We start from the raw sequence: 144179 nt of genomic DNA on the forward strand, positions 1-144179 counted from the left end.
CACCTCAGTGTGGTAAGATATCACCTCAGTGTAGTAAGATATCGCCTCAGTGTGGTAAGATATCACCTCAGTGTAGTAAGATATCGCCTCAGTGTGGTAAGATATCACCTCAGTGTAGTAAGATATCACCTCAGTGTAGTAAGATATCGCCTCAGTTTGGTAAGATATCACCTCAGTGTGGTAAGATAACACCTCAGTGTGGTAAGATATCACCTCAGTGTGGTAAGATATCACCTCAGTGTGGTAAGATATCGCGAAACCTGCGATAAAATGACTCAACAGCCAGTGATCAAAAACTAGTGGGGGGGGGACAGAGGGAGCCTCCACCACCAACACCACCTGATTAGCCGTGTTGGAGGAAATGAACAACGCAGAGGACTCTTTAGTTTTCTGCCCAAGAGGGAGGGTGAAAGGCGACGTAAAGAAAGTCACAGATTTTAAATCAGTTCGCTGGCCTTTAACGGCCACAACAGAAGCCCAGTGTGAGAGTTCTGAGGTTCCTGAACAAAGAGGACTACTGGGGGCCCCAGCTCTCCACCAATTAACATTCCTCCTGCCTTTATGACTCGGACTAGGCCCGCCCCTTCCCTCACACCCCATAAAAGTCACAAACATCAATTCTTGTAAACCATAACTGTCATTATAATCCCATTAAAAACTACCCACAGAGCAATTTAGTGTAGGCTGAGCCAAACCTACCAGGTTCCAGGTCTGTCCTCAGTTGGAAGAACTCTCTGAAGGGCCACTTGCTGAACAAACTTTTATTGGAAGTAATTTGCCCACAAAATGACAAGATATTGAGACCACTGTTGCTTTGTTTCTCTCTGTACAGAACCGGGGGTTCTCAAGGACTCTGTCCCAGATTATTCCCTAATCCATACACAGTGGACACTAATTTATCTACGGACCCTACAATGTAGTGAACTACATTTAAACAGAGTATTTAGGACTCTAAATTTGAACTTGGCATGTAGGTTTCAGTCAGAGGTAGTCAGATATGCAGGGAATACAGACCAACATTTTCCTGAAACTTAAGACAGGTCTGAGGGGACCTGTGGCCCACGCCGACTAATGAAACACCCAACACCTCTGAAATGACCACAGTTGCTCGCACAAACTTCACTATTAGCATCATTAAGCCCTCAAATCCTACTGTGATTGGTCCAGCCTGTTTTCCTGGCATGAGGTCACCGTCAGGGGATTTACAGCACAGAGTACTGACAACAGGGCAGCTGGCAACAAGTGACATCGGCAAGCGGGGAATACGTTGTCTTCAGCGGCGACAGAAGTTTTGTTTTGTACCTCGTCCTGTTTCCAAACTACACATTTCAAGTTTCCAATCCAATCAACAGGATTAAGTTGTGCGAAAGGCTACTCATGCAGGAATCTAACATTTTGCCAGATTAAGAGGATTATTATTATTTTTTTATCATACAATAACTATTTCAACTCTTTAATGCCTCTCCTGAGATGTTTGAATTTTATACAGCCGCAGCGTAACCATTCGTGTCTGGCTGTGGGCCTATAAAAGAGCTAGAGCTGCAGTCCACAAGTAAAATGTGTTTGAATAAGTCACGTAAGTGACATGGACTCATGTTACACAGCAACTCTTAACAGGGTTAGGAGAGTCTAAGATTGAGAAATGCCTCCTTCAAAAAAAAAAAAACACCAAGCAGTTCCACATCTTGTCATTTCTTGCTCAACCAGGAAATGTTCTTCGACCAACCTCAGATTAGCTTGAAAGCACCTGACCTGCTTGTTAGAGCTGCTAAGGGATCGATAAAACAAGGAATGCTCGCATGCCACAAGGGAGGTGATGTTATTGTTTTTAACTGGACCCGTCTTCCTCTCCAATTTCATGATCTCCAATTTGTGAGTTTGGTCCTGCTTTTTTGTAGCAACTCCCAGCAGACTGACGATTTAATGATGTTCTGGTTGTTTTGGCGCTGCTTGTTCTAGCAGGAAGTCTAGTCCTGAATCGCAGGAAGGAAAACAGTAATGGCAATGGTACCAATCCAATATGTCAGTCTTATTGTACAAAGTGAGACTGCTACGTCATGCATGTTTGTTAGTTCTTTTATCATTGAACAGTTCTACCACACATCACATTTATATACAGTGAGAGGGAGGTGTTATTACATTAACAACCATTTTGCAAATCCAACTTGCGTTGTCGCATTTGCCAAAACTGAAAGAATTGTCTATGACAAATTAAATTGCCATTTATTTTACAGAATAGTTGTTAGATCATCCTAGAGTAGGCAAATCTTGAAAATGTTTTGTCTTTCAAATATTTTATTACAGAACATACACCGATCAGCCATAACATTATGACCCCCTGCCTAATATTGTGTGGGTCCCCCTTTTGCCGCAAAAAACAGCCCTGACCCATCAAGGCATGGGCTCCACTAGACCTCTGAAGGTGTGCTGTGGTATCTGGCACCAAGATGTTAGCAGCAGATCCTTTAAGTCCTGTAAATTGCGAGATGGAGCCATGGATCAGACTTGTTTGTCCAGCACATCCCCCAGATGCTCAATTGGACCGAGATCTGGGGGATTTGGAGGCCAGTTCAACACTTTGAACTCATTGTTGTGTTCCTCAAACCATTCCTGAACCATTTTTGCTTTGTGGCAGGGCATATTATCCTGCTGAAAGAGGCCAGTGCCATCAGGGAATATCGCTGCCATGAAAGATGCACATAATCTGCAACAATGCTCAGGTAGGTGGCACATGTCAAAGTAACATCCACATTAATGGCAGGACCCAAGGGTTCCCAGCAGAACATTGTCCAAAGCATCACACTGCCTCCACTGGCTTGCCTCCTTCCCATAGTGCATCCTGGTGTCATGTGTTCTCCATGTAAGTGACACACACACACACCGACCATCCACGTGATGTAAAAAGAAACGTGATTCATCAGACCAGGCCACCTTCTTCCTTTGCTCCATGGTCCAGTTCTGATGATCACGTACCCATTGTAGTCTCTTTCTGCAGTGGACAGGGGTCAGCATGGGCACCCTTACTGGTCTACGGCTACGCAGCCCCATACGCAACAAACTGCGATGCCCTGTGTGTTCTGACACCTTTCTATCAGTACCAGCATTAACTTTTTCAGCAATTGTCTTTTGGATCGGACCACACGGGCCAGCCTTTACTCCCCACATGCATCAGTGAGCCTTGAGACCCTGTTCACTGCTTTTCCTTCCTTGGACCACTTTTGATAGGTACTGACCCCTGCAGACCGGGAACACCCCACAAGGGCTGCAGTTTTGGAGATGCTCTGACCCAGTCGTCTAGCCATCACAATTTGGCCCTTGTCAAAGTCGCTCAGATAATCTTTCCTGCTTCTAACACATCAACTTTGAGGACAGAATGTTCACTTGCTGCCGAGATTATCAGAGTTATTCACTTCACCTGTCAGTGGTCAGAATGTTATGGCTGATCAGTGTAAACAGACAGGCAGGAGAGGAATGTAATCATACTGTACATATACAAGTCATGTAGATGGTTGGGGGGCAGGATTGCTTGGACTACATGTGTGCTGCTGTAGGGGGGGGTGGGGGTTTGCAGGCTGTCAGTCCACGACACCTCCAGAGAGAATGACTAGCATGAAACATCAGCAGTTTCATTGCCTCCCTGTCTGAAAGGTACATTTTAAAATGTTTTCGGTAACTGAAGTTAAATTAAACTGGGACTGGACCCCAAATGGTCCTGCATTCCCTTAAGGGCACTTATCCTGAACACAGCCCCATGGTTTCTAAAGTGGAATACTATTGGTTCACCTTCATCGCATCGCATCATCTTCCGCTTATCCGGGGCCGGGTCGCGGGGGCAGCAGTCTAAGCAGGGATGCCCAGACTTCCCTCTCCCCAGACACTTCCTCCAGCTCTTCCGGGGGGACACCGAGGCGTTCCCAGGCCAGCCGGGAGACATAGTCCCTCCAGCGTGTCCTAGGTCTTCCCCGGGGTCTCTTCCCGGTGGGACGGGACCGGAACACCTTCCCAGGAAGGCGTTGCGGAGGCATCTGAAACAGATGCCCAAGCCACCTCAGCTGACCCCTCTCGATGTGGAGGAGCAGCGGCTCTACTCTGAGCTCCTCCCGGGTGACCGAGCTTCTCACCCTATCTCTAAGGGATCGCCCAGCCACCCTGCGGAGAAAGCTCATTTCGGCCGCCTGTATCCGGGATCTTGTCCTTTCGGTCATGACCCAAAGCTCATGACCATAGGTGAGAGTAGGAACGTAGATTGACCGGTAAATCGAGAGCTTCGCCTTGCGGCTCAGCTCTTTCTTCACCACGACAGACCGATACATCGACCGCATTACTGCAGAAGCTGCACCGATCCGTCTGTCAATCTCCCGTTCCATCCTTCCCTCACTCGTGAACAGGACCCCTAGATACTTAAACTCCTCCACTTGAGGCAGGCACTCTCCACCAACCTGAAGTGGGCAAGCCACCCTTTTCCGACTGAGGTTCACCTTACAAAGTCAAAATACAGCACAAATGGAATAGTTTCTGAGTTTATTCCAAACAATTATATTGAGAATTGGAAAGAGAACTTAATTAAGATGCTTATCATATAGCATTATAATCAAGGGTTTCTCAATACAGTAAAGGAAACATTTGGCTGATTAGCGGCACCTTGTGGTCAATGATTGTAGATACATAAACTCTGAAGGGATGGAATCCTGTAATTCAATTATCATTCATTCAAGATTAGAAATGATTAAACAACAGGGGTGTAAAAAGTACAAAGTAGAAGTACTCGGCTGTGTTCACCAGTTTTGGGAAGTTCCTAAAGAAGGGTTAATGACCATGTAAACAGAGTTCATAACTCACCAGTGTCCTTAATTGATATTTTACACTCTTCCTTTTTATTTAATTGATCACTAGTTAGTTTTGAACTCCCTTTACCTGGTTATTTAGATCTTAATTAGATAATTCCCAAAAGTGGTGAACACAGCCAAACCCAGTTGAGTACTTTTACTTTGTACTTTTTACACCTCTGTTAAACAATGCAGGAAGTAAAGGAAGCTTTTTAAGCTATTGTTGACAATTGTCTAAGAACCAGTACATACATTCTACTATGCAAGCACTAATGTAACAAGCATTTTAGAATTGTTTGAAAGATTTTATGTTACTGTTGAGAACTGTCTGCAGAACTCTGCAACGTGACGTGCCTAATAACAGCTCTTAGGCATACCATACCACCCTTGCCTTACTGCTTAATTACAGGATTTGGTCATAATCAATGTGCTCTGCACATAACTGGGCCCAAGGATAAACAACCCCACAAGCAGCAACAATATGATGTATTCCCCCGAGCTGCAGCTCTAATAAACCTTGGTAAATACTAAACCAGGGCCTCTGCAGGTTTCAGCAAGTTAAACGTAAGACTGTTTTAATGCCATTTCAAATTAAATTAAAGACCAATTTCACAACAGCACCACATGCAAAAAAAAATACATAAAGACACCAATTGCACTGACGTTCCCACCCTTGTTGGAGCTACTAACATTCCATTACTGGCAGCGGACCATCGTCTGTGGTCCAACCAACCAGAACCTGGGTGGAGTTGACCAATGCAAAACTTCGACAAAATAGGCTTAATCGTATGTGCAATTAACAATTTCGCTTTGTGCTGCCATCATTTTTTTTATATTAAAAGAATATTCTGAGGTCACTCAGCCCCAAAGATGCTCAAAATTTTACGAAAAACAGTGTTGTTTGTTTGCGCTTTGCTTGTGCCGTTAAAGGTTTTGTTTGAGTTGTATCGGTGTTTTTAATATCAGACATTTAATTGTAGGCGATGACGTCACCAGCCCCCCAACCTGCTACCAACTGACTGATAATAGGCTCAATCGTTTATACTCAATTTGTGCCGGTAAACTTTTGGAGGTATTGCGTTCTGGTTTGAAGTTCTTTTTTCAAACCAGAACGCAGTAGCCCACAGGGAACAAATTACCAAATACCAAGACAGCACATCTAATATTGTGGTGTAGCCGTATTATTCCAGACTAGTAAACACATGGTCACGGGTTCGATTCTTCCAGTTGTGGGTAAATACCATTTTAAATACGACCATTTACTTTTCATTGGTCTTCATTATTTATTCATCCTTACCATTACTTCGAATGCACCAATAACGACAGAGGAAAGGGCTGGTGGCTGCGAACCCAACAAAAATATGTACCGCTCCGGGTTAAATACAAAACGTCTAAAAAAATCACGTCATATCACATTTGGACAGCAGATGTCCCTGCTGTGCACTGTGTTGGAAAGCTCCGAGCAATTATACTTTTTTTTTATGAGCCTCAATGTTTCAGAAAGCCTTGGTTTCCCATCCCTAATGGTAGGTGTTGGAAAGTTAACAGCCAGTCTCAACTATGTAGCTAAATTACCTAGCTTGGTAGTAGCTGCCTCACAAATAACAGTGTTGTGAGAAAAGCAACCAACCGTCACAAATGTCTTGTTGAAGTCGTACTCCTCTCTGCGACCAGAGATAAAATGCGTTCACGAACTACACATTATTTTTTGGATCACCCCTTCACAATGCTAACAGAACTTAATAAATACTTTTTATGACCTTTAAAAAGACGAAATAAGACAATTTAAAAATGTAAAGCCTTTTATTTAGATTAACTTATTTAAGACTTAAGACTTTACGGACCCGCGGACACCCTGTAAACAGACTCTTTCGAATGAACAGGTGATTTTTCTCCAACAGCACCTTTTTTGTGGAATACCAACCACTCAACTATGCCTGCATATTGTCAAAATACATAGGGCATTTATCAAAATGTTTAGTTTTTGGGTGTTTCCCTGAGCAACTATCAATTGCACTGACATTCTACTCAATATTTTCTTACTGGGGTAAATTTGGTTTTATGTTCGATATTCAGAGTTTGCTTGTTAATAGCGCTCCCCAAAAACGTCCTACAAAGACAGCGATATATATTGAATTAGGTGAAGGTAGAGATCAAGGTACACCCTTTGGTTTGTCTGTTTCGTTCCGTTTTCAAAAAACGATTTTACGTTCTTTTCAAATGAGGGATAGTACGCGGAAAAGGCTAAGGGACCATCTTAAAAGTGCATTCGGCAGAAATCATTATTTCAACATTTACTTTATTGTGCCTGCTTCCATTTTTTTCTCTCCAAATCATTCCTTGTCCCAATTCCCCCATTATAAATAGCTTTTTTTTCCTTCTGCTCTTTTTCTCATTCTAAAGTGCATTTTCTAATAGCTCAAAACACATACCAGCTAGAGATGTGCAGATGTTCCATTATCTGTCCTTACAAAGTTACACCTCTCATTTCCCCCATTATTTTTGTCTTCCTTTTTGTAAAAATGTTTACCTTAATACAACTCTAACATGTAGATGCGCTTTACAATAAGTTCCTATCCAGGTGACATTTACCTCTAAAACAAATGTACATCCAACTATGCAATAGCTTTTTAATAGCTCTTTATCCATATGAGATGGAGATCTACAAACCAGTGTGGTGTGTTCCTATACCTATCCTCTCAAAAGGTTCACCTATATTCAAATAAATAAATTCAAAGTAAATTCTGTATTTTATATTAAAATAAATGTATCAATACAACTCTATTACCAAATATAGATACATTTTATATAACCTTTTTAAAAAGTTCCTATCAAGAACACATGTACCTTTGAAATCACATTTATATTGGTCACTGACCTTCCTTCACTAGAGTACAGTCTGTAGATTGGCCATTTTCAATTTTGTTAATTTTAGTAGCGTTTGTCCTTCTCTAATCACTATCCATATGAGCTACAAATCTACAAACACATGTGGTGTGTTCCCTTAACTTTACTATAAATTCTCTGTATAAAATGTACTAACTACAATTTTTTTATTACAACTCAATACCTAATTTACATGAACTATATTTAATAATTTCTAATCCAGATGACATGGACTTCTAAAACCATTCGCATTTTGTTCACTGACCTTCCTTGTCAAGAGTATACCTCTTAGTTTAGCCATTTTAGAATTCGGTGAATTTACACTAATTTATATTTCGAAACCACTATTTTTTAATAGCTCACTGTCCATATGAGTTAGGTGTTCCATCACCTCTCTTCGGAAATGTACACCTCTTCTTTTTTCCAAATTCATTATTTTGATTTTATTTGAAAAATACATGCATTGTAACAACTCTATTACCTAAATAACATTAACTTTTTTTAATAGCTTCGAATCCAGATTACATGTACCTCTAGACCCACTTGCATTTTGTTCACTGACTGTCCTTGTCAAGGGTACGACCCTTAGATTTGCCATTTCATACTTTGGTTAATTTACAGGAACTTATCTTTCCAAAAAACTGTTTTTTAATAGCTCACTATCCATATGAGTTAGAGATCCAAAAACGAGTGTGCTGTGTTCCATTATCTCTATTCTGAAAGGTAAACCTCTTCTTTTTTTCCAAATTCATTATCTGTAGTACATTTTAAAATGACATGCATTATTACAACTCTATTACCTAATTCACATGAACTACAACGTTTTGGGAAATTTTGGACTCTGCTAAACGAAAAGTTAGATTTTCGTGTACCTTGACTCCGCATAAATTCTACAACACTGGAACTTGACTGTTTGTCTTGGGCATACAGCCTGGGATGAATAAACTTCAGAGCGTCCTGTTTGTGGTGAGGTAGAGCAGCCTTGACAAACATCTAATAAGTTCAAAAGCTTTTCCCAATGTTGATTCGGGGAAAGATCACTAGGGAGTAAAGACGAACAAAAAAAGAACTGTCACTAATCTCCATGTTCAGACTCTGACAATACATTTTCAACTGGTAGCCTTCTTATCACTAAATACTTATTTGTTAAAAAGCCATGACAGTTTTTTTTTTTTTACAGTGAAGGCCAGAGGCGTCCTGGACAGACAGCACAGGGTTTTGAATGTACATGCGGATGATTTCGATGTACACGCTAGCGGCCTGCATAGTCATGATGCGCGATCTGAATTATAGATCAATAGATCAGGGGCTATAGCCCCACCCGCACAGGGCTAACGACGCCACTGGTGTAGGCCTAGTTCGAAGTTTGAGAACATCAATTCAACGTCAAAAAGGCCCCGAACAAATCTAGCATCTCTGGAAGCATCATCATCATGGCCAACACGACAACATCATCCGCAAAGAGCAGAGACGAAATCGTGTGGTCCCCAAACCTGACACCCTCCGGCCCCTGGCTGCGCCTAGAAATTCTGTCCATAAAAATTACGAACAGAACCGGCGACAAAGGGCAGCCCTGCCGGAGTCCAACATGAACTGGGAACAAGTCTGACTTACTGCCGGCAATGCGGACCAAGCTCCTGCTTCGGTCGTACAGGGACCTGACAGCCCTTAGCAAAGGACCCAGGACCCCATATTGCCGAAGCACTCTCCACAGGATGCCGCAAGGGACACAGTCGAATGCCTTCTCCAAATCCACAAAACACATGTGGAGTTTGCATCTCTGGAAGCCATCTTACTAATGAAAGGTTAAATAATATTTGGTGAGGCCATACTTTGACACTGTTAGACGTCCAGTTTTGGTCTTAATACAGATGTTATGTAGGCACACAGTGTTGCATGTACAGTGTTATGTATATTATTACTTTATATTTAGCTATATTTTCGCTGTATATATACAGGTCCGGAAAGAATTTAGAAACCAATGCACACTGAAAAAAGTCTAACATTGCTGTTGTTCGTTTTATGTGTGTTTTCTCATAGAAATAGCTTAAAATTATTAGTTTTTTAATTTATAGTAAACGTTCTAGTTTATGTTTATGGTTGAATCAAATTTTTTAATGGATACAAAATAAATTGGCAGCGGGACATTAAACTGATTTATTCATTTGATCAGAGCATTTTTATTAGATTAAGCATGATTTGCACATGCGCATTGTTGAGTTTGAGATCCCGCTCTCTGACCTGTTTACATCTAAATAAAGGAGTAAAAAATAATAATAATCTGTCACAGAATAATCTGTTGAGCGTCCAACAGACCCCATCGGCCAGGCTGCGACACAGAAGTATACGAGCAACATCATACTGGTAAGATAAAAACAATACACTTTGTCTACCGTTAACGTTTTATTTCAAAATATACCTGACTGTCCTGACTGACTCTGGCCGTAATTTCAGCAATCACGCTTGATAGCATGTTAATTATAAGCTAGCACTAACGTTAGCATTCTTCATTCAAACTATAACGTTAACGTTATGTTAAGTAAGCCGCCGTCTGGTCGTGGGTTAGTAATGCTATTACGGTTCGCTAGCTAACTAGCTAATAAATTCAAACTATCATTTTTAAATGCATTTTGTGGGTGCATTGACGTTAGCTAAAGTTACCACGTGTAAGTAAGTTAACGTTACAGCTAATGTTATGTTCGTGAATTCAAATGCATTTGCTCTGCGGAGTGTTTTTAATAGTTAACAGTGACGCGAAGAGCCTAGAAAATGTTTTTTTTTACCGACTTTACTGTCTTTAAGAGTTCTGCGGGCTCTGTTTTAAAGCTAGTGAAGATCTCAGTATAATATGAAACTTAACGACATTAGGCATCAATAAGTACCAACCATGACATGCTAGCTTGTCAGGAAGGGGGGTAAATAACGCTCCAAAGTTAGCCTATTTTGTTTGTTGCGTTTTTGACACTTGACATGTGGTAGTTAATCCCCAGGTTCAAGCTGCAAACTGCTGTCAATAGCATAAGGGCATATGTGATCTTTTATTCACACTCCTAATTTCCTTGTGTTCAGTATATCAGCCATAATATTACAAGACCAAGCTAATTCTAAATGGTAATGTTAGTTTGCCACACTGTTAACAGCATTTACATGTGGAAGAAATGTACCAAAATATTAGCCAGCTTTCCTAAAATCATTAAACTATATCTATTTATGTTAACCTCTCCTTGAACTGCCACCTTAACGTGGTGGAGGGGTTTGAGTACCCGAGTGACCCTAGGAGCTATGTTGTCTGGGGCTATATGCCCCTGGTAGGGTCTCCCAAGGCAAACAGGTCCTAGGCGATGGGTCAGACTAAGAGCGGTTCAAAAACCCCTTAATGAAGAAGAAAATTGTGTGTCCTGTGACGTCGCCCGGCATGGCGCAGCCGGGGCCCCACCCTGGAGCCAGGCCCGGGGTTGGGGCTCGTTTGCGAGCGCCTGGTGGCCGGGCCTTTCCCCATGGGGCCCGGCCGGGCCAAGCCCGAACGAGCGACATGGGGCCGCCCTCCCGTGGGCTCACCACCCACAGGAGGCACCATAAGGGGCCGGTGCAGAGAGGATCGGGCGGCAGTCGAAGGCGGGGGCCTAGACAACCCGATCCCCGGACACGGAAACTAGCTCTAGGGACGTGGAATGTCACCTCGCTGGCGGGGAAGGAGCCTGAGATGGTGCGTGAGGTTGAGAGGTTCCGACTAGAGGTAGTCGGGATCACCTCTACGCACGGCTTGGGCTCTGGAACCACACTCCTTGAGAGAGGATGGACTCTTCACCACTCTGGAGTTGCCAATGGTGAGAGGCGGCGGGCTGGTGTGGGTTTGCTTATAGCTCCCCAGCTCTGCCGCCATGTGTTGGAGTTTACCCCGGTGAACGAGAGGGTCGTTTCCCTGCGCCTACGGGTCGGGGATAGGTCTCTCACTGTTGTTTGTGCCTACGGGCCGAACGGCAGTGCAGAGTACCCGACCTTCTTGGAGTCTCTGGGAGGGGTGCTGGAAAGTGCTCCGACTGGGGACTCTATCGTTCTACTGGGGGACTTCAACGCCCACGTGGGCAACGACAGTGACACCTGGAGGGGCGTGATTGGGAGGAACGGCCCCCCTGATCTGAACCCGAGCGGTGTTCAGTTATTGGACTTCTGTGCTAGTCACAGTTTGTCCATAACGAACACCATGTTCAAGCATAAGGGTGTCCATCAGTGCACGTGGCACCAGGACACCCTAGGCCGCAGGTCGATGATCGACTTTGTTGTCGTTTCATCTGACTTGCGGCCACATGTCTTGGACACTCGGGTGAAGAGAGGGGCGGAGCTGTCAACGGATCACCACCTGGTTGTGAGTTGGATCCGATGGCGGGGGAGGAAGCTGGACAGACTCGGCAGGCCCAAGCGTACTGTAAGGGTCTGCTGGGAACGTCTGGCCGAGTCTCCTGTCAGAGAGATCTTTAACTCCCACCTCCGGCAGAGCTTTGACTGGATCCCGAGGGAGGTTGGAGATATTGAGTCCGAGTGGACCATGTTCTCCACCGCCATTGTTGAAGCGGCCGATCGGAGCTGTGGCCGTAAGGTCTCCGGTGCCTGTCGAGGCGGCAATCCCCGAACCCGGTGGTGGACACTGGAAGTAAGGGATGCTGTCAAGCTGAAGAAGGAGTCCTATCAGGCCTGGTTGGCTTGTGGGACTCCAGAGGCAGCTGACGGGTACCGACAGGCCAAGCGGACTGCAGCCCGGGTGGTTGTGGAGGCAAAAACTCGGGCCTGGGAGGAGTTCGGTGAGGCCATGGAGAAGGACTATCGGCTGGCCTCGAAGAGATTCTGGCAAACCATCCGGCGCCTCAGGAGAGGGAAACAGTGCCCTACCAACGCTGTTTACAGTAGAGGTGGGCAGCTGTTGACCTCAACTGGGGATGTCGTCGGGCGGTGGAAGGAGTACTTCGAGGATCTCCTCAATCCCGCCGTCACGTCTTCCATTGAGGAAGCAGAGGATGAAGGCTCAGAGGTGGACTCGTCCATCACCCGGGCTGTAGTCACCGAGGTGGTTAAAAAACTCCTCGGTGGCAAGGCACCGGGGGTGGATGAGATCCGCCCTGAGTACCTCAAGTCTCTGGATGTTGTGGGGCTGTCTTGGCTGACACGCCTGTGCAACATCGCGTGGCAGTCGGGGACAGTGCCTCTGGGATGGCAGACCGGGGTGGTGGTCCCTCTTTATAAGAAGGGGGACCGGAGGGTGTGTTCCAACTATAGGGGGATCACACTTCTCAGCCTCCCCGGGAAAGTCTATGCCAGGGTTCTGGAGAGGAGAATACGGCCGATAGTAGAACCTCGGATTCAGGAGGAACAGTGTGGTTTTCGTCCAGGCCGTGGAACACTGGACCAGCTCTATACCCTCTACAGGGTGATGGAGGGTTCATGGGAGTTTGCCCAACCAGTCCACATGTGTTTTGTGGATTTGGAGAAGGCATTCGACTGTGTCCCTCGCGGCATCCTGTGGAGAGTGCTTCGGGAATATGGGGTCCTGGGTCCTTTGCTAAGGGCTGTCAGGTCCCTGTACGACCGAAGCAGGAGCTTGGTCCGCATTGCCGGCAGTAAGTCAGACTTGTTCCCTGTGCATGTTGGACTCCGGCAGGGCTGCCCTTTGTCACCGGTTCTGTTCGTAATTTTTATGGACAGAATTTCTAGGCGCAGCCAGGGGCCGGAGGGTGTCAGGTTTGGGGACCACACGATTTCGTCTCTGCTCTTTGCGGATGATGTTGTCGTGTTGGCCCCTTCAAGCCAGGACCTTCAGCATGCATTTGGACGGTTTGCAGCCGAGTGTGAAGCGGTGGGGATGAAAATCAGTACCTCCAAATCCGAGGCCATGGTCCTCAGTCGGAAAAGGGTGGCTTGCCCACTTCAGGTTGGTGGAGAGTGCCTGCCTCAAGTGGAGGAGTTTAAGTATCTAGGGGTCCTGTTCACGAGTGAGGGAAGGATGGAACGGGAGATTGACAGACGGATCGGTGCAGCTTCTGCAGTAATGCGGTCGATGTATCGGTCTGTCGTGGTGAAGAAAGAGCTGAGCCGCAAGGCGAAGCTCTCGATTTACCGGTCAATCTACGTTCCTACTCTCACCTATGGTCATGAGCTTTGGGTCATGACCGAAAGGACAAGATCCCGGATACAGGCGGCCGAAATGAGCTTTCTCCGCAGGGTGGCTGGGCGATCCCTTAGAGATAGGGTGAGAAGCTCGGTCACCCGGGAGGAGCTCAGAGTAGAGCCGCTGCTCCTCCACATCGAGAGGGGTCAGCTGAGGTGGCTTGGGCATCTGTTTCGGATGCCTCCGGAACGCCTTCCTGGGAAGGTGTTCCGGTCCCGTCCCACCGGGAAGAGACCCCGGGGAAGACCTAGGACACGCTGGAGGGACTATGTCTCCCGGCTGGCCTGGGAACGCCTCGGTGTCCCCCCGGAAGAGCTGGAGGAAGTGTCTGGGGAGAGGGAAGTCTGGGCATCCCTGCTTAGACTGCTGCCCCCGCGTCCCGGCCCCGGATAAGCGGAAGATGATGCAATGCAATGCAATGCAATTTATGTTAAATGTTGGTATTCTTAATTTCTGCATGATGTTAGTTGCTAACACACTTTGATGGCTAACAGATAAAACTAAATCATGTTTTCCCTTTCAACTTCAGGGAAGCAGCTACCAATCTGTTTTGTTCCTGCTGTGCAACTTATTGTGAAGCTCAATAATAATATGCCAGTGATCATTGCTTGTGGTAAGTTCTATTTACAATGTCATGAGGGCATTTTTAATAATTAGGCATCAGTGGGCTGGGGAAAGTATAGAATTTTCCCTCATCTGGGAAGTTGTCTACCAGATCTATTAAGTAAAACTAAATGTACATTTAAAAATACTTGTGGTCTGCTCAGTTGACTAAAGGTATCTTTTCTATCCCATGTTTCTTCAGTTATCCGTACATGTGGAAATGTAAAGACTGTGACAATTCATATTCAAGAATATCTGAACTTCTGAAACACTATAAACTTGATCATGGGCATTATGGACGGGGCCGTGCTAACCCCTGTACTTGTGAGAACTGCCCATGCACCTGCAAGACATGGAAAGCTCTACTGACCCATCTAAGCAAATACCATCCTGCTCAACAATCCTCACAAAAAGGAAGCTGTTCACAATTCTTTAAGTGCCACATTTGTGACAACAATCTAATTTCTACTGAGACTGACTATTTTCAACACATTGGGAAACATTTGAAATCATGAATCTGTCAGTTGTATGTTTGCTGATTGCTCATACAAAACCAATCTATATGGAGCTTTCAATACTCACAAATGGAGAAAACATACCCCCCATACAATTAATGATTTAAAGCCTGGAATTGTTGATGGCCTTGTTGAGAGTCCTGCTGTTGTAGAATCATTTGTGAGAGGCAATACCGAGCTGTCAGATGATGATTTACTATCTGAAGAAATTCCTGATGAAGAAACAACGGATTTGACAAATCTGTTATTGAACTAAAATTAGCCTCAGTCTTACTTAAGTTAGAAAATGCGTTTCTGGTGCCAAGTGCAGCTGTGAATGAACTGCTTGAAGAGTTGCAATATTTAATTGATACTGTCTCTGTGCCAGCCACCCAAAAAACTATAATCCACTTCTTAAAAGATCACAATTACCAGATTGACTAATCAGTTGTGAAAGAGTTGGCCACTGTACTTTGCACTTCAAATCCCATTCAAGCTGCAATAGGAAACCATGGTCCACTGTCAACCATTTGGAAACGGAAGACATACTATAGAAAAAACTTCAGTGTTAGACCGAAAGAATGGAAAGTCTTTTCAGTATGTGCCTTTACTAAAATCCTTGCAGCAACTTCTAAATTGTGAACCTATACTAAATAAGGCTACAAATTTGAAAGAAAAATATAAACCAGGGGATAGTGATAGGCAGGTATACAGATCCTTTTGGGATGGACTTCTCTTTAAAAGAAATGCTATTCTCTCAAAAGAGTGTGCAATTTCTTTGATTTTTATGTTGACTATTTTGAAATATGCAATCCCCTAGGTACATTATGTAAAAAACACAAAATGTGCCTTTTATTGGATTTTAGGCAATCTGCCACCTGGTTTTCAGTCCTTGTTGTCCTCTATCAATTTGGCTGCATTGATCAAAAGCAATGATGTCAAGGTTTATGGTTATGACAAAGTTTTAGAGCCTTTGACTAGTGATCTCATGACATTAGAACAACATGGGGTTTTTGTGAATAAGTTGGGGAAAACTTTGAAGGGCACAGTGCAGTGTGTTGTTGCCGATTAACCTTGGAGCGCACAGTATTGCTGGTTTTGTAGAAAGTTTTTCTGGCAGATATGTTTGCAGATTTTGTACTGCAGATAGGTCAGACAAAGGAAGTTGGAGCTGGAGGTTTCTCGCAGAGAACTGAAGAGATTCACACAAGTCATCTTAAAACCCTTGAGGAAAATTCTTTGGTCAGCTGTTATGGTGTTACGAGGAAATGTTTGTCAGAAATACTTTCCCATTTCATTGTTACTGCTGGTTTTCCTCCAGACATTGCCCGTGATTTATTTGAGGGAATAGTTCCTGTTGAAATAGCTCTCTGTCTGACTGTATTAATTTCCAAATAAGTACTTTACTTTGGCCACCTTGAACAAGGCAATAGAAGATTTTCCCTTTAAATGGACTGATAAACAAATCGCCCCGTCCTGTTCCACTGACCTATCGCCCAGGAGAACAATTGGTGGAAACGCACATGAAAACTGGAGTTTAATGAGATTGGACAGAAAGTTCCTACTGATGAACCAGCCTGGCATCTCCCTGCTGACTTAAAGGACATTGTGGAACTTGTTGTTTCTCCTGTTCAAACTAAAGAATCAATTGGATATTTGAACTTTAAGATCTCTGAGCACAGAGTTAAATTTAAAGAGCTTTTCCCGGAAACAAATCTTCTGCCTAAACACCATTTCCTGGAGCATTATCCTCAGTTAATCTCTGAGTTTGGACCATTAGTTGCACTATGGACCATGCGTTTCAAAGCGAAGCACAGCTTCTTCAAAAGAGTTATGCGCCATACAACGTGCTTCAAAAATGTGCTCCTGTCCTTAGCAGAAAGACATCAGTTTCTCATGGCACATCACCTTTAAATGTGCAGCTTTCCCAAGTCCCCCCTGGAGGTAGCAAATGTTTCAACTCTTCCCATAGACGTTTTGAAAGAGGACAATGCATTTGCTATTAAACAGAGGTACCCAGACTTGGATGGTGTGTGCTTGGCTAAAAATGCAACGTATAGTGAACTTAACTACAGAAATTGAATGATCCTTGGACATGGCTCATTGGCAGGGCTGCCAGAATTTACTGAAATAATCCAGATGATTGTTGTCAAGGATTAGCTGCTTTTTATTGTCAGAAAGCTGAGTGCATGGTACATGGAACATTACAGAGCCTATGAACTGAAAATGTCTTAAGGAGGTGGAACTTCTTGGCCCAAACGAACTGACAGAACCATATCCATTGGCTGACTACTTGGCGGGATGTGGCTGATTACTCTCAAAAGATACATGTTTAAGGTCAGCATTTAGTGAATCAGTGGTTGTATGACTTTTGTGTGTAACAGTCCTAACTCCTGTGCCTCACCAGGTAATGTTTTTGCCTTTAATATTTCGATGTGCCCGTTGTAACACATTTAAACCAAATGTTTTGTATTTGTAACATAATATCATGAATTATATTATACCAGGTTGTCACTCTAGAGCCCTGTCCTCAAAATTGTAGTTGTAAAAAAAAAAAAAAAAGATTTAGTTCACACAGGGTTTTTTTTCAGGGGAGCGTGGACATTCTTGTCCCCTCAGGTCATCGGACACAAGTTTATTATTTTGATGATAGACTAAGCACCCAGCTGTACAGCACAGAGTAGGCAGAGCTGAATTGCACAGACTTGCTTTATTTTATTTTCCATTTCTGGTTAAATTTTTTAGTTATTCTACAGCCAAGACTTTGGATCCTTTTGTAAGAGGTTGCACTTACAAGGCTGCATTTTCAGTGCAGCATTTACAAATGTGGCTGCCAAAGTTCGATGGCCACCAGCCTCAAAGGCCAAAGTAGGCCGAGTGTTCTGGACAACTCAAGAGACTGATTGCAGCATATGCACAGATTTGTATGTAAGAGTTTAGATTTTCAGACCAATGGAGAGTGTCAGGAGTTCCACAGTTCACTGTCTGAGGAGCAGTTCCAGGATTTGTCTCTGGTGTTCAGCTGAAGCAGACTTTATCTTCATACATTTGAAACAGATGTTCAATGTTTTCAGTTTATTGAACAATAAATATAAATGTGTTCTAAAGGAAATTGTATTGAGTAGTCATTGATCAATGTATTAAAATGTTTTTTTTAAATAATTAATTTACTCAGTCCTTTAAATAGTTTGTTCTAACTTAAAATAATTAGTTTGTTCCAACTTAAAATAATTAGTTTGTTCCAACCTTAAAATAATTAATTTGATCCAACCTTTAAAAAGTGGTTGCATGGAGTTAAACTTTTTAGGTTAAACTAAACTAAATTATTTACTTTGAGTTAATGTCAAATATTTCGTGTGATCCAAGGTTTTTATTTTTTCAGTGCACCTTTTTCTTTCCTTTCCAGAAAAGTTGAACGGGAAAGTTTTGAGTGATGAACTCTTAATTTTAATCCTTCAGTTCTTCATTCAAAACCTTCATTTTCGACTTTTTTTGGAAAGGAAAGAAAAAGGTGCAGTGGTCTATTAATTTTTCCCGGTCTGTATATACACACGCAGAGCTGGGAATTAAGCTCGTCCGCTCGCCTCAGGGGAGTATAGCTGACATTTCGGGCGAGTCTAATTTTAGAAACACTAGTTAGTCAGGCGAGTGAACTTTATTTGATTTGTTTGCGGAATTATTTGAGGGAGTTTTAAATGCAGTGACTAACTTGAGTCAACATGAGTCATCGGGCGAGTCAAACTCTCCTTGAAATAGAGTCGGAACCCTCGCTAAGCTTCGCCTATTTGGTTACTGTAGCTACAACTGGATAGTATTCTAATACCACCAGTAGTAATCTCACGTTCATTTGCCTACCAGCTGCCGTTAACGTTCATTTAATGTTAAGTAAACGTTACATAATCTTAAATGCAGCCTACGTTTGAGTGAATACTTTTGTATGCACTATTTAAATAATATATATTAGTTTGTTAATTACAGTTGGTTCGATATTTTTGGGTGACTTGCAGTTGCAAAACTTCTCTAATTTTAAGTGGTTATATAATATTGTGCACAGACTTATTTAACATGTATATAGAAAACATTTTAACTACTAGCCCTGTTTTTTACTCTCTAAATAGAGTTACAAACAGGGGTAATAACATTTTACCCGGGCTAGTGGAAATTTTGGCCTACTAGCCCAGCTGGCTAGTACCAAAAATCCTTAAGACCCACTCCTGTATTTATGTGTGTGTATATACATCTTAATTTTCACTACATAGATGTAGTATGTTATGCCAACCATTCATTAGCTTATACACTCATACACTCACCTAAAGGATTATTAGGAACACCATACTAATACTGTGTTTGACCCCCTTTCGCCTTCAGAACTGCCTTAATTCTGCGTGGCATTGATTCAACAAGGTGCTGAAAGCATTCTTTAGAAATGTTGGCCCATATTGATAGGATAGCATCTTGTAGTTGATGGAGATTTGTGGGATGCACATCCAGGGCACGAAGCTCCCGTTCCACCACATCCCAAAGATGCTCTATTGGGTTGAAATCTGGTGACTGTGGGGGCCATTTCAGTACAGTGAACTCATTGTCATGTTCAAGAAACCAATTTGAAAAGATTCAAGCTTTGTGACATGGTGCATTATCCTGCTGGAAGTAGCCATCAGAGGATGGGTACATGGTGGTCATAAAAGGATGGACATGGTCAGAAACAATGCTCAGGTAGGCTGTGGCATTTAAACAATGCCCAATTGGCAATAAGGGGCCTAAAGTGTGCCAAGAAAACATCCCCCACACCATTACACCACCACCACCAGCCTGCACAGTGGTAACAAGGCATGATGGATCCATGTTCTCATTCTGTTTAAGCCAAATTCTGACTACCATCTGAATGTCTCAACGGAAATCGAGACTCATCAGACCAGGCAACATTCTTCCAGTCTTCAACTGTCCAATTTTGGTGAGCTCGTGCAAATTGTAGCCTCTTTTTCCTATTTGTAGTGGAGATGAGTGGTACCCGGTGGGGTCTTCTGCTGTTGTAGCCCATCCGCCTCAAGGTTGTGCGTGTTGTGGCTTCACAAATGCTTTGCTGCATACCTCGGTAGTAACGAATGGTTATTTCAGTCAAAGTTGCTCTTCTATCAGCTTGAATCAGTCTGCCCATTCTCCTCTGAGCTCTAGCATCAACAAGGCATTTTCACCCACAGGACTGCCGCATACTGGATGTTTTTCTCTTTGCACACCATTCTTTGTAAACCCTAGAAATGGTTGTGCATGAAAATCCCAGTAACTGAGCAGATTGTGAAATACTCAGACAGGCCCGTCTGGCACCAACAACCATGCCACGCTCAAAATTGCTTAAATCAACTTTCTTTCCCATTTTGACATTCAGTTTGGAGTTCAGGAGATTGTCTTGACCAGGACCACACCCATAAATGCATTGAAGAAACTGCCATGTGATTGGTTGATTAGATAATTGCATTAATGAGAAATTGAACAGGTGTTCCTAATAATCCTTTAGGTGAATATACGTATCTATAATATTCAATAATTCTACAAAATTGCTGCTAGTTCACACTTGTATATTACTGCCACACTTGTCATATCTACAATGTTCATACTACTACCCAGATTGCTGCTAGCTTACAGTACTATTTTTAAACCGCTGCTAGTGTACAGGGTTATGTATATTATTACTTTATTTTATGTTTGGTTGTATTTTTGCTTTATATTCTGCTTCTTAACTCTCACTACGTAGTTGTTGGGTGCCATGTCACAATAATTTCATTGTGCTGGATGACGCTGTGTTGTTTGGTGCATTTGACAAATAAACCATGAAACATGAACTTGAGATGTCTACATGCCCATTAGACATTTCCATAACACAGCAAGTCCTGTGAGAGAGACCACAAGTCAAGACAGAGGACAGATCTAAAACAGAGGACATATCATTTTAACTGATTATTGCGTTGATTACTACAGACAAATTTAAGACATTCTTACATTATTCCTTAACAAAAACACACCAGAAATTAAGCAACATGTAAAGTTATAACAACTGCCACCCATAATGCCCGGTGGTACCAGATTTGTGCACAAAGGGAGTCGTTTTCCTTCCAGCATTTTTAAATGAGGTACAATAAGAGAGCAGCTGTCCCTTGTAGGGAGGATGGGAGCATTCCTCAAAAACAGACAGGCATTAATGTGAGGTCAGCGCTGAAGATCCTCAAAGCCAGACTGCTGACTGGCCAGTTCAAACTCGTCAGAAGGATGACATAATCCTTCTTAATGTTCAAATTATCAGTTTTAAAATTAGTTTATTTAAATGTTTTTGGTCTAAGTGTTGGACAAGACACCAACAATTATTTAGGCCTGAATTAACAGACTACATTTTAAAAGTGAGACTTAACACTTTCTCAGGATGTTACCTTACATGCCTGGGGCTGTCTTCACGCAAAAACGTATTTTAAAATAAGTTATTCTTTCAGATCTGCATCAGAATGGCACCACAATCACCTACAGCTTCTTAGGGGACAAGTGGTCGATTTCGGTTTTAGCCATAGAGCGTAATTCAGACAGGGGATGTGGGGGGTTCAGGATGGGGGGGGGGGGACTACTGATCAGCTAGGCAGACAGGGGATGTGGGGGGTTCAGGATGGGGGGGGACTACTGATCAGCTAGGCAGACATTTTGGGAAATGTCACATAGGAAGCTCCCTGCATCTGAACCATCAGAGCCTCTCCGTTCCGACTCTCATCCGTTACCAGCTTCAAGAAGTTCTCGGCGACCACAGAGACTCTGGAAAGAAAGATGTGACAATAATGTCCTCAGCCTTCTTTAAAACAAAGACACCCCCCCCCCCCCCCCCCCCCCACCAACCAGTCAGAATGCAACACGCCCAACAGAGTAACAGCGTAGACTGAGGTGTGGGCACGCACCAGTAACTGTAGCAGGGCTACTTGAAGTCGGGTTAAGAACCCAACACATGGGTTAGTGTGTCGCTAACAGTGCGTTTCCGAAGGGAAAGCGGCAGGGGAAGTAAGACTCACTCGAGCACGCCAAACTGGTCCTTCATCTTCTCCGCTACGCCTCTCAGACTGATGAACTGCCCGGCTGTCTCATCCGAGGTGAGGCAGGTGAGGAGGGAGGTGTCGGCAAACGAAGGGCAGAGCATGTTAATGCGCACGCCGTAGTCACACACGCTAGAAGCATCCTGTCAAAACACACAGACCATCAATGTTTTAAACAATATTTGAGATATACAACCACAGTCAATTGGATTAAGTTGTTTCAAATTTAGCACGAGCAGCATTAAACCATTAACGGAGTAGAATCCTCCCTCTAACGAATGCAAGACTGAATTTAAACAAGAACACGACTTGCCTCATCTTCCCTTACTGAATGAGACAGGAATAGTATTAGTTATTCCAGGATGATTTAGGAAAGTATGGAGTCTAAAACATGTATGAAGAGACCACAAGTCAATACAAACTGATAGATGGATCTATGGAAACTTTAAATGGGGACTGTCTCAGGAACTCCAAAATGTCTTTTTTTTAAAACATGAAATTAAAACATTAACTGCAGATGTCATGGCAATTTATGCTTTTATTTATGCTAGCAGTAAAAATCTCAGGAGTAGCACAGTAAAAATCTTACTTATGGCCCCTTATTTTGCATATAGCATGAGGAACTCTGCTGTTATTTCAATAGTTGTGGTTTTTTCTTGCCCTCATGTCCTGCTACAACAGTCTACCCAACAGTAACAGCGTATGAAGGCAACAGCAACTGCTGATGATGACACCAGATATTGCATGGAAAGGAGAAGGCACTACTTCTGTGCCAAGGGTTGACTGTACAGACTCATATCCTCTTTCTGAACAGTTGTGTTCTTTTTCTCACAAGTACTGAGGGGCATCATCATGCCCTACATTGCACATCCTCCGACGAGGGCTAACTAGGGAAACCCATTTGGGACTAATCCAAATCTAAACCCTATTTCAGAGCTGCATTTATTAATTTTTTTCAAGCCTATATGCCTTTTGGACCACACAGCTGAACACTTGATTAAACATCAGAGCAGAACGCACTGGATACAGGTTCAAAGCGGGACCTACCGCCATCGCTCGGCTGAATCCCACCACACCGTGTTTGGTGGCTGTGTAGATGGGAGCAGTCAACAGGGGACCCAGACCTGAGGAAAGAACACATCATTTAGACGGACTCGGAGTAGGCACATACTAAATAGCTGCCCCGCCCCCCTTCCAATTTTGGGCTCTACTTTGATCAAGTCCGATCCGATAGAGCCCCACATGAGGAATTCGGTGCAATTCATCAGCCAGGACTTTGCCTGGGTACCTAAAGTGAAAGTGACAGTGAGTATTACAAGTGGACACAACACCTGCCAAGGACGAGACATTGACGATGACCCCTCCCCGACCTCCGTTCTCCTTCTTCATGTGCTGGAGGGCCAGATAAGTTCCTCGCACCACTCCATTCTGTAGGATGGCACAAGGGACCCAGGTGATCATCACAGTAAAGCAACAAACTGGTTCAAATCATGGAATACCGGCATATTTATTAAGTGCATATTAATTTAATCTTCATTTGGATCAAAATCCGGTATCGGCGAAGCAGCAGCTTCTCTTCCTGGGGTGAAATTATCATAACCTTGTTATCCAATTCATTTATGCCATAGATAATGTTTTAATTCAAGGATGGTTTTGTCCTTAAGTCAACCACAGTCAGTCATGCTGGATAAGATACTAACTCTCACCAGCTTTATTACTGGAAACAAACAACTTCTCTAAATACACAGAATTATCTTTCAGTATTAAACTGGGGCGGGGGGTACTTCCCCCATCTTACCAGGTTGATGGAGACACATTTCTCCCAGTTATTCTCATTGACAATCCCAGCATTGTTGCAGACGATGTCTAAACCACCAAACGTGTCAACAGTTTTCTGAAAGGCATCTGTTAAAACAGAAAGAGAATTGAAATGGTAACACTTCTGACAGGAAATGTATGACTTGCAAAGTGACAGAAAGTTCATGCATGCTGTGAAGTCCTTCCTGGCACGTGTGTGTCAGAACCACTGTCTGGAAGTGTCGGCCAAAAACGACAAAATAAATATTTTATCTCTGTCAATGATCCTCCCCAAATCCACTGTAATGTCAAATGGACCATACTTAGCTGGGTGTCTTCTTCGTTAATGATCTTCAGCGTTTTGCACAAAACATGTGCAAAAGCATGCAGATTTACATCAAAACTGAAACGCAACCCCTCGAGAATACCCAATAAATCACGCAATATTCCTGGATTTGGTCTTGTGTAATGAGTCAAGATACGAATTACACTCCAAACCAGAAAACAAGTCCACACTCTCTAAATACATAGGAGCCATGCAGGCCAACGCACCTTCGGTCATTGGTTCCAGACTGACAGCCCCCCATTAACTGAAACATGCCCAGTCTTTCAGATAGACTAGGAACATATTGGACAAACAGTAAAGTTGCTCCTCTCATGCATTTTAGCAGACACCTTCACAGGCAGAGTACAACTACAGTTAACATCACACAACAGACGAGAACCCATAATGGCAGTCAGGTTTCACAAAAACAACCTGGATTCCAAAAGAAGTGATTCCGAGATGAGTTAAGAGTTAATGTTTCTAAATCTCTTTAGCTTGAATGTAGTCAGCCTGTTGATTTCATGAACAGGGCGGGTCGCAACGCGGCCCAAATATTCTCTACTAGCCTGGACTAGCCCATGCTGGACTGGTTTCAGTTTATAAATCATGTTATGCATATTTTTATATTTCCATAGTAACCTGAACACATTCTTTGAGGCTTTTGAAATCATAAAAAAACCTGGATATGACTCACCACTGTTTGTTCATACAGAATACAACCTCAATGAATCAGAGACTGAACCCTGAGGACAGCACTCCAGTGTAGTATTTCCTTTAAATGTACCTTAATTCATTCAAGTTACATTGTAACACACTTGAAATCCTCCCTGTTAAATCGTAAAATTCAATATTTGACTGAATGACCATACAGGTGTGTATGTGTGTGGGGGGGGGGGGGGGGGGGGGGGGGGGGGGCGCAGAGAAAGGATTGTCATTAAACCCCAAAGTACATGTAACTTAATAAGACATTTTACTCCTGAACATGTTTAAGCTTGCTTGAACAAAGGGTGTGAAAACTTATACAATTACTACACTTTATTTCATTCATAATGTGGAGAATCCCCTTGACATCAGGAAGCATTTTGTGTAGATAAAAAAAAATGAATCTATTTCAATCCCACAACAACAACATTTAAAACACAGAAAAATCTAAGCGTTGTGAATACTTAAATACCGGTGTAGGAGAGATGCAGGTGATATAACTACCTTTAAGTTGTTCTTCTGATTCAACAGTGCAGGTCAGAAGAAGAGTTCTGTCCGGGCCATATTCTTTGTCAAAGGCAGCCTTCAAAACCTTTCCGCCTTTCTCATTCACATCCAGCAGGGCAACCTAAACATACTATATGTTATGATTTTGACTTCTAAAATAACGAAATCTTTTTTTTGAGCAATAAAAATGTTTCTGCATTTAACAAAGCCTCACCAACTTAAAAAAGGTGTGTCTAAGTCTTTTTAAAATAAAAGTACGACATAAGAATCGATTGGCAAGGCGTAACAGATGAGGCAGAGACATATCACGTATTTACCTTAGCACCGTTTTGCAGAAGAATTTCACTGAAACCTTTTCCCAAACCTTGTGCTGCACCCGTCACAAGTGCAACTTTGCCATGCAATGCCATCATTAATGTTGTTAGGTAAGATAGAAGTCTAACCGGCCCACTCACACTAGAACTACACTTCACGAAGGGAATTAGTAAACAGCGGCTGTAAGTACATATCATAAGAAGTTGTAGGCAGTGGCAAGAAAATGTTTTGAATGACGTGGTGTCAGTATACGCGCACGCGCAATACTAGATAATGGAGGAGACTAGGGAGACTCTAGGGCGCTGTCCGAACTTTTGCTCTCCGAAACGTAGGCTGGTCCTGGTAGGCTATATACTCTGAAAGGTAATACATTACACTTTGCCTTTAAGCACGTATGGACGATGTCTGTCCTCCTAGAAGAAGGTGGCATATGCCCCATGTCCTATCCTCTCAGATACAATCTACTTACCGAAGGATGTATTTCATTTTTTTTATTGATAAAAGCAGCATACTAAAGTCGTACGTGTACTATTATGTGTCCTATTTCATGATGAAGTTTGTAAACAGACGTACAGTTAACTAAATTCAAATGTTAATGCAATCCCACATTTAATTTTCCTTCATTATTTCAGTCAATATTAAAATTAGCATGTACTGATATGCACATTCGCTGTCACTATTAAAATGTTAATGAAAAACCATTTGGCATTTCATTTTCAAAGTCATGCCCCGCTCTCTGTGGTTAACAAAATTTAAATGTTAATTCAAATGTGAAGATTGCAAAATAGCATCACCCTTTGCAATTTAATTTCTAAGCTCTAAAATGACATTGCAATGCGATTGCCGGGCAAACCGGAAATAGGTCGGCTATAATCATAGATGCGTTGGTACAATAGTAACCTCAGGGCTTGTGCAAGTAATATTGGATTTCACAGATCATATTGATAGCAATTTGATTTCCTGGTCAGATGTCCATGGCAGAATAGAAATGTAGATTAGTTCTCTGTTATCACTAATAATGATATTGACCCGTTTGTGTTTTTCGTGTTTTCATTAACATAGACGTTTTATTTTCAGCCAAGACTGCTAAACAGTTTCTATGCTACATTACCAATTAGCCCCAACATAGGAACATAATATAGTTTTTTGCCTGCGAATGTGCCAACAACATCATTGTCCTTGGAGTTTAGGACTTGGAAACATCTCCGATATAAAATAGTTCTGTACTGAGCTAGATCTTACACAATGTTTTTAATTCCATTGCAGATGAGCACATTTCACAAAAACATTGGAGTGCGGAACAGATCAAACCCCTATTTTATTTTGGATATCTCTAAAGTTATTATAATAAAGATGTGGCATGAGGTAAAGCTATGTAAACAGCTTCAAGTCCTTACTTGCTTGCTTTTGGGCAACTGAGAATCGTGTGTTTACATATAGCCTGCTAGAAAAGCCAAACCTGATAAAAATGTAACTAGACTTGGATTGTAATGATCTTAGTGCTGCCTTTTACACTATTGATCACTCAATTCTCTTAGAGAGACTGGAAACCCATATTGGGCTACGTGGACATGTTCTAGCCTGGTTTAAATCTTCATTTCATATGTGTGGATGGCATATCCTCTGACAAATCAAAGGCATGTTTAGGTGTTCCTGAAGGCTCGGTTTTGGGCCTATTATTGTTTTCACTATATATGCTGCCTCTGGTTGATGTCATCCGGAATCACAATGTTAATTTTCACTGTTATGCTGATGACACACAGTTATATATTTCAATGAAACATGGAGAAGACCCAAAATTAGCTACTTTGGAAGCATGCGTTTCAGATATTAGGAAGTGGATGATGTAGAACCTGTGCATTTTGTTGGCAGATCTCACAGTGAACCTCGACGGTTGTATGGTCATATCCCAAAACACTGTGAGAGACCTTGGTTTTACCCTCAACTCTGACCTCTCCCTTGATGAACATATAAAATATATCCTGAGCTGCTTTTTTCCATCTTTGAAACATTGCAAAAAAGTAATCAAAAACTGATGCAGAAAAACTAATCCATGCTTTTGTTACTTCTAGACTAGATTACTGCAATGCTCTTCTTTCCGGTTACCCTGACAAATCAATAAATAAACTTCAATTAGTGCTGAAAACAGCTTTCTAGAATGTCTAAACAAACAGCCGGAGGCAGGGCTTTCATAGATGTCCACTACTTTGGAATGATCTGCCAATTAAGGTTAGAAAAGCAGACAGTGCAAACTTCCAAGTGTCTACTAAAGACTAATCTCTACAGCATGGTTTATGATTAAGTGTAGTCTGGCCCAGGGAGCGTGAAGGTGACAAAAAGGCTTGATACTGTCCACCCTTGCTGTCCTGCCAGGTGGGCTGTTATCTCCACTGGGATGCCCTCCCTCCAGTGCCATTTGGGGGCGGAGTCACTGGCTCGTTCTTGTCTCTTCATTGTGCCCATCGAGCAATTGGGGTGAACTCTGCTGGCTTGAAAGACCCGTTGCTGTCCCTGTCCAAAGTCCTCCTGGTTGTGTTGCAGATCAAGACGGTACCGGACGATTCCAGCTGCCACTCTGCTGACCCCCCCCCCCCCCCCCCAGTTGACCCTGTCCTTGTCTATCTGGTCGTGCTTCTGACCTGGATTATGTGTTATAGACTCTGGACACATTTATTAATGATTACAACTTACTCTTACTCATACTCTTAAAATGTTCACCCGGCGCAGCCAGAAGAGGACTGGTCATCCCTCCGAGCCTGGTTGCTCTCCAGGTTTCTTTCTAAATATCATCCCCTTTCATGGAGTTTTTCCTAGCTTCTGTGCTTCAACACTGTGGCTGCTTGCTTCTTGGGGTTTCGGACTGGGTGTTTTGTAAAAGCACTTTGTGACAAACATTTTATGGCTTTATAAATAAATGTAATTGATTGATTGATAATGGGAATCCACACAATTTCTGGAAAACCTGAAAAACAATACACTACTCTGCCAAAACAGATAATTTGGATACTGGAATTCCTGATGCCTGCAATCGCCACTATATTGCTCTTTACAGAAGATTCTCTGTCTCCACAAATGAAAGAGACAAAAATATACAGCTCCGGGAAAAAAAGCGTTACATTTGCAGCGGTCTCTTAATTTTAAACCTTCTGTTCCACACTCAAAAGGTGCAGTGGTCTCTTTATTTTTTACAGAGCTTATGCAGAATAACTCTGATGTAAAAACTCAAAGTATTTCCCTGGCTCTTTTCACAGTAAATAACATGTATGATGCTTTACTTGCTTTCAACACTAAGAAAGTGATGGGGAAGACAAACTTGAGTCAGGTCTGCTGACATCAGCGATAGATCCCTGGCTGTTATTTCAGATGAGATTGAATCAAAATGTGTTGCTGTTCACAAAGCAATTCCACAGGGTTTTCAGATTTTGGGTGCTTTAATGTTTACTCTGTATATAGATTATATCTTTGAAAAACTGTAATTAAAATGTTTATGCTGATGACACGCTACAGCACCAACTCCTGCAGTCATTTTCCCTCATGCAGTTGGATTTTTTAAGCACTAAAAATGTCACTTATAGACCTTAGGCCAGGGGTATTCAACTCTGGTCCTCAAAGCCAGTTCCACTCCATGTTTAGGGACTATATAGGGACTATTCAGGGACTTATTTAGACCTGAGAATCCTGTTGGGTGACATTAATGATGAGGTAGAGCAGAAAACCAGCAGGCTCCGGCCCTCATAGGGTTAGAGTTGAATGCCCCTGCCTTAGACTGAATGCTTTTAAAACTGCTATTCTCAAGGTCCCAAAGACCTTGATTTCAATATTACTGGACTTGACGGTTCTGTTATAGAGCATGCTCCTATCTATAGATACCTTGGGATTTGGCTAGATGATCATTTCTCTTTTTAAACACATATCATTGAGTAAGTGAAGAAGCAGACATTGGTTATATGTTTTTATAAAGAAATGTCAATATTATTTTACCTCAGGGATAAACTGGAAAACCTTCAGCAATTAAACACCCTTTGAAGACTGGCTTGTTTTTGAAATGCTGCAGGCTTACATAGCTTTTGGCTATGATGACTCCCCACTAATGGAATGTCTTGCAAAGTAGCTGGCTTAATATTCTGGTGCCAATAAGGAAATGGAAATGCTTGATCATTTACCTTTTTATTGTTCTTTTTATTTTTTATAATTGCTGTAATACACAGCACATCTGCACAAGAGACCTTGGTCTCAGCTTGATTTCCCGTAATAAATAAAATATACGTGTTCCAAATTATAATCAGGTGATCGCTGCAAAGACAGGGATTGTGGTTACTATTTTTATTTGAATTCTTATGGATTTTATGCATCATTTCAATGTTCACACATTTTGATCTTCTATGTCAGGGGTGTCCAAACAGTTCTGTAGGTTTTCACTCTCTCCTTGTACTTGATTGACTAATTAGGTTACTAATTGGTTAGTTTCTACCCCTGGTTGTTTAGGTGTGAACTGGGAACTAATTTATAGGAAAAACCAAAAACCCGGAGACACACGGCCCTCAGTGGAATGGTTTGGACACCCCTGTGTGACTAATGTACCATCTTCAATTACTAATCCCTTTCTTCGCTTCTCCCTTACAGACAGATAACACTGTAGTTTCATATTTGACCACCAGGTGGGAGTAAGTGATCATGTATTAACAGCCTGCCAGTACTTTGCTATTCCTTCGTGAGATGTGATAGGTGAAATTATTGTGGATGTTTCCAAATGCTTTAACTCAGGAATTTAGTAATTTTTTGTTGATGTGGAAAAAAATATTTTAAAAAAAGTCATGTAAAATATAAAAAATCAGTTTGCATTCATTTGCCACGCTACATTGCAACTCAAAATATTCTATTTTGGTCTGGTGTCAACATGTACAGTCATGTGAAAAAATGTGGACACCCTATGAAAACGTGTTTTTTAACATATTTAGACATATGGATATTTAATATCTGGTGAGGACTAAATTAGGACACCCCCACATTTTGTCCCACTTAAAATGGCTGAAATCTAACACAGGTGTATCACATCAGGTGCACATGATTAGAACATTGTGACTCAGCATTTCGAAGGAGGCTTGCCCTATTTAAACCTCAGACATTCAGTTTAGTGTGCTCCTGACTGTTGATGTGAAAGTGAACACCATGGTGAGATCGAAAGACCTGTCTGAGGCCTTCAGAAAGAAGATTGTTGCAGCTTATGAGTCTGGTAAGGGATTTAAAAAGATCTCAAAAGAGTTTGAAATCAGCCATTCCACTGTCCGGAAAATAGTGGAGGACATTCAAAACAACTGCCAACTTGCCCAGGTCTGGCCGTCCAAGCAAGTTCACCCCGAGAGCAGACCACAAGATGCTAAAAAAAAGTCTCCAAAACCCCTAAAATGTCATCACGGGACCAACAGTAGGCTCTGGCGACCGTTGATGTGAAAGTGCATGTCTCTACAATCAGAAAGAGACTGTACAAGTTTAATCTTCACGGGAGGTGTGCAAGGAAGAAACCTTTACTCTCTAAGAGAAACACTAAGGCCAGACTGAAGTTTGCAAGAGAGAACGTAGACAAAGAACAGGACTTCTGGAATAATGTTCTTTGGACAGATGAGTCTAAAATTGAATTATTTGGACACCAGAACAGAGGACATGTTTGGCGCACACCAAGCATGGAGGTGGAAGTGTCATGGTTTGGGGATGCTTTGCTGCAGCAGGATCTGGCCAGCTCACCATCATAGAATCTATCATGAATTCTACAGTGTATCAGAGGGTGCTTGAGCAACAAGTAAGAAAATTAAAGCTGAAGCGGAACTGGACCCTGCAACATGACAATGACCCTAAATATACCAGTAAATCCACCAAGGACTGGCTGAAAACTAAGAAATGGAGAGTCCTGGAATGGCCCAGTCAAAGCCCAGATCTTAATCCCATTGAGATGCTGTGGGGTGACTTGAAACGGACTGTACATGCAAGAAGCCCCTCAAACATCACACAGGTTAAAGCAATCTGCATTGAGGAGTGGGGCAAAGACCGATGTCAGAGACTGGTAGAGGGTTACAAGAAGCCTCTCACTGAAGCAATCTGCAGAGGAGGAGGGAGGGAGGAGGAGGAGGGAGGGAGGCTACTATCAGTAGCTGTCACGTATGGCACACCCCACCCTGATAGTTGTTGCTCCTCTCACTGTGTCGCCTCGATTACAGGAACATCCCAGAGTTCACTGGTCACAAGCACCACATCAGGGGAGCTATATTCAAACCAAAACACACAACTATAGCCTGAATCGACTTACACTGTAGCCTAAACACAGCAACTGTTGGCCTGTGTGCAGGTTCACGTGTCAGGATGTCTGATTACCGGAACCCTTCACAGCTCACGGGAAGTTCACTTCATATTCTACACTCTACTGGCACTAGCTGTGTTCCACAACACTACACACGCAGTGCCTACCTATTTATTAAGGTGCTGAGATCCATCAAGATCCATGCTCATTGTTGCAAAATTTTTCCTAGGAGACAAGGTACATACTACTGTATTGGTGTGTATGTGTGTGTGTGTGTGTGTGTGTGCGCACACACCCCTCCTGTATTTACATATTTCTGGACCTATTATTTTCATATGTTTTAATTCGGGTATTTTAGGTTCTGGTGGTGCAGGTGAAATGGGGAAATCCACCCTGGGATAATGAAATAGCCTCAGCCGACTTGACAAATGCACTCACTACAGTGAATCTCCAGTTTTAGCATGTGGCCACTGCCCATGTCATCTGACTGAGGGCAGTGTCAGAGAGAACCACTGGCTATCTGAGACACACACACACACACACAGAGTCATGGCCAAAAGTCTTGGCACTCTTGCCCCTTCTTCAAATAACTCACAATTGTCTCTAAAAATAAGTTGAAATTGACCAATGTATTTGGTCTCCACAACTCTTTTTTTAACTGCTAATATTACAAAACTTTTGTTTTTGATATTTTAAGTCAGAAAATGGCCAAAACAACACCCAAATGGCATTGACAAAATTATTGACACCCTAGACTCAGTATTCACTGACATTGGCTTCCTGCAGTCATGGATGAGCTTCCTGCCCCTCTGTCCTTGCAGTTTGTCCCACTGTTCCTGCACAAACGGCTCCAGTTCTTCCCAAATGTAAGAATGACTTCCAACTGCTGTTTTCGGATCTCACCACAGATATTCAATCGTATTTACATTACATTGCTGGCCACTTCATATCAGTCGAGCGTTTTGTTCTGAACCATTCCTGGGTGCTATTCGAAGTGTGTTTGTGGTCATTGTCTTGTTGGAAGACCCATGACCTTTGACAGAGGCAGAGATTTCTGACTCTGGTTTCAGCATTGCGCTGCTAAGTACCTTGGTGTTCTTCTGATTTCATGATGCCATGCACACATTCAAGGTATCCAGCGCCAGGGGCAGCAAAGCAACCCCAAAACATCACTGAACCTCCACCATGTTTGACTGTAGGGAAGGTGCCATTTATGTGTCTCTCTCATACGTCATACGTTGTGTCTGAAGGTTAGCTTGAATCTGTGTGGCAGTTGATCGAGGTGTTTTCTTCACCTTTGAGGTGATCTTCCACCTGGAAGCCAGAGAGGTTGTCTACAGTGTCATAGACCTTAAACTTCTACCAAAATAGTTTAGAATTTCAACGGTTTTCTGGAAGAAATTGGATGACATTTGGATGAAGTGCGAGTGGGCCAACAATAATTTTACAGTAGGAATTAAAATAGCCACACGGGTCTTTAGCTTTTTGTTTTGAACCACTTCACAAAATATTTGTGGGCTGAAAGTAACTACATTTGTGTCATGTTGTCTCCCAGCACTTGTTAAGTAGAAGATTGAATATTGTGCACATAAGTTAGCCAGTTGGCCTGTGTGAATATCCCAACACGTTGCTAATTTCAACATCAGTTTATAGTTTTTTTTGGGTGGGTTGACCCTATTGTTGGGTCTTAATGGGATCATTGCTATGGGATTCATCCATCCAGGGTTGTTAGTACAATGCACATTTAAAAATGTCTTTTAATATATACAGTGGGGAGAACATGTATTTGATACACTGCCGATTTTGCAGGCAGTGGCTCCGTAAGAAGCATCTCAAGGTCCTGGAGTGGCCTAGCCAGACTCCAGACCCGAACCCAATAAAAAATCTTTGGAGGGAGCTGAAAGTCTGTATTGCCCAGCGACAGCCCCGAAACCTGAAGGATCTGGAGAAGGTCTGTATGGAGGAGTGGGCCAATAAATCCATATATATCGGGGGGTAACTAAATGAAAGCCACGCCCTTACCAAGCCACACCTCCAATCATCTCCAAAATGGCTGGCAACCTTGAGAGAGATGAGCAAAAGAGTCTGTATGAAATTCAAAAAACTTTACTTTAGCTATGTTCACGTGTTTTTCCACCAATTGAAATGTATTGTACTTTTATAATGTTTCAAGGGGAACCAAGCAAAAACAGCAAGCTCAGGAGACTGGAATATGTAGAAATGTCCTCCAATACACATCTGTTCTGCATGTCACACCAGGAAGTATTCTCTGGCACATAAATGCTGGGAGAACGCGATCTCCGGCCAAAAACCACAATTGAGCTCGCATGCACCAAAACCGACCACACAGAGCCACTGGAGTGCGACGAGAAAGGCAGCGCGTTCCATCCACCTCGGAAGGTACAGAACCAATTAGCATCCCCCTCTGTTGGACCCAGCACCGTGACCCCACCCACCCTGCACCGTGACCCCACCCACCCAGCACCGTGACCCCACCCACCCAGCACCGTGACCCCCACCCACCCTGCACCGTGACCCCACCCACCCTGCACCGTGACCCCACCCACCCAGCACCGTGACCCCCACCCACCCTGCACCGTGACCCCACCCACCCAGCACCGTGACCCCACCCACCCAGCACCGTGACCCCCACCCACCCTGCACCGTGACCCCACCCACCCAGCACCGTGACCCCCACCCACCCTGCACCGTGACCCCACCCACCCTGCACCGTGACCCCACCCACCCAGCACCGTGACCCCACCCACCCAGCACCGTGACCCCACCCACCCTGCACCGTGACCCCACCCACCCAGCACCGTGACCCCCACCCACCCAGCACCGTGACCCCCACCCACCCTGCACCGTGACCCCACCCACCCTGCACCGTGACCCCACCCACTGCGACCCACATTCAGAACACCGGTGTTCATATTCTGCCAGGCAGTGATTTAAAGCAGTCTGGGGGCCAGTGGGGCGTTGTAATTCACCCATCCATCAGTGTTGTCTACTGAACGGTGGGTCATATTGATAGTTTGGCATTGTCACGTGCGTCTTGCGTCCCGGATGTCACCCGTCCTTCTCACTGACATGACGCGTAATTTCCTTCAAAATGTCACACATTCTAGAACTTTTCAAATGAAGGGGAAACGTTTTCATGTAACCAATTGGAAAATATTGTCACGTGTTATTCAAAATACCATACCTTCACGCATAATGACTACAATATGCTTGTAAGTGAAAATACTAATATTCAGCAGTGTATCCAGACTTTGCCCTTTCCACCTGCCCAGCCAGTAGCACTCATAACACACACCTTGTGAAGGATCCAGATGGCTCTCATTCAGACACTATAGTGGGAACACTGAATGACAGTAGCCCTCTCTCTCTCTCTCTCTCTCTCTATTCTCTCTGGCCTGCTGCTGACCCCTTCAGCCAGCCTGCTGCTGACGATCTGCCCTCATTGTCAACCAAGCGGTCCTCTGAAAAAAACTGGGCCGTGAGTTTTTCCAGACGCAGAAAAACTTGTTGAAGGGCCCTGGTCAGGAGAAATGCATGGTCACATACCATGGGTATATTATGGTTTTCGAGTGCTCCATACTGGAAGCATGTTTGAAATATACAAATCATATTCAGGAACGTGTTGATATTTTGTTTTCATAGAGATTCGCATCTCTCTGTCTACTTTAAAAACAGACATTTACAGACGCCAGAAAGAAAGGGCTCTAAGGACATGTAAACCACTGTGACTCTCACAGCTGTCTCCCCTCTCCAAGCACCAGCGCCACAATGCACCACAGCTAGCACTGCTTACGGAGAAATTCCACCATTTAAAGCTTTCAATTGTGATTTGCTGACAAGTTGCTGAGTTGAGCTTTTATCTGTGTAGCCCGTGGCCATTTAACCAGTGATTACATTTCTAAAGAGCTCCAATAAGCTGGACAATGCCAGAGCTTTGCATGTCACTGATGTCATCGGCAGCAAAGAATAGGATTCTGCAGTTGGTCAGAATATCACAGTGTTTACAACAAGGGGCCACCAGAGGGTTTGGGGGTGGGGGGGGGGTGCAAGAGAGAGACAGAAATTGTCTGTGGTAGAGTGTGTTCATTTTGTGTTGGTCGAGCATCGTGCTATTGTAGAGTATGGAAGATTCTGTTACATGGGTGGTGTGTTGGCAGCCAATGGGAGATTGTCTTGATATGTTTTCCGATGAGCCAATATGTTTTGGAGATCTAAGGACAGTGGGTCTTAGCCTTCTATTTGGTAATGAGCATCATAGAGAGTGCCAAACAATGACAGTACGTTGCCATTTATTGAATTTAAATTTTGTTTAATTTATTTTACCATATTCAGTCATCAAGTGATGATCTGATGGTCAAGTATTCACCAAATGATTTTGCCGTGCTCGGAAAGCTTGAGTAGGTGCTGATGGACAAACAACATCTCATTTATTGAGGGTGTGGAGAACCAGAGTATTGTGATTTATGAAATGTACCATTCAGAAGAGTCTTTTGTCTGAACCAAATTACAGTCATGTGTGCCTACGTTTTATATATGGGCAGGATTTAATCTCACATCCTTTAACCTTCTTAATTTGTAGAAACGTGCTTAACAACTGATCACCACAGAACCAGCCCAGTTTGGGGCACATGCATACAACAACACTCTTACTGAATATGTGATTCATACTGCTGGAAATTCACACTGTTTAGGGACACTAGGCATTCAAATATGCTGACTACATTCAGGATTAGGAGAACATATATAGCTAATCTATTAATCAAATAAATGTAAGGATACATTCATTTCTGTGTCCTGGGGTGATCAGTTAGTTAATGCCATCCCCATTTCTAGTTCTAATGACTGCCTATCAATCAAACATGTTTCTAATGTCCCCAACTTTTTAAAGCTGCATACATTTATTCACTTATTAATGATATATACAGCTCTAGAAAAAATTAAGAGACCACTGCAAAATTATCAGTTTCTCTGGTATTACTATTCATAGGTATGTGTTTGAGTAAAATGAACTACTGACAACATTACTCCCAAATTCCAAATAAAAATATTGTCATTTACAGTATTTATTTGTAGAAAATAACAACTGGTATAAATAAGGATGCATTGTTTTCAGACCTCAAATAATGCAAAGAAAACTAATTCATATTCCTTTTTTAACAACAAAATACTAACGTTTTAACTTATGAAGAGTTCAGAAATCAATATTTGGTGGAATACCCCTGATTTTTAATCACAGCTTTCATGCGTCTTGGCATGCTCTCCACTAGTCTGTCACATTGCTGTTGGGTGACTTTATGCCGCTCCTGGCACAAAAATTGGGCAAAATTTGATTCATCAGAGAAGATGACCTTAATCCATTCCTCTACGGTCCAATCCTTATGGTCTTTTGCAAAGTCTGGCTCTTCTTTGCTTCTCATTGATGAGGGCTTTTTTCTAGCTTTGCACGACTTCAGCCCTGCCATTAGGAGTCTGTTTCAAACCGTCCTCACCGTGCACTTCACCCCAGCTGCTGTTTGCCATTCTTTTTGTAGGTCACTTGATGTCATCCTACAGTTGTTGGGTGACAATCGAATGAGTTGATGGTCATCTCGGTCAGTGGACAGATGTTTTCGCCCTCTGCCAGTCTGTAGCTCAATGTCTGTTGCTTGACCTTATTCTTATGAACCGCCATCTTTGAAATTTCCTGGATGGAAACAACCTGACGCTCCCTGTAATCCTCTACCAGTAAAGCCACTCAAAGCTTTTCTTTTCAACTCTTTTGTCATGCTGAATAGTTATTTTTTTATAAGAATTACCTTTGAGTACTACAGTTTTTGCCAAGAGGATAGTGATGACCACAGCAGTGGTTTTTATACTTTTCCTCGTTAAATTAGATTTGGTTCAGATAATCACCTAATTAGTAACTCATTAAGTAAAATGAGGTGTGCCTGTGTTGGAATTTAAAAGATACTGGAAAGGAATGGCTGTCATACATGTAGAGATGCTGATTTAAGAAAAATTAGGAGTCATCTCTTAATTTTTCCAGAGCTGTATATATAAATATATATACACATGAATCTGTGCATCTATTGATTCTTGAAGATTACAACTTATTAAATGCCTCATGAGCTTAGTTTGACTGTCCTACATTAGCAGAGGTGAAAATATATGCATATTTTTTTTAAATGTTTGAATACAATGTAAAGGTAACCTAACAAATATGCTAAAAATGTGTTAAAAATACAAAAATTATATAATGGATGGTTGCATTTAAAACCCAGTCTAAGAACTGCTCCAGGTCCATTAATCTGCTATTTGTCAAAACACAAGCGTCTGCATGCTTATGTTATTGTTTAGATTAAGGCTTCTAGGCCTTAACATGCTAATATGTTCCACAGACAGTAGCTGTTGAACCTACTCCCTTTAACATTGTTTTATCCTGGCCCTGGGCTAAACCCGAAAATAATTGGTCAAATGACACCAGGTTTCCAAGGTCAGGAAAAACATTTGCTCACCCAGTGTGTGCTCCTGATTGGCCAGCTTGTTTGTCAGCCTGGTTGCCGTGGTACGTTGTTACAGTAACAGTAGTCAGGATACGCTGGGATCAGGTTCTGTTGTCTGCCTGCTTCCCTTCCCCCACTATTCTGCTGTATACATGTTTGTGATCTGGGAGGCATCCAAATACCACAACTGCCCACACAATGTTTTATTTAATGTTTTTGTAGCTTTGGCAAATTACAGTTTACAAATTACAATTTCACTATGTGCACATCAAACAGAAGGCACCTAGAGTCTATGTTGTGGGCTGTTGGTTTATTATTGACCCGGGGACAGGTCAAGGTCTGCTGATTTCATCGTGTCCACAACACCCACACAGCGTAGGTGATGGATCTTGAACACACTGACAAGGTCCCAGCGTGACGGTGGGCATGCGGCCTGCCATCTGAAAAGGGACCTGAAACTGTCCATGGGGAGCTGACGAATCCAACTTGTTACAGGCCAAATACCAACTCGACTCCTCAACACTGTCTGTACACGCTTGGTCTACTGCTTAGCGATTACCGATTCAACCCAAGACCTCCACTTAACACACTTAAACCACCCTGCTTCAAATTTCCAATCTGGCCCTCATATAATCATGGCCACCTAATAATCTCCATCTTCCAAATAGCTCATTGGTCCCTTTTTCACCCCTCTGTAAAAAAAAAAGTGTAAAGCACATCAATAAATGTATGCAGTTAATAATGTAAGTTGCTCTGCATCAGTGTCAGGTAAATTACTAATATGTAAAAATATCTCTATTGGTAACGCTACTCAGTGGCTTGTTGTGGAGTTGTAGGAACATGGACACTTAAGGCTGAGGAGTTTGTGTCAAACATCTCCAACACTGGCGATTTCTACTAATATGGACAATTTCTCCAAGCTCTGACTATTCCCACAAGCTTTGACTATTCCCACAAGCTTTGACTATTTCTACAATCTTTGACTATTTCTACAGGCACTGACGTCCCACAAGCTTTGACTATTTCTACAAGCACTGACTTCCTACAAGTTTTGACTGTTCCTACAAGCATTGACTGTTCCTACAAGCTTTGACCAATCCCACAATCTTTGACTATTCCTACAAGCACTGACGTTCTACAAGCTTTGACTATTTCTACAAGCACTGAAGTCCTACAAACTTTGACTATTTCTACAAGCACTGACTTCCTACAAGCTTTGACTGTTCCTACAAGCATTGACTGTTCCTACAAGCTTTGACCAATCCCACAATCTTAGACTATTTCTACAAGCACTGACGTCCTACAAGCTTTGACTATTTCTACAAGCACTGACTTCCTACAAGCTTTGACTGTTCCTACAAGCATTGACTGTTCCTACAAGCATTGACTGTTCCTACAAGGATTGACTGTTCCTACAAGCATTGACTGTTCCTACAAGAATTGACTGTTCCTACAAGGATTGGCTGTTCCTACAAGCATTGACTGTTCTTACAAGCATTGACAAGGATTGAAAGGCATGAGGAAGGTGAGAGAAGCTGTAGTTCTGTGGATCTGAGAATTTCTGTCACTCTCTTTTGTGTGCCCTCTTTCTTGCTCTCAGAGTTTTTTGTTTTCCATACCTGCTCTTTCTGTTCCAGGACCGTTGTCAAAAAAGAACTGTGTTAATATACACGCACTGAGGACTAGTCTGTTTTGTCAATCCAATATTTTAAACAAGGTATTATCAAAGATGTCACCCAAATGATCTAGGTTGATTTGCTTGCAGCAATTTCAAAATCGGATGTCACTAAGAATTACCTCAAATAATCTTACATTTTCACAGGGTTTCCCAACCTAGGGTGTGCCACCAAATGGGGTACCTGAGCTTCCTGGGGTGACCCTGGCCCTTACCTGATTTGAGGGATGAAAATAATACATATATTTACATTGTTATATAATTCTTCTTAGTATTACAGCGTTACAGTGGAGGAAAAAATTATTTAGTCAGCCACCAATTGTGTAAGTTCTCCCACTTAAAAAGATGAGAGAGGCCTGTAATTTTCATCATAGGCACACTTCAACTATGAGAGACAAAATGAGAAAAAGAAATCCAGAAAATCACATTGTAGGATTTTTAATGAATGTATTGGTAAATTCCTCTGTAAAATAAGTATTTGGTCACCTACAAACAAGCAAGATTTCTGGCTCTCAAAGACCTGTAACTTCTTCTTTAAGAGGCTCCTCTGTCCTCCACTTGTTACCTGTATTAACGGCACCTGTTTGAACTTGTTATCAGTATAAAAGACACCTGTCCACAACCTCAAACAGTCACACTCCAAACTCCACTATGGCCAAGACCAAAGAGCTGTCAAAGGACACCAGAAACAAAATTGTAGACCTGCACCAGGCTGGGAAGACTGAATCTGCAATAGGTAAGCAGCTTGGTGTGAAGAAATCAACTGTGGGAGCAATTATAAGAAAATGGAAGACATACAAGACCACTTATAATCTCCATCGATCCGGGGCTCCACGCAAGATCTCACCCCATGGGGTCAAAAATCCCAGAACCACACGAGGGGAACTTGTGAATGACCTGCAGAGAGCTGGGACCAAAGTAACAAAGGCTACCATCAGTAACACACTACGCCGCCAGGGACTCAAATCCTGCAGTGCCAGACGCGTCCCCCTGCTTAAGCCAGTACATGTCCAGGCCCGTCTGAGGTTCGCTAGAGAGCATTTGGATGGTCCAGAAGAGGATTGGGAGAATGTCATATGGTCAGATGAAACCAAAATATAACTTTTTGGTAAAAACTCAACTCGTTGTGTTTGGATGAGAAAGAATGCTGAGTTGCATCCAAAGAACACCATGCCTACTGTGAAGCATGGGGGTGGAAACATCATGCTTTGGGGCTGTTTTTCTGCTAAGGGACCAGGACGACTGATCCGTGTAAAGGAAAGAATGAATGGGGCCATGTATCATGAGATTTTGAGTGAAAACCTCCTTCCATCAGCAAGGACATTGAAGATGAAACGTGGCTGGGTCTTTCAGCATGACAATGATCCCAAACACACTGCCCGGGCAACGAAGGAGTGGCTTCATAAGAAGCATTTCAAGGTCCTGGAGTGGCCTAGCCAGTCACCAGATCTCAACCCCATAGAAAATCTTTGGAGGGAGTTGAAAGTCTGTGTTGCCCAGCGACAGCACCAAAACATCACTGCTCTAGATGAGATCTGCATGGAGGAATGGGCCAAAATACCAGCAACAGTGTGTGAAAACCTTGTGAAGACTTACAGAAAACGTTTGACCTCTGTCATTGCCAACAAAGGGTATATTGAGTGTATTGAGATTAACTTTTGTTATTGACCAAATACTTATTTTCCACCATAATTTACCAATAAATTCATAAAAAATCCTACAATATTCTGGATTTATTTTTCTAATTTTGACTCTCATAGTTGAAGTGTACCTATGATACAAATGACAGGCCTCTCTCATCTTGTTAAGTGGGAGAACTTGCACATTTGGTGGCTGACTAAATACTTTTTTGCCCCACTGTATATTCATTAATTTAATATTATGAATATATCAGACCATGTTTTAAAAACATTGACAATGCAAAATTCAAAGAGTTATGCCAGTTTGCTCTCACATTGTTGAAGTTAGCGGTATCACAACATCGGTTCGCTTTCAAACCAACTCTCCCTTTATAGCGCACTCCCTCTACACATTCACTATGCATGACTTACAAAATCTTAAAAAATAACATTTTCTAATAATAACAAAATAGAAAACAGTCAGTTTGATTTTAGATTACTAAGCCACACCAAGGGATGTGGCTAGCCGATGACTGCTATTGTTCGCTTGACGAGAGATTATTGAATGTCTTAGTAACATCAGTGGAGGAGAAAGAGAAGGCAGCTTTTTCCATTTGACCAATTTAAATTCTGCATTGTAGAATGAAGGGCCCTGGTGGAAAAAGGTTGTGAAACCTGAGCTATCAGACAGGTGACATACTGGAATGACTGGTGTAAATGCTCGAGAAAGTCCAGTCGTGTGAGAAAGTAAGTCCACCCCTTGGAAAGCTGTCTTATCTTTTATTTGACATATTTGGACACATGAATTGTCCAGCAAAATTCCAACGACATTCATTGTTAAAAGTAACCCAATAAACAAATGTGGAAAAACTTAAATTCAAATCACGTACCAAAACATGAAAATTATTTCAAGTTATTAGCGATCAATTTGGTAGGGTCCAGCCTTCCATAACGATTAGAAACTTGGTCTGGTTTGGTCTTTACCATTTGGGCGTGTGGTAGCACAGGCCAAGATCAAAATATCTAAACAAGACCATAAGAAGAAAGATAATTAATACCCATGAGTCTGGGGAGGATTATAAAGTAATTTCCAAGTAATTTGAAGTATATAATTCCCCCTGTCTGAATGTTCCTCTACAAATGTCAAGATCCTTGAGTCAACTGTCAGAAAGAGACTGCACAAATGTCAACTAAATGGGAGTTAAAGGAGGAAGAAGCGTCTGCTTTCAAAAAAGAATATCAAGACATGGCTGATGTTTCCCAGACAACACCTGGGTAAAGACAAATTTCTGGACCAATGTGCTATGGACAGATGAGTTTAAGTCATACCAGCTATAAAGCATGGTGGTGGCGGAATTATGGTTTGGGGCTGCTTTACTGCCTGACCAAGTTGCCATTATTGAGTCCACCCTTAATTCTATGAGAATTTACCAGAGAATTCTTGAAGACAGTGAGAGGCCATCTGTCAAAAGGCTAAGCTGAACCAAACATGGATCTTGCAACAGGACCAAGATCCAAATTACACAAGCAAAGCTACAACAGAATAATTAAATAAATTAAATGAAGGGTTATGGAAGAGCCCTGTCAAAGTTGTCAAATCTTAATCCTTTCTAAATATTGTGGGGGTTGGGGGGGGGGGCTTGAAGCAGACTATGCATGAAGCCCTCGAACACAGTAGAAGCAGTACTGTAAAAGCTGTGATTAAATATTATTCCCAATTGATTTGAGACTGATAGACAGCCACAAGAAATTGATACATTACTATTTCTTTTGCCAAAGGAGGCAAAACCAGCTATTGAATCTAGGGGTGTACTTTTTCCACAGTATGAATGTGCTTTTCTGTAGATTTTTGTGTAATCTAGTGAAGGTTATTTAGAACAGTATAATCTTTCAGTGTTAATATGTATCGGTCAATAGTCCAAATATGTAACAAGAAAGTGAAGACATTTCCAGGCATGACTCTGGAAACATCCCACCAGCATTTATTGACCGGGTGATCACCTGAACATACAAACACATTGATGTGGCCCAAAAGGTCCTGTACTCTAATAATCTTCACCCGGCACAGCCAGAAAAGGACTGGCCCCCCATCAGAGTCTGGTTCCTCTCTAGTTTTTTTCCTAAGTTTGGACCCTACTGAGGAGTGTTTCCTAGCCACTGAGCATCAATTCTTGTTGTTGCTTGCTCTTTCACGCTGGGTCTCTGTAAAAACACTTTGTGAAAAGTGCTGATGGAAAAAGGGCTTTATAAAATACATTTGTGTATTTGTATTTAGTTCGTGGGTACACCATATCCAGTGTTATTGGATTTACCAATTGCTTGGGATTAACAGACAAGGCCTATTCAGTTGGGCCACCAAGATATATTATATTTAGTTAATTAAAGTGCTAAAAACCATACAAACACATTCTTTTTTATGTTCTTCAAAGCATATTTTCTGTTTAGACCAAAGCATCTTAGGAATTTTAAAAACTTGTAAGAATCCATAAACTATTCAGCTGGTGTGATGTGGACCAGAGTCTTATGTGGATACTGGCTATAAATGTACTCAAAGAACAGCCTACAGGCAAAAGGTGTAAATGAAAGCTATTCCTTGGGTGCTGAAATAGTCATATATAAATATGTATAAGGCCTCATCTGATGGCTCACATTGAATGCCCTAAATTTGATGATTTGATTAACTACATTTTTGTGGGAATTAGCCACCCTCCCCCAAAACAAAATCACAGGAATTGCTAAATTGTTTGCAAAAAAGTAGCATTTGGATCATGAGTACACACGTGCTTTTCCAAGTTTGGACACGTGCTTGAACATAGGAACATTCGTTGGGTTTACAAATACGTTTCTTCAGAAGGGGACGAGATCAACGTCAGCGCGATTCAAAACCTATTTGCGCGCACGTCTTTACGTGGTCACTCCCACCGAGCATACGTGCGCGCTCCCTTCTATCGCGTGGTGGGGATCATCCATATTGCTGCTAGTGGTGGAGATTAGTTTGAAATTTTAAATAGGCACTCTGACGCTTTTTATATGTTTTAATTGAACACAAACCACTCTGCGTCTTAGACTGAAGACTATTTGGTCTAGGGGTGGAGTGGAGAAACGATAGAGACGAGTTCAGTCGAGGAATACTTCACATTTTCGTTCTTGAATTGAAGGCGAATTTTGGGGGTATCGTGAGGAAAAGGGGAAATGGCCACTCAGGTGGAGACTCTCCTACCCAACAATCCTCTTCTCAAACAAGAGGAGCATGGGCACGCTACCACGATGATAGAACACGGCGAGGACTGTCTGGAAAAGGGGGCGAAGCAGACGGGTGTTGCCGACGAGGGCAACAATATGAAAGCAGACAACTCGGAACAGGGTGGGATTGCAGCGAAGGAGCAGAACTCTAAACAGGCTAAAGAAGAGAGTAACAATCAAGAGAAAGAAACCCTGGATCAAGAGAAGCACGCGACTTTACAAACGGAAGACGGTGTGAAGTGCAATAAAAAGGAGTTTGCTGAAGCACCCCCGCCCAAGGTGAACCCATGGACTAAGAAAATGAATGCGGTGACCGTGATCAGCATGAATGGACAAGCACATCATGGTTTGTATTAGCCCCATAACAACAATTTTCGTACTGCTAGTACTGGTTTAATGTTTCATTCACCTTAACCACTTGAATGCCGAGCATGGTCTGTTGCTGTCAGATTAGATATGCTAGTAGGGAGTTCCTCACATGGTAATACTGCAATGCAAGCTTGCTCACACACTTCTAGAAGACTGCTCGAGCCAACTAAATATAGAACAAGGCCCCAAACTATTTCTGGAATAGTGGGTTGTAAGCCTATTCCACGATCTAATTGGAGTTGACGTTGAAAAGATTGTACCCGTCATCAATTTTAGACACGTTTTGCACATTTGTGCAATGCAAAAACTTAACGAAACTGATGGCTGGTTTGTTTTTTGTCACCAGTAGCCGCTGCTAGTGAGGCCTTACTCAAGTACAGATTGAAATGAGCAAGGTTTAATGTACTATTTTAAGTCTCTGCGCTCGTTACTTGACATCACTTGGTACAATTTGATTTATTTATCTGCATATTGCTGGCTTCGTGCCATCTTCCAACGATGAGACTTTGGTTTACAAGCGTTGCTTTTCCAGTACGATTGCGTGGCTCTTAGCTAGTTAGCGAACACGGAACTGTATCCATCAAGCTATACTAGCCTGTAGATCTACCTAGCATTGTCATGGGTTGCATTCGAGTGAATGGTTAAACTTTGGTATTAAATGCTAGGCATAGCATATGGTCATTCTGCAAATTGCTTTTCTTTGCCAGTTTTGTCAAACAATTTAGTGGCATACTAGCAGTATATATTATAAGCTCCTGTTTTAAGTTAAGAAATATTGGCATATAGAAGCTGGGCCTAGCTAACTACTGTAGCTAATTGTTGAGTTAGCTAACGTTAGCTGGGTAAAGCAGGCTGCTAACACAATACAAATTACGACATGTATCAACGATGCCGATAGCTTGACAAGTTGTAAAAACATTTAAATTCAATATTGGCACATATGTTCTCAGTTTTATCCAGCCAAAAATCTTTTAACGAATATGTTTGTTATGGAACGTCACGTGTGCTCTCCACGTGTTCCCCCCACTAAATGAACAATAGCTAGCCAGAATTATTTAAAATATGTTTATGAACGCATATATGAACATGTCGGTGTCTGTTAGAGAACACGCCAGGTTCCATTGTGATTTGCTAGTCATTGAGTATTCAGCTGGGTTTTAAATTCTGATTCATAATAGCAACAGCTGTCTCATGACATGCTAATATGGTGCTAGACACCAAGGTAGTTAGCCATTTGCTATGCTAACTACATCAGCTTAAACGCGGACAACCGGAGTCGATTGTTGTGAACCCGCAGTCATAGGCGACGAATCCGATTCGTCTGATGCATAATACTGCATCAAATGTCGTGTTTATAGTTAGCCAGTTTACATATTTAACGCTGTCGCTAAAACTATAGTTAACGTTTGACACCGACTAGGGGTAGACCGGTTTAAAATGTATCCCAGTGTTCCGCAGTGGTTATGTCAAGACAACGTGGTCAGTCATGTTAACAGCGTCGATTATAACCCCGTCGTTTTACAGTTGTTTGATTTAAACAGCACGTCTCATCGGTGTGGGTTTAATGTCATGTTATTAAAGAACGTTTTCGCCTGGCTTTTGCGGGAAGGACAAAACGGGCGTAAACAATGTAGTTTGGGCCTTACACGCGTTCTCCACCCTCCCCCATGAACTGTCGTCAGACGGCTAGCTACAGTTTGTGTTGCTAGCTAGCATCGTTTAGTCGGCCGCAGTGTTTGCACCCGTCACGGCGTAGTTAAGCGTGTAAATGCATAGGATGGGAATTGATTTAACATAATCGCAAAGATGGACACGTAGTGCGAGGTTCAATACAGTTTGCATGAACAAATACATGTATTTCTGCCCGTCTCATGGCATATGTTGTCTTAATCACTGGTGATGCTGATTCATCATTTGCAACCCCTTTCAGGGGTGCAATAGTGCTCTATACATGAAGCATGGTACAAATTGCCCCAATAGCTGTACCTAAGCCTGCATCTTCACAGGTCAATACTCAAGTCTGATTGCATCACACTTTCGAATCTGGATTGTATGACAGGGCTACGAAGCTCCTGTCCTCTCGTAATGCTTCTGTATTTTGTTTTTATCTAGTAGTTGATTGCACACCCCTGGTCTGAGTCAGTCGCTTAATTAGACCGACAGGCTAGAAATTGAAGTGCCTCATACCTATCTGTAAGAACATACATTCTCATATACCTACCTATCCCCTGCACAGTAAACTTAGATCACATCACGTGAAATTTGTTGAACTGGTTTCATCTCTGCATTGGACTACCAAAGAGGTTGATATGTTTTTCTGCTTGGTATTATTCGTTTTTTTTGTAGTGTTTATTCTGCATGGCAAGAACTGTTATGTTGAAGAAATGCTTGTGAGAACGCTTGTGTTATAGTCCAGATGCCCTGGTGGTCATTCCCAATGTTCACTGTATTTCCACGGCACTCTCGTCAAGCGTAGTTCTTTATGTAGTTAATAATGCACTGTTTGGTCCTTGCCCAGTTTGTCCTGTGACCTCTTAAAAGGGGCTCACCTGGTGCCGTATTCTCACCAGTCAGATAAGTACAAGAACGAAGCAATGGGAGGAAGTTTAAAATATATTTTTCAACCTGGAAACCTCATCTTCGATGTGGACTGATGCTCTTTTAAATGTTTAAACCAAATGTGCATTTTTTTGAACACGCATCTTGAATCTTGACTTGTAGTGTAGTTGATTTATGGTGTTTCGTTTGGAAGAGAAAAAAAACGGAGGAGGAATGATTTGCATGTTTACACTGATGCGCTAGCATTTTAGAGCTAATTGAGGCACTCCATTGTAATCTGTTTCATACTAGGCGGTCAACTTATTCATAAATGAATTTGTTTTGTTTTTGTAGACAAGCCCACAAATACCTTTCCTGGAACGTATGTATGCCTGGATTGTGTTTAAACTACTGTTTGACTCTGGAACACTCAGACCGTTGTGGCTGATAACGGTGGCAGTTGTCATGTAAATGTCCTGTCAAAACGTACACGACCGACTGACTTCCATGTCTGCATTCTCAGCCACAACCGGAGACTCTGTGTGGCCCTAAAACAAAGACCTACCATTAAGTGGACCCAAACATGCGCTTAAGTGTCAGGGCCCTGCTGAGGTCACGACCTGGGTAAAGTCCTTGTGTGAAAGGCTCAAGTGGAATAAACATGTTTGTCTGCATACTAGCTGGTATAACTGAACTTCTTGCTTGGTGTATAATACAACTCTGGCTTGGTTTTTGCTGTAAATTGTAGATGTATATGAATACAACAGTCCCTTTTAAACCAAACCGCACAGTGTTCCTGTTGCTCTTCTCATGAAAGGAGAACAAATTCACTAGACTCTAGGCTTGTGGTGCAGCAGACTTAAAATGTTTTTTTAAAGAACTTATTACATGTATTATTTTTGCCATGTCAGTTCTCCCAGGTCTCGATGGTCTGGTTATTATTCGACCAGGCAGCCATATGCAGCTCTGGATTTTTGGTTGAAAAACTCACTGGACCAGTCTTCCAAAGAAAAGGGCAAAAGAGTGGGTGTAAGGGTGGAGTTTTCCTCCTCTCAGCTGTTCTCATAGATCAGTCTGTCTCTCCAGGTCTCTCTTAGCTGTGGCCTTTTATCTTTCAAGAGCTGCCACTGTCTGGGCGCAGCGATTATGGACATCCCAGTGAAAGCAGTGTGTGTGTGTGTCTGTGTGTGTTGCCTCTGGCACACACACACACAGCGTCCTTCTCCGGCTCAGCCGGCTCTTGTGTCTGAGCCTGTTACACAGCGGGTGGTGATGTCACCATTCTGATCATGTGACACTGGTAAGAGTCTTCGGGAGGTGTGTGGCTGCTGCCGCCGGCATCCACCCTGTCCTTTCCTCCATATTTGGTGTTCACTGGCCTCAGTCATCCTGTGTTGCAGCAGCTCTGCCACCCTGCTGCACAGATCTAATCTGGGACGTGACAGTCAGCAGCACCGCTCCCGTAGTGTGTTCAGGACTGACGTTTTTGAATCACACCGATGACGGGGTGATTTACGTTTTTGAATCACACCGATGACGGGGTGATTTTATGTTTTTGAATCACACTGATGACGTGATGATTTATGTTTTTGAATCACACTGATGACTGGATGATTTACGTTTTTCAATCACACTGATGACGGGATGATTTACGTTTTTCAATCACACTGATGACGGGGCGCCTCACGCCGTTGATGCGCACTGATGATTGGAATTTTTAGGCATTTTGTTATATCTGTGGCTTTCGGTGATGTTGAATGAGCACACAGATATATATGTTGACAGTGTTTGAAGACCTTGGTGGCTGAGCAGGACAAGGTCTGTTTATAGCCTCCATCTTACCAGAGGTTTCAGAGACAGTCTCCCCTGCGGAGTAGTAGGGGGTCTTTACCTGAAAGGGTTTGGAGGGAGGGCATTACGAGTTTGGGTGAGTTGAATGGGAGGGATGGAAGCTAGGAGGTGGGAGGGTAGCTGGTGGAGGTTGGGGGTGGTGACGGTAGCCATGACTGTTTGCTAATGCTAATTGCCTCCAGGTCTCTGTGAGCAGGACAAGCTGTAGAGACTAGCTCTGATCTGACAGGAAGGGAGGTATGAGGACGTGGTGGTAAGGAGCGGCTGGGTACACTCCTGTCTTTACCTGGATCTGTCGCAATCCGTGGTGGTGGTGATCCATCACATGTGGTGAAGGATACACACGCACACCTGTTGTGGAAACAGTTTATCTACGCAGAAAATCAAATTTTCCCCTAATTTAGCCCTAATGCCTGAAAATGTTACGCTGACATAATTCTGAGAACTGCAAAGAAGGTCCTCACTTGTCCGAATTCAGTTTTCCTGTGAGGATTCTGGGGACTTGTTGCCGTCACTAGTGCAGCGCTTTACTGCTGTGTCATCCTGTCTCCTGCAGCCGCGGAACAGAACAGTCTTTTCACAGTGAAACGGTTGAAGCCGCCACTGTACTTTTTCCCTCAAGTCCCGAACACATGGATTCGTGGGGGAATATACTGTTCTTGGTATCATTTCAACTTTGTCTGAGAGAAGACGAGCTCCTGGAATTCTACGCAGGCACTGACTTTTCATGGTCAACTTTAGCCTGCTTCACATTACTCAGTGTTTCTGTCCCGGCAGGCAAATGCCCCACGGGCCATATTCTAGATAATGGTAAACTTTAGCCTGCTTCACGTTACTCTTAGTGTTTCTGTCCTGATGGCCAAATGCCCCACGGGCCATATTCGAGAGAATTGAGTGTCTTTCTGATAAACCACGGCAGCTTTTCATGTTGTTTCTAAAGTCTTATATTATGTGTGGTATTTGATGTCCATTGATTCGCATTCAAGGTTGCGTTGTATCATTGTGCTTTTTTTCCCCGTTCACTGGCAAAATCCAGTGGAGTGGCCTAAATGGCACTGTGTTTTCTCAGTAGTCTACACTTTATTGACTAGAACCCTATGGACTTTAAGGAAAAATACTGGGTTGTTGTTTAGGGGTTGGGGAGCCGTTCGGGCTGTGGCCAAAGTCCTCTCTCAGCTGTCCTTTGAAACGCAGGGGACAGATTGGACTGTGGACGCTGTGTGAAGTGCTGCTGTCTGTCCAGTGTGCCACTGAATGTGATCCCATGTTTGCTCCCTGTTGAAAGAAGTGTTTGTAAAGGGGGGGGGTGTTCAGTTTGGAGCTATTCAGTCCCCCTGACGGTATGGGAAATGGGATTACTGCCGCATTTTATGATCCTGACCTGAACATCAGGCTGTCTCTCATTGGGCGGCTGTGGCTCTTTCTCGCTGGATTTCTTTCAGTGACTCTTGCTTTTTTGGCGATTCAGAAATAGCTCAGTTATTTGGTATGAATTGGGTTTGAGCTAGGAAGCTTGATCTAATGTTTTTCAATTCTGGTGCAGTGACTTTTTCATCAACATTTTGTGTGTTGCTTACTGGAGCAACACTGACACAGGTTGGTTTAGTGCTGGGAAATGCACAATAATTAGATGGAAATATTTGTAATGCTATTCTCATGATTTTCATGTTGGTATATGTATTACAATTCAGTACTGGGATTAAAAATATACCGTTGTTAATAATAGCAATTCCATTGCTTGTCATATGTAAGCTGCAGAGGAACAAGTGCCACGTAATTTAAAAAATAAAATAAAATCAGTCAAAAGTGTTGAGAACAAATGCAGTCACTATCTAATAACAGCAAGTTTTGAAGGAAAGGCCTGTGCTTTTTGGCAGACACAGCAAACGTAAGCCTTGTCCAACTGATACGATGTGATGTATGTAGTCCATATCGGCCTGTCGTCCATATCACTGTCTGTACGAGGATTTTCCTTCACTCGTTCGGCCGGTCCTGTATGCTGTTCCTTGGAAGCTCAATCTTGCCCGTGGGAAATTTCACTTCAGTATCCCCCACGTGATACGTGTTTGTACACTAGTAATGATCCGGAAGGTGGGCTGAGATGTCCATGTTGGGCCTTTAACGGGAAAAGATCACCAGTTTGAATCCCACATGCTGAGAATTTTCACTGCCCTTGTGGAAGGATGATTAGGACGGGAGCGCCCGCTAAAACGAGTGAAATGTGTGTTATGAGACATGCATGTTGAGTTATGGGTACAAGCGGGCTCATTTAAATCGGATGGTGGTTTAATTCATGTTTTGCAAGGTGGTATTGAGCTTCTGAAAGGAAGGCATCAAGACAAAACACGTCTGGCAGGAGACGGCAGGTCCCAACCTGAGAAAATCATAGCGTTGATTGGCATTGTCCTTGGCGTTTTCAATGTTTTTTCCAAATGTACTCATTAATCATTGACTGTTGTTTTAATGGAATGATCTAGATTTCATATTGTAACACACAGAACTCATTTTTTTCTGAATTCACTTGGAATTTCCTTTTAAAATACTCTTACATTTTCTTTCAGTTTTGCTGAATCTTTTCCATAGATGTTCAGTGTCTCTTGAAGGCCATTCTGGACACACCAAGTTCAAAACAGCATGACCGATGTCCTATTTTAAGCAAGATTTTGGGTAATGGGGACATTTATCTTTAAGTTAATGTTTAATCTGCCTTTCAACAGCACATGCTCCTTAACAAGATGCTGTGGTCCCGGGTGTAGAGTGGAGGCTCTCTGGGAGCCTGTCAATGAACGCCCGTCTCAATCCCAAAATCTTGTTAGCTGTTTCAAAAACAAATAAAAAAGGGTTAGAAATATGTTGAATAGAGTTTTATAAAAGCCACAGTGGTCGGTGGAGGGAAAAGTTTGCCCCCGTTCATTATGTCACAGGTGTTTATGTTCAACATTGGGGAGTTCAACCCCACCCCCGGAGAGGTTGGGAGGTCACTTGAAGGGGTTTATCCTAACCTCAATGGAGATCGTTTCCACCCTGCCCTGATGACCACTTGTTCTTGACAGCTCCAGTTGGCTTGGCATGTAATTTCTCTTGGTTAACCACACATTGTGATTCAGACTTGGAGGTGAAAACCTAGTGAAATCTTTTTAGGCTGAGGTAAGATGATTACATTAATCGTATTACGTGAAAACAGACTCGTAGCCATAGGGGAAACGTGATGTCATTGTTTAAATGCAGGTTCCTCATCTTGAACATTTAACTGTGATTGGGTGGGGGAAATTAATTTTGAAAGCAGCAGTGCCATTTGGTATAAACCGGGCCGGTTGCTCTGAAATGTACTGGCCTGGACTGAATTAAATAAAACTCAAGAGCGTTGTATTTAGTATGTAAATATCATCATCCGAATATTGATTTATACCACAGATATGCCTGTGATATGAGAGCTGATACAAGTAATTGCTGTTTACATAATGATGCAATGCACCTCATTGCGTTTTAATAAACTGTTATCAAAATACTAGCTACAATAAATACAGTTGTGCTCATAAGTTTGCATACCCTGTCTAAAATTGAAATATTGGCATTGATTTGGAAAATGACTGATCATGCAAAAAACTATTTTATTAGTTTTTATTATAACTTAGTTGTTTGGCTCCTATTTCAATCATAATGATAACAGAAATCACCCAAATGGCCTTGAGCAAAAGTTTACATACCCTTGAATGTTAGGCCTTGTTACAGACACACAAGGTGACACACACAGGTGAAAATGGCAATTAAAGGTGAATTTCCCACACCTGTGTCTGTATAAATAGTCAGTGAGTTGCCTGGTTGTGGTTCACTGATATTTTGGGGGGTGTGTGAGTGCTAAAGGCACAGGAATCTTGTGTAAATTGATTGCTAGATGAATGCATGTTATCAGAAAATACTGGCAGACAATTTGCATTCTTCACGAAAGCTGCACATGGGACGATCTTGGACTTTCCAGCACAACAATGACCCTAAGCACAAAGCCAAGTTGACTCTTCAGTGGTTAAAGCAGAAAAAGGGGACGGTTCTGGAGTAGCCATCACAGTCTCGTGACTTTAATATCATCGAGCCACTCTGGGGAGATCTCAAACGTGTGGTTCATGCAAGACAACCAAAGACTTTGCATGACCTGGAGGCATTTTGCCAAGACGAATGGGCAGCTATACCACCTGCAAGAATTCCAGGCCTCAGACAACTATTATGCTTTCATTGATGCTAAAGGGGCAATACACAGTATTAAGAACTAAGGGTATGCAGACTTTTGAACTGGGTTCAGTAAATTTTTTTCTTTGTTGCCATGTTTTGTTTTATGATTGTGCCATTCTGTTATGACCTACAGTTGAATGTGAATCCCATAAGAAATAAGAAGTTTTTACAAATGGAACTTATATTACCAATTCTCCAAGGGTATGCAACCTTTTGAGCACCGCTGTATCATTATCTTTTCTTGCAGATGCTTGATTATTTGATGTGACATAAAGGCATGAAAAGAAAATAGTCAATATATTTATTTTAACCTAAATTTGGTGCCATACAGTCGTCCTTCCACTAGTCGGGTGACTGACTCCTTGTCTCACTGCTAACAAGCGCCTAGGCTGGCGTAGTTAACATGACACAGTCGACAAGCCATGTCTGTATGGTTTCTCTATCCATATTCAGTGGGCTGTCATGGATGTAGTCCCTGAATGGTTTCTCCCACATCATAACGTGATAGGCGTTTATCAATCCGGCTACGCGCCACCTCATTTTGCCCAGTCAGATGTCCATTGGTGCCGCCGTAGGTTGTCAACAGCTCGTTTGGGTGCAATACACGCGATGTAAAAGCGACTTAAGAGCAGGTTTTTGGTAGTTGTTTGTTCCCTTAATAATCAACCAAGATCTTGTCGGCCGTCGTTGGGAACGCGCAATATGGTTGTTCTTTCCACGAAAACACAAATGATCACACTTGCTTTGCCTCGTAGCCTACAATACCTTATTTGGGTCCTGCTCTAGAATGTGCTATGAAATATTATTAGTCAAAAAGACCAAACCAGTACTGAACCACGCAGGAGAAGAAGCACCACAGATGCATTTTCATGTGAGAACAAGCGAAAATCCAAGTGGGAAGAGTGCCAAAGATGACATGGAAATATTTTAATACTATATTATGAATTCAAATGGGGAAAGTGAGCAGTGGCCCTTAGGCCAGTGACCGTCTAACTACTGCACCAACGTTAGGTCTTACTGGCCCCCGGCCCGCCCGTCATCGTTAATGATAAACCCTGCTATTGGTCGTTGAATGCTCCACCCAGCATACTGTTGACCAATAGTGTTCATGCTGTCAAGCTGGATCATCTGGTGGTCTTTTATTTGTTTGTAGTTCTTGACTTCAGTTCACTGAAAGCTCATTCTCATTTTACCGCATCGCCCCTTGGGAATAGGTATGTGAAGGAGACTGGTTGAACGAGCCATTTGGTTTCTATGCTAATTGTCAGAAAAAACCTGGTAGAAAGTCACTGTATGAGTCAAAACCTGCTTTGTTTTTTGCAACAATGTCACAAATTGTTGAAGAGGCAATATTACAAAGAACAGGTTAAATTCCTCTGCTCTTGTGCTTCCTGCTAGCGATTGAGCTAAAGGGGTAGTTTTATGCAATGATGTGAGTCACAATTCTCCTGAATTTGCCTTGACCTGCGTGGGAAAACTCAATTGCCAAATAATTTAGAAACCACACTCCTGTCATCAGTTCAGGGGCTGACTGCAGCCTCCCTGTAAGTATCTTACCAGTAACCCCAATGTTGCTGATCAAAATGATCAAATCCCTTCGCTCTTTTCATACGTTTATAGTAGACTAGTTGTAAAGGTTTACTTTACTGGCGGCCTCCACAATGTTATCTGACTATTAGGCTGTGACGTTGCCTGGTATTTGCTTGTTGGCTCGGCTGACTGTGGCTTACTGTGGTAGTTCTATGTGTAACTGACATGCTTGAAGGAGAGAATACAATAAAGGTACATCAAGTTTAAATCATTACTGCTTAATGTGTTTCGGCTAGCGTGTCCAGCTGGTTACCGAAGGGTTACCGGTTCCAATCCCCGAATTGAGAAGGTGAAACCTAAGACTCCCTGCTCCTAATCCTGTTCCTCACATTTCCCAGCTACTAAATATGACCCTGTTCTAGGTCTACCTCCATAGATGTGAGCAGTGCTGGATGCTGCATGTTCAGAATGAGTTATGTAGTACCTCAGCCCTCAGAAACCTATCACCATTTGTGTTTTTAGGACACTCCCAAACCCACAGTGAAACGGGTCTAATTATATGCTATACAGTTATGCTATAACGACTGAGCAGTTTGTCTGAACTATGAACATTATGTTGAGCATTGTAGCTGTCTGACTGTCGCCATTGCAGTCTATCTGCTAATTTTGTTTGAGTTTGTGATTCTAATGAAAGGATTGTAATGTATAAGGTCATCCCATTGGACAGCGTGTGGGCGGACGTGTAATTGATTGCATGTTTGTTGCCCTTCAACTGGGAATGTAAGGCTTACCCAGGCTTCAGTGACACACGCGCATTCGGATTCGCCATTTCGTTTGCAGGGGTCTTGTGTCAACAATTCAAAGAAGTGTTCTCCTTAAGCAGCTGAAGAAAATCATTGACATTTCCTCACTGAGCTCAGAGAGGTCTTGTCACGCTCCTGTTTGGGTTTTATAACTCTGGGCCTTGGGGGGGGGGGGGGGGGCAGGCCCAATTCCCAACTCCCAACTCCCAGACCTGAGGTTGGCTGGCCACTCATGGTTTTGTAAGTGACATTGGCATGGGGAGCATTTCTTCTCACTGTGTCCGGCTTTGTCTGAGGCTGTGATCGGCCGTAAGGAGATTTACCCAGATTTGTCGTGGCCGCTGGTCGTCGGCCCTCCGATTGGCCAATGACCAGCGTCTTTGTCAGAACGCAGTTCACTCCAGTGCGCTCTTCACAGGCATTGGGTTTTCTGCCGTCTCACTGGCTGACTTCACAGTCTTGTGCCTTTACTGTGGAAACTGCCTTTTGTGGTACACCACGTTTCACCAGGACCCTTTAATAATTTGCTGTTGAAAGCGATTATAACTGATTGTTACTAAATTAAAATGACATCAGCAACTGTTAGGCTCTGAGAGTGAGTTTGCATTGCGTTCATGCACTGGGTTAATACTCAAATTTAGGGTACACTTTAGTGAACGTTGCGGTTTGGAGTTTAGCTGATGTTTTCTCATTGATCCCAAAGGCGTTCCGTCTGTGGACGCCGCGAAACCTCCTAACGATGATGTTGTGGTCTCTGCTGCTGGTGAAATTGAATGGCTTCTCCCTTTCGTGGCTGGTTGTTAGTTCATTGTTAATCGTTTAGCCCTGAAGTCGACTCGGTAACCTGGATGTTTCCCGAATGGTACGCTATTCCAAATACACAGGCTCCTATGATGACCCTGGACAGCTAGGGCACAACGTTCAAACTAGGGTGGGCCACGTGGCAGCGGCTCCACCGAGGGCTGTGGAACTGAGACTGTCGTGTTCACCTGCCTTTGTTGTTTCTGCAGAGCCGCCGCCCTCGACAGGCCCAGCCAAGGTGGTGAAGGCCAACCCCCGACCTCGGAGAGGAGCCAAGGTAACGTTCCCCAGCGCACACTCACACAAAATGTAGTTCCCAGGAAATCAATGTCAGATAAGGTGCATAAACAGTCTAATGTGTTTAATTCACAGTTTATTTTAAGACCTTTTGTGTTCTAATTGTTTGTTTGAAGTGCATTGTGGGCCACGCCCTACTGGCTACTATAGAGGTGGGGCTGAGGTGGTGAGCATTAATACAGGCGATCCATTCCCTTTCGTTTGCGCACTAAAGTGCGGAAGCACTTCATCAAAGGACCGGGTGTAGTTTGGTACCCGCGCCACCGGACTGGCTTGTTAAATACCTCGGTCTGTTTTAGGTCGGGGATTTCGGTGACGCCATGAACTGGCCGACCCCGGGAGAGATTGCAACTAAAGAAACGCAGGTAAGTCAGTGCCAGCAGGTAGAAATGCTAAAACACACACACACACACACACACACACACACACACACACACACACACACACACACACACACACACACACACACACACTCTGTCCCCCTCCCTCCCACAAACACAGATGCACGTCTGCGACCAGTTGGTTAGGGCACTAGTTCTCACACCTCCCCTCTGCGAATCCCCCCCCCCCCCCAAGCAATTCCATGTATTCCAGAGCCGGCATACCTGAACAGACTTGTTTGAATCCGAACCAAGCCCTTGTTGGCTTGATTCAGGTGAGCTGGTTCAGGACGACAACGTGGCTGTGTGATGTCCAGGGGTCCCCAGGAGTGGTTTGAGGACCACTGAAATAGGGATAGACTGCAATCAGCACTATCTTGAATAGCTTTTCTCAAACCTTTTGAGACTGGGGATCCTTTTGTGCTGGCACAGTAATAACCACTTCCAAAAAGGTTTGATTGGGGCGCTGGCTCCTAGTGCTGCGATTTCCATTGGATGTTCCTCAAACTCTTAAACATGGGGGACCTGTTTTGTTCTGTTTTGGGAGTGTGCTCTATTAACAAAATGGAGTCGAAGCCTTTTCCCCTCCTGTGCTTGAACGCCCTGATTGCCACCCGCAAAGCACCGGTACCATCGCTCAAACAAGTCGTGGCTATTGTGCGTTGCCTACTTTGAGGTCTCCGAGAATAATGATGCCAGCCTGTGCCGTTCACATCACCGCCATCTTGCTTGAACCCCTGAAATGGATTTCCCTCTAAATGTTGTTTTGATTTGAAACAGCATGTCTGCCTCTTGATTTTTTTGGGAGGGTTTTCTCTCTCAAGATGAGAAACGTTTTTACGTATGGAGGCTGCTGTAGGAGTTAGTGATGGTAACTGTCCCCTAAACAACTGTTGCTTATGTTTATTCAGCCTAGCGAGTACCCAGCAGCTCTAGTTTATTCAGACGTTTCGGGTACATAACCTCCTCACTCAAGAGGTCAGTCTTAACCTATGCTGTAGACAGTCCGTGTGAGTGGTTTTCAACCCTCTCCTGGGGACCCCCAGCCATTCCATCTTTAGATGTATCCCAGAGCTAGCACACCTGAATCAACTTAACTGATTAACAAGCCCTTCCCCGTTGAATCAGATGAGCTAGTTCAGGGCAAAACCTAAACTGAGACGGCTGGGGAGTCCCCAGGAGAGGATTGATGACCTATGGTCTACAGCCTCTGTACAATTCACATGTCAGGCAACAAATCAGCCTGGAAAAATTAGAAAGTGGACAGATGTTTTTTTTCTGCATAGGTCATGTGCCCTGTGATCTAAATACTTGCATGTTTCATTAATCTTAGAAACCCTGGCCTGTAGGTTATGTTGTTCATAACTCACTACCAGGATTTCTTTGTGCCACTGCTGAAAATAGTCATAGGGGAAATCCTGTGACTGAATAATGCCTTGTACAGGTGATCTGACCAAACGCAAGAGTCATGACGATGAGACCAGAATACATTTCTCACTTCCCCTGGGTAATGGAGTGTTCTGGGGTTTTCGCAGCGGGGGGTATTTGTAGAGCATGTTCAGACAAGTGATTGGTGTTCTGGGGTCGCTCTGTGGTTGCTCTGTGTTCGCTCTGCTTAGGTGCCTTGCTACGGCCCTGGAAGTAGTCGTCACAAGAGGGAATGACCTTACCTTGAAAGAGCAACTTTACAGCTCCAAAGGCACCGCCCTGAGACAGGCAGAGGTGGAGGAGCTCGTGAGCCACGCCCAGTTCTCTGAGCTGTGTCTCAACATTCCCTCCCACGCCGTCACCTGAGCCCCACAACAACCCTGTCCTCCATTTTCTGAGGCGGTGGTCAGGTCTCTCCTGCAGCTAGAGGATGCAACTCATTTGTGGTCTCTTGGAGTAGCGTAACCCTGCAGGCTGTTTCTGCCCCCCCCCCCCCCCCCCCCCCCCCCCCCCCCCCCCCCCCCCCGTTTGTCGGCGGCGGAGTGATCCCCTGTTTTAGACATGCAGGGTTAGGGAGGGGCTGTTCCTGCCATGAGAGATGTGGGTCAGAGCAGGGCCAGGAATAGACGGCCCAGGATCGGTCACTATAGGAGGGGATGTCCTTTTAGGGATTCTGACCCCGGGTTCCTGCTGTTATTCTGGGAACCATCTCTCCAGATAAATTTGTTTTTCGTTTTTTTTTTTCAGTTAATTGTATATTTATTTTTTCTGGTGTTTTATGCTTTGTTAGACAGGAGAGTGGTTCAAGGTAGCGGAGAGTTTTTGCTGACAGAGCTGTGTGTCTGCTTCCTCACCACGATGCATCAGTGCCTGTGTGTCCAGTTTCAAAAAATCTATCGGTTTAGAGTATCAGTCAAGCAAATGTATTCAGAAAGCCATTTCTACCTGTTCATACAGCTCTGGAAAAATTGAAGAGACCACTGCACCTTTTTCTTTCTTTACCAAAAAAGTTGAAAAGGAAGGTTTTGAGTGAGGAACAGAGGGGTTAAAATTATGAGACCGCTGCAAATTGGACGCTTCTGTTCCTCACTCCTTTCTCCTTTTCAACTTTTTTGGAAAGGAAAGAAAAAGGTGCAGTGGTCTCTTAATTTTCCCCGGAGCTGTATTGTAGAATATGTGGTGAGGTTTTGTATTTTTTGAAGGGGGGGGTTAGGCCATTATCATAACATTTCCTGTGATTATTCATGAAGTATTATAAGGCAATTTTATAAAGTTATGGAGCAGAGTTTGTTGTGTTATGGGTGGAGGGCCTACATTTGAGCGCCACACCTTAAATACCACCACCACTCTCTCCACACGCGCACACAGCTGCTTAAGAAGCTGTCTGATCCACAGCAGGTAAATAGTCTTCAGAGTCCTGCCTGTAGGACGTGGCTAGAAATCTGGCCGATGGAATGATTCTGCACTCTTCTACTCGTTAGTGTAAACCACATGTCTCAAGCATTTTCACCCCATCTCAATCTCAAAACCATGACCTATTCCATGCATTGTTCAATACATACTTACCCTCTACGGCAATATACAAATACGTTGTTTGTTTGTGTGTCTGTGTGGTAAACAAGTGTAACCATCCACCCCCTGGACACTGTCCTGTGTTTGTCTCCGGGTGGTGTTGTCCTAAACCCGCCTCCCTTCTGTCCCCCTGCTCAGATGGAGGTTGTGACTCGGACTGTGTCATTACCCATGCCCGTCAGGCAGGTCAAAGAGGTGGGCTCCGCACGGAGTTCCCCAGTAAGTTCACCCCGCACGGGAGCCTGGAGGCGCCGGGGCCTCCCGGCTCCTTCCGTCATCCCCGCACGGAGAGGCGCTGCTTGCCCACTAATGCCTTGTTTCTACTGGTGCCAAACACTGGTGTTTCACCCTAAAGTCCAGATTCTTTTCCACTGACACGGGCCAGCGCCAGTCGGCCACCAGACCATGGCTGAGTAGCCCGGCTCTCACTGGGTGCAAAGCCCCGGACTTTAGGACTTAGGGAGGGTTTGCAGGTTGACGTGTTACGTGCTGTGAAAACTCATCATGTTGTGCTGTTCGAATAGCGATGTGTGCCGTTTGCTTTAGGCTTCTTGTAATGGTTTTCATCCCATCTAACAAACAAATCCCTGATAAAATAAAGTAAAGCAACAGTAAAGGGAAGCAAAGAGTTGGAACGATCGAAGGTGAAACGATGCCATTGACTCAATGGAAAAACGGAGCGCTGAGATGTAGCCTACAGAACCCAAATCCTTCTATTAAAGGTTGATCGTTACTTATTAAACTAAATGAATAATAGCGTACGCTGGCTTACAGTTGGTGTCACAAGTGTAGGTGGAGGAACCGGTTGCAGGAGTTTCAGGGAGAAATGTTTTATTACTCAAGTTCAAATGCTGCATTGTTAACAAACTGAGCATGGCGTTACTTTTAATTTTACAACCTGGAAAATATTGCCTTTAATTTTTCATAACCAGAAAACCAAAGCGGCGTAGCCACGGTTACCGGGGTGCAGCACCAGTGGAAACGCGGCATTAGAGCATGGCACAGTGGCCTGCCCCCCCGGGGCTGATGTTAATGGGGGGTCGGGGTGTTGCATGGACCCTGGTTAGGCCTGCTCCTGTCTCCAGCCAATCAGCAGAGTCCAGCGGTAGTGGTGAATGTGGGTCCGTGCAACTGACTTCCTGTGGAGAGGCGGGGCCTGTTGCCGTGGTGAACGTAACCATTGGACGCTGGAGTGATGGTGACGGTCTGTCACGCTGAGGGCGGGTTTGATAGTTCAGATTATACAACGTTTATCGGATGTTCGTTGGCCTCCGGGCATAAGGGAGAACTGGTACCGTTTCGGCTAGTGGTTTTCTGGTAGTTGCTCCTTTTACGTTTGGTTAACGGCTAATTCTGTTATCACTACGGGTCAATAACTGATGTTTTTTTTGACAAGCCTAATCCTATTTAACAACCCGGTAAACTGAATGCTCTGCATGGTCTGCCTGTGGAAAGGGATTGAGATTAGAAACGTTTGCCAACTGAGTGGAACTCAAACATCAACGCATCTAAACTTTCATTTGAAGTCTGAAATGATGTGCATCGTGACGGAAATATCTAGGAGGATTCCTCATGCTGTGTTTAGGTGTCATGTGGTTACTTTTCACTCCAATGTATTCAGGGGAATAAGTAGAACCAAAGTCCTGGTTGAAAGTTGTGCCCTAAAAATTACCTGGCCGACTAGATGACCCTTGTCACTCACTAGTTACATTTTACCTGTCTGGGACTTAAGGTCAGTCTCTTTCACTAATTTGTCTTTCAACCTTTCAGATCAGCTCTGGAAAAGATCTGATGTGATTTGGTCGAAGATCACTTAGTGAAACAAACTTTCTCAGCGTTGTTTCCTGTGCAAACCTTGCCCCTGTGTTCCGGAGCAAGAAAGAACCAATAGGTATTTCTTTGCCCCCCCCCCCAGTCCGATTCACCCTTAATCAACCATCATTTACTCAGTGAGACATTTACTTTGAAGGATGTCATATTCACCCTAGCCAAATAACCGAAATGGCTTCTGTGTTACTCCTGTAGAGGTTGTCTCACCTGAGGGGAATGTTGGCTGGGTGTGATGTCCGATTAGCAGCCTTTACTGTTAGTCCCAAATGGTCCCCTAGTGCGTTAGACCAGGACCCACGATGACAGTGCCCCCCCCAAACCTTCCGTGACGCGGTGCCCGCTTGTTTTAACCCGCTCCCCCCAGGCCCCCAAGAAGCCTGTGGTGAAGAAGGAGTTGAAGGAGAAGCGCGACGCCAACGAGGAGAGCAAGGAGAACCAGAAGGCCAAGTCGGACGACTCCGGGGAGGAGAAGAACGGGGACGAGGACTCTCAGAAGAATGGCCAGCGGAAGAGAGGTGGGTTTCCTGGACTGAGCGTGACCCTTTGGTGGTAGAGCTGCAGGAGGTAGAGCTGCAGGAGTCAGGGAGTATGAGGTTGAAGGTTGAAGGTGTACTCTGTCTTCCCCCCTTTATTCCTGTCCATATGAATGCCTGGCTAATGTCTAAACATTTGTACACGTCTTTGTAACACAAGGCCTTGTGGCCATGTCCTAACCCAGTGGCGTTCAGACAGAACAAATGTTTGTCTAAACTCAGAATTATAAATCACCTGCTGGTTAGTCATTTCATGAACACACATAATGTGTGGTATGTTGGTGGAGCTGTACCTGTTTTAGTTCACGTTCCATGCAAACATGGTGTAGGCCTCAATGCGAGGTCCCTTCTCACAGAGGGAACCTGAATTGTGTGTAGCCAGGTTTCGCACGAGGCCATGCTCTGTGGGAACTCTGCGCCCCACCCGAGCTCCTCTGAAACTTAAATGCACAGCGAAAGAATGAGCAGGACGGCCTGGAGGATGGCAGACATTTTGGCCGTGACAATAAGTCAGAATCCTGCCAGTCAGCCCTTCAGAATGAGACTTGCCATGCATCATTCTGGCTCTGCATTGCTCTTCTGCTCGCTTACCTACGACGTCAGCAGATGGGCACAGGGCCACGTCGCTCTTTACTGGGAGTCGCTTTGTCCACGTGCTCGCTTTTGTCTCTGGCTCGCTCATGTGCACACACTCACACGATCTCTCTCTCTGATAACGGACCACTGATGCCGCCAGCTGGACAGCCAGGGAACCAAACTTCCAGCTGACCTTTTATTTTACATATCCAGTTACTATGATAAAGCTTCAGGTATTTCTGTTAAGATGTCTGTGTGTTCTAGTTTCTCAGTAGGACTCTCAACCCCGGCTGTAAAAGAGCAGTCTGTCTGCAGGCTGGGTTCCAACGCAGCTTGTTTAGGGCTGCTTTCAATCCTACTGTGTGCAAGTCCTTCCTGCTGCCTGACTCTCATGGCTGACAGGGCTGCTTGGTGTTTGTTTGTGGGTGAACAGACCACATCACTCCGGTTCTTAAATCTTTGCATTGGCTTCCAGTCAGTTACAGAATACATTTTAAAGTGGTGCTTTTAGTTTATAAATCTCTGAATGGTTTAAGACCCGAATATATTTATTTCTGAAAAAAATAAACCAAGCAGGGCTCTTAGATACATGTACACTGGTCAACTAGTAGAGCCCAGAGTCCAAACTAAACATGGAGAAGCTGCGTTTAGCACTTATGCTGCACACAACTGGAATAAACTACCAGAAGATCTTAGACGTGCCCCAAACATATACATTTTTAAACACTTAAAAAAACACTTCTCTTCTCACGTGCCTATGACTGAGCACTTAAACTTAACCACACTGTTTAGGCTTATTGCTTCCTATTTTTGTATCCCATTTTTAGTCTTTGTTTTCGGATTGTATATTTTTTTTTACTGTTATGTTTTCATTTGTTTTGATGTTTTCATTTGAGTTTAAGTTTTTATTGTATTTTTATATATATATTTTTCTTTGTAAAGCGCATTGCTTCCATTTATGAATTGTGCTATTTAAATAAACTTGCTGTGTGTGTGTGTGTGTGTGTGTGTGTGTAGGTAACAAGCACAGGTGGGTGCCGCTGATGATCGAGGTGAAGTCTGAGGGGCCGAGGGAGCGCTCTGCCTCCAGGAACAACACCCGGCAGAACGAGGTGCCCAGGATGCCCCCTAACAGCAGGAATGACCTCAGAGGTCAGTAAGGTCAACCACCGCGCGCCCCCCCCCATCAATCGTGGCAGTCTCCCAGTTGCACTCTGACCCCCTGTTTATCTGTTCCGTTTGTCAGACTGGCACAGCGGGAAGTACGAGCGTGAGTGGCGGGACGACCACGACGAGGTGTCCAGTGTGAAGAGTGAGGGCACTCCCTTCCGCGGGGCCTTCCGGGGGCGTGGCCGTGGCAGGGGGAGGGGACGGGGGCGTGGCCGGGGAGGCAGTAGAGGTAAGCTGCACAAAAACCAAAAGAAAATCTGATGTTTGTGTTTGCAGATTCACCAGTGTATTCTGTGGTCAGCTCATGGTAAGGATAGTTTTTTTTTTTGGCCGACATCTAGTTGACTGACTGACTGAATGACTACAAGGAAAGCTTTTATCAGCCAAAGCCTTTATCTGGACTCAGACTGTAGAAAGTAACAGGACGCTGTGTTGGAAAGATTCCAGCTCCAGCTCGGGTTTCCATTTTAGTACCAAATTGTCTCAAAATACATATATTTCCCCGTGCTATAGTTCTGTGGTTCCAGTCCCATCTTCAGGACGGTCCTGTTGAACAGAACTCAGCCACGTGTGTTGGAGCCTAGCCAGTCTGGCCGCCCCTAGTTCTTTCTCCCCATCTAGTGCTGTTCACTGTGTGGGGACGTGTGGAAGTGTGGATGACCCTGATGTGGCCCCAGTAAGGATTTTGTAAAAACAAAGCAGTCTAATCACGACTGGATTGGTTTGGTTGAAGGCCGGACCGGTGATCCCCCCGGGGGCTTGTTGGTTTTGGCAGCCGGCCTCTCCTCTCTCACCCCTGGCTTGGCCTTGGGAGTCTGGCTGCTTCACTCCGAGTGGGAAACACCGACCCTCTGTATTTGAGTAGAGCATCTGGAGTGGAAAACATTTAACACGTTCCCTCCTGACCCCCCCCCCCCCTCCCCACCCTGGTTCCGTCTGCTGTTCTGATTCAGACCGTTGTGGCACGTCTTCCCCATGGTTTGACAGCCGTGCTGAAAACGTGTAGGGTTGGGGATCGTTTCAATTAAACCGATTCTGATGCCAATTGCGATTCTGCTTATCGAATCTTGATTCCAATTCCAATATTCTTCGGAAAGAAAGAACCCAAAATAAAATATTTATTCTTTGCACATTTAGGCCTTAAGCACTGTCAACTGTGCCAGGAATGTGTATTTTTCCCTTCATTTAAAAGAAATATTATGAGTAATGATCAACAAAAACAATTACAAACGAAAACTATTTAAATAAGTGATAGAAAAATATAACTAAAACCGTTACTATAAAAGCAGCATCAATGTCCAAAAGAAAGTTTGTTTGCAACCCTAAAACGTGTCCCTGCTCTTCTGTGAGCTGGCGTGTCCACGAGGCCCCGTCGTTAATTGGCGGTTCGTGGCGGCTGTTCTGTGACGGGTCTCTTGCTGATGTCTCCCCCCAGGTCACTACGATTACCATCACGGTTACAAGGCCTTTGATGGCAAGGACGGAGCCTACAGCCAGAAGTTTGGCGCTCCGGTCACCTACTACTACGACAACCTGAGCAGCAACGACCTGTACTCTGTGGACCAGGACCTACTGAAGGACTACATCAAGAGGCAGATGTGGGTAGAACCAGGAAGCACGCCTCACGTTGTTTAAGCTTAGAGTAATGGAATGCATGTTGTACCGTTTTAGCAGAACCTTCATGCTAAGAGGCTTAGTCCTCGTGGAGGCAAATTGTCACGCTCCAGAAGCCTGGCAAAGAACATGGTGAAATACACGGCCGCAGAGGTTGGGTGTCCTTGTCATTGCACCCCCTGACGAGGACTCTACTGACGGGCCTTCGTGAGAGCTGTTTTGATGATGGATTCTTTTTGGGTTTGTCCACAGCGAGTACTACTTCAGCCTGGACAACCTGGAGCGGGACTTCTTCCTGCGACGCAAGATGGACCAGGAGGGCTTCCTGTCCCTGGGCCTGGTGGCCAGCTTTCACAGGGTGCAGGCCCTCACCACCGATGTCAGCCTCATCATCGAGGTACGGTGTCATGAAACAAAACCGTTGTGTAAGACTTCAAGTGTGGTTGGGGTGGATGCTGTTCCTCGATGAACTACAAGCCCCAGAGATGCCTTATTGGCATCATAATCTAGTTACCATTTGAAAGTAGAGCAGATTAAGTGATTTGGTCCAAATACGTCTTTCAGCCGGTCCGCATTCAGGTCTAGAACCACCTGGTTTATAATGTTTAGACTTTTCTGTAATGCAATCGATTCGTTGACAAGGTCAACCCTTTACTTGTTTGCTACTTGTTTGCTACTTGTTTGGGGGGTCTCTGGGGTCCATAAATAAGCACTGCTTCCTAACCTCAACGTTACCCTCCAACCTGCCTTTAGGCTTTGAAGGACAGCAAAGAGGTGGAGATCATTGACATGAAGATCCGGCGGAAAGTGGAGCCAGAGAAGTGGCCCCTGCCGGGCCTGTCCATTGGACCCGACCACAACCAGGTGGACTTGACCCAGCTCATCCACTGCCCTGAGTTTGTGCCCCGCCAGGTGCCTACTGAACAAACAGGTACAGTGGCCACACCCCTTTGCCGGCCACACCCACCACACATCCAACAGGGCTGGAGCTTGGCTGAGTCCCCATCCAAAGGTATCAGGTTGGCCACCTAGCTCGCTGCTCAGGTTCTCCCTGTAAAACGTTTAGCCTCTTAGCTTGTGGTATATTCGTCTACGTAGCCAGCCTGATCATTAGTCTGTTTAGTCCCGTAACAATGTAGAGATCAATAAAAGGCTTGTACAGTGTGTGTATTTATCACAAGATTCCCTTTCAAAATAGGGAATTACTCTTAGCCACGCAGAGTGACAGTTAAAACTGTTAGATTGAAATGAATACTTGTCCAAACCCAGATATACTTAGTCATTCTGACTGGCTCCTTGTGCACAAGGGTATTAGCCACAGTTACAGTGGCTCAGTTTACACACAAAGCCCAACTGTGAACTTCCTTCCCTCTGTTTGGTCTTGTTCACGTCAGGCCTGGTCACGGGGGGAAAAAAGATCACAATTGTGGCCTTTGTGTAAACGTGGCCCGTGTTACTTGGAGCCTCCATGTTCACCAACAGCACGAGTGTTCATGTGAAGGCTAAATGCCTCCATATGTTGGGCCAGACAACTGGGTTGCCTAGCGACAGCCGTAAGGTGCAATACGGTTGGCGGGCAGAAGGGGGGGCCGTTTCACACTGCTCCTCTGTGGGAATTAAACTCGGCGTCCTGCTGTGTGACAAGCAGACACCTCAACCGCGGATTACAGCCCAAACGGTCATTGATATGGAGGCTGTCTGTCCGTTTTAGCCTGCTTGATTTAAGGCCCATCGCGGGTGTCTTATGCAGGGGCCAATACTGAACTGTACCGTCTCATGCTTCGCTTTGCATGTAACCAAGGTAACAAAAAGGCCTAGTACTGTTCCAATACTAAAGTGCTTGTCTTTGGCATCCGCCCAGTCCACTGTGTGCCTGTCTCTAGCGCTCACCTTCAGAGTCAATCTAATCGACAGAGTCTGCTCCAGGGTCTCCACGCTCCTCCACGCCCACCCGGGGTTTGGCCCGGACCTCCACGCAGCCCAAGACGGAGCAGGACGTGTCCAACCTGAAGAGCATGCCCAAGGGCCTGTCGGCCAGCCTGCCTGACCTGGACTCTGAGTCCTGGATCGAAGTGAAGAAGAGACCCCGGCCCTCCCCGGCCAGACCCAGGGTGAGCATTTACTGTTAATCCTGGCGGTCACGTGAATAAGATCTGGGTCCGTATTTGTCCAGAAGGGACGGGTGCAGCTCATTTCCGGTTCTTACCTTAATTTTCTCCCCACTCTCTGAAATTCAAAACGCGCCAACATCGGTGCTATGGGAGTTTGTTGTCCAACGTATCTGATTTAATGCTGCTGTTGACCTTATGCTAACTGCTGTATCATGACCGATCTGTCGTACCTCTCTTAGCGTGAGCGTTACCCTGCTGATGGAGAGATCTGTTCAGGGCTGGGAATGGCTCAGGTTTTTCTTTCAACATTCAGTCTGTTAATGAATGGGACCGGTCAGGCCAGTAAAGCAGTTTATACCTAGAATCATATGGGATATTCAGTCATAAAGAAGTGGCTGAAAAGTGTTAGTGAGATTGCTGAAGAGCTTCAGCTTGACCTTTCCAAAGCCACAGCGAGCGAAGGCATTTGGTCATACTTGTAACATGATTCTTCTAACAAAATCCTGTAAACAAAGGCTTTCCTTCAGGATGTCTTTGCAACTAATTTATGATCAGCTGGTTTTTTTTGATCAGCTGCCCTGACACCTCAGCCAAAACAAATTTGTAAAAAATGTAAGTTAAATGGTGAAAGTTCAAAATTATCATGAGAAAGCTGCCCTTTGTCTAATCAGCTAAGCTGGCTAATCACACTAAGAGTGGTGGGTTAGTTATCCTGGTTAATATTTGCTATCAGGTCAGGTGACTAGCTACTTACTATGAGCTAGCTTATTGCCTGCATTCTCAGGGAGGTTGTTAGTAAATATGACAAGCTGTCTGGCTGGCTAGTAGACAAGTCCTGGTGGCTGTTGGTCGCTCGTATCACAGCAGTTTACAGAGTTAACACTTGGGGGCACACTTAGATACACTATGAGGGGATGAACAGGGAAATGGACAGAACATAGGTGGCCCGGAAAAGGTCCTATTGGCCTGGGAATTATCACCTGAATAATCGTTTGCTGTTGTCTTTGGAGCACTGCCACATGTAAAGTGAAATGTTTTCTCTGCTTCCAAATAAAGACTGAGCCATATTCCTGCTCTGGTAGATATTATTTAGTCAAATGGCTACGTTTTATTGGCGTTTCACTTTACATATAGTAAGTGCAGTTCCTGGAGAAGTAGGTGTATATAGAGGGAACATTCCTATTGTGGTTAAGACTATATCAACAGTTATAGTCTTTAACCACAGCCCTATTGTGTAAAACGGTCTTTGTTGAATGCCTCCCAGTCCTCCCCTAACCCTGCCTGCTCCATCCCTCTACATTGCTATGTCTCTACCTCCTTGTCGCCCCCTCGGTACCCGTTCATCTCTCCTCCCTCCCTGCCATCTGCACCTCCTCCCCCCCGGGACGTTGACTGACGATAGACACCCTCGTTGCAGCAGAAGGACGAGGCCCGCTCACCCGGGTCCCGGCCGGGCTCCAGCCCCGTGCCGTCGGCCTCCTCGGCCCCGGCGGCGAAGGAGGAGCCGGACGAGCCCGAGGAGCTGGACTTCATGTTCGACGAGGAGATGGAGCAGATGGATGGCCGCCGGAACACCTTCACCGACTGGTCCGACGAGGACTCGGACGGCGAGATCGCCGACAACGACGTCAACAAGATCCTCATCGTGACGCAGACGCCGCCCTATCTGCGCAAGCATCCCGGCGGGGACAGAACCGGCCACCACACGTCGCGCTCCAAGCTGACCAACGAGCTGGTGAAGGTCATCAACGACGGGCTGTACTACTACGAGGCAGACCTGTGGGACGACAACTACGAGCCCGAGTACGCCACCATCAAGGTCAGTCCTCCGTCACCCCGGCGACGCCGCCGTGGTCGGGAGCACTCCCACCTTAGGGGGGCGTGGTGCGTTGGTTCCGGTTTGACGCCTGTTGCCCGCCTGTTGCCCCTTACAAAGGGGATTGATGTCAGGATTTTCCTCGTGGGGAAAAACTGTCTGTTTAGAGGACAGCCTCACTACTTCCAGATCTCCAGTTAAATGGAGCATGTGCCTCCTGCTCACCGGGCTGGGAGCGCCGTTCGGTAACGGTCTGTTTAGAGGACAGCCTCACTACTTCCAGATCTCCACCGGCTCATAGTGCCGTCCAGAGAACAAAACCAGCAATGACAAACTGGAATGAGAAAGAGGTGATCTAGAGTCAGTCTACCAGTGGTGTCTGTTGAAGTGGGCCGTTCTGACACGTTCCAGCTGTCTATTCTGTCCAAGTCGCACGTCAGTGTGTGACTTTCTGCACGTGGCAGGCCACATTATTGATATGTTTCCATTCAATTGTGTGTGTGCGTGTGTGCGTGCGCGCCTGTTCCCATTGTGGCAATGCTCTTTGTGTTGTTCACGTGTCCCCAGTCCAGTAGTCTGTGGAAAACAGTGTTGTTTATAAAGTCCCTACCTGCTGCCTCGGCCTAGCTACGGGCTCGGTGGAGAGGGTTTCTGGGAAGGACGTGGCCTGTCGGATGTCTTTACAAGTAACCTGGTCAGAGATGTCCGACGCTGGGAATGTAAGTGTTGTTTTAGTCTAACCAAAATGGCCCTGTTTTCCTATGGTGACCCACTGGATCTGCTGGAATGGGTTGGTGTTTTTGCCAGACCGCGTTAGCGGAGCCGGCTAAGAAGAGTGAATGTCTCTTACTGACTGACTGACTTACTGACTACCCATTGTTAAACAGCGTAGTGGTTAGAGAAGTGGACTTGTGAACTATAGGTCCCGAGTTTGTATGTCCTCGCAGGTGACGCGAAATACGCATCGTGAATTATTTCGTGTTGACGAAAACTTTGCTGGCTAAAACCGAAACCTGAAATTATATACGGTTATATTGCGACTGTTTCTGGCATGGAGTAGTTAAATTTTCAGTCTCACTTGCAATTGCTCAATTCTTATGATTATTCCTGGGAAGTTAGAAGATACTAGTAAGCCTGTTACTGGCTAATTAGCTGTTAAAACGGCCAGTGGCAAAAGCAATACAGTTCAAAGTGGGGGTAAACTTAATAAGAAACGTTAGTCAGTTTAACACAATCCTCAAAGGAGTCTAGCGACTGCTGAAACGTGTAATGCCGTGGCGTAGTGGTTAGAGTCCCTCTCATGTGGAAGACCTAAGTTCGATTCTATTGAGAGCAAAGACATTTATTAATTATTTCTGGTAGATCCCACAATTCTCATCTTTTCACTTGATGAAAAAGTTAGTTATCGTCGCCTTTATTGATAGTGTATAAATGTCATTCACGAATGAAAGAAAAAGTATTTTGCTTTGCCATGAAAGAAAAAATACTTTCTTATGCCATGAAATGAAATGGCTTTGGCAGACTTGCTAGCAATTGCTCAATTCTTATGACTATTCCAGTAAGTTTGTAGATACTGGTAAAGCTTATAAATGACTAATACGCTGTTAAAACAGCCAGTGGCAAACACCATATATAGATGCTATTTGTGGTGGAGGTAAACTTAGTAAGAAACGTTAGTCAGTTTAACTGTATCAATATCATTCACTAATGGCCAATTAACTATTAAAACGGCGATTTGTTCAGGATAGACACAAGGATATACTGACTTCCAGCAAATGTACAGCTCCGTGCTGTAGTGGTTAACGACAGCCTTTCACGTGGGCTGGCCGGTTTCGAATCTCGAGGTGGCAACATTTTGTATTGCGGGCCGGCTGAACTAGGCTTGCCTGGTTTCTTGTTGACAAAGCAGCAGTCTTGTCTGGAAGTTGTCACGGGTAACAGTTGTTTGCTGACTAAAACGTCAGCGTTGTAGTTAACCGTTTGACGCGTACGATCACACCAGTGTGATCAGGCTAGAGTGGTCCCTGAAGCGTACGGTCACACCAGTGTGATCAGGCTAGAGTGGTCTCTGAAGCGTACGATCACACCAGTGTGATCAGGCTAGAGTGGTCCCTGAAGCGTACGGTCACACCAGTGTGATCAGGCTAGAGTGATCCCTGAAGCGTACAATCACACCAGTGTGATCAGGCTAGAGTGGTCCCTGAAGCGTACGGTCACACCAGTGTGATTACAACGTCTTGTTTAGAACACACCATTAGCATGCCTAGCTACAAGTAACGTAACAATGGCTGGTCAGACCGCGCTGTTATTTACTCACATTTAGCTCAAACAGTGTTTATTTCCTGATTGTAATTGTTTCAAGACCACACTATGATATTAACCAGGTAGAAAGCATTCAAATTGGGACAATAAGTGTTACTTACGTACCAACAGACAGCCAACACTAATACACAAAATGAATTATATTAGCGACTACTATGGAGCATCTTAACATTTCCTGGAAGAGCTGACAACCGATCAAAACCATTGTAAAAACCTTCTAGAAGTTACGTTACCCGTTGTATGCTTTTTATATAGTTTATTCATTTTCACTGCACTGAATTACTGGTCACGCTTTGTTAGCTAGCGGTTAGCTGACGTTTTCTATCTAGCTACAGTTATATATCAACCAACTTTTGCAGCTCTTAGAATTAAAGTCAACGAGAGAAGCTTGCAATGCAATGCATGTAGTGTTCCTTACCTGGCAAGGTGAATGTTCAAATGCTGTAGTGAGTTCAAATGCTGTAGTGAGTTCAAATGCTGTAGTGAGTTCAAATGCTGTAGTGAGTTCAAATGCTGTAGTGAGTTCAAATGCTGTAGTGAGTACTGAAGTCACGCTGGGGGGTCGGTGAGGAATATTTGAAACTTCCGCATGAAAAGGTTAATGGTGCCTGGTGTTCTCGACCACCATGCAGTGTTGCTGTACGTTGGAACCTCACCTTAGGCTACATAGACCCTTGTTAAGAACGCTTCATTGACAACTTGGTCTGACTGCTGTTGAAGTCTTGGTAAGAGGAAACCTGTTTTTGGACCCTCATTGAGGCAGTGATTCTTTATCTTTTATTTTACCTGGTCAGGTTTTGACATTCGGTCCGTGTCCCTTAAACAGGTAAAGGCTGGTCCTAGACTAAGAACCACTTTCATTGGGTTATTGCCATTGAACTGGGTTTTAATCTCTCTGACCAGGCCTAATCTGACAATGAGAAATAGGCTGCTGTCTTACTGAGCCTTGTCTGTCCTGCTGTTGTTTCTGCAGCAAGAGGTGGAGAACTTCAAGAAGGTTCATCTGATCACCAGGGAGGAGTTTGACTGTCTGACCCCTGAGCCCCCTGTTGACCCCAACCAGGAGGTGCCCCCCGGACCCCCGAAACCCCAGCAGAGTGAGTACCCCCCCACACGCACCTCCCAAAATGGGCCGCACACTATGAGCGGTCACACAGACGGAACTCGACTCCGTGCCGGGTCACCGCTGCTCTGCCGAAACCGCAACCGTCCACGAACGCTCACGGCTGCCGCCTGATCTGTCAGTCCCCGTAGACGCCCTGGCCAACAAACTGTTTGGCGCCCCCGAGCCCTCCACCATAGCCCGCTCCCTCCCCACCACCGTGCCTGACTCGCCCAACTACCGCAGTGCCAGGACTCCCCGGACCCCTCGGACCCCGCACCGCAAGGACCCCGCCATGACGCCCCGCTTCTACCCCGTGGTGAAGGAAAGCCGGCCCGTAGACGCCAAGGTAACGAGCGACTGAGTGTGCCAAAAATACCGTATGGTTAAAATAATTCCATAGGAAAATAGTGTGTAGCCAACTTACTTGGCTCTCCCAGGGTGCTGGTGATAGGCTGCTCCCCCAGGGTGCTGGTGACAGGCTGCTCCCCCAGACGACAGAGGGTCTGCAGGTTTTTGCTCCCACCTTGTGCTTATTGGTTAATTGGGTCACTAATTAGTTAGGACCTCACCCGGTTTAATGGATCTCAATTGGGCACCGGTTGTAAGGGTAAACCAAAAACCAGCCAGGCTCACGCAACCCTCGTACTACGAGGTTTGGAGCCTGCTGGTTTTCTGTTCTTCCTCATTATTGATTGCGTCCACCTGGTGTCCCGTTCCCAAACAAGCCCCCGCTAAGAGGTTGCAGAGATGAAAGGGGTGGAACTGGCTTGGAGGTCCGGAGGTCAGTTTGAGGACACTGGGCCCTCCGCGGAGTCACTTTCACTCAGGTGTCCCAGAGCCTCTGGGCGATGCGGGTTTGCACGGCTCCTCTTGTCATACATTTAGACGTGTTGAATATGGCCCTGTTTTGGTTCTGGACGTCTCCTCTGCTATGTTTCTGTATTCTGGGGTATGGTGTAGTTAACGGTTGCCTCTCTCCAGACCCCCAGGAAACGGAAGACCAGACACAGCTCCAATCCCCCAATGGAGTGTCACGTTGGCTGGGTGATGGACTCACGAGAACACCGATCCCGTACGGCCTCCGTCAGGTGAGTCCGGACGCCACAGCAATGCTTGTTCTAATCGTTTTGGTGGTTATCACCTCAGAATTACGTCAGTTTACTTTGATGCTGTTGTACTGGTTTGACTTAGTTTTTAATTAATACAGTTACCTTGATATTTACACAGGTTTACCTTGATATTTACACAGGTTTACCTTGATATTTACACAGGTTTACCTTGATATTTACACAGGTTTACCTTGATATTTACACAGGTTTACCTTGATATTTACACAGGTTTACCTTGATATTTACACAGGTTTACCTTGATATTTACACAGGTTTACCTTGATATTTACACAGGTTTACCTTGATATTTACACAGGTTTACCTTGATATTTACACAGGTTTACCTTGATATTTACACAGGTTTACCTTGATATTTACACAGGTTTACCTTGATATTTACACAGGTTTACCTTGATATTTACACAGGTTTACCTTGATATTTACACAGGTTTACCTTGATATTTACACAGGTTTACCTTGATATTTACACAGGTTTACCTTGATATTTACACAGGTTTACCTTGATATTTACACAGGTTTACCTTGATATTTACACAGGTTTACCTTGATATTTACACAGGTGTACCTTGATATTTACACAGGTGTACCTTGATATTTACACAGGTGTACCTTGATATTTACACAGGTGTACCTTGATATTTACACAGGTGTACCTTGATATTTACACAGGTGTACCTTGATATTTACACAGGTGTACCTTGATATTTACACAGGTGTACCTTGATATTTACACAGGTGTACCTTGATATTTACACAGGTTTACCTTGATATTTACACAGGTTTACCTTGATATTTACACAGGTTTACCTTGATATTTACACAGGTTTACCTTGATATTTACACAGGTTTACCTTGATATTTACACAGGTTTACCTTGATATTTACACAGGTTTACCTTGATATTTACACAGGTTTACCTTGATATTTACACAGGTTTACCTTGATATTTACACAGGTTTACCTTGATATTTACACAGGTTTACCTTGATATTTACACAGGTTTACCTTGATATTTACACAGGTTTACCTTGATATTTACACAGGTTTACCTTGATATTTACACAGGTTTACCTTGATATTTACACAGGTGTACCTTGATATTTACACAGGTTTACCTTGATATTTACACAGGTTTACCTTGATATTTACACAGGTGTACCTTGATATTTACACAGGTGTACCTTGATATTTACACAGGTGTACCTTGATATTTACACAGGTGTACCTTGATATTTACACAGGTGTACCTTGATATTTACACAGGTGTACCTTGATATTTACACAGGTGTACCTTGATATTTACACAGGTGTACCTTGATATTTACACAGGTGTACCTTGATATTTACACAGGTGTACCTTGATATTTACACAGGTGTACCTTGATATTTACACAGGTGTACCTTGATATTTACACAGGTGTACCTTGATATTTACACAGGTGTACCTTGATATTTACACAGGTGTACCTTGATATTTACACAGGTGTACCTTGATATTTACACAGGTTTACCTTGATATTTACACAGGTTTACCTTGATATTTACACAGGTTTACCTTGATATTTACACAGGTGTACCTTGATATTTACACAGGTGTACCTTGATATTTACACAGGTGTACCTTGATATTTACACAGGTGTACCTTGATATTTACACAGGTGTACCTTGATATTTACACAGGTGTACCTTGATATTTACACAGGTGTACCTTGATATTTACACAGGTGTACCTTGGTAAATGTACTGATGCAGTTTTAATCTGTTGGTGTGTGTTTGGTTAATGGTTCCTTGCCTTCCCCTCTGGCAGCTCCAACGCCAGCCCGTCAGAGGGTACCCCTGCACTTGGGGGGATTGGCTGCACCCCCCAGTCACTCCCCAAGTTCCAGCACCCCTCCCACGAGCTGCTCAAGGAGAACGGCTTCACACAACATGTTTACCACAAGTACCGCCGGCGATGCCTAAATGGTAAACCGTCTGGTTTTGGTTATTTTATACAAACAAGCCCTCTAAGCTGTTACGTTCTGAGGTAGTGTTGCAGAGCAGTGTTGTTACCAACGGTAACTGAAACGCTTCAGAAACTGGGAAACTCTTATTTAGTAGTGCCACCTGGTGGGCAGTTTTTAATAAACGCTGCAAATATTCTGTTTGTCGCCCCCCCCAAAATAATACACGGTGAGCTTTTAAGCGTTGGCCACTAGTTGCAATGTTCTACTATGATTTGTAAATGAGTAAAGATGGTTGCCATGTATCACCAGACAAAAATATCCACGACCGTTAGCATGCTAATCTATTAGCATGCTAGCTGTTCCATGCTAAGTTAATGAGACAGGCAATTTTTATTATTATTATTTTTGCATTTAACTTGTTGGATAATCACCACTTGACTGGTAGTGGGCAAAACCTCTGAATTTCTGTTAGCTTGTTGTTGCCTGACAACTTGTGTGAGAAAAGTAAATAGAGAAGTAAAAGTACATTGGGGACATTTAGTTTATGTACACCTGCGCTTCAAATTATCAGTGAACAACCTTGCCGTGTTGTTCCCCTTTAAGTGTATCATAAAAAACACATTGGTCTTTGCCCTGTCATGTAAAACGTATATATGTATGCCATTCCCCACTTCACTCCTGTGTAATATGCTTTAAATCAGTCTGTGACCGCAGAACCTTCTGATTGGATCCAGCCCTTCATTTATTTACACACTTCAGACACAGCAACATTAGTAACTTCAGATTCGTGACAGTGGGACTACTTTGGTTACCATGTACTATGTCCCAATGAGTGCTTTTCACTTAGTCATGGTCTAAAACGGGTGTGAAACCAGTTCCGGAAGGCCGAGTGGCTGCAGGTTCCCAGTTCAGAACTAAACCACCAGGTGAGAGTAGAAACTAACCAATTAGTGCCCTAATTAATCAATCAAGTATAGGGTGAGAGTGAAAACCTGCAGACACACGGCCCTCTGTGGTTTGACACCTCTGGTCTAGAAAATAACATGTAAACCCATGTCCTATTATGCAAATAGAGCAGAGCTATAACTTGCCTTGTCACATTTTTGTGGGACTAGAAGATGTAAATTGGATCCCTGCACTGTCACTGACTCGGTGACATTTCACCTCTGTCTAACCAATCACAGAGCGCAAGCGTTTGGGCATCGGCCAATCCCAGGAAATGAACACGCTGTTCCGTTTCTGGTCGTTCTTCCTGAGGGATCACTTCAACAGGAAGATGTACGAGGAGTTCAGACAGCTGGTGGTGGAGGATGGGAAGGAGGGATACAGGTAATCATTTAATTATGTGCTTAATATGCATCCAGCTACCCATTAGCCCTCACAAACCGGATACATACCCATCCAGCTACCCATTAGCCCTCACAAACCAGATACATACCCATCCAACTACCCATGAGCCCTCACAAACCAGATACATACCCATCCAACTACCCATTAGCCCTCACAAACCAGATACATACCCATCCAACTACCCATTAGCCCTCACAAACCAGATACATACCCATCCAACTACCCATGAGCCCTCACAAACCAGATACATACCCATCCAACTACCCATTAGCCCTTACAAACCAGATACATACAAATCCAACTACCCATTAGCCCTCACAAACCAGATACATACCCATCCAACTACCCATGAGCCCTCACAAACTGTATCAGATATGAGTTTCTTTAAAGTGAAGCACAAAACAAGTTTAATGTGAAGGGTATCTGTTAAACAGTGGAACTTGGCAAGCATAGTTTTCCAGTGAGACCGTAGTTACTAGTTGACTGAGCCTTGTTACTTAAACCAAAGCCTCGACTCGTGGGGCCTAAGACCTTGTCGTGGCTCAGTCTGCCTGGTCTTTGACTGATTTCTGTCTGTGTTGCAGGTACGGTTTAGAGTGTCTCTTCAGGTACTACAGCTACGGACTAGAGAGGAAATTCAGGCCAGACATTTTCAAGGACTTCCAGGAGGAAACCATGAAAGACTACGAAGCTGGTGAGATAAACCTCCCAGAGCATTGGTACTGAAGCTTTTACCCCCTGGCCCCCATCCTAATGTTTGTCTGTCCTTTTCTCCCAACTCTCACAGGCCAGCTGTATGGACTGGAGAAGTTCTGGGCGTTTCTTAAGTACTCAAAAAACAAAAACATGGACATCGACCCCAAGCTGCAGGAGTGCCTGAGCAAGTTCAAACGTCTGGAGGATTTCAGAATTGATGTAAGTTAGGGGTGGAAACTTAGATTGAGTTGTTAATGCTTTACTACTAGGAAAAACCTTTTAAAAAAGCTGTTTTAATTGCCTTACTCAATTTCTACTGGCCACATGACTGATTAACTGCTGTTTATCATGGGCATTATCAGTGTGTTGTCCTGCCTTTTTTAGGGTCAAAGTATTGAGCAAGTAGGCTTACAAAATGGCAGCTGTTGCCATAAATCTCCCTTCTACTGCTGCTCTGTTCAACCTGTAGTCTTTGGCTGGGATGCAAACGCCAGTCAATCTTTTTCGATGCACTACATTGTATTAAACTGCTTCCTAGTTCACTGTTATATATACATACTTCGTAGTGCACTACATTGTATTAAACTGCTTCCTAGTTCACTGTTATATATACATACTTCGTAGTGCACTACATTGTATTAAACTGCTTCCTAGTTCACTGTTATATATACATACTTCGTAGTGCACTACATTGTATTAAACTGCTTCCTAGTTCACTGTTATATATACATACTTCGTAGTGCACTACATTGTATTAAACTGCTTCCTAGTTCACTGTTATATATACATACTTCGTAGTGCACTACATTGTATTAAACTGCTTCCTAGTTCACTGTTATATATACATACTTCGTAGTGCACTACATTGTATTAAACTGCTTCCTAGTTCACTGTTATATATACATACTTCGTAGTGCACTACAATATAATAAACTGCTTTTTAGGACACTACTTTAGGCCAGGGCACATGGGACTAAACAGGCTGTCATTTGGCCCTCCAGCTTGGTTACAGAAGAGTGTTTACATCAGCAGTTACACCAAGTGCCTTTACAGACACCCAGCCTGAAACCCCAAAGAGCAACAAGAGTTAATGTACAGTGGCCAGGACACATTTCCCCGTAAAACCCCCATGTGGTTGCAGAACAGTCTGTTGTGGAGTATCTGTAGGGCCCCAGTAAACCCCCCCCATGTGGCTGCAGAACAGTCTGTTGTGGAGTATCTGTAGGGCCCCAGTAAACCCCCCCATGTGGCTGCAGAACAGTCTGTTGTGGAGTATCTGTAGGGCCCCAGTAAACCCCCCCCATGTGGCTGCAGAACAGTTTGTTGTGGAGTATCTCTAGGGCCCCAGTAAACCCCCCCCATGTGGCTGCAGAACAGTCTGTTGTGGAGTATCTGTAGGGCCCCAGTAAACCCCCCCCCCATGTGGCTGCAGAACAGTCTGTTGTGGAGTATCTGTAGGGCCCCAGTAAATCCTTTTCCATTTTTTTCAGCCCCCAATGGAGGAGGGAGGCCGCAAGAGACACTCGTCCAGTGGAGACGGACGCCGCCGTCATCCTTCCCAAGGCTCCAGCCGCCCACACAGCCAAACTGGCTTTGGCCCAGCCCCGTCTGCCCAAGGCCCCACCAGGGACGATGCCAAAAACGTCAGCCAGAAGCCACCAAAGTAGCCCCGGGCAACCCTCTGCCGTGCGGATCAACTCAGCCCAACGTCATCAAGTCTTTTCTGCACCACGATGGGTCCAGTGGTTGGTGGCGTGAGAGAAAAACGTTCTGACGAATGGCTCGTGGTTTAATCAAGGCTCTTCCATTTTTATTTTGTTTGTTTGAAACACCCATAGTTTTGTCTTGTTTGAGATGAGACTGACAGACTATTGAAGGAATGGATGACATGTTCCGTACATCTTTATTTTTAATCTTTGGTAACCTTGACACATATTCTCCCTGTTCACCATGTGGGAATGGACATGGAGCACGTTTGATGGTAACGGAGAACCTTGTGGACCCCTTTTCAATTGACACCATCTAGTTGACAGAGTTGTGTGATTCCTCACAGAAGATCTGGTTTTGATTTGTAGTTCACTGGGGCGAGTGCTGGATTGGAAACTGAAGCTTTGGGGGGGGAAAAAAGGAAAAAAAAGAAGACATCTGACATGTTTTGGCCTAAACATGGAGGCAAATCTATTGTTAAAAAAAATAATGGAGGAAACAAAGACGTACCAATCCCTCAGTATGAGCAAGATCGTTGAAAGTTGCCTTATTTTAATGGTTTTTCTGCTTAACTTGAGCCCGCCACCTTAATGTCGATTTTACTGCGTTGATAATTGCAAATATGCAACATTGGTCGCAAGATGCGCCCGCTCAGTGACAACCCCGCCCCCATCCTCTGCGTCGGCCAAACCATTTTGAACGTACCCCTCTAAACTGTCTTCCAACTGTAATACGGTCTGTTACAAAGCCTCCCCCTCCCCACATCAGTGCTCGCTATTTGTGGCTCTTTGTGCGTAAATGCTTTTCTGGGGGCGGGGGTACCGACCCCCACCACCAGTCCCCCCACCCCACCACCAGTCCCCCCTGAGGACAGTCTGTGTCCATCTATCTATCTGTCCATCCATCCATCACCATTGAGGCTACAGGACTGGAATCACCAATCTGGATTACTTGAAGAGGGGGGGGGGTGCATCAGCTGCAGAAGGGTTGGTGTGCTGGTGCTTCGAGGGGAGGTGTGTGTGTGTGTGTGTGTGTGTGTGTGTGTGTGTGTGGTGGGCTTTGTTTGGGGGGGGTAGGGGGGTAGGGGTTGGCATGCCCAAGACCCTGACATCCCACTGCCCCCTCACACACACACACACACACGCACACACGCATTGGGAAAACACATGATCAACTTAAGTGCAGTTTTGCGTGTACACGTACACACAAGGCCCTTGTGTGTTTCTTCCAGATAATGGCAGGCTGGTGCCTCTACTCAGTGTATGCCCTTTAACCTCTGACCCAACCTGTTCCAGTCCCCTGACCGGCAGACTAGATCCAGTCTGTCAATCAGATGAACTATAATCTAGTTTGGATAACTTGATCTTTATCAGAGTCCTGATGATATCAAAATAGATGAGTGGTTTTTTGTTTCTTTTCTCCACTAATGTAAATGTGAAGTGGACAGATGAAGAGAGAAGACACACCCGAATACGTGTTTTATTGTTTATAGAACAGATTATATATTCGCCTTACATGTCTGCGTTACTCTATTTTTTTTTTTTTTTTTTTATTCTGATCTTTAATGCTTTTAATTTGCTGTGTTTCTAGCTATGCTATGGAGGTGGGTATGTGTCAGTATTGCGTAAGCGTTTGTTGAAACCTCTGTGGACGTTCAGGAACGGGAACACAGTCCAGTCCGAATAAAGGGAAGTGTTCATTCAGTGCAACAACAAACAAATCACACCTTTCCACTAAGTTCAATTTCAAGTTGTAATTAATCTGCTGGATTTTTTATTTTACAATTGTTTACTATTGACATCATGTGAAGCACTGGTGTGTTCACATGACACTAATCAACATTTTCCATGAGTTGTATTAAGCGCAAAGTTTAACTATTCCTCCTGGATGGCTGTAATTATTCATGTGTAATGGTGGTCTTGAGTTGATTATCAATTGGCAAAAGTCACTGTTGCTGCTATTCCTTCTTCAGATCCAGAGGGATGATTCCCTGGTTCCCGTACGTTAGAATGTCCGGTCTTTATGTTCATGTGTTTTTTAAAATTTTATTTTGTCATTTAACTCCCGTTAAAGAGTTTAGCAAGATTTAACTTTGTTTTTAACTTTTGTTTGTTTGGTCTTGTGCGTTTAACTCAAGGGAGCTGTGGGTCAATTAAGGAGGCTTATGATTGATAAATTGCTCAAGAAATTGTTTACTCCGGGAATAGAGACAAAATACGCCTAAAAAAAAAAAAACCCACCTCCAAGCGTTTCCCAAGCCAGTTTATCCTCGGAGGATGTGTGGTGTGTAGGGGGGTAGCCAGCGGGTATGTCCCCCCACACACATCAGTGTGGCCCCCACTGACCTCCTGGAACAGGTTAGAGGAGCTCTGGTGTCCAGCCTTTTCTTTAGCCTAGCAACAGAAATCCTGCAAATGGAGCCACTGGCTCTCCAATGAACTCTAGGGGCTGTCTGCACACTGGAGAGGAAAGGGGGGGAGGAAAGGGGGACACAACCTGTCTTGGGTTTGTCAATTATGTTGAGATTCAGAGGATGGCTATGAGGTCTGGGGACTGAAAAAAAGGACAAACAATTCCATAAAGCCATATAAATAAAATAAACAGCTGTATATGAACCATAAAAAAAAATGTTAATAGTTCATCACCATTACAATATCCTAGGCTTGTCATGAGGAAAAAAAAAGTTTAAAATTAAGAAAAAGAAACAAAAAAATATATAAAAATGGAAAAATGTAAAATACTTGAATGAGATCTTGTATTATAACATTTAATATTCATAATATCTGCTTTGTAGGCTGATGTGATTCGCTATTAGTGTTATTTGTAATTTGTAGTAATTATGCTTTTCCTTATTAAATAAAAAAAAAACATAAAATGGACAAAAAAACTTAAACACCACTCATTGTTCTGTTATTTATTTCTGTCTTTTATTGTGTTATTCCAAAAGTATAATTAGCAATCTAACTGAAACAGCATTATAAGTAGTTAATCTTGTTGATTTAAGAGAACTACATGTGTATATTTACAGTTGTCAAATATACCATGCCAATTTCAAGACCATATTTTCTTCAAACTTGATCAGATAAGAGTCTTGGAAAAGACTTATCTGATCAAATCACTGGAAGATTAAAATCTCTAGACACTTTGCTAGTACTGTATGGTGGCAGAATTCCAGGTAAATTTACCATAATGTACAGGTTTTCCAGGAATCCTGTTTAACATCTTCTGGATTTTCCAGCTCATTCCCTCAAAACACCAGGAATTGTTTAACATGGGATTTTGCTACACGGTATCAGACCTTGTATGTGGGAGTTGGTCAAGAGAGGAAATTCTGTAATGGTTTCTAAATGTACAGATCTGAAGATGTTGGATCCTGAAATTGTCTCAGAAGAAATTCAAATTGACATCTAATTTGTTTCAATAGTTTTATTCTGCAACATTTTCACAGTTTTAAGAATGATTAAGATATTTAAAATGTATTTATACCTCAATCACAATCCAGGAGTCAAAACGGAATACATTATTTCAAGGGCTCCTTTAGCAGCACACAATCTACAGGACTGTATGGTTTTCTATGGATTTCAACCTACCAATATCGTATCTCTAGCTGGGATTCTGTTAACTTTTCAGGTGAGATTGTTCTTTAAATTTTTGGACTTCGCATAGAAACCAGATGCCAGTGTGGTACCATTCAACTTTCCCATATCGATTTAAAAAACATTTCACTTTAAATTCAAGAAAAGCTGAAGAGCAGCTGTTCACTAAAATATTATTAGGTCTGTCTTGGATGAGATTGCTCCTTGGTTTTCAGTCAAGCCTTGATGGCAGGACCGGCCCAAGGCATAAGCAACATAGATGGTCGCTTAGGGCCCCCAACCTCTAGGGGGCCCCAGTCCGCTAGTGAGCCCCGGACCAAATAGGGAAGATGTGCCCCCCCACCACCATCCTACAATACCTTGATCATGCAGTATTGAATAGCTGAACACAGTATTACAGGAATATTTTTCTATAAGGTAGTATAACAAAGGCTAGCCTGCTAGCCCTGTTGTTCCAGTTTACTAGCTGACTTCGATAGCAGCTATAGCCTAGCTACCTTCAGGAAGGGAGTTTAAGTTTTATCCCTTCTAGCCAAGATTGAAGTACTGTAGGCTGCTTTTCCTGCAACGACAGGTGTGCTACACAAATCCTGGCCTCCTTACCGATGAATCACAGATATGCATTGCGAATTATTTTGTAATCCCTACAAAAAGAATGCAGGCATAAAGAAATAAGTCACCATAGTTAATATTCAGGAGCTGATTGGTCTAGCACCCTGATCAATCAATCAAATGTATTTATAAAGCCCTTTTTAAAACAGCAGTTGTCACAAAGTGCTTTACAGAGACACCCGGCCTTAAACCCCAACCCAAGGAGCAACAGTAGTGTTGAGTAACATGAACAGCTAATCAAGCCATCCCTATGACACTAGAGAATGGGAATACTCAGAATACATCCCAATATCTCCTTTAAAAATTTCTATCATTATGCTCTTATTCTCCATGTTGGATTAAAAGAAAAATTACAGTTGCGTGATTGGTGGGGAATCGTTGTCACTTGTTTTCTAAACTGATTATCGGTCTTTTTCCAATGGATGGAGATTTCGGATGTATGATCTTTTGACTGTTGTTTCCCTAAAAAGAAAACAATTGGTATTTGGGAATGTACTAACCCTCAGTCCTGAACCAACCCAATGCTTTTAAACTGGTGCTGGGTAGTGAAGGATTGCACACATCAGGAGGAAGGGGAGACTGGAAGGCAACCGTGGTCAGAGGCGAACTTTGAGTTTCGGGGAGCGTCACTGGACCTTCTTCGGGGGGTCGGGGATGCTCTCGGACAGAGGGGTCAGGCTGAGGAGCAGTGTGTGACGCTCGTAGGCTTTGGTCTTCCTGAAGTTGGTGTCGGTGCCGTGCAGCCGGTCCAGAACGCCCAGGACTCCATAGTTCTGGTTAAACCTGAACCAAGGGTCCATATTTAATACCACAGACACACATCACTGTCCTTCACACTAAAGACATCTGAAAAGTCGTTTGCCTAAAGCCACAGATGCTCACAAAGGAGAAGGAGTAGGATGACTGAGCTGTGAGAAAGCACTGCAGGGATGTGGGGAGGCTGTAGGGCCAAGTATTACCACACATTTAGTATCTGCCACGGCCGGGTTAGTCAAAGGCCAAAGTACAAACGGGCGACTGAAAAGACTCGTGGTCACAACACATGGGCCAAAAGAACAGTGTCAACTGGAACTGCCCTTTTTGGCGGGTTAAAATACCTACACTGTGCGTCAACAATCAACATTTTTGCCTTCATATTGCAGTACAATTTACCAACAGAGGCTCACGGGAACTGCCGCCCAATCAGGATGCAGCCCACCCGGCACAGGGCAGGACTCACTTGAGGTGGTGGTAGTCGTGGAACTCCGGGGAGGGCAGGAGAGGGAGGTGGTAGCCACAGTGGGAGATGGTGGTGCTGACCAGGGCCAGGGAGTACCACAGGCTGGTGGTGGTCAGGTGGGATCCCAGAATCACCGGTCCGATCAGGGCCGGCAGCATGTTGGACAGCTGAGGGAGAACCCACATGGTAACAGGGCTAAAAAAAAAAGCAACTGATACCGATACTTCACACGACTCGTCGTTGAACAGTGCCGGCCAAGCAACAGGGCGATGCAGGCTGAAGTAACACAGTAACAGGCTATTGTTCAGCAGATTTTAAGGTCATCCGTAACAGCATTTTAGGCTGCGGTCCCCTAGTCTTGCAGAGGACGGCTCTCACCACATGCTCCAGAGGATGGGCATAGATGGAGACAACTCCAATGGGAGCCGTCCACTCGTGGTGCTGCTTGTGGAAGCGCTTGTAGAGGGAAGGATGATGGAACAGCCTGAGGAAGACAGAGGGGCGGGAAGTTCTGTGTCAGAGTTGTGGCGGGAGCCCAGCTTATAACTGGGGATAAGGTGTCATTTCTTCTGATGCTGTCCACACTGGGCGACCCCATTTTTACAAGAGAGGTGAAGACATTTGAAGTGACCTGATTAATATGTAAACAGACACAATGAGGGCAGCAGGTTTAGGATGATGGCCACATGCTAGATGCAGGTTCAAACCGACTAAAGACAGGAAAACTGTCAGGGAAAGCAGCCCTTTCGGTCCCCTTCATTGGTGATTTGCCACAGCATTAAACGCTCTTGTAAGATTCAAATTCCTGCATAAAAAGATCCACTGGAGTCCCTTTGTCCATCCTGTCTTTTAGTCCCTGTCTTTTCCCATCCTGTCTTTATTCCCTGTCTTTTCCCATCCTGTCTTTATTCCCTGTCTTTCCCCATCCTGTGTGATAATGCCTCATGCTGGTCCTCATCTCAGTGTCTAGTCTGTGTAGGACCTCTACTGGTCCTCCGACACCACTACCAGCAGCATCTGGTCTCCCATCCAGGGACTGACCAGAACAGACCCTGACTAACCAGACATCAACCAGCATCTGGTCTTCCATTCAGGGACTGACCAGAACAGACCCTGCTTTGCTTCAGAGGCAAACCAGCAGTTTATTTCCATATACTGTATTGAACCAGGTTTAGCCTCACTGAGACTGAACATGTATTTTCTTAGAGGGACCTGGGAATACAGTGTGTTGTGCTGCATTACCAAGTATTCCATTAGGCGTATCTAATGTTCAGGGCATGTCTGGAGATCCCAAAGGAGTGTTTCAGTGTATGGTGTGGCAGTGAGATCTAACCCTCGAGTTGACATGGTCACACAACACTGTTGCCGTGCCTTTGAGCCAGACACTTCACCCTAATCAACCATAATGTCTCCCGAAATTTAGGATGGGAGCACCACAGCCCTTACCTGTGTGAGTAGTAGAACATGACCTCCTCCACTATGACAAAGAAAGCCAACTCCAACAAGCCCCGATGGAAGGTGGGCAGGTCTGGGCCACAGGGGTTCCCCATCCAGGACATCACCGCCCAGCACACCACGGCCATGGGGGCAGAAATGAAGATCTGGTTGAGGACCACCACCTTCACAGCATGGCACAGCTTCACGGGGTCTACCTACAGCATGGGGGTTTCAGCGACAGAGGTCAGGGCTCTTCTGGTTTCAAAGATGTTGTACTGTTTTCTTCAAAGTCTTCCATTTTTGCTAGTAGATTATACCATAGAGAGACAGCACTGTAACCTCTTAATACATCTTTTGATTTAAGAAAAAGCCTATAGTTTAGATTAAGAGGTAATATTTGGCTGGTGAACTCATTGACCTCTCCCCTGTCCCATGTTTTCCCAGCGTTGCACCCTCACATGAAAAGGCCATCCCTGACCTTTGAAACTCATAGGGACGTCCTTCCATATCTGACAACATTATTCACAGCCTTTTCCTGGACTCACATGTATCCTGTGTTCATGTCTGATAGTGTACAGGCTGTGGTGAACACACAGAATAGGCAATTCTGCATACATTCTCAGATTAACTGTTCACCCACTCCATTCTTGAAGAGAACGTATAATCGCCTCATGAGTACATACCCCAATAGTAAGCCCTGTCATAATCCAATATGCTGTAATAAGCCGTATTTTGCATTAAAATATAGTTACAAATGTAATTTCTATGTCAGGCATGGTCACCGAATTGGGGTGGTTACATTTCTCCAGCTCTGGCCCTCACTTTTTTTCTGAACAGGTGCGGGGAATATACTTTATCTTTTCCACGGCCGTCTGCTGTTTCAGGTTACCAGCGGTTATCAGTACTGGGGGCATCGTTATCATGCCGATGTTCAGCCACGTCAAATGGTACAAGGACTTTGAACCAGTCGACCAATGGCGTGCCCGGGGCCCGTGTTTTCCCCTGACCATGTGACCCGAGCAGGAAAACGCAGGCTATGCTGACAACAGCGTTCCCCCGTGACACCGATTGGTCTTTCCTGGTTCTGCCCCTCCCTTGTAGTTTAACCCTGGCGTAGCGAGGGACAGAGGTGAGAGTGAGATGCTGGAGGACACAGGGTGTGTGTGGTAGTGGTCGATGGACTTTACCGGGTTGTTCTTGTCCACCTGGATTCTGTAACGTGTGATGAAGGTGGGCTTTCCAGTACAATCAACCAGCATGAGCAGAACGTTGGACCCCCAGAATGCCACGAAAGGCACTAACATAGCTCCTATTCAGCGAAACAGAAATAGGTGTTGAATAAAACGACCGCATCACATACATCAACAATACAGCACATCCTGACATTGTCTAAGAACAGCTTAACATAGCTCACTTTGTTGATAAGTACATGAACATCTCATTAAACTGACATGGAGTAGTCCAATTAATTGTTATGGCCTTTCCTTGTTGAAACAATACTATCAGGTTCAAGAGAGTTAAACATTGAGACATGCACAGTCTGAAGCACATCTTGCAGTTTTGCTTCCAATCATACTACTCACTCAACCAGGAAGTACTTGCCAGCAACTACACATTTGGAGTAGGAATACATTTACTGGCTAATAACTATGATTGAGCATGCAGGCACTAAACTAACACAAGGAGTCTCTAGAGTGTGACGATGCATTGCAGCCTTTGTCTGACCCAAACCAGAAAGACCTCAAGTGCTGCTCAGCCAATGTGCACCACCATATACAAGGTCTTGTGTAATGTCGGTTTGACGCAACTATGATTTAAACTCATGAGCAATACAGCGAAGAGGACATGTAAGCAATATAACATTGTTAATGTGGCAAAGAACGTCCTCTTGAAGTTCCCTGTCAGACAGTACTTTGCCCGAAAAAATGAAGAGACCACTGCAAATTGAATGCTGCTGTTCCTCACTCAAAACTTTCCATTTCAACTTTTTTGGAAAGGAAAGAAAAAGGCGCGGTGGTCTCTTAATTTCTTCTGGAGCTGTGTATCTTCAGAGTGCACTCTTTTACCAGGGTTTATAGGTCATATACAGGTGCTGGTCATAAAATTTCATCATCGAAAAGTTGATTTATTTCAGTAATTCCATTCAAAAAGTGAAACTTGTATAATGTATACATTCATTCCACACAGACTGGTATATATTTCAAGTGTTTCTTTCGTTTAATTTTGATGATTATAACTGACAACTAATGAAAACCCCAAATTCAGTATCTCAGAAAATTTGAATATTGTGAAAAGGTTCAATATTGAAGACACCTGGTGCCACACTCTAATCAGCTAATTAACTCAAAAACACCTGCAAAGGCCTTTAAATGGTCTTTCAGTCTAGTTCTGTAGGCAACACAATCATTGGGAAGACTGCTGACTTGACAGCTGTCCAAAAGACGACCATTGACACCTTGCACAAGGAGGGCAAGACACAAAAGGTCATAGCTAAAGAGGCTGGCTGTTCACAGAGCTGTGTCCAAGCACATTAATAGAGAGGCGAAGGGAAGGAAAAGATGTGGTAGAAAAAAGTGTACAAGCAATAGGGATAACCGCACCTTGGAGAGGATTGTGAAACAAAACCCATTAAAAAACGTGGGGGAGATTCACAAAGAGTGGACTGCAGCTGGAGTCAGTGCTTCAAGAACCACCACGCACAGACGTATGCAAGACATGGGTTTCAGCTGTCGCATTCCTGTGTCAAGCCACTCTTGATCAAGACACAGCGTCAGAAACGTCTCGCCTGGGCTAAAGACAAAAAGGACTGGACTGCTGCTTGGTTATGTTCTCTGATGAAAGTAAATTTAGCATTTCCTTTGGAAATCAAGGTCCCAGAGTCTGGAGGAAGAGAGGAGAGGCACAGAATCCACGTTGCTTGAAGTCCAGTGTAAAGTTTCCACAGTCAGTGATGGTTTGGGGTGCCATGTCATCTGCTGGTGTTGGTCCACTGTGTTTTCTGAGGTCCAAGGTCAACCCAGCTGTCTACCAGGAAGTTTTCGAGCACTTCATGCTTCCTGCTGCTGACAAACTTTATGGAGATGCAGATTTCATTTTCCAACAGGACTTGGCACTTGCACACAGTGCCAAAGCTACCAGTTCCTGGTTTAAGGACCATGGTATCCCTGTTCTTAATTGGCCAGCAAACTCGTCTGACCTTAACCCTATAGAAAATCTATGGGGTATTGTGAAGAGGAAGATGTGATAGGCCAGACCCAACAATGCAGAAGAGCTGAAGGCCACTATCAGACCTGGGCTCTCATAACACCTGAGCAGTGCCACAGACTGATCGACTCCATGTCATTCAGGCAAAAGGAGCCCCAACTAAGTATTGAGTGCTATACATGCTCATACTTTTCATGTTCATTCTTTTCAGTTGGCCAACATTTCTAAAAAAAAATTTGTATTGGTCTTAAATAATATTCAAATTTTCTGAGATACTGAATTTGGGATTTTCATTAGTTGTCAGCTATAATCATCACAATTAAAAGAAATAAACATTTGAAATATATCAGTCTATGTGTAATGAATGAATATAATATACAAGTTTCACTTTTTGAATGGAATTGCTGAAATAAATTAACTTTTTGATGATATTCAAATTTTATGACCAGCACCTGTAGAGGGAAAAGGGTGACATTTAGGACTTTCCACATAACATTTCATATAGACATGTTGGTGACTAAACATAAAGAAACAGAAATAGATATTACAACAAAACCCTGGAGTACAGAAATATAGAAGCCTGAACTTTGCCATTGTCCCATGGATTCCAGAGCTGAGGAATTCTAAGAGTGAGTTCGACTGGGCTTCTGGCCACTGGCTATTCCTTCCTGTTTCTTTGTAGCTCACAAAACATCCTTTAGTTTTTGTCAGAGGATAATTCCAGCCTATTCATAGATGGCCTTTAAACCTGTTTTGTAGTATGTCACGCTGTTTTACATGTTGATGTTGAGAACTTTTTATTTGTTACTTTGGTAGTGAAAACCGTAAGGTGGACTCATGCTGTTGTGATGAGGAAGCTCTGACTGCCACTCCAAATGTGTCACGTGTGGACCAAGCGGGAATTTTCTCCTGGTCTAATGGAGAAGATGTTGGCTTCCCAAGCAGAAGACTCAGTGCGATGAAGACTCTTACCGGTGAAGAACAGGGCTGTCTCATGTCCCACCCATCTGTGGTGCACTCTGGTCCACTGGTCTTGCCAGAAATCTCCTGACGCCCCCCAAAACTTCTGCAAATGCCTGGGAGGAACAGGGAGATATAATGACATTGTCCTCATTACTGTGGGTCTAACTCAATCACAATTCGTAGCCATCCTAGCCTTAATGTAGCATCTCTTGACATTTATTCCCAGACTGAGCCCGGTCCCGAGTTATTACCATGTCAGGGAATTCCCAAACGCTGCCAGTACAAAGATGCCAGATCCAATGATGATAACTGCTTTCATCACAGAGTCCCACAGGCCTCCTGGGGCCTCCTGTGGGAAGAAAGAAATATCCTCAATTTCAGATCTCTGGCCCCCTCCAGCAAGCTTAGAACACACTTAAGTCATATTAGCATTTAGCTTAGAACACAATTATGTCGTATTAGCATTCAGCTTAGAACACACATAAATCATATTAGCATTCAGCTTAGAACACAATTATGTCATATTAGCATTCAGCTTAAAACACAATTATGTCGTATTAGCATTCAGTTTAGAACACACATAAATCATATTAGCATTCAGCTTAGAACACAATTATGTCATATTAGCATTCAGCTTAGAACACAATTATGTCGTATTAGCATTCAGCTTAGAACACACAGAAATCATATTAGCATTCAGCTTAGAACACAATTATGTCATATTAGCATTCAGCTTAGAACACAATTATGTCATATTAGCATTCAGCTTAGAACACAATTATGTCATATTAGCATTCAGCTTAGAACACACATATGTCGTAGTATAACCAGTCAGACTAGAACACAGTGGAAACATTTTCTCCCCTTTTTTTTCTTTTAAGGACATTAAAAAAAAGTTATTTAGCAGATGCTCATATCCATACTAATTTACAGTAATGAGAGCATACATTCACATATTCTTTTGGAGTGCCCTAATGTTTATTTGGTACAAGTTAAACAGCCATAAAACAGTTCTGAGCCTTTGGTTAGATCACTGTGTCAGCTATAAGTCAAAGGCAGGGAAGAAGATGGAGGAAGTTCAGCCAGATGGACAGGGCAAAACCAATGAGCGCCTTTAAAATGTACAACTTCCCTCAGCCACTCTTTAACCTTTCTTTCAGTGTCTTTTAAAAATATAATCGCAGCAGTGCCCAACATGATTTGAACATTGTCAATCAATCAAATGTATTTAATAAGGCCCTTTTTACATCAGCAGTTGTCACAAAGTGCTTTCACAAACACCCAACCTGAAACCCCAAAGAGCAGGCAAAAACAGGGTTGATGCACAGTGGCCCGGGAAAAACTCCCCAATCGGTCAGAATTTAGGAAGTTACATAAAGAGGAAGCAGATTATGAAGGGGGGCCAGTCCTTTTGGTAAAAATTAATAAATACATGTGGGCTGTGTCCAGAGTCTAAAAAACATAATCCAAGTCAGACGCATGACCAGGTGGACAAGGATGATCAGGCTGGATGACATAGTTCGCTCTCTTAAGCTGTCACATTGTCCTGCAACAATCACTACTCCCCCACCTGCAACTCAGCTTTCTAATCATCATCACTTGCACACAATCCCCTCTGCACTCTGCCGTGACTACAGTAATATTTGTGAGAAAAATTCAGTCCTTCGAATTGGACCTGCACTGAAATTAGACCTGTTTAGGCACAGGTAGATTCCGAGTAGATTCCCTGGTGCAGAAATAGCCCGTCTAACTCTTCAACAAATGAACTGTAAACTTCCAGATGTTATTAAATTGCACGATTCAGGGCGTGAGGTCCTACCTGTCTCTGACTGCTTGGTTTCGTTTGTAGAGGTACGGGACCCTTGTTCATTTCAACCTTGTCCCCCGTCATGTCTTTAAAGAAAACAAGTAACATGCTTTTGATTCATGGAAATAATAAAAATAATAAAAAACGGACATTATAGTATTACGGCAATTGCATTCAACAATGTTGTCTACTTAAGATCTAAAACTGGTTTAATCATATGACTTTACAAAAACACTCCAATGTGACTGGAATTTACAGTTGCTGTTTGAAGTATAATCCAATGAAAATAATTAGTGCTCGATTTTCAAACAAATTCCTGGGGATAACAAGGAACACTGGCCTGTCTTTAAACAGGATTAGTGAAAATGATCTTACCAGCAATGACTGCAAAAGATGTTATAACGTTAGATAGAGTGACATTTCAATAAAAATCATCTTATTGTTCCGCTGAAACAACCAGATAAGAGCGTGTTTGCATTGGGCAACAAAAGCATGCGGGCAAACCACTGATGCGTTATCATGCTCTATTACTTGGTTAATACAAGAAAAGCTAATGTTAATACCGGTTTTGTGCCGTCGATTCACACAACTCAATGACCTACTTGAAACAAAAATATATTTTAACAAGATGCATTTAAGTGAAATGTACTTATTGTTTGTAGAATAAGTGTCAAACACAAGGTCAGTATCCGAGCGCAATAGCCGCATACACTTACTGCTGTAGTTTCTTCTGTCAATCGCCATTCACTCAATTCCAGTCCGCATACAGCGTTGTTCTAACGCACAAAGTAGGAAACAGCTTCGTATTTACTGTACTTTACGACTTGTGATTGGTGGACAAATAGTCAGCTGACATAGAACAGAGCACGAAGCCGCGTTCCCATTTATTTGTTTTTGTCTTGTCAAAGTGCCCCCCCCCATCCCATCTTCTTTCCCCTTGTACTCGGATAAGGTTTGAACGAAACAGTAATGACCTTTTCTCATTTAGGTCATTTAACCTCAGATATCGCGTGGTATTTCATATCTGCGAAAACCTGGATAGAGATTCCAGGTCGTGGCTGAACTGAGCCAATGTCAATGGTATAGATCTGACACTGGTCGTTTTTCTCTAGACCGGGTTAAAAAAAAAGTATGGAATAAAATAGAAGCGACTATTTTGGATGAGAACATAAAATAATGAACGTTATCTTTTACTGTAAAGGAACCTGTTACACAACACCAAACAAGCAATTATATCCATACATATGTTAATTCTAGTGTTAAAGGTATGTTTTCCGATTAGTGCCAAATGTCGAACTAACCCTCAAACGTGTGTGTTTCGATGGTCAAATCTAAATAAATCTTCTGTAATATTATAGAGAGGTTTCATATTGCTGGTGAAACGCAACTAGCGAGGTTTCATATTGCTGGTGAAACGCAACTAGCTAATTGCTTCTTCTGCATTTAAATAAAATTTTGCATTTTTGACTACCAAACAGAAAGCGCCTGACAACAAACACGGGTGGCTTAACCTATTCCTTTAGAATATGCTGATAGGTGGTCTCGGCATCTCCTGAACAGGAGGCCAAAGTATATTTCCTGAAAATACAATCTACTGTACTCTGGAGTGCAACATTGTTGTGGAACCTAAGAGAACAGCCAGACAGTTTATATCGGGGAAGGCGTTAGCTGAAAGGTACTTTTATGAATGCAATAAAGATGAGCCCATCCTCTGATCTAGCCAATAAACCCTTCACTATCATTCTCAAGGATTTCATCTGTGAACACTATCCTCGGAGCAGACATAAGAAGACAAAGTTCCAGGCAGATTATATAGCATCAGCTGTGATTGAGGTTCCATCTCATTTATATTTCTGTTATTTAGTAGACCCACTTATCAAAACTGACTTAGGATATAGGGTTACAGAAGTTAGGGATGACTGGCTGGAGAACAGAATGACAGATTATTCAGCTTGTTGGCTTTGGGATTCAGTGTAGCAGCTTTTCAGGATACATACAGGTGATATGCTCTGAGGGCAAAGATCCCCACTGAAGCCATGCACTGTACAGTCAGGCATCTGACTGCTATATCATATGACATTGTTTGCCTATTACATTGAAGCCTATTCAGGCTTTTGAGATTTGGCAGGTGACTGAAATTTAATCAGCCTGAAACTCAGCCCTGTCCAACCAGAGTCAATTCAAAGACAGTGCAGAAAGTACTGGGGAAAAAAAACATGTCGTTTTTATTGAATTTCCAAGAAATGTAAAATTAGATTAGATAAAGCTGGTATTGGTTCACATGGTTCACTAGGAAGGAAGACACCATGTTGTGAAATACAATCCATTTGTTCTGTTTTGTTCAAGCTTTGCTTGTGTGTTTGAGATCATTGTCCTGTTGTAAGATTTACGTTCGGTACAGCTGATGATGAGGAGGAGCAAAAGAAAACACAGAGGAGATGCTCCATACCCTCTACTGAGATGTGCCTTATATTAAAGATGCGTTCCAGGATTTTTCTGTTTAAAAGTTGCGCTGTTGAGCCAAAGTGGATCCCCAAAAATGTTGTACCAACTCGTGTATGTGCCGATGTGCCCCATGTCCTCAAAAAACTCTCGCTTGCAAACGTGGAATTTGCATGGCTAACTGAGGTAAATTATAAACATTTAAACAACATTACACATCCAGCCCAAAATGGGGGTTACAAAAAAAGTTGTTTATTCTCAAAGGAGCAAGATTTCATCTTTAAGTAAAAGTAACACATAAAAATTGTGGATTCAATAATAAAACAAAATAATCTCCTCTCACAAGTCATTATATGCCAACGCGAATGTACATGTCGTTATAGATGAGTCTGGTTTCTCTGTCAAACAGCCATCTTTCTTTTAGTCTTCTCTCTCTTCGCTCAATGCTGTGACAACCTCTAGTGTAGAAACACACTCACTGCACCTGCACACGTTTCCTACGTAGCGAAAGGGGTGTCTGAAACATACCCGTCATCCTGAAGTCTCTTCATTTGTCCCGGAAAATAGGATCTTGACTGGGTTTGCGACTCAGGTGTATCTTTTTTAGACATAGGTCCGGGGTATGAGCTTTATGAACATAATCAGGAGGAACCAGCGAATGGCCTTTATACATACAATCTCTGTCAAGACGTTGGATATAAAAGAAAGGGTTTAGTGTAATATGCTACTGTTGAATGGTGCAGGAAATAAAATCATCAATCACACACATTAGCAGTCTCCTTGAATATAAGTTACTCGTTTCCATAAAGAGTGGATCCACTGTTTTGCTAAGCACAATATAATATTCCTATTTAACGTGGGTTTCGTGATTTAAGATGTCACCAACATGTGTGTGGGGTTACGAAAATAATAATTTCACTGATTAGCACATGATTTACATAATGTTGTGGATGATTGAAATATATTCCCGGTACACTTCCTGCAAATTCCAGGATTTGTTCATGTTAGGCTAATTAGAAGTTATGGAATTCGCTACGAAGGTTTGAAAAGTGTTATGTTTGTCATAAGGAGTGTTTTTCAGGGATATTTCTTTAATGTACTGCCTATATGCGCTTAGGTAAAAGGGCTTGTCATAGTGGGCTTGGCGCTTAGGTTAGATTTGATGACAGCGCATACCGGGAGAGGTGAGGTTTTTGAATTCTGTTCATTCCCGAACAGTAAGCTATTGCATGGATAGAGAACTCACCCGCTCAATATTTAGTTCGCTGTGGATTCTGGGAGTTGAGGACACTGCCCAAGCTGTACCGGGTGTCGACAGAAGACAGTAGACATATTGCCGTTCCTCTTTTCTGTAAGTAATTGACGGTGTTTGGTTAACATTTACATCGGTTGCGCATCGTTGAACCAGCCAGCTGCTTCAGATATGTCGTCCACGTTATCCAGAATGTCGTTTACGTTGCCATTTTGAATTAAGGTTGCCGAGACTGTAGGCTATTTAGAGCTGTGAATGGGCTAAATAGAAATATGACATTAGGTTTATTCGTAACTCGCAAAACGCGGAAAGCGACCAGGCGAATGTCCTTGGGATCCCTCGTGTGGAATTTGCCTGTTTTATGCATTGCATTTAATTTTGTGAAACGTATGTTCACGTGATTAAAAGGACTGTTGACACTCGGAAATCGTTCAGTGACCCGCTGCAAAATAACTCTTAAAGCGGTCTTGTGCACCTGGTGTCCGTGACAGATGTTGCCTGTGAATGGACATTTATCAGTTCTCAGTAAATGTCCGGCAACAAATTTTGGATCCAGGAATAATAACTTGTATATTATATTCTTCTGAAAATACACATTTCCCTCGCAGAGTAATGTCAAATTTATTTCTAGGCCTATTTTCACATGATCAATCATTTGAATGGATCAATCATTTGAATGGATCAATCAGCGAATAGTTCATAGTTTTTGTATTATGTTTGTGTATTTATTTTAATTGATTTGGACAGTAATAAAACTAATATTTTGTAGAGTGTCATAAACAGTCACCTTCTTGTAGTTCAATAACCCTTAAAAATATATTTCCATTCAGGTCTGTGTGGTATCAGAGAGCCAGGTAGGGGAAAAATGTTGACCTGTGTAGACCAGTGAAGGGAAAGTATATATTCAGTTTTCTAACAGTGCTTTATAGACCTTGCTAGACTGTATTTGATAGTGTATTTCTCACAGAAACTTCATGGCCACCTAAAAATGCCTAGAATGCGTGCTCAACACCTGTCCTCTCCATTAAAATAGTGTTACCTACTGTCAGTAATAAATGTACGCCTTTGATTATGTATGTGGGTAGCACAGGATGAGCGCGTCAGTGAACTGATTTGGATGCATTGTGATTTCGATGGGCCGAACTCTGCTCCGCATGCAGGGCATCACACTGGTAGCGGCGCCATGTCCAGCCGAGGAGGAAAGAAGAAGACGACCAAGACTTCCAGATCCACCAAGGCAGGTGTCATCTTCCCCGTGGGGAGAATGCTGCGCTACATCAAGAAGGGTCTGCCCAAGTACAGGATTGGCGTTGGCGCTCCCGTCTACATGGCGGCTGTCCTGGAGTACCTCACAGGTGAGGAGTCGAGAAAGACAGGGGTGTCCGAAGTGGCCTCCTTTTGGTCAAAGTGCTTAGATTCAGTATAGTGTTTTGTGTTGTTGTGCAACATTGTAATGTTTTACAGACGTTTGGTTTAAATCAGTCAAACTGTTCATGTCGTTAGTAAGTTCAATAACGTACTGTTCAATCCAACCATGTTGGGTGATGAATCTACTTGTGAGAGGAAATGGTAGTGTATGCTGTATTGATTTAGTCATTAAGTCTTCCCCCCTGACTGGCTTCTGTGGAAACATTTTGCAGAGTATATCTGCCTTGGTTGCAAACAGGATTCCTCTAATTAGAGCAGTGAGAGTCCCTTTCTTATATAGCAAAGGAGTACATGTGAACAGAGTTTCAACAGTTTATTGGCTGGCATTCTTTTTGCATGAGCTACCTTTGTACCATGAACAGCCTCTAATACCTTACAGAAGGACAGCATTCCTGTGCTAACACAACTCTCTCTCTGAGTTGGAAATGTACCCACCTGCACCCACGCGAGTCTGACAACAAACCAGGAGATTTTAACAGAACTAAGAAGGTATAGATTATAGTCAGGTTACAGTTATGCCAACTCGGCAGGTCTTGGCAGTATTTCCTAGCTCTGGCCAGTGAATGTTTTTCCACTATGTTGTCTGACGTTCGCAATATGGGACAATCTGTCTTGTAACCACTTTTTCCATCTGTTCGAGTTTTCCTCAAGGCAGTGTTATGCTAAACAAACCGTCTCTCTTCTCTGGTTTTCCAGCTGAGATTCTGGAGCTAGCGGGCAATGCAGCCAGGGACAATAAGAAGGGGCGAGTCACACCTCGGCACATCCTGCTGGCCATTGCCAACGATGAGGAGCTCAACCAGGTGCGCTGTCAGCCCTGGGTCGCGAACGTCCCTGAACCTTTTTACGGAAATGCTGCTTGGATCGTGTCTGTAATTAGAATACGGGGAAGGAACTGAATGTCTGTGAATGGATCGTGTCTGTAATTAGAATACAGGGAGGGAACTGAATGTCTGTGAATGGATCGTGTCTGTAATTAGAATACGGGGAGGGAACTGAATGTCTGTGAATGGATCGTGTCTGTAATTAGAATACGGGGAGGGAACTGAATGTGTGTGAATGGATCGTGTCTGTAATTACAATACGGGGAGGGAACTGAATGTCTGTGAATGGATCGTGTCTGTAATTAGAATACAGAGAGTGAACTGAATGTCTGTGAACGGATCGTGTCTGTAATTAGAATACGGGGAGGGAACTGAATGTCTGTGAATGGATCGTGTCTGTAATTAGAATACGGGGAGGGAACTGAATGTGTGTGAATGGATCGTGTCTGTAATTAGAATACGGGGAGGGAACTGAATGTCTGTGAATGGATCGTGTCTGTAATTAGAATACAGAGAGTGAACTGAATGTCTGTGAACGGATCGTGTCTGTAATTAGAATACGGGGAGGGAACTGAATGTCTGTGAATGGATCGTGTCTGTAATTAGAATAAGGGGAGGGAACTGAATGTCTGTGAACGGATCGTGTCTGTAATTAGAATACGGGGAGGGAACTGAATGTCTGTGAACGGATCGTGTCTGTAATTAGAATACGGGGAGGGAACTGAATGTCTGTGAACGGATCGTGTCTGTAATTAGAATACGGGGAGGGACCTGAATGTCTGTGAATGGATCGTGTCTGTAATTAGAATACGGGGAGGGAACTGAATGTCTGTGAACGGATCGTGTCTGTAATTAGAATACGGGGAGGGAACTGAATGTCTGTGAATGGATCGTGTCTGTAATTAGAATACGGGGAGGGAACTGAATGTCTGTGAACGGATCGTGTCTGTAATTATCCAGTCTGTTCCACTGCAGCTGCTGAAAGGGGTCACTATCGCCGCGGGCGGAGTCTTACCCAACATCCACCCTGAGCTGCTGGCCAAGAAGAGGGGGTCAAAGGCCAAGCTGGAGGCCGTCATCACACCTCCTCCTGCCGTCAAGAAATCCAAGATGTCCGCCACCAAGAAGTCGGCTTCCAAAAAGACGGCAGCAGGGAAAAAGACTGCGATGAGGTCTAAGGTATTGAATGGGTCTGCAGTATATGGGCAGTCATACTGACAGGTCGGTTGAGGTGGACACTTGTCGCTCATGGGTGTGTTCATTCCGCCAAGCAAATCCCTGTTGTTGCCGAATGTTTCGCTAAGCATGGTTTCTATTGGACAAAACACTGTTTCCACTCAGACTTTTTTGAACTACAAACATTTTATTCAAAGGACATTAACGTAGTGTGTAAATACTATTCACACTAGCAATGAAAAACTGCAGCACTGGCCAGAACACGCAGCCTGAAGGAGTGTAAACTCACTGACAATATTGCTTGCCTGGTAACTAACATGGTGCCCTCACTCAGCAAGTGCTGTTGCTGTTGAAAGTATATATAAAAAAAATATTTTTGTAGCCAGTGTGAGATATTTAGTTGCTTCCCAACAAAGATGTCTTTTTTTCTGTTCATACATGATGCTGGACAGACTTCCCTTTTCTCCACTCATTCCCCTCCATCACACTGTGAGCAAAACATTGTCTTTAGACTTTCATAACCAGTAATATCTGTTGTAAAAGTCTCCCCCGTTTCCTCAGAAATTGACATGCGACAGTTGATATTTCCACCTGTCTAGACTGTAAGTTCTTTGTTGTCCCCGGCACATCAATCGACGAGTCTAGTTCATTGGACTGATGTCTCTCCTGTGTCTCAGTGTGTCCAGTCTTGCTCTTCTGTTGCCTGCAGAAACAGGGAGAAGGGAGCAAAGCGGCCTCAGCGGACAGCACCACAGAAGGAACCTCCACGGATGGATTCACTGTCCTCTCCACCAAGAGTCTCTTCCTGGGTCAAAGGGTAGGTACCCCGGTCCCCGCACCAGAACCAACGGTTCTACGCATCCTGAGGGATACCGCTCACAACTATGTAACAAGGGATGAATACCAGGATATTCCCGTGCACACTCGCAGGAACCAGAGGGAATCGTGTACACAGAAGAATATTTGTTCCCGCCCCCCCCCCCACCCAAATAAAAATGTCCCTCATTTTTAAAAGTTTTATTTAATACAGTTTATTTACTTGGCATGTACATGCGTTTTTCTGAAACTTTGACTGTGGCAGCAATATTCCTAAGTTATGTCGCCACATACTTTGGCCGTCATAAAGATACGCTACCCAGCTGGGCTTGATCGCAGGCACGACTCTACCAGTTGAGGGTCTGAGGCGCGGGTGCTGTCGTAGCTGTTGGCTAGGGTGTTGAGTGTGAAGGGTCTAGTCGTTTGTGGTTCATCATTCATGACAACGCATAACCCTTTTGTTTGCATCTGTAGACTGTTTGGAAGTGAACTGTCCTTTGTTGAAAGGAAAGTTTGGAAAACACCAGGAGGAGATGTGTGTCTGAAAACCCTGCAGTGATTTATACCCAAATCTATAAAACTTTTATGACCTTCATTTATGTGTTTGTGAGTTAGAATATCTGCAGAAAAATCCACTTTAAATCAGTGGGATTGAAGGGATTTTTCTCCACTGTGTGGTTGGATGTCGCCCAGTTTTCCTACTGTAAGGGTTACATCACTGGATGAAAGAGCTAATCAGAGACGCTGCATTCAGATGAGATCAATGGGGAGTAATAATGAATCAGATGAACGTCACTGACCTAATTGACTGGCCACTGGCGATAGGTCCTTTTCACTGAGAATAGACTATTCGTTAAAGGTCAGTTGAGACCTTAAGGATAAGTGGTCTTGTTTTGCATGTTTCCTGGCTCAGTGTTGTCAGACAGCTCTGGGAACAGATTCCAGTCCATGGCCGTTTCAAATGCCATTTTATTCTCTGTACACTGAGGCCTGACCATAGCATTTCATCAGTCAGGCACAAGGATCGGTTGTGAATACACAGAAATAATACTATTGATATTGTCTGAATTTCTCTGGTCACAGCATCCCTCAATATCCTTCTGTTATATTTTCATTTTCCCTTTAGAAATAATTTTCTAGGCAAACATAAATGTGTTATTGTGTTAGATAGCCCTTTTATCAGCCATGCATGTCCATGATGGTGGGCTGGGATTTGTTGATTGTTCTGACTGAAGAGATCACTTCAGACTGTGGTGTGTCTCTGCTCTGTTCCTCTCTGCTTCTGAGTGCTGTGTGGTGGGGTGTGGGGAAATCTGTTGGCTTGGCTTTCCCATTGATTGGGTGTGATGTCAGACAGAAAACAGATGGTCTAACCTACAGACCAACAGGCAGATGGACTCTCATAGAGACAGACTGAACTACAGACCAACAGACAGATGGGCAAGTAGACTGACTGAACTACAGACCAAAAGACAGATGGGCAAATAGACAGACTGAACTACAGACCAACAGACAGATGGGCAAATAGACTGACTGAACTACAGACCAAAAGACAGATGGGCAAATAGACTGACTGAACTACAGACCAACAGAGAGATGGGCAAATAGACTGACTGAACTACAGACCAAAAGACAGATGGGCAAATAGACTGACTGAACTACAGACCAACAGACAGATGGGCAAATAGACTGACTGAACTACAGACCAAAAGACAGATGGGCAAATAGACTGACTGAACTACAGACCAACAGAGAGATGGGCAAATAGACTGACTGAACTACAGACCAACAGACAGATGGGCAAATAGACTGGCTGAACTACAGACCAACAGACAGATGGGCAAATAGACTGACTGAACTACAGACCAACAGACAAATGGGCAAATAGGCTGACTGACCTACAGACTGACAGTGGGGGGTGCTGTGGTAAAACCTAATGGCTTTGCTTTCCCCCCCCTTCCCCTCCCGGCCTGTGGGGGTGTGGTCTCTCACAGCTCAACCTCATTCACAGCGAGGTCAGTAACTTGGCTGGCTTTGACGTGGAGGGGGTCATCAACCCCACCAATGCCGACATCGACCTTAAAGATGACCTAGGTGAGGTCCCTTTCACTCCGAGGGTTTGAAAAATCCTTGAGTAATTGAATAGTTGCCATTCGCAAACAAATTCATTGTTATTAAAAGGTTATGAAGCTCTTGAGTGTTTCATGGTTTTGTCAGAACACCTGAACCCAAACAACTGAAGAGGCTTGTACCTCATAATAAATTCAAGGATTTTGTCAAATCTGCGCAGAGCTGTTGTCACCCCCTCGTTGCCTGTCTTGTATGTTGTCTTTGGGGTCTGTCTGTCTCTGAATTAGGCAGTCAGTTAGTCAGTCAGTCAGTCAGTCAGTCAGTTTGCTGTGTTCCTTCTTTCTCAGTCACCTCCTTTTAACCAAACAAAGTAAAGAAGGAGCACAACACTCTCACCTCTTTCTCTTTCTTTCCCCTTTTTTTTTTCTCTTGTTTTTACGTTATTCATTTCCCCCATACTCCAACCCCCCCCCCCCCCCCCACTCCCCACTCTTTGTGTTTTGTCCCCGTGTTGTCTGCCTGTTGTCGTCGTTGTGTTCGTCGTTTGTAGTTGCAAGTTGTGCAAGCTGACATTTCCACTGTCGGCAGCGAGGCTGTAGTTCACCCGACCAACTCCAGCCTCTACACTGGTGGTGAAGTAGGTAATGGAAACCTCCCTCATCGTCATGGATAACGTCTGTTACCATGCTGCCGCCTGTCGCCGAGCATCCCATAATGCATCTCCTTCCTCCCCTTAGAAATGTGTTTCCCTCTCGGAAAGGTTGTAATCACGCGTTCATGTCAATAGACTCTATCAGGTTATTAATTTGTGATTGAAGCCCAACAACAACCAGTGACTGTTAGAAGACTAATACTGGCACAGAGTGCCTCTTCTGGTAATTAATAGGCTTTAGCATGGCACTCTTGTCTAATGGGTCGGAAGAACATGCATCAGTGCTTTGTGTTTTGCCAACCTCTACGGCCTCAATTACTTTTCCTAAATCTTCTAACGTCTCTCTGCCTTTCCTCCTGATTAGTTTTTACATGGCCAGGCCATCCTAATCCATTAATGTCATTCCCCTCTCTGACTGTCTGCCTGCATCACTTCCTGCTGTAGATGGCCTGACCGCTGAACCAATGCATTATCTATTATATTAACACTATAGGGATGGAAGCTAGCCTTGACGTTACAGCATCTGAACAGTAAGGTTGCCAGATTGAATCCCAAAGCCTGCAAAGTGAAAGATGTATTGTTCTGTCCCTGAACAAGACAAACTCTAATTGCTCCCAGTTGCTGTAAATTAGCTTCTTTTTTTTCATTTTTTTTACTCTTTAAGAATTAGCAAAATTTTTAGTTTAGTAGCTAGTCACTCACTGGCAGAACTATTTCATTTTTATATACTTTGAAACTACAGTCTACAGTAGTCAAAGAGATTCAGGAGACTAGACTGTTCATTTTCACAGCATCCAATCAACTCGGACTCTGCTGCATGTCTGCTGCATGTCTGCTGTCTGTCTGATGCATGTCTGTCTGCTGTCTGTCCCTCTCCCTCTGTCTATGTGTCCGCACTCAAAACAACCAGGTTACCCTGACAACCTCAGACTTTATCCTCCCAGGTGGTGCTCTGGAGAAGAAAGGGGGGAAAGAGTTTGTAGACGCCATCTTGGAGTTGCGGAAGAAGAACGGACCCCTGGAGGTGGCTGGAGGTAAGAAGAAGGACAACCTCGCCACAGAAAAGGAATTGGGGTGCCATTTGGCGGCGGGCGGCTGATATGTGCCGCCATCTCCTTTGTGTTTTCTGACAGTCTTGTTGGTTTGATGCCGTGGTGTAGTGCTCTTGGCTGAATCTGTTGCGCTTCACTGTGGCTTCACCGGGACCGACCGCAACCATTAGCTGGTGTCCAGATGGAATCTCAGAGTAGCTTTCTGGCTCCTCCATTAAGTGTTTCACTTGAACTCCTCACTGACCCTCCATGTGCTAATTTAAACATCCTGCCAACGTCTCCTCCTAGGTCTGGCTGTGATAACCGCAGTCTGAGGGCCGGGACAACTTTCTTGGTCGGGTTCCAAATGGCACCCTTTTCCATATTCACTACCGGTACATTTGGAACGCAGTCTTAGTCAGCCTACATGATGTCATCATCCCAGATCAGTGGACCGCGGTGCGCACACACACACACACACACACACACACACTTCATCAACGCACCCGGCGCTTTCACAGCACTGCCCTTGTCAGGACTCCGCTAGCGTACACACTCTGCCAGGTTAGCACACCCTGCTAATCCCACTCCCCCTGGGGATGTTTTAAATGGATTACCAGGTGACTGAACGCCAGACCATAACCGCCTGGAACACATTTAATGGGCCCTTCTTTGTGTATCAGACCAATGGGAGAAACTCGCTCTTTTCCCCTTAGAGGAATGTCACACTGAATGTGTCCCGAATGGCACACTGTTCCCTACTGCAGAGACCCCATGGCTGTGGCTGAAGGTTGTGCATTATGTAGGGAATGGCGTGCCATTTGGGAGTGCACTCGTTGTCTGTAATATCTGCAGAATAGGGGTCAAGAATGCACGTGTCCGGTGATTGGGGCCCGGCCGTGAACACATCCCAGGAGGCACCTGAACAGAATGATGTATAATGACACCCATTAGGTCCCCGTGTCCCAACCTACCTAGACCAGGGGTATTTAGGTGGGATTGTAATCAGTGCTTCACCACAGCATTTAACCCAATAGCCCCCAGGTGGGCCACCGTATGGAGCCGCCGCTGTCTGTCTCGTCGGCGTGGTTGCGCCGGAACATAATTGTGGTAAATTATGAAGTCATTTGTGCCCTGAAAATTTTACGCAGCAATGCCATCAAAACAGAGTGGGTCTGAGAAGAACAACACTTTTATAGCTTTTTTGTATTGAGATAGGATCACACAGTGTCCATTCTTTGTTTTATTCATGGAAACATTTGTTCCTAAATATTTGTTGTTTTGCTGAATTACTGCGGCTGTTTGCCTTTCTGTTACAAATAAATAAAATATTGTACGTATATTTCACCAAAAACGTTATTGATTCAGGGTGCCAAAGCCATTTCATTCAATAACATATTGTTCAGTTAGATCTAGATTTGATTTAATTAGGGTATGATTTTAATGTGAACTTGGGAAATTAAGGTGCTTCTGATTCTGGTGATAATGATATCCCTGTAATATCTGCAAAAAACTTTTTTGCTTGGAAAATAATGCTAGTTATTTAGATGAACTATTCCTGGTTTCCAGAAATATGTTTTTAAATTCTGAATAAGTAAATCATAAACTCTCCCTTCATAGGAACATAGTCGGTTGCCTGTCATTCATGCTCAGATCCCACCCTCCCTGGGTCTCCACTTCCACCAGGAGATCAGCTCTGTGAGTCCATGTAGAGGCTCAGCTCAGTCCAGGCCGGTCACACGCTCACAGAGGCCAAATGAAGTCCGACTGGTTGGTTTCTCACCTCACGGCGTTGGGGGTTTAGGTTGAGTTACAGGGTGACTGACTGGGCTGCCCGGTGGAAGACACCCTACGATGCTGTGTGCTCCACAGATTAACACATTCTCTCAGTTACATCCATGTCTAGGGAGAGAAAAGAGTCCCTTTTTCTCTTTCTGCCGGCGTGCCTTTCATGTGGCTTCCAAGAGCCTGGGCCCTTCTGGAGAAGTGATTTCTCAAGCTCGCCGTCTAATTCCCTGTCCTCAGCAGCATCGTGCAGCGGGAACATTTTTCTTTTTCTTTCCAACCAAGATGTTCTACTGGCAGCCCTGATAAGATTCTTCTTCTTTCAGATGCTCCCGTTTCTGTTGTAAATAAAATGTTCACTGTACCCTGTTAGTAATGTGGCACTACTGTCGTATGCCCAAGGTTGTGTGTCCTGCGAATGATAGCTAATGCTAATCAGTCGGTCCTCTCTCTCCCTTTTCTGTCTCTCTTCTTCTGCCCTGTCTCTCCTGTCCTCGTCTCAGCGGTGCTGACCTCTGGCTATGGGCTCCCTGCTAAGTTTGTGATCCACTGCAACAGTCCCAGCTGGGGATCGGACAAGTGCGAAGAGCTGCTGGACAAGACGGTGAAGAACTGCCTGGCCCTGGCTGACGAGAAGAAGCTCAAGTCTGTGGCTTTCCCTTCTATTGGCAGTGGAAGGTACTGTCTCCCCTTGTCACAAGTGTCCTCACACACCCCTAGGCCTTTGTGTCTCCATGGTAACCATCCACAGGGTTCTGCCCAATGTGCTCATCTTGTGACGAGGAAACGCTTGATTTTACTATTTTGATTGAAGTTAATGTTGTCACGTAAAGAGGCGACAATCAGTTATGTAACTCTGTGTCCTGGTCATCCATTTACCCAGGAAAAGTTTGTTTTTAAAATGTGCTTGTCTCTTCCACCCTTGATATTTTTTATGTAATGACTAGCGATTAGAATGTAAAACGCTCTATATTTTATCGTTATTTCTATTCCCAGGAATGGCTTCCCGAAGCAGACTGCGGCCCAGCTCATTTTAAAGGCCATCTCCAGCTACTTTGTTGCCACCATGTCCTCTTCCATAAAGACAGTCTACTTTGTGTTGTTCGACAGTGAGAGCATTGGGATCTATGTGCAGGAAATGGCCAAGCTTGACACTAACTAAGCACGTCTCTCCCCCTTGCCTTAATAATGGCTTGTTTGGGATATTTTTTTTTTTGGGCAAAATAAATTGTTTACGAGTGAATTGTTTAAATATATATATTTAAACTATTTGTTTAAAAAAATATATATATAATTATTTGCATTATGTTTTATTTTCATGTGTTGAAGTTGTGGTTTGACAGTATGGAGTTTAGATGGAATTGGTTTCCTGGTTGTCAGTTGTGGGTCCCGTTCAGAAGGATACAAACATTCTGAATGTTGTAGGTTTATAACTGTTATTCACACCAACAATTCCATGTAAATGACAGAAAAGCATGTCTGATCTTTGTTTGTGTTTTTATCTGAAGGTTCTATAATATTGCACCACAATGAGTGAGGCCCTTTATCAGGATGGTGGTACTATTTGTGCTAAATTTGAGGGAAGGTTGCATTCCAAGTGTTTGCAAAACTGTAATCTTTGTGAGATTTTGATTCTCAATTCACCTCTCAATTTGTCTCTTTTTATTGGAACTGAATCTTTTATGTTCATAGTGTTTATTATCACTGGTGTGTACTAGGTGGTGTATGTGAAATGTTTTAGTGATATATTAGACTGTGACAAGGTTTTCCTTTTAAAAAAAAAAAAAAGTTTGTTTTATTGAAGTTTTCACTTTGCCAACACTAAAGGAAAATTATCAGAAAATATATTTTGTGTTTTTATTAATTTCTTTTATTAAGTATTGACAGTGTATAGCATTTTGTTTGAGGAGTTCTAAGGTTGTACAGGCTTTTTGCTCACAGGAAATGTGTCCTCTTTCACCAGTAGATGGCTCCCTATTTCCAGGAATGACGTCTTTCACAGAGCCATTTTGTGCTCTTTTCATTAAGACCTCCAAAATGAAGTGGCAGAAACCGTGTGGGTCAGGATGGATGCTGCATTGACTAATTACTAGTAGCACCACTGTTGTGTTTGGAATTTTCAATATCTTTCTAATGACATTTAAAAGCTTTCTAAACATTGCTAAACTTGAAAATACAGAAATATCCAATCCGATAATAAAATATATTGAAAACATAAATTATTTTTGTTTTTACACTGCATCAGCTAATGTAACTTTGTGTGTGTGTGCGTGTGTGTGCGTGTGTGCGCGCGTCAGTCATTGTGTATGTGAATACGAGACTGTGTGGGTATAGTTGTTGCAGCCTGCTAATGTTAGGACTACATTGTGCGTAGGTGGTGGGTGTGTGGAGCCCAGGCCTCGCTCCCATCCTGGGGCTAGATTGGCGGGGCGCTCTGAGGACCAGGAGTCAGACGGGGGTCACTTTCCCAGCACCCTGGTGCGAAAGAGGGAGGCAGGGACCCGAGACCTCCTCGAAGGGCGCCCATCTGAGGACTAATCCCCAGGAAATACAGGCAGGTTCCCCCCTCTTCCCTCGCGGGGAAAGCTCCGTAAATTCAAAGCATCTGTACGGAGCTGGGGCCAGTCCTCAGCCCTGCGAACGGGCCTGCGTTCCCAGAGATGACATTTTGATTCTTTGCACGAAGAAATTACAGGGAGAAAAAACAATGTAAAGTAAAACAAACACTGGCAAAGATCAAGGAGGGTAAGATGGTGGTCACCAAAGGTCCTGCCAGTGCTCATGAGAGGAATGCAATATGTCCTCCATTACGGCGCTGTAGGACCCTCTGGGATTCGTACCCCAGCCACGTTACAAAACGCTGATTCTGCACTTCATTTAGTCGTCCTCCTGCTTCAGTGTTTGCTGTTCAACTGTATTGGAATCTGTCGATGTTGGCATGCGCCAGTTATTTAGAAACAGGCTGGATACCTCTGACTGTGTGTGTCTGGAAATAACGGGTCACTCCAGAGTTTTTGAAGACTTTCAGACACTAGTTCCGAAAGTGTTGCTCACGCGCCAAAACAGATCCTCGTTTTGAGGGCATTGCATTGTTAACTGGTGTACTGCATCATACAATTCATCCAAGTTCACAAATCCAATTGGTGTGACGTTACAAGTTGTTTGGTCTTCTGATCCTGGTCAGATCCTGGGCTTCAGATCCTGGTCTGATGCTGGTGAGATCCTGGGCTTCAGATCCTGGTCTGATGCTGGTGAGATCCTGGGCTTCAGATCCTGGTTTGATGCTGGTCAGATCCTGGGCTTCAGATCCTGGTCTGATGCTGGTCAGATCCTGGGCTTCAGATCCTGGCCTGCTTCTTCTGATCCCATGTCTCTGTCTCTTGGATTTGGTGTTATGTGGGGGGGTGTTCATTGGAGTTGTATTCACACACATCATTCGTCCCAAACGCCACCACATGTCAAACCAGCTCTGAAATAAAAGTGTGCAACATGGATAACAAAGGCCATTTTCCAATATGGCTGAACAGGTCACTGTGCAATTTGCATGCGTCAACAGGACCAGAGCTGGGAAACTCGGTCCTGTCCGCAGCCAATGTGACACGCCGAAGGGAAAGTTACTCGGAGGTGGGGGGGGGGGGGGGGCTGTGGCACTTAGGAACTGTCCCTCTGTCATGCCAGCCTGTGCTGTGCTTGGCTCTCTGGGCCTGCGGTCTCTTGAGTGTCAGCTGAGAAATGAGGGGGGACAGCCAGGGTGTTGCTGTTCGTCTCCCAGCACCAGCAAAGGGTTAAAGCGGATCCCCTGCTTTGCCACGCCACACTGTGGACCAGTTAGCACAGGAAACCTGATAGTTTTGTTCCCTTTTGATGGCCTGATTCCCCGGCTTACAGGAATAAATGAAATGCAACCCCAGCTAGGCCTCCGCTGCATTGGAGGGACACACTGATTTATTGTCTTCATCTGGGGAGCTTACAGGCAATCTCTTCCCCGTCCTACCCCTGCTGCCCCTGCCCCCACAACCAACCAGAACGAGAGATGGGGGGGGGGGATATCTAGTTTGCCCATAATTGAGTGTCAGTTGAGCTGTCAGTCAGTCAGTGTGTTAGAGAGAGAGAGAGAGAGAGGTAATTTCTGCCCCTCTGGCGGGGTTTTGAGGGTGGTGGATGACCGCGTCAGAGGGCTCTGGGGTTCGGTGAGGCGGTTCGGGGTGCTCCCGGCCCAATCCCGGTAGATAGTGCTGAAGGCCCAGAGGGAGCCAAACAGCCGTATGCCTGGGGAGGACGAGAGCCGTTCGATACGCGTTTACCCCTTCTCTCTGTGTTGCCGACCGCAGCCCACGTGACTGGAGTGGCGTTAGGAGAAGGACAAACAGATCCGGAACAACGACCAGTGGGCTTCCCAGAGCTGGAAAAAAAAAAGCTCTCACTGCCAGTTAGTGCCAGTGCCTCTGCCTCCCTGGCAGCTACGGCAGTGGCGGGGGCTGCTTCGACAGCAGACTGGACGTGTACCGTAATGCTGGACCAGGCGGCTGGCCCCACAACAAACCGTCAAACGCTGTTCGGTTGTGAGCCGCAGTGGAACTGCTGTCCCATTTGAATAGGATAAAGTTAACCAGGCACATACAAGAGGTTTAAGGAAACCAGGCCTCATTTTTGTCAAGAGTTGCAGAGCTGGGTGATACCAAACGGCCAGTACAGCACTGTAGACGTTGCTGTTGTTATTATTTTAGCTTGTCAAATTATTTTTGGTGTTGAATCCCAGACTTGTAGGAAACAAACTTACATGGAAATGTAATCAAGAAAAGTAGTGTGACTTCAAAGATTGAATCTGCAGTAGTGGGAACAAGGCCACTGGCTGCCCCAGGGATTGTGTTTGTTTTGTTGACGAGGATGGTTGCCAAGCGTGGTAAAATAATTGTGCATATTCTGCTCTTTTATGTCATGTTAAATGAGGTCCTGGAAATGAAGAGTTCTCTGCTGTGACTTGTTCTTTGTTGAAACATCACAAACAACTGTGGCAGCTCCAACATAAAGTGGTCAGGATGGTGTCCCGTTAAATGTTTAATCTCAACCTTTGTGGTTTCGCGTTGAGAGCAGTGTAACCTCTATGAAGCACTTGGACCAGTTAGGAATTAACAGCCATTAAGTTGTATAGCAATCAAAATGTTTTCTCAAGATAGTTCAGAGGAGAGATATTTTCCTCATTATATTGCCTTAGGGAGCTTTGCCCTGTGACTGAGGCAGAGCTCTCCCTTGCTTGTTTTAACAGGTCACAGTAGATGCCAGTCTACTAAATAAGAAGCCCCAGCACCCCTTCCTGAACCTCATAGGAATACCACAGTGGGTCAAGTCATGTATCACGTCTGGGTAGTAAATTGTTTACCAGTGGACTTTTATTGCACTTGCTAGGGACGACGGGGTTAGGCAGTGGTTTCTGAGAGCTCCACCTCCTTCTCCCTCCCAGCCCTGGCCTCACCCCTCTATCTCCAAACCTGCCTTTGTCTCTGAGGTTAATCTACAGGCCAGATCAAAGGGTCAGGTTCGCAGATAAACTCCAGCCCTTGAGGTTTCTTGGCCCTCGTGTCTGCAAATGATTAAGCTCAAGGTGATTCACGAGCACAGGTCTGTAGCCTGGCAGAGGAGCCCGAGAGGATTCCACCAGCAGATAGAGAGGATTTGTTCAAACCGTCGCTATCAACCTTGTTGTCATTCAACCCACAGACGGAGTAACAGACAGATGCAGTTATTCTGTCACTCTCCTCTGAGCTGATACATGCTCCAGCACATAAATGAGTGCCACTTGGAGACCCGGGAGATAAAAGCCTGACAGGAAGGGATCTGGGCTGCTGCCTTGAACTACCAAATTATTATTCCCAGCTTTGTAGATTCAAAAGAGTCTTTTGACTCTAAGAAGACTGAAATATCAAGTAGGCAGAAGAATGGCTGGGCTTTATCGAGCAGAAAATGTTTGAATGAGTGCAGCAAACCTGCTTGTTCTTGCTAGATTTGGAATACATGACTCAAACAGTGTGCAGAGGCGTGGATGAATGGCAAATGTGTCATCCGTGTTGACAGGCTAAATGAAGGGTATCAAAGCATGGAAAGCCGACATGTCAAAGGAGAAACACTGCTGGGAAAGAAACTGACTGCTGAACAGCGTTTACACAAGTAGGCAGCAAGTATGTAGTTTTTTTTGTCAGAAAGACTGAAAAGGGGCTCACCCTTGAACTCCTTGGCTCATTGTAAGGGAGGGAATTCATTCATCTCCATGTGGGGTGATACCTGTGAAAGGTGTATGCTGAAACTGAATGGGGGTGGGGAGTTCAGAAGCATTTGCCCCCAAGCTATTTGGGAGCTAACCTCTGCTCCAAGACACCTCTGAGCTGCACAGGGTGCAGGAAGCGGGGCAGGGTTAGTAGCGAGGGTATCCTGCGGGCAGGCAGGATGACAGGGACACTGATGATGTGTGATGATGATGGATGTGTTTGTAAGTGGAATCCTGGCTTTTATGATTAGTCATTCAGAGACTTGTTTTGTCTTTATCCAAAACCATTTACAACACTGACTGTCACCACAAGAATCCATGTAACACCACTGTACTCCATGTAATACCACTAAATTCCGTGTTACACCACTAGACTCCATGTAACACCACTAGACTCCATGTAACACCATTGACTGTCACCACTAGACTCCATGTAACACCATTGACTGTCACCACTAGACTCCATGTAACACCATTGACTGTCACCACCGGACTCCATGTAACACCATTGACTGTCACCACTAGACTCCATGTAACACCACTAGAATCCATGAAACACCACTAGACTTCATGTAACACTACTAGACTCCATGTTACACCACCAAACTCCATGAAACACCACTAGACTCTGTGGAACACTACTAGACTCCATGTAACACCCAAGGCTCCATGTAACTCCAATAGACTCCATGTAACACCACTAGACTCTATGTAACACCACTAGACTCCATATAACACCACCAGACTTTATGTAACACTACTAGACTCCATGTAACACCACCAGACTCTATGTAACACTACTAGACTCCATGTAACATCACCATACTCTATGTAACACTACTAGACTCCATGTAACACCACCAGACTCTATGTAACACTACTAGACTCCATGTAACACCACCAGACTCTATGTAACACTACTCCATGTAACACCACCTTACCCATACTCCAAAATTACCTGAATTACGCCTCCCAAATGACAGCCTATTCCCTTTACAGTGCACTACCAACCAGAACCCACAGGGCATCTTTATGCAACATTATGAAACTGTAGCACCTGCAAAGGGTTAACATTCTCTGGGGCTTATCTGGGGCAAATCTTCTCATCCACACACAGCCAATATGAAGAGACTCTAAAGGGGATGTTGAGGAAATGTTGTTAAAAGATTGACTCAGTGACGCAGTGGGCAAACTTAATCTTAAATCAACAGTGGTCCCAATCCTGTCTTTCTTTAAAAAAGAAAAGCAATTGGACACAGTGGATCAATGTTGAACTGTGGCTTCCGTGTGACCCAGGGAAAAGGCTGAGAATCACACAGGAGATATTTGATCCAAAACGTAGATACAGTGCTATCTAAGGCACATGTGTTTACAGAACGTAGTGATCTGATGATCCAGCCAAATGAGCACAAACATTTTACATTAAGTTTTGCTTTTAATGGACAAAATATGAAAGCGGGAGGATCAGCTTTTCTGGGGAACTGCACATGCAACTGCTGCATAAAGGGACGCCAAAACTGCCCAGGCCGAACAACGAAGAACCCTTGTAGATTACTTCAGACAAATGTTCCCATAGATGCTGTGAAGTCAGGGAGGTACAGGTACACACGTTCACTGAGCCGTCAACACGGACACCTACAGGGACGTCTGGTCTCACGTCCAGCATTAAAGATGTATAGTGGCCGGGAGCTCAGGAGTCCTCAATCAGGCTGTCCTGACAGACACACGAGCATCACAGACAGATACACAGACATGCACCACAGACTGACCGACATGCATTACAGACAGACACACACTCAGACAGACACACAATCAGACAGACATGCATCACAGACTTGCAGGCATTACAGACAGACACACAATCAGACAGACAGGCATTACAGACAGACACACACTCAGACAGACAGGCATTACAGACAGACATACACTCAGACAGACAGGCATTACAGACAGACACAATCAGACAGACACATCACAGACAGACACACACTCAGACAGACAGGCATCACAGACAGACAGGCATTATGAGCTAACTAGTCACTAGGTGAGTGCTGGGCGGAGAAGACATATCTTGACAGGGTTTGTGGTAGACAGACAGGTGCAACCGACTTGGTGGTCTTGGGCGTTGGGGGCGTTGGGGGGCGTTTGACGAGATGGGGGCGGGGCTGAAACAAAGAGACGTTGGGGCAGGCCAAGAGGGTCGATCCGGATCCCAAGACCTTACCTGACGAGTCCTGACAAGGCGACTGTGGGGGGGGGGGGGGGGGGCCATAGAATCTTCCTGCCCAGACACCAGGCTAGGCTGTCATGTATTACCACACGGTTCAAAGACCACAGAGACAATGAGGAGCTTAGAGGGGGAACCTGACCTGTCACCTGACCTGGAGAAACCTGACGCAGTCACCGGATTGGTGGCTCCTCTGAAGACAGTGCGGGTGGAGGAGACGTGTTGTGGATGTACAGTCCGTGAGGGATGACGGTATCGCCCCGAGCAGGCGGGATGAGGGCAAGGCTTTCCTGCGTTGGAGTCGTTTGTTTTGGTCCTAGGTGGTCTTGTCGGGGGTTAATGGAGACAACGTCCTTATCTCTGAGGAATCAGAGGTGATTCCTCTACAAAATGTCGGCATTTTAAAGTAGCAGGTGGAAACAGGGCCCCTGTGGCCGAGGGTTGGCTAACAGCTGAACACTGCGGCAGATTCACAGACACACCCTGAATTACATTTCTGCCCCCCCACCACAAACACACACATGCATACTTCTTAAAACGTCCCAAATCCCAGGGGTAATGTAACACTATGTACACGTCCAAATTTCCCCCTACACCCTGCGCAGTGTACATCTTTTGATTAGGGGCCTACACGCTGCTCTGGTCTACAGTAGTGCAGTGGGCCATTTGGTGGGCTCAGTAGTGTTGTGTGTAGTGTCCCCTCCGCTCTAGTAGGGTCCATGGGATCTGTCTTTGTCAGAGACTAATGTAACAGAAACCCTGTCTAGACTGACTGGCTACTGCCCATAATCCTCTGAAACATCCAGCTGAAACCCGAGAGGGAACCATCCATAGTCAGTGCCTCTGGGAGAGAGAGGATTCCCTGGATTGATTAGACAATGGGGGTCCAAGATCGGAGCGCGCACACACACACACACACACACACACACACACACAAATATATTCACTCACTCACGCACAGTATTCAGAGAGTGGCCCCCACTGCCTTCTGGGAGTGCCAGTGTGTCTTCTGACCCCGGGACAACCTGACCCTAAAGGATGGTGTGGACAGGCCAGACTGCCATGCGGTGGCCATGATGTGATACCTGGACTCTGTGTGGTGTTGTTGCCGCCTCGGTCTCCGTTCAGATGACGTTCCTCTGATCTGTCAGTCCCAGACGGTCATGGACTGAGGAAACACATCCATCCTCAAACACATCTGGGCAGTGGCAACCAGATCTAGTGTTCTCACGTCGTTTTTATGGGGTGTTACTGACAAACGTCTAGTTTTTACACATTTTTACGTTGTTGCTGCTTTTTTCGTTGCCTGGTTACGGGTGGGGTTAAGTTTGTGATGCTGTGAAATTTACAGCTATGCTCTTACCATTAACCTACGAGCTCCAAGCATCAAAGCCTTTTTCTCTTTTGTGCTAACCAAAGAACTCCTAATTACTACATTATCTTTAGAAATCTTCATAAAATGCATGTTGAGCACATTTTTTATTCTTAGGTGTTTTGTTGAAAATGCAGTTAACGAATCATAGAAATTACTTTCAGGTATTCAAGTGTTAAGAAATTCCAGCAGCATTCTGTGTCCTGTTGTGGTCTGGGCTCTATTTGACATATGTACTGCTGTAGTATGGGCTGTAATCTTACCTACTGATCTTTCAGGAAAATATCTGCTTTATGTTTCATACATTTTTCTGTCCAATTAAACATAAAATGACAAAAGAATAATCAACAACAAAAGAAAAACATAGTATGTTCTTCATAGTATGTTATATTTTACCAGCTCACTGCCCAGACATTGCTGGTTCAATTCCTGCTTCGGACGGACCCAATGTATGCCTTTTCTGTTTCAAGCTAGAGATTTTGCCACTTATCAACACAAAGACCATAGTGTCAACGGGAAAAATGTAATAAATATTTTTTTCTAAATTAATGACAAATAAAAACATAAAATAATAGATTATTGAACAAGGTTTATGCAGATTACTATTCACATTGCAAATATTAGCTCAATTGGAAATGGCATATACCCACCTGCCCCCTCAACAATACCCACCAGCCCCCTCAACAATACCCACCAGCCCCCTCAACAATACCCACCCTCCCCCTTGGGAATACCCACCAGCCTCCTCAACAATACCCACCAGCCCTCTGGGAGTGCCAACCAGCCCCCTGGAAGTACCCACCAGCCCCTTCAACAATACCCCCCAGTCCCCTCAACAATACCCACCAGCCCCCTCAACAATACCCCCCAGTCCCCTGGAAGTACCCACCAGCCCCTTCAACAATACCCCCCAGTCCCCTCAACAATACCCACCAGCCCCCTCAACAATACCCCCCAGTCCCCTGGGAGTGCCCACCAGCCCCTCCACCTGAAAATAACCACCATTTGGAGTAGGGTCCTGTACCCCAGGGTTCAGCCTCCGGCTCTGGGCGACCAGGCTCACTAGATGGGAAAAATATAAACATTACAACCAGACAGGCTCAGAAATATGTCATAATTACAACAAAGGCAGAACTCATACATCTGGATCAGCTTGTGTACAGGGGTGGACTCGGACCCAAAGTCAGTGTTGGATTTGAAAACACAGGTCATTTTGCTGCTTGGGGCCCCCCACAAAGGGTTATTTTATTCCTTAAGGCTTTATGGACTTCACAATAAATAAGTGCATAAAGTAAAACAAAGAAGTTAGACACACCTACCAAGTTAAAAATGGAATAGCCCACCTGGCATTGGCCGGAAAATGCCAGATGGCTAGTTCCCCACTGCCTGTAGCTCCCCCTGTCATCCTCTGTGTGTTCTCCAGTACTGTGTAGATTGATGTTCTGACTGCTTTATTTATTACCCTCAGTCACCAGATATAAACAAGCAACAGGCTGTGTGTGGGTCTTTGATTGTGGTCTGCTTGGATGCATTGTAGGTCAGTGTGGATGTCATGATAATGACAGCTGTTGAAACAAAGTTGTCTGTGTTTTGGAGAGCTAGATTGATTAAACCACTCACAGAGGCTATAATGCACCAATTCTAAACGTGTGTACTGTATTGGGAATAAGGTGTCATTTATCCATAGGTTCTGCTCTAAACTGGTGTACTATTTAGTGAATAGGGTTTCATGTGTCCATAGGCCTGTGGTCTAAATTAGAGTAATATTTAGTCAATAGGGTATGTGTGTGATGCATATTTGTGCATACTTTTTGTTTTAAAAAAGGGAAGGGGTCTGAAAACTTTCCGAATGCACAATATATACAGTGGGTAGAACAAGTATTTGATACACTGCCGATTTTGCAGGTTTTCCTACTTACAAAGCATGTAGAGGTCTGTAATTTTTATCATTGGTACTCTTCAACTGTGAGAGACTAAAACTCCAGAAAATCACATTGTATGATTTTTAAATAATTAATTTGCATTTTATTGCATGACATAAGTATTTGATCACCTACCAACCAGTAAGAATTCCGGCTCTCACAGACCTGTTAGTTTTTCTTTAAGAAGCCCTCCTGTTCTCCACTCATTACCTGTATTAACTGCACCTGTTTGAACTCGTTACCTGTATAAAAGACACCTGTCCACACTCAATCAAACAGACTCCAACCTCTCCACAATGGCCAAGACCAGAGAGCTGTGTAAGGACATCAGGGATAAAATTGTAGACCTGCACAAGGCTGGGATGGGCTACAAGACAATAGGCAAGCAGCTTGGTAAGAAGGCAACAACTGTTGGCGCAATTATTAGAAAATGGAAGATGTTCAAGAGGATGGTCAGTATCCCTCGATCTGGGGCTCCATGCAAGATCTCATCTCGTGGGGCATCAATGATCATGAGGAAGGTGAGGGATCAGCCCAGAACTACACGGCAGGACCTGGTCAATGACCTGAAGAGAGCTGGGACCACAGTCTCAAAGAAAACCATTAGTTCCACACTATGCCGTTATGGATTAAAATCCTGCCACGCACGCAAGGTCCCCCTGCTCAAGCCAGCGCATGTCCAGGCCCGTCTGAAATTTGCCAATGACCATTTGGATGATCCAGAGGAGGAATGGGAGAAAGTCATGTAGTCCTCCGGTAGAGCTTTTTGGTCTAAACTCCACTCGCCGTGTTTGGAGGAAGAAGAAGGATGAGTACAACCCCAATAACACCATTCCAACCGTGAAGCATGGAGGTGGAAACATCATTCTTTGGGAATGCTCTTCTGTAAAGGGGACAGGACGACTGCACCGTATTGAGGGGAGGATGGATGGGGCCATGTATCGCGAGATCTTGGCCAACAACCTCCTTCCCTCAGTAGGAGCATTGAAGATGGGTCGTGGCTGGGTCTTCCAGCATGACAATGAGCCAAAACACACAGCCAGGGCAACTAAGGAGTGGCTCCGTAAGAAGCATCTCAAGGTCCTGGAGTGGCCCAGCCAGTCTCCAGACCTGAACCCAATAGAAAATCTTTGGAGGGAGCTGAAAGTCCGTATTGCCCAGCGACAGCCCTGAAACCTAAAGGATCTGCAGAAGGTCTGTATGGAGGAATGGGCCAAAATCCCTGCTGCAGTGTGTGCAAAACTGGTCAAGAACTACAGGAAACGTATGATCAATGTAATTGCAAATAAAGGTTTCTGTACCAAATATTAAGTTCTGCTTTTCTGATGTATCAAATACTTATGTCGTGCAATAAAATGCAAATTAATTACTTAAAAATCATTCAATGTGATTTTCTGGATTTTTGTTTTAGATTCCGTCACTCACAAAAATTACAGACCTCTACATGCTTTGTAAGTGGGAAAACCTGCAAAATCGGCAGTGTATCAAATACTTGTTCTCCCCACTGTATGTACAGCATTGTAAATATATATTGTGAAATTGTGAAATGATGGCATTGATTTTGAAAATATGACTGATCATACAAATCATTTCCTTTTATTTAAGGATTGTGATCACTTGAAGCCATTTAATATCACATAGTTGTTTGGCTCCTTTTTAAATCATAATGATTACATAAATCACCCAAATGTCCCTGATCAAAAGTTTACATACCCTTGAATGTTTGGCCTTGTTACAGACACACAAGGTGACACATACCGGGGAAAATGGCAATTAAAGGTCAATTTCCCAACCTGTGGCTTTTTAAATCGCAGTTAGTGTCTGTGTATAAATAGTCAATGAGTTTGTTAGCTCTCACGCAGAACTGACAAAAGACCTGCGTAACCAGGTAATGGAACTTTGAAAAGATGGAAAAGGATATAAAAATCAATCAATCAATCAATCAAATGTATTTATAAAGCCCTTTTTACAACAGCAGTTGTCACAAAGTGCTTTACAGAGACACCTGCCCTTAAACCCCAAGGAGCAAACAACAGTAGTGTTGAATTTCCAAAGCTTTGCAAACACCAGTCAGTACTGTTCAATCACTTATTAAGAAGTGGAAAATCTGGGTATCTCTTGATAACAGGCCAAGGTCAGGTAGACCAAGAAAGATTTCAGCCAGAACTGCCAGAAGAATTATTCAGGATACAAAGAAAAACCCACAGGTAACCTCAGCAGAAATACAGGCTGCTCTGGAAAAAGACGGTGTGGTTGTTTGAAGGAGATCACTACGACGATACTTGAACAAGAATTAGCTGCATGGTTGAGTTGCCAGATAGAAGCCCTTCCTGCGCCAATGCCTCAAAGAAACCTGTTACAATATGCACGACAACATGTTGATGCCCACACTGGATTTGAACCAGGGTTGTCCACATGGAATTGTAAAGAGTGTCGTTATGGCGTCTTGACATTAGATAGTTTTGTAATAATTTTGTCATTCAGGCATTAACATCACGCAACGTTTGAATATTTCGCTAGACACCATTAAGCAATGTGTTAAACTGTCTAACGTTTCTTATTAAGTTTACCTCCACCACAAATAACATCTACAGTGGGGCAAAAAAGTATTTAGTCAGCCACCAATTGTGCAAGTTCTCCCACTTAAAAAGATGAGAGAGGCCTGTAATTTTCATCATAGGTACACTTCAACTATGAGAGACAAAATGAGAAAAATAAATCCAGAAAATCACATTGTAGGATTTTTAATGAATTTATTGGTAAATTATGGTGGAAAATAAGTATTTGGTCAATAACAAAAGTAAATCTCAATACACTCAATATACCCTTTGTTGGCAATGACAGAGGTCAAACGTTTTCTGTAAGTCTTCACAAGGTTTTCACACACTGTTGCTGGTATTTTGGCCCATTCCTCCATGCAGATCTCCTCTAGAGCAGTGATGTTTTGGGGCTGTCGCTGGGCAACACGGACTTTCAACTCCCTCCAAAGATTTTCTATGGGGTTGAGATCTGGTGACTGGCTAGGCCACTCCAGGACCTTGAAATGCTTCTTACGAAGCCACTCCTTCGTTGCCCGGGCGGTGTGTTTGGGATCATTGTCATGCTGAAAGACCCAGCCACGTTTCATCTTCAATGCCCTTGCTGATTGAAGGAGGTTTTCACTCAAAATCTCACAATACATGGCCCCATTCATCCTTTCCTTTACACGGATCAGTTGTCCTGGTCCCTTTGCAGAAAAACATCCCCAAAGCATGATGTTTCCACCCTCATGCTTCACAGTAGGTATGGTGTTCTTTGGATGCAACTCAGCATTCTTTCTCCTCCAAACACGACGAGTTGAGTTTTTACCAAAAAGTTCTATTTTGGTTTCATCTGACCGAATGACATTCTCCCAATCCTCTTCTGGACCATCCAAATGCTCTCTAGCAAACCTCAGACGGGCCTGGACATGTACTGGCTTAAGCAGGGGGACGTGTCTGTCACTGCAGGATTTGAGTCCCTGGCGGCGTAGTGTGTTACTGATGGTAGCCTTTGTTACTTTGGTCCCAGCTCTCTGCAGGTCATTCACTAGGTCCCCCGGTGTGGTTCTGGGATTTTTGCTCATCGTTCTTGTGATCATTTTGACCCCACGGGGTGAGATCTTGCATGGAGCCCCAAATCGATGGAGATTATCAGTGGTCTTTTATGTCTTCCATTTTCTTATAATAGCTCCCACAGTTGATTTCTTCACACCAAGCTGCTTACCTATTGCAGATTCAGTCTTCCCAGCCTGGTGCAGGTCTACAATTTTGTTTCTGGTGTCCTTTGACAGCTCTTTGGTCTTGGTCATAGTGGAGTTTGGAGTGTGACTGTTTGAGGTTGAGAGCTTGCCTGTGTGCCTACCTCTGGCAGGTTGTTGGTGCTCGATCTACCACAGGAGGCACTACAGCGTGATGAGACAAGGAGATCCATGCCGACCATACCTCCCCCCACCCCAGACATTGCTATGCCAATGCACATTTTCCAATGCGGTGTAAGCAATGCCATACACCGCATTCGTGAGGGTGTACTTGAGTCTTCTGTGGAACACCCAGGACACATATGATTACAGAAAGGTGTCATAACTACAGCCACACCACAGAGACGTTCTTTTCCAAGGAGGGAGGATTGACTGATGTTTACGCTACAACACCCACCCCCCACCCCCCTCACTCCCTCTGCATCGTTCCGACTGCTGGGGTTCCAGTGCATATTCATCTTCCTCCTGTATATCCTGCAACAGCAGATTGGTTCCATTTCCCTGGACACACCGACATGAGAGGGCCGAGGTCAGCCCTGTATATTTGACCGAAGGGGCCACACAAAGTCGTCAAACATAAACCAACACTCCTTTTCTCTCCTCCCCGCTCCTTCTGCGCCACCATTCTCTCGATGCTGACAACGCTGTATGATGAGGTCATCAATCTTTGTGAGGAGGAAGAGGGTTCTCTGAGGTTGACCCGGCATACACACAGCACTTCCTCAGTCCGCCTCACTTCACTGAGCACTCAGCGGGGGTGTCAAGTGCCCCGTTCGGATACAAGCTCCCCACACACCCCCGCAAACACCCAAACACACACACATACCCACACACACACACACACACAGCATCACAACTCACAGATGGACTGGCCTGGGTCAAGAGCCATGTGTGAGACAAACACTCCACTGGGTAGAGACAGGCAGATAACATCGCGATTTCTGTGTGTGTGTGTCATACTGTACCCTAATTTGATCATCCTGTTATTACAGGAATTGTCCCGCGCAGCTGTAAAAAAAAAAACCCTGATCCTCAAGTTTGTATTTTACACTTTGAAACGTCATACTTGTCCGAATGGAAAATGTATAAACACACCACAAAATAATCAAATGAATGTGGCATGTGTGTTCTTGTTTTTGTCTGTGTGTGTCTGTGTGTGTATGTGTGTCTGTACATGCATTTGTGCATTATTGCGTGTGTGTGTGTGTCTGTGTAACATATGATAGCCCAGTGGAAATCCATGTTTTATGGTCTCCCTGTTTGTGCTGGGAATTGATTGCCCATTTAGCTGAATAGGCAACCAACAGTGACCCGGCGTCTCAATTTGTTCAGAATCCCACCCCCCCCCACTCATCCTGTCCCGAATGGATCGAAAGGTCCTTTGAAATGTAGCTATGCAGCCAGTCAGGAGGGCTCTTGTTTTACGTTGAACAACAATTAGAAGGTAAAAACGGACACATGTGTGCAGAGTTGTCCGTAACCAGAGATCACGTACAGACGGGGGGATCTGAGGCTGAATCATGCCGTAATCACACGCCGGGCCCGTCTTGGTGGAAATTGCACTGTTTGTAATTAACGCTCAATTAAACTGTACATGGCCGCCCCAAATCCATGTAAGTTAATGGATTAGCCAGGGCAGCTGGACTGCATTGGACTGGCGATACAGCGTATAGGGTTACCTTGTTAAGGTGGATTCCCTTCAATGATAGTATTTATGAGATTTGTTTCATCACTCCAACGCCCATCCCGCCCCCCCACCCCCCACCCCGAGAACCCCACGGCACCGCGTCCCAGCCACTGAGAGGCGAGGGGAACGGAGCGGAGCGAGGGGGAAGTGCCGGACTAAAAACATATTGTGGTAACTTCACCGTTTGATTACACTGTGGCAATCACACACTGGAGGAAGGAATGTGAGGAATCCATCTGCTGAAGCATTCATCTGAGTGAGTATTACGGTTTTATCAACAACACATGGAGGCCGGGGGGGGGGGGGGTGAGACGAGACCCGCCTTTTAGCTGCAAGAAAAGGGGGAGAGGGAGGGAGCAAGGGAGGAGAGGAAGGAGCGGAGAGAAAGGAGTGGGAAGGAGAGCAGAGAAATGTAGCCCGGTGAGTTGAGAGCACGGGGGGTGGGTGAGCTGGTCCTTCAGCTCTGCCTCGTCTGTGTGCGTTGAGATTTGACACACAAAGGCTCATTGAAGGGCCAGAGAGCCGTGTCTGGTTAGTGGAGGTGAAGGGCTTTGTCTGCTGCTCTCCCGCAGTTTGCCGTAGCATTAGCGTGGTAAACACGGGCCGTGACTCCACTGACCTGTCCTACGAGGTGACTAATGGCCCCAGCGCTCCGACCGACTCATTACCACACACAAGCACACACACACGCGCACACGCACGCACGTACACACACACACACGCACGTGCACACACACGCACACACACACACACACACGGATTATCGATCAGCTCTTTCGCCACTGATAATTGATCAGCTCTTTCCCCACGGATTATTGATCAGCTCTTTCGCCATCATTGGATTTTTAATTGTTCACCTGGAAACGACGCACTGGTTGTAACAGCCGGCCAGGTGTGTCGACCCAGACGTGCCTCTCCCCACCGCCGGCTGTGGGTGGGCGGGGGCCATTTTGTCTTGTCACAGTGCCGCTCTGATCCTCCTCCCTGTTTGGACAGTGGTCACATTCAGTCTGTTTGCCCACATCCGACACCATGGCAACAGCTCCGTTCTCTAACACAACAAACACACGGCAGAGAATAAAACAGCCTTCTTGCAGGTATTTCTTCTGACCAGCAAGGAGGTGGAGGTTGGTTCCTCTCAAACAGGCTTCATTTAAACAGCCGGAGAGGCCTGAGATGATGACTGTTACCAATGTAAACCCTCAGCTCACCACGAGTAAACAGTCACGCACTCCACATCAGCCTTCTGACACCCAGACAAATTGGCGGACTTTTGCACCAGCAACAAACTCCTCCAAAACACACTTCATTGCTTATAATAAGTCAGACAGGCCTGAGTGACGCCCAGTGTTTGTTTCCGGCACACACCCGTAGACATTTACAACAAAAACACCTGGGCTGACTTATTTCTGTTAGAAAAGTGTAATGCTTTACCTGCAGTAAACACTGATATTCCATACCGCTGCTTTCAGTCAGTCAGCATTCAGGGCTCAGATCATCTCTGCACTCTTTCTTCACCCAAGCTGATGATGCTTATTCATGTCAGTCAGTGTGTTATTCTGTTAGTCAGTATGTTAGTCTATTAGTCAGTCAGTCAATGTGTTATTCTGTTAGTCAGTGTGTTAGTCTATTAGTCAGTCAGTGTGTTATTCTGTTGGTCAGTGTGTTAGTCTATTAGTCAGTCAGTGTGTTATTCTGTTAGTCAGTGTGTTAGTCTATTAGTCAGTGTGTTATTCTGTTGGTCAGTGTGTTAGTCTATTAGTCAGTCAGTGTGTTATTCTGTTGGTCAGTGTGTTAGTCTATTAGTCAGTCAGTGTGTTATTCTGTTAGTCAGTGTGTTAGTCTATTAGTCAGTCAGTCACTGTTATTCTGTTAGTCAGTGCGTTAGTCTATTAGTCAGTCAGTGTGTTATTCTGTTAGTCAGTGTGTTAGTCTATTAGTCAGTCAGTCAGTTATTCTGTTAGTCAGTGTGTTAGTCTATTAGTCCGTCAGTGTGTTATTCTGTTAGTCAGTGTGTTAGTCTATTAGTCAGTCAGTCACTGTTATTCTGTTAGTCAGTGTGTTAGTCTATTAGTCCGTCAGTGTGTTATTCTGTTAGTCAGTGTGTTAGTCTATTAGTCCGTCAGTGTGTTATTCTGTTAGTCAGTGTGTTAGTCTATTAGTCAGCCAGTGTGTTATTCTGTTAGTCAGTGTGTTAGTCTATTAGTCCGTCAGTGTGTTATTCTGTTAGTCGGTCAGTGTGTTAGTCATTCTGTCACACAGTCTGTCTGTTATTCCGTTTGTCTGCCAGTCAGTCTGTCAATCAGTCAGTCAGGACATGAGAAGCTGTTGAAGCAGTGTGGTAATTTGTTTCCGCTCCTGAGGTGTTAAAAAGCACTGGCATGTGGCGTCGTAGGGAAGCACCGTCCTGGGGGCCTCTTGGCCGTCTGTGTCTCAAATGACAACCTGCTTCCTATCTGGTGTACTTCTTTTAATCCCACAGGCTCCGGAATAGGGTGCTATTTGTGCCTCAGATGATGGGATAACAGCAGGTAGTGAAACGTGTTAGTAGCTTCCCATTCCTGCCATTGTTTGACTAACAGATATGAGAGATACTGTAAGTCTTAAGTCTTAAGTGAGGGTGGGAATGTTGTCCTTATCTGATCCACTTGTTAACATGGGTTAACCCACTTGTTATAAACTCTGGAGTGTCTCAGTAAAGCCATGCCGGGACGGAGCAGGGAACCACTCAGGTGGCTGGTCTTAATCTGAGTTTGTCTTGTGATGAACAGGGATCACTGATACGTTCAATACTTCACTGTAGCCACGGCTCCTCCGTTTGACAGCGTTCAACCCCACATCAGACAGTACAATCGCTTAGGCTAATTTTTTGAAACAGTCTTAACATTCTCTAAACTGTTTCATGGGACATCACTTTATGGCATGTGTGCAAAATGTAGAAACTCACCCAAAACATTTAATTCATGCTTCAAAACCTAGTTATTGTGTCAGTAAATTGGCCAGTGCCACCAAAAAGAAAAGGATTTCGTCATCGTGGGAGCTGTACTGGTCAAAATGTTTAGATGTTTTTTCACCAGGGCAGAACCTCAGTTTTTTCTAGCTGAATGCTATTGTGTATCGCGCTGTACATTTAAGATACCGATTTCAGCATTAGATAAAAGTTCACTGGGAAAAGGCAATACTGTACAATACTGTAGTAGACAGAAAAATGATATGCACATTTGTATGTCTACAATAAATTTATTTTCTAGCAATTTGTTACATGTAAACAGAAAATTCCCATTTGCATGTTCATTTCTACACATTTCTTACATCTCTTAGGGAAGAGAAAATTCACCACACAGTGATATATACATGCAAGAAAAAAAATGCAGTGAAAACACCTGCGGTAGTTGTGTAAAAAACAATGAAGTGATTATCTTCTTGGTGGACATCCTGTCACTCTTGTTGGTCTGACAAAAGATTTTTGTCAACATCACATCTGATGTTTTCCCCTGTGAATCACCAGGGGGCGATTCCTATATCATTACTATGTCACCTGGCAGGTCATTTGCAAATATAGCAGATTTCACATCATTCCATGTCACAGATATTTATGGAATATACATGTATGTCTGACATATTTTGATAATTGAATGGATCCTTTTACATGTGATGGCTCAAACGATGAAAGAATGTTCAGAAGTTGGGAAGAGTAAGACAGTTTAACTGAGAATCAATTCATCAGTTTTGATCAGCAAGACATGTGCACGTAGATATTGTGGAAATGGTAGACAGTCGTACTTTTTTGCACGTGTGCCAAAATACCTGCAATTTGCTTAAATGATTAAGCAATTCAAATCTGGTGTGAACAAGAAAGTAACTGCTCAGAGATTTGAACTTATTGTTTTGAAAAAAACTGTCAATCGAGAATTGAGCCAAATCGATTGAGAAAAACTGTAAAACTCACACTCACACTCATATACAAACGACATAGGTTCTGCTTGAAAAGGTATTTAAATTGAAACTAGGAACTTCTGATTAAATGTTATATTTATATATATATATATATTTAAAAAAATCCAATGAAAAACATAATTGAATGTCAGGTTGGAACCATAGAGAACAATGTCGCTCCCGATGCCAAACAACCACCATGTAATCTATCAACCAGCAAATGACGTTTGCTAAAAGGAATGGCTGCTTGGATTGGGACCAGGGCTAGGATCAGAAGGCGTGAATGGAAAGCTATTTGACCATGTACATCGATGGTGTCTAAAGGAAGATTTAACCAGCAAAATAAAATAGCCAGATCTTAATTTAAACCAGTTTTCCACAGCAGCTAAATTATAAATGTTTTGTAGTGGTTGATACATTTCTTTTTTGTAGGGGTTGATACATTTCTTTTTTGTAGGGGTTGATGTAAATGTAAATTGTGTATTTCTGTTTTAAACACTGAATACACTTCAAATGTTAAAGTTCCAGTATTGTGATACATGGTGACACTTCAGACACCAAAGACAACTTTAAAAATTATGATTTATTTATTAACCTGCATTATAAATGAAGATTACATAAATAAAAAGAACTACAAAGGTTCTTGTGGTCACTATTTTGGGGTCTTTGTAAATTATATAGAACTTTGTTAAAAAATTTAATTCAAAGAAATGTATAATTGACCAGCAAATCCACCTTTTGCAATGGACATTTCAGTCTCTAGACTCAAACTCCTTAAAAAAAAAAGAAAATAGGATATCACAGATTGGGAATGACTCATAAAACATTTTAGAATTTGACCAATCAATTTGATCCCTACCTTTTTTAGAAGACAATTATTACTTATTAAATAATATCGGTTTTCTTTGAGCAATTGCATTTTTGTATTAATAAAAAGTCAGTACAAATAAAAATTTTGACCTTAAAATATAGCTCAAGATTTGAATTGTTTATTTTAACCAGACTTTTTATGTACATCTCTTTTTTAATCAAAGCCACTGTAAGTTGGATCATGAGTATGTGTAGGGACTCCTATTAATGGACTCAGCCTTATCTGAGCCAATAGGAAGCAGAAAGATGAGCAACAGAGACTGCTGTCATTAGTTAGGAATTTGTTTACCCTCAGTCTAGGCTGTGACCTGTAATGGGTCACCAAGCCCTCTGGTCAACAGAGGATTACCCAATAGGCTGTGGGGCAAGGCACACTTCCCAGTGGGCGATAGCTGGCCTAAGCCCCACTGATAACAACCATTACTAATGGCAATTAGCCAATTAGATTGGTGTTAATGGCCGATAGCTTGAGACATGTGTGGTGAATGAATCTCTAGGATGTGGTCTATCTGGTCTCTCAGTCTTTCTCTCTCTGCCTCTTAATGGGACATTATCCCTCTTTACATTTTACGGCCTATTAAAAGCTACACACACACGGAGGCAGGCACTTCAAAAGAACTAAATTATAATACGGACTGAACTGTGGAACACTGTGGAGCTGGACACAGGAATTGAGACTGACTACATTTATTATGGACACGGTGGTCGATGAATGGCTGGAGGTATAGAGGGATATATCTGGTTGCTTTCTGGTTTTTCATAATTAAGGCATGGCGTGACAGGACGAGTTAGGAAAATCTGAAGTTTGATACAGGTTTTTCACAAGAAAGACAGAGAAAAAAATATACTCGCAAACACAAAGACGTTATCTAAAAAGCGATTCCATTTTTATTGTTTTCCTACTGATCGGAACCTACTTCCTGTTAAACTAATTATTACAATACCTAAAGAGAAACCATTGATAATCAAGGCCTTCATACTTTGTTGCTGTGACCCATCATAAACACCTTCAGAAGCAATGTTTTTTAAACAAAAAAACGCATTTATTAAATGGGCTCCATCTGTTCATAAAAGTAGTAGCTATCTTGATTTGAGTGCAACTTTCTCTGTCTTTGTAACTTCAGAGGATATTGTGTGGTGAATTTCAAACAATGATTCAACCTCACAGCCACCAATGCTTTAAAAGCATCTGAGACATCTTTAGACAGGCGTGGATCAAGGGAGGTTAAAAAGTAATTCCATGCCACTAAATATCCCTTTATGTTCAGTTTGTTCTGTTTATTTCTGGTCAAGTATGGTCATTAATCTTGGGATGATGTATCATATCACACACACTGCAAAGATCTGGCTATCTTACCTAACTGAGCTGCGGGAGAGAATGGAAACTACTGAGGGATGTCACTATAAAGCTTGAGACTATTAGAAAACTGCCACAATGTTGGCTAAGCTGAGAGAATACAGTATCAGGCTAAATCACATCAAACTCTATCCTCAATAGTGGCCTGTATGGCAAACGAAAAAGAAGGAAGCCTGCGTTACAATATTTATCTAAATATAGAATAAATCCAACCACAATCTAAATAATTGACCTAGTTCGCTACAAGGCTGGTCAGTACTACTGCAAAACAACATAGGAAAGAAATACACTTGTTGTCTTAAATAAAATAGAAAAGAGGTTTGGGGAAAATCCTAACATAACTCATAACAGAGTGAAATGCTCTTTCCAAGAATTGTGATGACAGTACAATTATGGGCATGCATGTCACCAGAACTAGAACTTAATTCAATCAAAACCCCATGAAACGTATGTACACGGTCATACTTTTTCCAATGGCCAAATGTACCTACAAACTGGTGTTGGGTACAGTTTAAAAAAAATTACATTTAATATACTACCTGGCAGGTAGGTCTATGCCTTCACAAGTCATTGTGTGTTGAAACAGGGTTATAATACCAACATTTACACAGCTAGCTAGTTAGGTAACTAATGTTAGCTGGCTAGCAACACAAAAGGATTAAATGTCAAGAAAGAAAGACATGCTGAAAAAATTTACTGCCACCTTTTGGTTTGGAGTATTTAACTAATGATGACAGTATATGATTTGGGCTATCTGAAAAAAATCTGTCCGGACATGTTAATTACTGTTACTGGTTTGCTTTCTGACATAGTCATCCACTCTCAGTCTAACTAACATTTCCTTCAAAATCAGGCAAGATTCATTATTATAGATCCATCATTTTAATCAAAAGTACTGAGCTTGAACACTTCTGGCAAATATAATAGATGTAAACTATTTTGTCTTAAACAGTGTTAATAATGGATAGTATCTTACTATAGGATATTCACAGCTGTTGTTGCTGCCAAAGCATGCATCAGGCAAATATTAACTCTGGGTTGTGAAGGCATAACAATGTACAATGCAGTTCTTTTTCTGGATGCATTCATAGGTTGTGTAGATTAATAGGGGGAAATCAATTTAAAAGCAAAAAAAATTTTCAATCTGGATAGTCAACTCATCATCATAATTTTCTGTTGATCTTGTTTTTTTTTAACTCCATTCAGTTTGGGTAATCATTAACAATTATATTATATAATGATATATAAATATATATAATTATATTATATATGTATATGTTTGATTGGGCAGCAATAAATGCAGAAAAAGTTGATGTTATATTCAAAAGTTGAAATTACAGTTGATATTATATCCAATTGAATTCCTAGGTGTTTATTTATATTATAATATTATTATATATAATATAATATTGTTATAATTATTCACAAAGAAAGTAACTGTTCTATAAGCCCACATTTGGCATTTTTTGTTGACCAGGAGTGTTACATTAGTGAATTCCAGGAGTCGTTCCAAAGCACTCTGGCTGAAGTTGTGAATTTAGTTTGAGTGGACTAGGTTAACCCTGGTGCTGAGGTACTGTGTTGCCTACGATGTCTGCAGCCATTCACTCCATTAGAGGGCTTTGTTTTAATCCGTGAGGGATTCCACAGTGCCCTCAGTGCTCTGAAGACCTCAGTGTGTGAGACAGTGCGGGGCAGGGATGGTCTGAGCTGTGGGAGGAAAGCCCAAACAGTGTTAAAGAAACAGCGTTTCAGTCCCGTGAGCAAAGACAACAACATACCTGTTTGATGAACGGGAGTTTCTGTCATGTTTACTCTGCACTCTGAACACCAAGTCGTCTCAGCGGAAAGAAACAGAGATAGCTAGAGCACGTCTTGAAGCAACAGAAAAATGGAAGATGAGAATAGGAGGTCAGGGCAAAGAGGTTACAAAAAGAGACCCTGCTAATGGTAAGGAGTAGGTGAGGAGGAGCTGTCACAGTTGGACACAGACAGGTTTCCACACGCCACCATGAGCTACACATCCTTCTGAAAGGGCAAGTTGATGCCGTTACCACGCGTACGGCGGCGACAGAGCTACCAGTCAGAAGACGAGGCCCATTCCCATTGGTGGAGGTGATGGAGGGACACAGTCAGGCCGTGACGTGGAACATGACAGTGTTTCAATACGATAACGGCAGTTTGTCACACAATTTTAAAATGGCCGTTCAATATTAGCACTGGAACCCTGTTCCCAACAGTCAAAGGAACTCAGATCGATCCTGGGTACCGTCAAAAATATATATTATAATCAAAAAGACACAACTCCTGCCGGGGAAAACCTTCCTCACAGGCATTCTATCACTCCTCAGAGTAACTGGCACAGGAGGAGGTGTGTACATTAAAACACTGTGTCAACCACATTACGTCGGGCAGCTTGAACGAATCCCATCCTAAAACAAGTCAGGCCTACACCACATTACGTCGGGCAGCTTAAACGAATCCCAGCCTAAAACAAGTCAGGCCTACACCACATTACGTCGGGCAGCTTAAACGAATCCCAGCCTAAAACAAGTCAGGTCTACACCACATTACGTCGGGCAGCTTGAACGAATCCCAGCCTAAAACAAGTCAGGTCTACACCACATTACGTCGGGCAGCTTGAACGAATCCCAGCCTAAAACAAGTCAGGTCTACACCACATTACGTCGGGCAGCTTGAACGAATCCCAGCCTAAAACAAGTCAGGTCTACACCACATTACGTCGGGCAGCTTGAACGAATCCCAGCCTAAAACAAGTCAGGTCTACACCACATTACGTCGGGCAGCTTGAACGAATCCCAGCCTAAAACAAGTCAGTTCTACACCACATTAGTTCACACCTGCATTGCTGACATGTGCCGTTTCCTCTGCACGGGAACACCTTTTTCTAACTTCTTGACCTGAGAGAAACGTACCCTATGGAGCTAAGGAAGAATACCAGGGGAGTCTCTCTCCCAGAGGGTTTGTTTAGTCTACTTTTTATTATCCGAGTCCTGAACGGCACACTTACCCCTTCATAGTGGGTCAGTGGTCGCTCTGGTCAAAGGGAGGGCACTATCCAGGAAATAGGTTGCCATTTAGTACGCATGACCCGAGCCCCACGCAGGGGTTCAGTGGCGTGCCAAACGCCTGTCCTTGTGACGGATCAGCCCGGAGTGATGGATTATGGGACTGTTTTGTCAGGACGGGTGGACCGAGTGTCCTAAGTCAACTTTGAGAAAGGGAGTTCCCTCAAAAACGTTGTTCAATGGAAAAACAAGTTGGGTCTCAATCAAAGAGCAAACAAGTGTATTTAGCAGGACTTGAAAGATGTCTATGTGTCAGAGGAGGTAGGCTAGGTGAATAATAACACTAGAAATTGCACTTAACCTTTTCACCCTGGAAATACAATTCTCAGGACTTGGGCTTGCTTAACATCAAATGTTACAAAAGATTTCAAAGTGTTTAGTGAACATCTAATTATTTCAAAAGTTTCTCTGAAATGTCTTTTCAAGAGAGCTGAGTTGAACGTCTGAAGAACAAGTCAGAGCCTAAACCATCATGTTAGGATCTGTGTGAAAACATAACACAAACAGGAAATAACAGATGAGGGATTGAAGAAACACTATTAATTGACACCATTGTTGTTAAATAAAAGATAAACGGCTGCCTTGTCAACACTACTACTAGTGTACTCAATGACACTTTCATATTTGTATATATGAAGGACTGTAGGATGTAATGCTCTTTATTGATATATTGTGCAGTGTTATGTGGTAAAGAAGACGAAGACGATGAAGATGTGTGTTTGAGTAGTTCGACCATGAAACCGGCAGCAACATCATGTAAACAGGACTCTATATAGTTCTTTGAAGTACATTTCATCAAAAGATTATCTGAAGGCAGAGGGGAAAAAAGAAAAGAAAAAAAGATTAACTTAGAAAGGAGCACTCTCTTTTTCACTCTGTATAAACACACTGAGGCCAACAGGATACATGAAATTAATAATAAATAAAAGGCAGTCACTACTATCCATCCGTCAACAGCCCTCCTCTCTTAATGCATTGGACAGCGTCCAGGCGAGAAGAAACCCAGCAGAAAGGCCCTCAACAGTGACAAACTGCTTTGTCATAATTTGTCATGATTTTCCAGAGGGTCTCTGGACGTTTGGGTGCTGCTTTGTCTCTGCAGGCCGATCCTGTGTTTCAGTTTTCAGAAACGTTTCAATATTTTGACTGTTTAAATGTTTTCGTTTTTTTCCCGAATTTTTCACGTCTCTGTTTGTTTACATTTCAGTATTTCAGTACTTCAGCGATTCACTGATTGTCTTCCCTATTTCTGCATTTCAGTGTTCAGCATTTGATTATTTCAGAGTTTCATCCGAGCCAGAGACACGTCTGTCTAAATGCAGGTTTGAAGTGCAGCTTTGATGTGGGCCTAATATGGCTTGTAAAAAGGGGGATGTTGCACTTTGATGTGTTAGCTGAGACTGTCCAGACACACACACACACACACGCACACACATGCACACACACGCACACACCAGTCTGTCCAGACACACACACTCACACACCACTTGTCCTGTTACTGTGGCTGGCTGTCATCCCTGAGCCATAAAAGAGATGTAAACATTTGAAAGGACTAGTTACAGAGTGTCGTGTGGATCCGTGAGGAGAGTCGGGCCGCGTCCCGATTCCATTTAAATTGTAGCAACCTAAATGTAACCGGTGCGATGACTTACATGGGGAATAGGGTGGTGTTTGGGAGTCGGCCAGGGAACAAAGATATGGGTCACAGGAGGGGAATCAGAACAAGAAGGGTCTAACTACACGCTACCTGGTGGCCATAGACAGACAAGCTGCGTGTGTGTTTACCTCCTGGCCTGCCCTCTGACACACTGTGCCTCCCATGGGAAAATAAAGCCTCTTTCATTTAACACTGCCCTTCAGGAATGACAGATTGATTCAGTCCATGCCTTGGCAGCTACCAGAATAAAAAAGATAAACACATTTATCATATTTTAGTGATATACTTTTTTTAACACAATTATAAAGACCAAATCGTTGATTGTAATGACCAAATTGTTCAGTATTATGTTCCTGATAACTGCAGCACGCCGACCACAAAATTGAAGCTGTACGTTTCCAAACGGTTCAAGGTTGTATCTCCATATTCGCTTTTCACCATTTTCCTACATTCTTTTATACCCGGAAAAGTGTGTTGTGGCGCATGTAAAATGCACTTGTTATAAGTGCTGATTCTGTGCTATTTTCTGGTCGTCCTGCAATGTGAGGTGGAGCAGATGCATTATATGGGTGGTGCAGTGTGGAGCTGATGCATTATATGGGTGGTGCAGTGTGGAGCTGATGTAGCACATGGTGAAGGAAGGTCAGGGCCAGTGTATCTGATTCTTCTTCTGATTGTTTTGAAGGACAGTGTGTTTCAGCATCCGTGTGGTATTTTACAACTCCTGCCGGTTTGGAGTTTGTCTCTTCCAAGAAGCCCTAATGCATGCTCTTTGACCTCCCGGGTGTAAATCATGTATCTGGCCTCAGATCTTCCACACAGACTATGTGTGTGTGTGTGTGTGTGTGTGTGCCCGTTCATGTTTGAGTATGAAAGAAATAGGGGGCTCTTATATTGTTTCTTCAAATGCTTTTAACCCCAAGTAGGCCTAGCTTTGTCATGTAATATGATTTAAATATCAATATTTATTTCTAATTGGTACACGCAGGTTAATACCCTGCACTGTGGCCCAGCAACTAGGCGGCTTTCTGTCTGGCCTGTCAGTGAGTGACGGAGACCAACAGATGGCAGTAGCTGGCTTTGTAAAACCAGGATTTAAAAATTCTGTGGAGGGGCATGACTGTTTTTTGCTATTTGAAAATGGATAGGTCCATAATAAATTATACAAACTTTTTATCCAGTTTCAGGAGTTTAAGAGTTGCCTGTAGTGTTTTTCTTACCCAAAACAATCACTGAATGTTATTTCTTGTTATGAAAAACACACGCAGGCCAGATTGAATGGACTCTCAGCCCCATACTCCATGACACAGCTTGCTACCCATCATCACACACACATTACACATTAAAGCAGACACACAGGACTATAACACATTAAAGCAGACACACAGGACTATAACACAGTAAAGCAGACACACAGGACTATAACACAGTAAAGCAGACACACAGGACTATAACACAGTAAAGCAGACACACAGGACTATAACACAGTAAAGCAGACACACAGGACTATAACACATTAAAGCAGACACACAGGACTATAACACAGTAAAGCAGACACACAGGACTATAACACAGTAAAGCAGACACACAGGACTATAACACAGTAAAGCAGACACACAGGACTATAACACAGTAAAGCAGACACACAGGACTATAACACAGTAAAGCAGACACACAGGACTATAACACAGTAAAGCAGACACACAGGACTATAACACAGTAAAGCAGACACACAGGACTATAACACAGTAAAGCAGACACACAGGACTATAACACAGTAAAGCAGACACACAGTTCTATAACACAGTAAAGCAGACACACAGGACTATAACACAGTAAAGCAGACACACAGGACTATAACACAGTAAAGCAGACACACAGGACTATAACACATTAAAGCAGACACACAGGACTATAACACAGTAAAGCAGACACACAGGACTATAACACAGTAAAGCAGACACACAGGACTATAACACATTAAAGCAGACACACAGGACTATACGTTACTGTACCATCAAAACCAATCAAGGCACAACAGAGGTTTTTAGTCACCTCGGGGTCGTCTATCATCTCAGGCACCTTAATCATGGGAAGACTCCGACTGACTGTCCACATTTGTAGTCTTCTGACAGCACCGGCTGATCTATTGCAAATTAGGGGCAGGCTTTGCGGACATGGATTAGCCCTGGTTCTAAAACGAATTACTAACCTGGATTGAGCTTGATTTTTTGGTCCAGGGCTAGGCTTAATGTGTGTCTGCAAACATGTCCCAATATTCCTAGGCTGTAGAAGATCTAGAAGACATGGCTAATGTTTTAGCATTTGTGTATTACTACAGTTCTGTCAACACGATGCTGAGCATTGTTGTTTAGAATGCAGAAAACCACTGAATACATTTGTTCTCAGTCATGTCTTTGTTTGTATTCAAACATCGTGTTTAATTTTAATACGCTAAACATCTGACTGATACAGTACATACTTACTCACCTAAAGAAAATAAAACTAGACTCCCAGATTTCTTGTGTGAGAACCGTGATGTAAAAACACGCCGACACGACACAAGGTTATTGAGAATGTGTTGATGTTTAAACCCACTAATATTTATGCATGCCCGCTTTGAACTATTTCATGCAGAATACCAGATAAATAAAAGCAACCATGAGGTCTTAAATAAGTCCTTATCAAGCGCACAGCTCATATTGCAGTGGGCCAGATTATTAGGGAGTTCGCCCGACCAGGAAGACAGTGGCCTCCTATCTCTGCATGTCCGTCTTAATGATTTCTTCCTCGTGGCCCTTTGTCGCAGTTACATTTGCCAAACTAAATGACCCATGTTTTTTTTTCTGGTATTCTCCTCCACGCGGAATACGGTGTAATGATTTTGGTAGCAGCTATCTAGGAGATCAAGAGGCCTTGGCGGCAGCTGTTGCCGTTACCGTGATGCCAAACACAACAGCCAGAGCTCCCAGTCCCCTCAGCCCAAACATACACCTAATCCCCTGGGACCCACCAGATCAAAACTTAGAACGCACAAGACAGTTTAAAAATAGAGAGGACAAAGGTCAAATCTACACAGGGATTTAGGGGTCTTACCATTATCACGAAACGGCCGGACGGCAGCTCTGAGAAAGTCGTGCGCAAGCCAGCCTGGAATATTATGAAAAAAGAAGATTGTGTGGAAGTGGAATTCTGCAGGCTAAGACGGGGGCCCCGAGCAAAGACGGCATGAAGCGGTTTGAAGTGTGTATATTTAGAAAATAGCAATAGCCACTGACCGCTTGGGGGGGGGGGTCAAAAGGGACCGTGTATTTGCCCAGCTGATTTTAAAGAGAAAATCATATTGGCCGACTTGCTATGTAAACCATGAGGAAACGGTTTGGGTTGACAGCAGTACTGCTGATAATGAAGGGAAAGAACGGGGAACATTGGACGTGATCCGCCAGTCAGACTAGCTGTTCCCTCTCACCATGCCCTAACTGTCTCCCTCACCATGCCCTAACTGTCTCCCTCACCATGCCCTAACTGTCTCCCTCACCATGCCCTAACTGTCTCCCTCACCATGCCCTAACTGTCTCCCTCACCATGCCCTAACTGTCTCCCTCACCATGCCCTAACTGTCTCCCTCACCATGCCCTAACTGTCTCCCTCACCATGCCCTTACTGTCTCCCTCACCATGCCTGGGGCGCATAGGGTGGTGTTATGAATGATACCCAATATGAAGAGCACTTGGGTTGTGATGAATGGCCTTTCAAAAGGTCAATTAATGCCATTATGAGAGGGATCCAAACATGCTTAGTGGGCTACTGGGTACAGTAGCTGGTGTATCGGGTAAAGTGCCCTCTTCTTGAGAAAAAAAAAAAAGAACACTTCTGATCTAAAGACTTCTGATCTCTGGCCACTGAAGTACTCTATGTCCTGGGAAAATGTAATTCCAATCCATTATGGCAACATTTCTGGGCTTAACCGAATGAGCTGCTGCGTTTTTATTATAGTCAAATAATAATAATAATATGCCAAAACTATTTATTAACAAGGAAATTACTCTTTTTTGTTTTATTTATTAATTCAATAAAACTAAATGAAATATTTTGTACATTTCAAGACATTGCAGGGTGACTCCCCAGTCACTAACCAGCAGGTTTATCAACAGCTACAAAGTAGCTCTAATTGCTGACATGTCCCCTAGAAGAAAAAAGGTGTTGATAAACTTGATAAAAATCTATGTTATTTCAAGGGGAGTAGGAGGTTAAGTTTATTGTTGCCTTTAGGCCACGAAAATGGAGACAGAAATGGTTTAAAGCATTCTCCAAAGCTGACCTTTACGGCTCAATCAAAAACAGACCATTTGGCTAAACCAAGCAGCGGAGCTAGCACGTTGAAGCGGGAGAATGTATCGTGGTGCATTCCGATACTAAAAACGCACAAAGGAACCATTAAAAAACATTAAACGATAGAAAGTACTTGGCTCTGTCGTTGAAAAAAAAAATACAAGAATTTTATATATCAACTGTACCTGTCATTGAAGAATGAAGGCTTCGATGATGAACTATACCGCACCAATAGATTTGCATTAGCCCCTATATAAAGTATGGTTCAATTTAATCAAACCTGCGTTAATACCTGGAAAAGCGGAAGGTTTAATACATTACCACAAAATAGCGTGTACGTTTACGGTTGGGCCTACAACTACGGGGTAAATCGGTGTAAATACTGTAATGCGGATTTGATTTAATTTAGACATAAGTATTTTTAATAACTTTTCCAACTCAAAATATATTCATTTTCTAATAATATGCAGCAATTTCTTAACGCATACAGATTGAAGAATATGTTAATGTTTGTAAATATAATCCGTTGCAGTAGGCTAGAGATATTCAGTTAATTCAGCTTGTTCCTATACACAAACAAACACAACATTATTAGTGTAACCTTCTATTCTAATAATATAAAATATTTTAAATCTTAAATAATAAAATCGTGTAGAACTCGATATCGTTGGCAGTTATTTTCTGTTGGCCAATTGCATTATCCACTAGAAGCACAATAGCCGAATCATGTCGATTTTAAAACATTTTTGAAATTATTATTTTACATTCATAAAAGCTGTCAGACTTATATTTAATTTGAATAAAGCATCCATTCCTTTCAAAAACGAAATTTAACATATTTCAAAGACTTGCAAATGCAAAGGAATTACCTGTAATTTATTTGCCGCTTGGGTTATAATCTTAATTCATATTTCTGTCCTGGATCTAGAAGTAATAACATAGTTGTATGGCTTTTGACTAAATCCGTACTTTTCCTTTTAAAATAGAAACATTGTTGTCTTGCAGGCCTGCTGTAAATAACTGTAATAATTCCAATCTAATTTAAACATTATTGTTTTAATTTACTCTCGATGAAAATGTTGTCTTAAATTATTTTGTCTTCTGTCGACAAACATCGTCCAAATTAAAACACACTTCCAGTAATGAAAGGAGAAATCTAAGAGGAAATACGTTGTTCATCATAATTTATCAATAAATGTATATTCATTTCTTTATTATATACTATATAAAACATGTCTGCCATCTCAATTTCAGCTCATTATCATAACCAAAACGCGAAACAATAAAAAAAAACAAAGAGTTAATGGGATGTTTTTACAGACATTCCATAAGATAAGGTAATAAGTCTCACCTTTTTCCCTTTCCATTTCGATGTAATCAGTTTGTGCTGAGGCATCTCAATATAGGCCTACACTTTGAACTTACACTCACATGTCTTAGAAAAAAGAATAGCCTAATAATAACACAATTCACAAAATGGAGAATGTCTCTTAAATAGTTTTCTAAATTCTCATGCTCTGTACATATTATATTAAAAAAACCAATAATTCATTAAGACATTGAAGTGCAGAAATTCAGCATTCACCTTCTATGAAAATGTATGATAAAGAAAAATAAATCACCACATGGACATTTGTGTCCATTGATAATTCACTCTGTCTGATGTCCTTGGGAGGGACGTTTTGCTTGTTTTGCCATGTAATCATGTGATGGTAGGGTGTGTGATGTTGTTTTCTTTTTTTGGGGGTGGGGGGGTTTGATGTAGCTAGCCTCTCCCTGGTGGGGGGACATGCCCTACCATTGTTCCTCACTTGAGCCTCTCAGGGTTGAAGATTCTCGACGCCGCTTAAAAACCTGCTGCCTCGGAGTAACGAAAGAATAAAAGGCGCACAGAAGATATTGGAAAAAGGAGACAAGACACCAAAAGAGTGAGGGGAAAAATGGTTTGTAACTGATAGGTATGGATGGTGATCAGTTTACTGTGTTCAGTCTGCAGTCGCCCACCTTGGCCCTTCTAACGCATGAATCATCTTCCTTCTGATGCACGGGCGTTTGGCCTCACAGGGACGAAACCTGAGTCCGAAAGAAACTGAGTTGGGTTTAAATCTTTTGTTATGCTAGTAAATGAAAGTGAATTTAAATGTGTCACGTTGACCCTAATTACATTTATATTTTAAAGACAATCGCTGCTTATTCATTAAGAAACATTTTTGTATATCATCTATCTTTTTTTTTTTTTATCATAATACAAATTACAACAACAAGAGCACCTACTCCAGGTGCAATCCCCACCGGGCCCTAGACCCTGCTGGAATCCGTGCCATGGGCACCATCCCCACCGGGCCCTAGACCCTGCTGGAATCCGTGCCATGGGCACCATCCCCACGGCCTCCAAGCCTCCATCTCTACCTCAGGCAGGAGCGGCATTGCAAGCAGATGTGTGGTGGCCAGGCCCAACCCCCTTGAATAAGACCTCGGTCCAGCACAATGGCAGGTCGGGATTACTGCCACGAATAGGCCTCACAGAGAGCCAGGGGCCTAACAGCTAATGCAGCCAATTAAGGTTAATCCACTGATGAAGCATTGTCTCTGTAAGATAACACAGCTGCTAAGTGCCTCGGCTAATAAGACCAGCGACAGACATGGCAGCAGAAGCCCTCTTACGAGGCCGAGACGTCGACAATGACAGCAGCAGCAACAGCGTCTCAGATAAACACCCTAATGTGACGGCTGTGTGTGTGGGTTCAGAGACCACTGCCATGCGAACACAGACATAATTGGATGTTGGATTAGATGCATCTACTCCCTGGATGGGTTGTGCATTAATGGACCAGAGGCCATCATCTTAGAAAGTGAGCACCCAGGAATATGTGGCAGCGTTTTGAATGCCCCGAAGTGGGTTACGTTAACTAATATTCATCACAGTAATATAGATAAATGTTTGATTTTATTAAATGTGTTATAAATAATGTATTCATCCAGATTAGTCATGTTAATTAAAAGAGAAATCAAATACTGAACAGCATCTCAAACAGATTTAGATTTTTTTGTAGCAGTTTCAGTAGACACTATTATTAAGAAGTTCATATTTTTTTCTTTTCTGTACTGGTCCCACACGGGAATCAAACTCACAACCCTGGGCTTGCACGCACCATGCTCCACTGAGTCACACTGGAATATTTCTTCAAACCTATCAGATGCTTTGAAACAGTAGCCTGATCTGTGTTAGCATGTCCAGTGCATTTTTTTTTATTACATTCTTCAAGAATAAAAATATATTTATACCAGTACCTCAACATGATATTTAAAATCCCATATCATCCCCATAATGTACTTTTAGATTCCGACATTCAAAACCCTCGCTGTGATTTTAACACCTCCGTACTGATGAAGAGTAATGGTCACGAGCTAGCAAGAATGTGATGTTAACACCTGAGGAGGGAAAAGAGGTGCCAATCTTCCTTAAGTCTCTTCACACCAAAACTAATTGAACTAACACTCAAACGCGATGGGCTAATTGGTAAATGATGTGTTGGATCAATTAACTATAATCTGCAGGTGTTCATAAAGCTGTATTTTGGGCGACTTATTAAAAAGAGTCGTGTTGCGGAATATAAAACTGTACTGTATTTGTGTGGAAAAGGCCACCGGATTATGGTGAATTTCTCATTCATTATTCCGGATTTGGTTTAATGGTGTGCACATAATGAGACCTTTGCCCACAAACATTCCCCAGGGGGAAAGTACTTCCATGTCAGGGAGAAGCCATTTGAACACATTGGCTCATGCCTTAGAATCAGAACAAATAGAATTATTAGAACCATAGAATTAAATAATACTTCCTTGTCTCAAACAACACCTATGCAAAATGATGTTACATTTTGATGTTGGATTTTGTATCTGTTTTAAAATGTATATAATGTGTCTATTTTCATTGGAATAATTTATTTAGTCCTTGTCATGCAGTTTTGTTCTACTCATTAATCACTCACAAAATAGTTTTAGAGCAAAAACATAATCATAATTGCAAATTTGCCAAAATGGAGGGACCCAAATACAAACACTCCATTCGGATCAACCATGCTGGCACAGAAATAAATCGCACCACACAAAATTCAGTTTATTCCACAGTCAAGCGTGAGTAGCTGAGGGAACATGATTTTATCCTCTGGGCAATAGTCTCCTGTCCACCGTTTACAACCTTGGGGTGTAATCCAGCAGTCTGACCTCATGTTAGCATGTCCTCCTCACTCACGTGAGAGTCTTGACACTGGGAAACGCTGAAGGAGCTGGACACGCTAATACACTGGGAAACGCTGAAGGAGCTGGACACGCTAATACACTGGGAAACGCTGAAGGAGCTGGACATGCTAATACACTGGGAAACGCTGAAGGAGCTGGACATGCTAGGCTAATACCCTAGGCTTTACAACAGCACATCTCCCATTAACCCCTGGTGCATGGTACCGTGGCTCTATGTGTGTGTGGGTGCGTGTGTGTGTTGGGCGCGTGTGTGGTTTGCGTGTGTGTCCACCTATACCTTGTCATTTCATTCATTTGTCCCACATCACCGCAGAAGGAAAGCAATGGCATCTCAAAAACACACGTCACGTAACCAGAGGGGCCGTTTCCTAGAAGTGCTTACTCGGTACAATCAACCAA

The 144179-nt window shown here is 43.6% G+C and overlaps 4 protein-coding genes and 1 long non-coding RNA gene across 14 annotated transcripts; 3 read left to right on the forward strand and 2 right to left on the reverse strand.

The window, feature by feature from the left end:
* Positions 1 to 9850: 9850 nt before the first annotated feature.
* On the forward strand, positions 9851 to 17233 carry LOC109615901. The gene is made up of 3 exons (XR_002196921.2): positions 9851 to 10076; positions 14402 to 14485; positions 14678 to 17233. It is a non-coding gene; the product is annotated as an uncharacterized LOC109615901 (long non-coding RNA).
* A 3662-nt stretch (positions 17234 to 20895) lies between these two features.
* zgc:56585 (SDR family oxidoreductase) lies at positions 20896 to 26011 on the reverse strand. The gene is made up of 7 exons (XM_013134759.4): positions 25682 to 26011; positions 25362 to 25485; positions 23832 to 23938; positions 23365 to 23461; positions 23081 to 23157; positions 22013 to 22176; positions 20896 to 21761 (listed from the first exon to the last, which is right to left on the reverse strand). The coding sequence occupies exons 1-7, from the start codon at positions 25874 to 25876 to the stop codon at positions 21641 to 21643; spliced, it is 885 nt and encodes a 294-aa protein (XP_012990213.1). The 5' UTR covers positions 25877 to 26011; the 3' UTR covers positions 20896 to 21640.
* An 18686-nt stretch (positions 26012 to 44697) lies between these two features.
* On the forward strand, positions 44698 to 82949 carry larp1 (La ribonucleoprotein 1, translational regulator). Of its 4 annotated transcripts, none has more exons than XM_013134760.4 (20): positions 44698 to 45357; positions 57340 to 57407; positions 57727 to 57792; positions 60946 to 61026; positions 63002 to 63152; positions 64764 to 64898; positions 64993 to 65145; positions 66352 to 66514; positions 66783 to 66927; positions 67284 to 67461; positions 68445 to 68641; positions 70044 to 70460; positions 73753 to 73876; positions 74025 to 74230; positions 74866 to 74972; positions 76823 to 76980; positions 78146 to 78290; positions 78896 to 79005; positions 79099 to 79226; positions 80498 to 82949. In XM_013134760.4, exons 1-20 carry the CDS (start codon positions 44961 to 44963, stop codon positions 80672 to 80674), a joined length of 3306 nt encoding a protein of 1101 aa, XP_012990214.2. In that variant the 5' UTR covers positions 44698 to 44960; the 3' UTR covers positions 80675 to 82949. The 4 variants fall into 4 exon arrangements, with proteins under 4 accessions (XP_012990214.2, XP_034149435.1, XP_012990215.2 ...); XM_034293544.1 differs by having other exon boundaries at positions 70059 to 70460; XM_013134761.4 differs by having other exon boundaries at positions 68457 to 68641.
* Positions 82950 to 83613: 664 nt separating this feature from the next.
* On the reverse strand, positions 83614 to 94412 carry faxdc2 (fatty acid hydroxylase domain containing 2). Its single transcript, XM_010871039.4, has 9 exons — positions 94269 to 94412; positions 93565 to 93638; positions 91997 to 92094; positions 91755 to 91858; positions 88766 to 88887; positions 87588 to 87793; positions 86520 to 86625; positions 86142 to 86308; positions 83614 to 85705 (listed from the first exon to the last, which is right to left on the reverse strand). The coding sequence occupies exons 1-9, from the start codon at positions 94294 to 94296 to the stop codon at positions 85549 to 85551; spliced, it is 1062 nt and encodes a 353-aa protein (XP_010869341.2). The 5' UTR covers positions 94297 to 94412; the 3' UTR covers positions 83614 to 85548.
* A 2586-nt stretch (positions 94413 to 96998) lies between these two features.
* Positions 96999 to 109239, forward strand: LOC105011194 (core histone macro-H2A.1). 7 transcript variants are annotated; one of them, XM_034293443.1, is made up of 9 exons: positions 96999 to 97345; positions 98407 to 98601; positions 99371 to 99477; positions 100459 to 100677; positions 101384 to 101491; positions 104111 to 104197; positions 105123 to 105246; positions 107532 to 107706; positions 108025 to 109239. In XM_034293443.1, the coding sequence occupies exons 2-9, from the start codon at positions 98430 to 98432 to the stop codon at positions 108188 to 108190; spliced, it is 1158 nt and encodes a 385-aa protein (XP_034149334.1). In that variant the 5' UTR covers positions 96999 to 97345; positions 98407 to 98429; the 3' UTR covers positions 108191 to 109239. The 7 variants fall into 7 exon arrangements, with proteins under 7 accessions (XP_034149334.1, XP_019904162.1, XP_019904165.1 ...); XM_020048603.3 differs by having other exon boundaries at positions 97000 to 97345; positions 104111 to 104201; positions 105142 to 105246; XM_020048606.3 differs by having other exon boundaries at positions 97003 to 97345; positions 104111 to 104201; positions 105157 to 105246.
* The last annotated feature ends 34940 nt before the right edge of the window (positions 109240 to 144179 follow it).

Source organism: Esox lucius, chromosome 7 (assembly GCF_011004845.1).
Source record: "Esox lucius isolate fEsoLuc1 chromosome 7, fEsoLuc1.pri, whole genome shotgun sequence".
NCBI lineage: Eukaryota > Metazoa > Chordata > Actinopteri > Esociformes > Esocidae > Esox > Esox lucius.

What these genes read in the sequence shown, in the direction of transcription:
- zgc:56585 (XM_013134759.4), bottom strand. Translation starts at nt 25,876, where the DNA reads ATGATATGTACTTACAGCCGCTGTTTACTAATTCCCTTCGTGAAGTGT. An exon ending in ATCAGAAGAACAACTTAAAG is followed by an intron (nt 23,939 to 25,361) that starts GTAGTTATATCA and finishes CTGTTTTAACAG; the next exon opens with ATGCCTTTCAGAAAACTGTT. An exon ending in CAATGTCTCGTCCTTGGCAG is followed by an intron (nt 23,158 to 23,364) that starts GTGTTGTGTCCA and finishes TTCTTTCCTCAG; the next exon opens with GTCTGGGTCCCCTGTTGACT.
- larp1 (XM_013134760.4), top strand. Translation starts at nt 44,961, where the DNA reads ATGGCCACTCAGGTGGAGACTCTCCTACCCAACAATCCTCTTCTCAAA. An exon ending in GACCTCGGAGAGGAGCCAAG is followed by an intron (nt 57,408 to 57,726) that starts GTAACGTTCCCC and finishes GGTCTGTTTTAG; the next exon opens with GTCGGGGATTTCGGTGACGC. An exon ending in CATGAAAGACTACGAAGCTG is followed by an intron (nt 79,006 to 79,098) that starts GTGAGATAAACC and finishes CAACTCTCACAG; the next exon opens with GCCAGCTGTATGGACTGGAG.
- faxdc2 (XM_010871039.4), bottom strand. Translation starts at nt 94,296, where the DNA reads ATGGCGATTGACAGAAGAAACTACAGCA. An exon ending in GACAGCCCTGTTCTTCACCG is followed by an intron (nt 88,888 to 91,754) that starts GTAAGAGTCTTC and finishes TTCGCTGAATAG; the next exon opens with GAGCTATGTTAGTGCCTTTC. An exon ending in CACGACTACCACCACCTCAA is followed by an intron (nt 85,706 to 86,141) that starts GTGAGTCCTGCC and finishes CCCTTGGTTCAG; the next exon opens with GTTTAACCAGAACTATGGAG.
- LOC105011194 (XM_034293443.1), top strand. Translation starts at nt 98,430, where the DNA reads ATGTCCAGCCGAGGAGGAAAGAAGAAGACGACCAAGACTTCCAGATCC. An exon ending in ACGATGAGGAGCTCAACCAG is followed by an intron (nt 99,478 to 100,458) that starts GTGCGCTGTCAG and finishes GTAATTATCCAG; the next exon opens with TCTGTTCCACTGCAGCTGCT. An exon ending in GTCTCTTCCTGGGTCAAAGG is followed by an intron (nt 101,492 to 104,110) that starts GTAGGTACCCCG and finishes CGTCGTTTGTAG; the next exon opens with TTGCAAGTTGTGCAAGCTGA.